At 50.0% G+C, this 121896-nt stretch overlaps 2 protein-coding genes across 11 annotated transcripts in view; one reads left to right on the forward strand and one right to left on the reverse strand.

Annotated features, from left to right (window-relative positions):
- Nucleotides 1-9054, forward strand: part of HTRA2 (HtrA serine peptidase 2) — a 15417-nt gene extending 6363 nt beyond the window's left edge. The window contains exons 2-8 of the mRNA XM_072126476.1: nucleotides 2448-2652; nucleotides 3474-3668; nucleotides 6994-7026; nucleotides 7478-7589; nucleotides 7965-8034; nucleotides 8571-8666; nucleotides 8739-9054. Coding sequence (XP_071982577.1) covers nucleotides 2448-2652; nucleotides 3474-3668; nucleotides 6994-7026; nucleotides 7478-7589; nucleotides 7965-8034; nucleotides 8571-8666; nucleotides 8739-8904 — 877 coding nt within the window. The 3' untranslated portion in view covers nucleotides 8905-9054. The remainder of the gene's footprint in view (nucleotides 1-2447; nucleotides 2653-3473; nucleotides 3669-6993; nucleotides 7027-7477; nucleotides 7590-7964; nucleotides 8035-8570; nucleotides 8667-8738) is intronic.
- Nucleotides 9055-20497: 11443 nt separating this feature from the next.
- LOXL3 (lysyl oxidase like 3) lies at nucleotides 20498-103200 on the reverse strand. 10 transcript variants are annotated; one of them, XM_072126482.1, is made up of 18 exons: nucleotides 103051-103200; nucleotides 62526-62838; nucleotides 61708-61871; nucleotides 61368-61579; nucleotides 47335-47394; nucleotides 46985-47044; nucleotides 45963-46013; nucleotides 42566-42791; nucleotides 42309-42489; nucleotides 38744-38898; nucleotides 32530-32697; nucleotides 28731-28886; nucleotides 28325-28484; nucleotides 27959-28202; nucleotides 27634-27749; nucleotides 27242-27378; nucleotides 27051-27162; nucleotides 20498-21151 (listed from the first exon to the last, which is right to left on the reverse strand). In XM_072126482.1, the coding sequence occupies exons 2-18, from the start codon at nucleotides 62827-62829 to the stop codon at nucleotides 21078-21080; spliced, it is 2580 nt and encodes an 859-aa protein (XP_071982583.1). In that variant the 5' UTR covers nucleotides 62830-62838; nucleotides 103051-103200; the 3' UTR covers nucleotides 20498-21077. The 10 variants fall into 10 exon arrangements, with proteins under 10 accessions (XP_071982583.1, XP_071982584.1, XP_071982585.1 ...); XM_072126483.1 differs by lacking the exon at nucleotides 103051-103200 and adding an exon at nucleotides 102995-103040; XM_072126484.1 differs by lacking the exon at nucleotides 103051-103200 and adding an exon at nucleotides 82608-82995.
- Between the last annotated feature and the right edge of the window lie 18696 nt (nucleotides 103201-121896).

The raw sequence follows: 121896 nt of genomic DNA on the forward strand, positions 1-121896 counted from the left end.
CCCCCAAATACCAGTCCCCCAAGTGTGGTGAATATAGAGACCCCCCACATACCAGCCCCACAAGTGTGGTGACTATAGAGGCCCCCAAATACCAGCCCCCCAAGTGTGGTGACTATAGAGACCCCCCAAATACCAGCCCCACAAGTGTGGTGACTATAGAGACCCCCCAAATACCAGCCCCCCAAGTGTGGTGACTATAGAGACCCCCCAAATACCAGCCCCCCAAGTGTGGTGATTATAGAGACCCTGGGCAGGTGAGACCCCCAAATACCAGCCCCCCAAGTGTGGTGACTATAGAGACCCTGGACAGGTGAGACCCCCAAATACCAGCCCCTCAAGTGTGGTGACTATACAGCCCCCCAAATACCAGCCCCTCAAGTGTGGTGACTATAGAGCCCCCCCAAACACCAGCCCCCCAAGTGTGGTGACTATAGAGACCCCCCACAGTCCCACCGACTGACACCCTAAAACCAGACACTGTGAACCCCAGGAAAGTATTCAACTTCATAGCGGACGTGGCCGAAAAGTGCGCCCCAAGTGTGGTGACTATAGAGACCATCCAAATACCAGCCCCCCAAGTGTGGTGACTATAGAGACCATCCAAATACCAGCCCCCCAAGTGTGGTGACTATAGAGACCCCCCACATACCAGCCCCCCAAGTGTGGTGACTATAGAGACCATCCAAATACCAGCCCCCCAAGTGTGGTGACTATAGAGACCCCCCGAATACCAGCCCCCCAAGTGTGGTGACTATAGAGACCCCCCGAATACCAGCCCCCCAAGTGTGGTGACTATAGAGACACCCCAAATACCAGCCCCCCAAGTGTGGTGACTATAGAGACACCCCAAATACCAGCCCCCCAAGTGTGGTGACTATAGAGACCCCCCAAATACCAGCCCCCCAAGTGTGGTGGCTATAGAGACCCCCCCAAATACCAGTCCCCCAAGTGTGGTGAATATAGAGACCCTGGGCAGGTGAGACCCCCAAATACCAGCCCCCCAAGTGTGGTGACTATAGAGACCCTGGGCAGGTGAGACCCCCAAATACCACTCCCCCCCCAAGTGTGGTAACTATAGAGACCCCCCCCAAATACTAGCCCCACCAGTGTGGTGACTATAGAGACCCCCCAAATACCAGCCCCCCAAGTGTGGTGACTATAGAGACCCCCCAAATACCAGTCCCCCAAGTGTGGTGAATATAGAGACCCTGGGCAGGTGAGACCCCCAAATACCAGCCCCCCAAGTGTGGTGACTATAGAGACCCCCCAAATACCAGCCCCACAAGTGTGGTGACTATAGAGACCCCCCAAATACCAGCCCCCCAAGTGTGGTGACTATAGAGACCCCCCAAATACCAGTCCCCCAAGTGTGGTGAATATAGAGACCCTGGGCAGGTGAGACCCCCAAATACCAGCCCCCCAAGTGTGGTGACTATAGAGACCCCCCAAATACCAGCCCCACAAGTGTGGTGACTATAGAGACCCCCCAAATACCAGCCCCCCAAGTGTGGTGACTATAGAGACCCCCCAAATACCAGCCCCACAAGTGTGGTGACTGTAGAGACCCCCCAAATACCAACCCCCCAAGTGTGGTGACTATAGAGACCCTGGGCAGGTGAGACCCCCAAATACCAGCCCCCCAAGTGTGGTGACTATAGAGACCCTGGGCAAGTGAGAACCCCCAAATACCAGCCCCCCAAGTGTGCTGAATATATTGGGGCCCCGTGCTTGACCCCTGTGTGTTATATTGGGGCCCCGTGCTCGGTTCCCATGTGTTATATTTGGGCCCCTGTGTCTTATATTGGGGCCCCTTGCTCGGCCACCATGTGTTATATTGGGGCCCCTTGCTCGGTCCCCATGTGTTATATTGGGGCCCCTTGCTCGGTTCCCATGTGTTATATTGGGGCCCCTGTGTGTTATATTGGGGCCCCTTGCTCGGCCCCCATATGTTATATTGGGGCCCCGTGCTCGGCCCCCATGTGTTATATTGGGGCCCCTGTGTGTTATATTGGGGCCCCTTGCTCGGCCCCCATGTGTTATATTGGGGCCCCTGTGTGTTATATTGGGGCCCCTTGCTCGGCCCCCATGTGTTATATTGGGGCCCCTGTGTGTTATATTGGGGCCCCTTGCTCAGCCCCCATGTGTTATATTGGGGCCCCTGTGTGTTATATTGGGGCCCCTTGCTCGGCCCCCATGTGTTATATTGGGGCCCCTGTGTGTTATATTGGATCCCCTTGCTCGGCCCCCATGTGTTATATTGGGGCCCCCATGTGTTATATTGGGGCCCCTGTGTGTTATATTGGGGCCATTTGCTCGGCCCCCATGTGGTATATTGGGGCCCCCATGTGTTATATTGGGGCCCCTGTGTGTTATATTGGGGCCCCTTGCTCGGCCCCCATGAGTTATTTTGTGACCCCCCCTGTGACTTGTGTTTCCTGACCCTGCAGACACCCGTTTACGGGCAGGGAGGCAGTGATCTCCAGTGGCTCGGGTTTCCTGGTTTCTCCTGATGGGCTGATAGTCACTAACGCCCACGTAGTGGCCAATAAAAGGCGAGTGCGGGTGAAGCTGTACAACGGGGACACGTATGAGGCCAGTGTCTGCGCCATGGATCCTGTACAGGACATTGCCACTGTGCGCATAAACCCCAAAGTAAGTACTCAAACCCCGGGACCGGGCTGGGAGTCTGGTGGTGACATGACCCAGGGGCGTGGCTGGGAGCCAGGTGGTGACATGACCCCAGGGCGTGGCTGGGAGCCAGGTGGTGACATGACCCCGGGGCGTGGCTGGGAGCCTGGTGGTGAAATGACCCCGGGGCGTGGCTGGGAGCCTGGTGGTGACATGACCCCGGGGCGTGGCTGGGAGCCTGGTGGTGACATGACCCCGGGGCGTGGCAGGGAGCCTGGCGGTGACATGACCCCGGGGCGTGGCAGGGAGCCTGGTGGTTACATGACCCCGGGGCGTGGCTGGGAGCCTGGCGGTGACATGACCCCGGGGTGTGGCTGGGAGCCTGGTGGTGACATGACCCCGGGGCGTGGCTGGGAGCCTGGTGGTGACATGACCCCGGGGCGTGGCTGGGAGCCTGGTGGTGACATGACCCCGGGGCGTGGCTGGGAGCCTGGTGGTGACATGACCCCGGGGCGTGGCTGGGAGCCTGGTGGTGACATGACCCCGGGGCGTGGCAGGTAGCCTGGCGGTGACATGACCCCGGGGCGTGGCTTGGAGCCTGGCGGTGACATGACCCCGGGGTGTGGCTGGGAGCCTGGCGGTGACATGACCCCGGGGTGTGGCTGGGAGCCTGGCGGTGACATGACCCCGGGGTGTGGCTGGGAGCCTGGCGGTGACATGACCCCGGGGCGTGGCTGGGAGCCTTTCCACTATAAGAAGTATTAGAAGAAGATGACCCCACATAGAGAATGTACCAATTTCTATAATCTGAGTCCCGGTAATGATGTAATTTTACCCCTGCTCAGGGTCCTCTCCCCACGTTACCCCTGGCTCGTTCCTCTGAGGTTCGGCAGGGAGAATTCGTAGTTGCTATGGGAACCCCCTACCTGTTGCGGAACACGATCACCTCCGGGATAGTCAGCTCCGTGCAGCGGGGGGGCCGGGAGCTCGGACTCTCCAACCAGGACATGGACTTCATCCAGACCGACGCCATCATAGACGTAAGTGTTAAGGGGGCGCAGTGTGATATGGTATATGGAGGTGATTATGGGCGTGTGATGTACCCCTACTCACAGGTCACAGCAAATTATTCAATGAAGTCCACCCCCAAAATTCAGGCTACATAACCCTGATTGTAAAGTATTGGGAATTACTAGACAGGAATCCTCTGTATAGATGTGTGGGGTCGGGGAATCCCCTGTATAGATGTGTGAGGTAAGGGAATCCTCTGTATAGATGTGTGAGGTAAGAGAATCCTCTGTATAGACGTGTGAGGTAAGGGAATCCTCTGTATAGATGTGTGAGGTAAGGGAATCCTCTGTATAGATGTGTGAGGTAAGGGAATCCTCTGTATAGATGTGTGAGGTAAGGGAATCCTCTGTATAGATGTGTGAGGTAAGGGAATCCTCTGTAAAGATGTGTGAGGTAAGGGAATCCTCTGTATAGATGTGTGGGGTCGGGGAATCCTCTGTATAGATGTGTGGGGTCGGGGAATCCTCTGTATAGATGTGTGAGGTAAGGGAATCCTCTGTATAGACATGTGAGGTAAGGGAATCCTCTGTATAGATGTGTGAGGTAAGGGAATCCTCTGTATATATGTGTGGGATCCGGGAATCCTCTGTATATATGTGTGGGGTCGGGGAATCCTCTGTATAGATGTGTGGGGTCAGGGAATCCTCTGTATAGATGTGTGGGGTCGGGGAATCCTCTGTATAGATGTGTAGGGTCGGGGAATCCGCTGTATAGATGTGTGAGGTAAGGGAATCCTCTGTATAGATGTGTGAGGTAAGGGAATCCTCTGTATAGATGTGTGAGGTAAGGGAATCCTCTGTATAGATGTGTGAGGTAAGGGAATCCTCTGTATAGATGTGTGAGGTAAGGGAATCCTCTGTATAGACATGTGAGGTAAGGGAATCCTCTGTATAGATGTGTGAGGTAAGGGAATCCTCTGTATATACGTGTGGGATCCGGGAATCCTCTGTATATATGTGTGGGGTCGGGGAATCCTCTGTATAGATGTGTGGGGTCAGGGAATCCTCTGTATAGATGTGTGGGGTCGGAGAATCCTCTGTATAGATGTGTGGGGTCGGAGAATCCTCTGTATAGATGTGTGGGGTCGGGGAATCCTCTGTATATATGTGTGGGGTCGGGGAATCCTTTGTATAGACGTGTGAGGTAAGGGAATCCTCTGTATATGGAGGTGATTATGGGCGTGTGATGTACCCCTACTCACAGGTCACAGCAAATTATTCAATGAAGTCCACCCCCAAAATTCAGGCTACATAACCCTGATTGTAAAGTATTGGGAATTACTAGACAGGACTCCTCTGTATAGATGTGTGAGGTAAGGGAATCCTCTGTATAGATGTGTGAGGTAAGGGAATCCTCTGTATAGATGTGTGAGGTAAGAGAATCCTCTGTATAGATGTGTGAGGTAAGGGAATCCTCTGTATAGATGTGTGGGGTCGGGGAATCCTCTGTATAGATGTGTGGGGTCGGGAATCCTCTGTATAGATGTGTGGGGTCGGGGAATCCTCTGTATAGATGTGTGAGGTAAGGGAATCCTCTGTATAGATGTGTGAGGTAAGGGAATCCTCTGTATAGATGTGTGAGGTAAGGGAATCCTCTGTATAGATGTGTGAGGTAAGGGAATCCTCTGTATAGATGTGTGAGGTAAGGGAATCCTCTGTATAGATGTGTGGGGTCGGGGAATCCTCTGTATAGATGTGTGAGGTTGGGGAATCCTCTGTATAGACGTGTGAGGTAAGGGAATCCTCTGAATAGATGTGTGAGGTAAGGGAATCCTCTGTATAGATGTGTGGGGTCGGGGAATCCTCTGTATAGATGTGTGGGGTCGGGGAATCCTCTGTATAGATGTGTGGGGTCGGGGAATCCTCTGTATAGATGTGTGGGGTCGGGGAATCCTCTGTATAGATGTGTGGGGTCAGGGAATCCTTTGTATAGATGTGTGGGGTCGGAGAATCCCCTGTATAGATGTGTGAGGTAAGGTAATCCTCTGTATAGATGTGTGGGGTCGGGGAATCCTCTGTATATAAGTGTGGGGTCGGGGAATCCTCTGTATATAAGTGTGGGGTCGGGGAATCCTTTGTATAGACGTGTGGGGTCGGGGAATCCTTTGTATAGACGTGTGAGGTCGGAGAATCCCCTGTATAGATGTGTGAGGTAAGGGAATCCTCTGTATAGGCGTGTGAGGTAAGGGAATCCCCTGTATAGACGTGTGAGGTCGGAGAATCCCCTGTATAGACGTGTGAGGTCGGAGAATCCCCTGTATAGATGTGTGAGGTCGGGGAATCCTCTGTATAGATGTGTGAGGTCGGGGAATCCTCTGTATAGATGTGTGAGGTCGGAGAATCCCCTGTGTAGACGTGTGGGGTCGGGGAATCCCCTGTATAGATGTGTGGGGTCGGGGAATCCTCTGTATAGATGTGTGGGCTAAGGGAATCCTCTGTATAGATGTGTGGGGTCGGTAATCCTCTGTATAGATGTGTGGGGTCGGGGAATCCTCTTTATAGATGTGTGGGGTCGGGGAATCCTCTGTATAGATGTGTGGGGTCGGGGAATCCTCTGTATAGATGTGTGAGGTAAGGGAATCCTCTGTATAGATGTGTGGGGTCGGGGAATCCTCTGTATAGATGTGTGAGGTAAGGGAATCCTCTGTATAGATGTGTGGGGTCGGGGAATCCTCTGTATAGATGTGTGAGGTAATGGAATCCTCTGTATAGATGTGTGAGGTAAGGGAATCCTCTGTATAGATGTGTGGGGTCGGGGAATCCTCTGTATAGATGTGTGGGGTCGGGGAATCCTCTGTATAGATGTGTGGGGTCGGGGAATCCTCTGTATAGATGTGTGGGGTCGGGGAATCCTCTGTATAGATGTGTGGGGTCGGGGAATCCTCTGTATAGATGTGTGGGGTCGGGGAATCCTCTGTATAGATGTGTGGGGTCGGGGAATCCTCTGTATAGATGTGTGGGGTCGGGGAATCCTCTGTATAGATGTGTGGGGTCGGGGAATCCTCTGTATAGGGGTCGGGGAATCCTCTGCATGGAGGTCGGGGAATCCTCTGCATGGAGGTCGGGGAGTCCTCTGCGTATAGGGGGTCGGGGAGTCCTCTGCGTATAGGGGGTCGGGGAGTCCTCAGCCCCGCCCTCTGCTCCTCCCGTCGCTCTCTCCTCCTCTCGCCACTCTCCGCTTCTGGCATGTGCCCTGATGAGGTGTCTTTTTGGTGGCCATGTTGTATATCTGGCTCTAAACGACAATATTCTACTACAGGGGGCGCTGCTTCACCTTCTCCTCGCTTCTTTACAGGTCGGGAATTCTGGGGGCCCCCTTGTCAACCTGGTGAGTATTACAACCCTGACCTGTATATTACACTATGTATTACCCCCCCCCCCCCCCCCGGTGACCTGTCTGTTCCCCCCCCCACCTGACCTGTATATTACACTATGTATTACCCCCCTGACCTGTATATTACACTATGTATTACCCCCCTGACCTGTATATTACACTATGTATTACCCCCCTGACCTGTATATTACACTATGTATTACCCCCCTGACCTGTATATTACACTATGTATTACCCCCCTGACCTGTATATTACACTATGTATTACCCCCCTGACCTGTATATTACACTATGTATTACCCCCCTGACCTGTATATTACACTATGTATTACCCCCCTGACCTGTATATTACACCATGTATTATCCCCCTGACCTGTATATTACACTATGTATTACCCCCCTGACTTGCCTGGTTTCTCCCCTTCTTGTCCCTTTCGTGTTGTCAGGACGGGGAGGTGATTGGTATTAATACTCTGAAGGTGACGGCCGGAATTTCCTTTGCGATTCCATCCGACAGAGTGAGAACGTTTCTCCAGGAGGCTGAGAAACGCAATCAAGGTAAATGGGGCCCTGCTGTGTGCCTGTGGGGCGCGGGGGCCCTACTGTGTGCCTGGGGGAGGGGGCGCGGGGGCCTGCTGTGTGCCTGTGGGGCACGGGGGCCCTGCTGTCTGCCTGGGGGAGGGGGCCCTGCTGTCTGCCTGGGGGAGGGGGCGCGGGGGCCTGCTGTGTGCCTGTGGGGCGCGAGGGCCCTGCTGTCTGCCTGGGGGAAGGGGCCCTGCTGTCTGCCTGGGGGAGGGGGCGCGGGGCCCTGCTGTGTGCCTGTGGGGCGCGGGGGCCCTGCTGTCTGCCTGGGGGAGGGGGCGTGGGGGCCTGTTGCTTCCCTGGGTGGGGGGGGAGCAGTATTAAAGCTTTTATACTTCTTCTCTTCTCCAGGTTCCTGGTTTGGTCGCTCTGAGGTGAAGCAGAAATACATTGGAATCACCATGCTGACCCTGACCCCCAGGTATGCTGACCCTGACCCCCAGGTATGCTGACCCTGACCCCCAGGTATGCTGACCCTGACCCCCAGGCATGCTGACCCGTCTGCCTTCTCCTGCCCCTCCCCCGGTACCTGTTGGTAGCTCTCGGCCTCCTCCCCCTCCCCCGGTAGCTCTTGGCCTCCTCCCCCTCCCCCGGTAGCTCTCGGCCTCCTCTCCCTCCCCCGGTAGCTCTCGGCCTCCTCTCCCTCCCCCGGTAGCTTTCGGCCTCCTCCCCCTCCCCCGGTGGCTCTCGGCCTCCCACCCCTCCCCCGGTGGCTCTCGGCCTCCTCCCCCTCCCCCCGGGAACCATGTCGGCCTCCTCCCCCTCCCCCCGGGAACCATGTCGGCCTCCTCCCACTCCCCCCGGTGGCTCTCGGCCTCCTCCCCTTCCCCCCGGGAACCATGTCGGCCGACTCCTCCTCCGCCGGTAGCTCTCGGCCTCCTCCTCTTGTGGTGCTCGGATGTAGGTGAGATGTAATATTAGGCTCTCACTTTGTCATTTCTTCTTTATTTCTCTTAGGATTTTGGCAGACATGAAGTTTCGGGATTCTGGGTTTCCGGATGTGTCTCACGGGGTCCTTATCCATTCAGTAATCATTGGATCCCCGGCCCACCAGTAAGTGTTGTCCTGTATGTAGAGAGCTGACTGACCCTTCCTGCTCTGACCTCTAACCCCGTGTCTCCTCAGGGCTGGGCTGAAGCCGGGAGACATCATCCTGGAGATTAACACTCAGAGAGCGGCCACCGCTGAGGACGTCTTCCATGCTGTAACCTCTCAGGCTAAGCTCACAATGATGGTGCGCCGCAGCTACGAGACCCTCATGGTCACAGTCCTCCCAGAACCCGTGGAGTGATGGCCCCCGACGGGTGCGGCCCAAGCCTGGGGTGCCATTAACTCTACAGGGGTGACAAGTCCTGTATGTGAGGTGGGAGAGTCCGGGGAACAGAGGGGCCGCTCCACCACATTCATGTGAAAGACATTAATAATTATTATTTTCTATAAACACTTGTGTAAGAAATCTTATTATTACTCTGACTGGATGTGCACTGCAATCTCTTCTCCTGCAGGCGGGCGCTGTGTCTCCTCCCTTCTCTGGCGGACGGCCGCTGTGTCTCCTCCCTTCTCCTGGCAGGGGGCGCTGTGTCTCCTCCCTTCTCCTGCAGGCCGGCGCTGTGTCTCCTCCCTTCTTCGGCAGGCGGGCGCTGTGCCTCTCCTCCCTTCTCTGGCAGGCGGGCGCTGTGTCTCCTCCCTTCTCAGACAGGCCGGCGCTGTGTCTCCTCCCTTCTCAGACAGGCCGGCGCTGTGTCTCCTCCCTTCTCAGACAGGCCGGCGCTGTGTCTCCTCCCTTCTCAGACAGGCCGGCGCTGTGTCTCCTCCCTTCTCAGACAGGCCGGCGCTGTGTCTCCTCCCTTCTCAGACAGGCCGGCGCTGTGTCTCCTCCCTTCTCAGACAGGCCGGCGCTGTGTCTCCTCCCTTCTCAGACAGGCCGGCGCTGTGTCTCCTCCCTTCTCAGACAGGCCGGCGCTGTGTCTCCTCCCTTCTCAGACAGGCCGGCGCTGTGTCTCCTCCCTTCTCAGACAGGCCGGCGCTGTGTCTCCTCCCTTCTCAGACAGGCCGGCGCTGTGTCTCCTCCCTTCTCAGACAGGCCGGCGCTGTGTCTCCTCCCTTCTCAGACAGGCCGGCGCTGTGTCTCCTCCCTTCTCAGACAGGCCGGCGCTGTGTCTCCTCCCTTCTCAGACAGGCCGGCGCTGTGTCTCCTCCCTTCTCAGACAGGCCGGCGCTGTGTCTCCTCCCTTCTCAGACAGGCCGGCGCTGTGTCTCCTCCCTTCTCAGACAGGCCGGCGCTGTGTCTCCTCCCTTCTCAGACAGGCCGGCGCTGTGTCTCCTCCCTTCTCAGACAGGCCGGCGCTGTGTCTCCTCCCTTCTCAGACAGGCCGGCGCTGTGTCTCCTCCCTTCTCAGACAGGCCGGCGCTGTGTCTCCTCCCTTCTCAGGCAGGCCGGCGCTGTGTCTCCTCCCTTCTCAGGCAGGCCGGCGCTGTGTCTCCTCCCTTCTCAGGCAGGCCGGCGCTGTGTCTACAGTGTGTGGGGTTAGGGGCAAAGAGTCCTCTGCATAGATGTGGGAGGTTAGGGGCAGGGAGTCCTCTGTGTAGATGTGGGAGGTTAGGGGCAGGGAGTCCTCTGTGTAGATGTGTGGGGTCAGGTGCAGGGAGTCCTCTGTATAGATGTGTGAGGTCAGGGAATCCTCAGCTCCGCTCTCTCCTCCTCCCGCCGCTCTCTCCTCCTCCCGCCGCTCTCAGCCCCGCTCTCTCCTCCTCCCGCCGCTCAGTGTGTCTACAGGGGGCAGTGTAGCTGGAGGGGGGGATGCAGTGTGTCTACAGGGGGAGGGGGGCAATGTAGCTGGAGGGGGGAATGCAGTGTGTCTACAGGGGGAGGGGGGCAGTGTAGCTGGAGGGGGGATGCAGTGTGTACAGGGGGAGGGGGGCAGTGTAGCTGGGGGGGGGATGCAGTGTGCACGGCAGAGGAGTGGTTGCGAATAAGCCCCTTGTACCATACAGTACATAAAGAGGTAAGATGCAGCGGTAGATACTGCCTGGATAGGCGAGGGTTAATACTGTTTCATGTTTACTATCCAATGATGTTCCATCTTTGTAACTGGAGTGTGATTGGAGAGTGAGATCACCTGACCAGGGATTAACAAAACCCTTAATCAGGGAGGAGTTAGAGAGAGCCTTGCTACTGAGCAAGAGGTCTTGAGTTCCAGAATCTTCTTAGAACACAGGTCTTGGAACTTAGCTCCTGTCTGAGGAGCATATCAGATCTACACTAGTGACCAGAGAAAGCGTGTGCCTCACACCTCTAGTGAGTTCCCACAGAACAACCAGGACAAAGCTGCAGCTTCCAACATTGGACACAGCTACATCCCAGCCTGCCCCTGCATCCAGGATGGTGACGAAACTCCTGAGGTTTCATTCTCCAAGATCACTCCCAGTCAGACCACCATCTGTAAAGATGCTACGGCTGTCACCATCAAGGGCGCCCCATCTATCGTCCAGGGACTCATACTACGGACACTAAGGGGTTGCCCCAGGGAGAACCAGTACATCAGCCTCTCTCTCATGTAATTTCTTGCACACACCACCTGCTGGAGACCTGCCAGGCTGTAGGACAGCCCTCCGGTCCCCCTACCAAGCACTGTGACACTAGTGTGCTTAGGCCACAACCGCCAGCCACTCGGAAAAGGCCCCAGTGGGGGATGTTGCAAGTGGCGTCACAAGCAGGATTTCTACTTCTGTGCCTTGTTCTGGCACTATAGACTGTCCTTTATTACAAAACTATTGTGCTGCCTAACCCTTCTGCCATCCATGTTTAGGCCCAAGTGACTTTTTACTTATTCAACATTGAATGTGTTATATTGCTGCCACGTGCTGTCGAGCTCCGCTCCAGCACTCAGGAGGTTAATCCCTGCTACGGACTTTACCAGCTCTGCTACATCTGGCGCTGCAGCGCCTGAAGCGTTTACCTCAGCAGATTGTGGCGCAGCTTGGAACTCCAGCCTGCCAAAAATCCTCACTGGCGGGAAACCAAAGAGACTCGCTGAGCTCCGCCCCCTGCGCTGTGGCACGAAGTGCCATGGAGGAGGAGCCAGAGCGATCGTGGCCCGGCAACGAAGAGGGTTAATTGGCCATATCAGATTTTGGCGCAGGCCGCGCCTGAATCTGCCAACAGCGTGCGTCTCATCCGGAAGTGCCGACACACGTGTCCTGCGACTGAAGGAGAGCATCGCTGATCACCGCCGAGCCCCTGCTGCCTGCTGGACGTTGGGAAAGGAGATCCTCACAGCTGTTCTATCATCACCGCTGATCTCTGCAGAGCCCCTGCCGCCTGCCGGACATCGGGAATGGAGTTTTTCGCGCACCGGAGCTGTTCTGTCATCGCGGCAGAGCCTGAGTGAGTACCTCTGGGGAAGTTAAAGGGGGGTAGAGATAGGAGAGCAAGGTTAATTGGCTCACCTCCCAGGGAATAGTGACTGTGCCTTAAAGTGCCCAGTGATACCGGCTCTCAAGTGACTACCTTTGAGAGATGCCGAAGAGGAGCATCCTTGACACAGCCTCCCAAGGCTTATTTAAACATAATCGATACCAATGGGAAAACTGTACCCATCCGCGGCTTTTGGGAGCCCACACTAACCATCTGAGACACCGAGTTAACCAGACAGGGCATAGTGGTGACACAAGTGCCTGAAGACGGTAACTTCTCCCTGGTACTGGGTACCAATGTTCTCCGCAACTGCTACCCTGAAGTGCTGAAGGCTCTCCAAAACTCCCTACCAACAGTCGGAAGGTGATTCAGAAGACCATGCAAGTCCTAGCGGGTTTGGACTTGGCCCCAATGGAAAAATCTTCAGAGTCCGGATCAAGGATCCACAACCTGTCCGCCTTCAACCTGGGAATGAGACATTAGTATGGTGCCGAGCTTGCATGGGCGTTCAAGGTCAAGACTACCAGGCTATGGTAGAACTCCTACCACCTGACGAAGACCTGCCTATTCTAGCTGCCAGGAGTCTAGTCACAGTATCTAGAGGACAAGTACCCATAAGCTAAACGTGGAAGACTCCCCAGTGGATCTGAGAAGATACCAAGCCGTAGCAACTCTCTTCAGCGTCCACCCTGAAGACTTAGTGGAAACCTCTCTGTCTGCCATCACAGCCCATGTGCTCCCCCGCTGGTCTTTGTGAAAAAGAAGGATGGAACCCTTTGCTTCTGTGTTGACTATAGGAAGATCAACAATATCACCCACAAGGATGCCTATCCACTGCCTCGAATCGAGGATTCCCTCGCAGCCCTAGGGTCAGCTGCCTACTTCTCTACCCTGGATCTGACCAGTGGCTAATGGCAAGTGGCCATGTCGTCTGAAGATAGGGAGAAAATGGCGGCCCCCCTGTAAGAACTCCTAAGGGGACTGCCGAAATAGGGCCAATGATATCGGGCGGCCATTGAATGAACAGCAGAACGTGAAGCAGCCTTCCAGATGCTGAAGCAAAGGCTGACTGAGCCTCCGGTGTAAGGATATCCAGATAACAATCTGCCCTTCATACTCTACAGCGATGCCAGCAAGCAGGGATTAGGAGCTGTACTATCCCAGCTTCAGAACGGAACTGAAAGGGTCATAGCCTACGCCAGCCGTTCCCTCCGAGAACCGGAAAAGAACGACCATAATTATAGCTGGAGTTTCTGTCGTTAGACTGGGCTTTGACTGAAAAGTTCAAGGACTACCTAGCTGCTTCCTTCTTCACGGTCTTCACAGACAACAACCCCTTGGCTTGGAGCCCTGGAGCAGCGATGGGCCGGCAAGACCAACGACAATGCTGATGCTCTGTCCTGACTCGCTGACCAGTGGGAGGGACCCTCCACTGATACTCAGTGGGAAGATGTGGAGATGCCGGTGTTCTATGCCTGGTTTTTGCGCCAAGAGGCCCAGAGAGTTTACTACCCTCAGAAGCGGTACCAGCTACCCCACCAGAAGAGTCTGTGCCACCGGCAGAAAAAGACCTCTGGATGAGTCTGCAGGCTGATAGCTGCGCCCTAGGAGAACTGATGGACTATCTCTCTAGTAGGCGAGTGCCTGAACGGATTTGTCGGAGGAGGGTCGATGGGGAATTGTCCCAATTGTGGCGCCAGAGGATGACTCTGAGTATGCATCAGGGCCTGCTGAAAAGAAGAACTCTGGATCCTATTACCTATGACCGACTGTACCAGATTGTGATCCCCCAGAGGGATGCCAAGATAGTACTGGATATGTACCATGACCAGTCCGGACACTCCCTTCGAGGGAGAGCGACACAATCAAAGGGCCCCCCTACATCCCATTGTGAGCCAACGGCCTTTGGAGAATCTGGCTCTGGTTCAAGTGAATTTGGAGCCCAGCAGATCCGGTCACACATATGCCTTGACAATAATAGACCATTACACCAAGTTTGTGGTCGCAGTACCAGTCAGAGACTTTTCCGCCAGGACCACCGCAGCGGCCCTGTGGAAAAGCTTCATCCTCCCTTATGGCTGTCCGGATAAAATTCTTATGGACCAGGGAACTGCATTTGAGTCGCAAGTGTTCCAGGAGCTGTGTACCCTCTATGGCTGCAAGAAGCTGAGGACCACAGCCTACCATCCTCAGGGCAATGGGCTCTGTGAGAAAATGACCCCTTCGAAAAGGGCTTGCTGGCCGAAGTTACTACCGGAGCTAGTATACCTGTACAATAATACCACCCATTGCTCCACAGGATACACTCCCTACTACTTGATGTTTGGGAGACATGGCCATCTCCCAGATATGGCCTTGGACATGGAAAACCCCGATTTCCAGTCTCTACTCCCTCAGACTGATTGGGTTCAGGAGCATCAGAGGCGTCTGGCGGATGCCAGAGAAATTGTGGATCTTTGGGTGGAAGAAGCCCGAGACAAACAAAAGAGAGACCGCAATGCCTGCACTGAGCCCCTTGCCCCCGGAGAACGAGTGTGGCTGAAAAACAACCATCCCACCAGTAAGTTAGATGGGCGATGGGAGTGTGAGCCATACCTAGTTAGGGAGATCTCGGCGAGAGACAAAGGGGAAACCTCCTGCGTATCTGCAGGAGTACCAGCTGTCCCAACACAAAGGTCGGAAGCCAAAGGCCGTCTGCTTTGCCAATCCTGAGGTACTCACTCCTACTGACTGCAATTCAGATACTGAGTAACCCCTGATGGGCTGTCGCCCTAACAGGTAACTTTCTGCATATATTGTGAATGACTTTGTCTGCTATTCCCAGTTGGGCTAAGCCCCTTATATCCTCTGAGCCAGAGACTTTCCTGAGACTCATTCCCCTATTTATTATACAGTCAAGAGACTCTCCTTGAACTGCTCACCATTGTTATATGCCATGTTAGCATCAACCTCTGCTGACGCAGAGACATCGACAAAGGATTCTGTCCCTCCACGCAGGAGGAGACCCTTTGTTTATTTACACTTTTCCCCACCTCAAGGGCTGTGCCCAGAAGATGGACTTTGTTTTGAAAGGCTTCTGAGAGACTTTTTGCCAACTACTATAAAAGGAAAAGTTGCTAATGACTTTTGTTTTGCACTGAATGCTTTTCATTTGCAGGAAAGGACATTCTGTTTGCATTTTCTCTGCTTTTTTCTCCCCAGGAGAAACATTTTGGCACTTTGCTATTGCTACCCCGAGTAGCTATTTCATGTAGCGTTTTTAACGTTAAGGGTTCAAGCCACGTACCCATTGAGCTGCTAAAGCCAATGTGTGTTAACATGTTTGCACAGCTGTCATTTATTGCCAGTGAGTTTGCACTTAACCATTTTATAGGCTTTTGCAGGATTGTAGCGAGACTGTGTTGGACCGTCTTATTTGTAAATCCTGACCGCAAGCTTACACCTAGAATTGGAGTTCCGTACAGTGTGGTAGTCTGTAAACCGTGGGTCTTTATGGGACCGGGGGTGTTCAACTTAGTAACACCTAGATGCCATACACTGAGGGTAAGACCGTCAGACGACAGGTAAAGTGTACTGTATGTATTGCATGTACTTAAATGTATTACTATTTGTCGCCAAGGAAGAAGAGTTTTCGAACAAATAGTCAGGCCTTGGTGCAAGGAGTGGATTACAGGACATGACACCACACCTTTCCCACATACAGTTGGTTTAAGGGCGTTAGTTACCAACTGTCACATATGTTTGTATTTATGTACTTAGTCCAACACCAACCCAGGTGCCTGTTTCCTGGACCATGGGCGGTTTGTCCCCTACACTGCACATAGCCAGCACTTCCTTGAGAGTGCAACCTATTCCAGCTTTACCCCTACCGGCTGTAACACATCACATGGACCCTCTGGAGTCCATCTGCTGCTGGCCAGCGTTGGTTCTCTTTTTCCCACATCCGGTCCATAGTCGAGCCCTGGGAGGCTCTTTCAATTGCCCTGGGGGTATGCAACGTCCCTGGCAATGTGCATGGCAGAGGAGTAGTTGCGAATAAGCCCTTTTACTACCCAGTACATATAAAGGTAATTGAGCAGCGGTAGATACTGCCTAGATAGGCAAGAGTTAAGAATGTTAATGTTATCATCCAATGATATGCCTCAATGCACTTAAATGTGAACTGGAGTGTGATTGGAGGAGGAGATCACCTGACCAGGGATTAACTAGACCCTTAGTCAGGGAAGGAGTTAGAACAGGGTGAGTGAACATCCAGCTTCTGACTGAGAAGCACCTCCTCAGAGCACCTCCTCTGCACATAGGTCTCCTAGGCCTCAGCTACTACACACAGAGTGACACAGGACAAACAGGACAAAGCTGCAGCTTCCAGCCTTGGACACAGCTACATCCCAGCCTGCCCCTGCATCCAGGCTGGTGACCCAACTGCTGAGGTTCCCTCTCCAAGATCACTCCAGTACTGCTCTGTACAGAATCGTTTGGCCTGGTGCTGCCGTTGGTTTGAATAAATAACTGTAAGTTACTTTTATGCACAACATTGCCTCCGTCTGATCCCTGGATATGGCTGTTACCACCATGGGCTCCCCATCCATTACCCAGGGGCTTATCTTACAGACACTCACTTGTTGCCCCAGGGAGAACCAGTACATCAGCCTCTCCCTCCATATTTCTTGCACACACCACCTGCTGGAGAGATGCCCGGCTGTAGGACAGCCCTCCGGTCCCCATACCAAGCACCGTGACCTCAGCGTGCCTAGGCCGCAACCGCCAGCCACTCCGGTATTCTGGGCCCTGGCTGCCTCTAGGCCCCAAGAAAAGGTTAGGCCCCGGTGGGGGATGTTGCATCTTCTTCCCAGAGCCCGGTCATACTCCAAAACTAAGGGAGTGTCCATCCTTGATGCTAGGTCTGAATGCCCGCGCGTCTTGGGGCTACAAGTGTAGACTATTGCTAGGCCATTCACAGTGACCTCCTTATCAGAAGTGACGACTGACCCCATCTACTGCTCAGACCATCCCTAATCCGTGTCTTATAAGGGGCTGTAGGAAAGCCATTGACGGCTAAATGAATCCATTTTGGAGGATGTGTAGTTAAAGGAGGAAGTGGAAAGCAACTTTTTGCGTCCAACGTTAAGGACTCCACTAATAGTCTCCTAGTAGGAGAGGCCCACAGATGGTAAATTCATCAACATCGTGGCCCATCAGGTAATTGTAGATGGGACATTGTGGACTGGCGCAGCTAATGGATCAGCATTAGGTGAAGCTTCCTTTATGTAGGGGCGCTCCCTGCCTAGGGACACACTGGGGGTCATTTACTAAGGGCCCAATTCGCGTTTTCCTGACGTGTTACCCGAATATTTCTGATTTGCGCCGATTGTACCTGAATTGCCCCTGGATTTTGGCGCACACGATCGTATTGTGGCGCATCGGCGCCGGCATGCGCGCGACGGAAATCGGGGGGCGTGGCCGAATGAAAACCCGACGGATTCGGAAAAACCGCCGCATTTAAAAAAAAAAATGTGTCGCGAAAATTGCGCTTGTCTTCATCCAGGATAGGCCGGTGAATTTCAGGGCATTTCGGCGCGCCTCCGGGAACTTCAGCGCAGCAGCGCCACCGGGTGGACGGCGGAGGAACTACCTTCATAAATCCCGGCCAGACCCGAATCCAGCGCAGAGAACACGCCGCTGGATCGCGAATGGGCCGGGTAAGTAAATCTGCCCCACTATGTGCACTCTCTGCTCTTTCTTCCCAAGTCCTCGGGGGCATTGGGCATCCTGATTTTGTGACCTCCCACTCCGCTTCTCACTTTTCGTGGATTGTTGCCGACATAGTTGTGGATAATCTGTGGATCTTCCTAGAACTTACTTCTGAGTCCCCTTGGCTTGTGTGTAATTTTCACTCTTTGCTTCATTGCAAACATTTGGTAAGATCAAAAAAGTAATTTTTTTGCTCATTTATGTGCCCTCTGCCTCCCCCCCAGTAATGTGCCCTCTGCCTCCCCCCCAGTAATGTGCCCTCTGCCTCCCCCCCAGTAATGTGCCCTCTGCCTCCCCCCCAGTAATGTGCCCTCTGCCTCCCCCCCAGTAATGTGCCCTCTGCCTCCCCCCCAGTAATGTGCCCTCTGCCTCCCCCTCAGTAATGTGCCCTCTGCCTCCCCCTCAGTAATGTGCCCTCTGCCTCCCCCTCAGTAATGTGCCCTCTGCCTCCCCCTCAGTAATGTGCCCTCTGTCTCCCCCCCCAGTAATGTGCCCTCTGCTGCCCCCCCAGTAATGTGCCCTCTTCCGCCCCCCCAGTAATGTGCCCTCTTCCGCCCCCCCAGTAATGTGCCCTCTTCCGCCACCCCAGTAATGTGCCCTCTTCCGCCCCCCCCAGTAATGTGCCCTCTTCCGCCCCCCCCAGTAATGTGCCCTCTGTCCCCGTAGTAATGTGCCTTCAGCCCCCCCAGTAATGCTCCCTCTGCCCCCTCCAGTAATGTAGATATTTTTGCTCATTTATTAAATAAGAAAACCTGGAATCTTCCCCGGTGATAAGTACTCAGCCCCCGGTAGTATAGTATTCGGGCCTCGGTGCCCTCTGCCCCCCAGTAATGTACTCTTTGCTCCCCCAGAAATGTACCCTCTGCTCCCCCAGTAATGTGCCCTCTGCCCCCCCCCCCAGTTATGTGCCCTCTGCCCCCTCCAGTAATGTAGATATTTTTGCTCATTTATTAAATAAGAAAACCTGTAATCTCCCCCAGTGATGAGTATTCGGCCCCTTTGCTCAGTGTTGAGTAGAAGCTTTGGAGCTGGTGCAGCCCGGAGTCTACTAGGGAAGTTTTTACCCCCTGGATTTGGGGATCCTCTGCCTCCTCGCAGATCCTCTCCAGGTCCCTCAGGTTGGATGGAGAACGTTGGTGGAGGCCATTCTCCAGTCTCTCCAGAGATGCTCCATTGGGTTTAGGTCCGGACTCTGGCTGGGCCTGTCAGGAATGGTCAGAGATGTTCTGAAGCCTCTGCTGTGGTATTGTAGCTTGTGCTTAGGGTCATTGTCTTGTTGGAAGGTTCGGCCCAGTCTGAGGTCCAGAGCATCTGGAAGAGGTTCTCATCCAGGAGATCTCTGTACTTGGCCGCATGCATCTTTCCTTCCATTACATCCAGTGATCCTGTCCTCCCCATAGCATGATGCTGCTTCCCCCTAGTATTGGGCACCACCCCACCATAGCCTGATGCTGCCCCCATGTGTCACTGCTGGGATTGTATTTGGCAGGTGATGAGCGGCGCCTGGTTTTCTCCACCGCTTGATATCATCATCAGGAAGTCCAACCTTCATCTCATCCGAGCAGAGAATCTTATTCCTCTGGAGCTCAGTCACAGTCATCTTGGGGTGTTTCTTTACCTCTCACTAAGGCTCTTCTCCCACCATTGCTTAGTTTGGCTGGACAGCCAGGTAGAGGAAGAATTGTGGTCGTTCCAAACTTCTTCCATTTAAGGATTATGGTGGTCACTGTGCTCTTGTTTGTGCTTGAGAGCTGCAGAAATTCTTCTGTAACCAGTGCCTGATCAGTGCCTTGCCTCAATTCTGTCCCTGAGCTCCTTGGGCAGTTCCTTAGACTTCATGATTCTCATGTGCTGTGACATGCACAGTGAGCTGTGAGGTCTTATTTTCTTTATTTTTCTGTCAGGATGGGGGAAGAGTGGACATTAATGAACATTAAAAAGAACTTTTTTGATCTTGCCAATTGGCTGCTATGAAACAAAGAGTGAAAAATGTAAAGGGGCCGGAATACTTTCCATACCCACTGTATGCTTGCTGGGGCCTGCAATTCCTGCATCCACATGCTACCATTGGGCCCACCTTAGCAATCCTGAGTAAGATCTTTTCTAGCCAGAACTTCTCTCCTCTATGCTCAATTCTGGGTTATGCCAACTTGGATGTGGACCTTGACGGGTATTTGAACCGTGGTTGCACAGTAAGTGTTATAGAGCTGAGCACTTTTTGAAGGGGGTCGCTGGTCTATGGGTGAGGAGTTGAATGCCATCACTTTACCTCATCCGCTACAACCACTGCCGGTAATTCAACACAGGCATTATCTGACCTCCCTAGGGCCATGTACCCCTTTGAGAGCCTAGGTGACGCAAGGAGTGTAACCCACAACACCCTACCTATAGATCTCCCAGCACCTGTACATCTGCTGATCTGGGAGAGGGCGCTGGGTTTATCTGTGACCACAGAACAAATAGACTGGTTCTGAGAGAGGAGGGAGACGTCAATGTTCTTTCTAAGGGTGGTACAGGGTGGTCCTCTCCTTTCCTGGCTTCTCCTTTTGTCTTGGTGATGTGTTTGCACCTTTCATTTCCCGCACCTGATGTAGTCACTTTGTGCAGATTCTTGGGCCTGCCCTTTGTTGTTGTCTTACACTTTAAGCCCTGAGATGTTGCTCCAGCTTCTCCTCCTGTACTTTGCTGGTTTTAATAAAACACTGCAGTCGCCAGGTGATTATGAAAAAATTTATGACCCAAAACCCGCAACATTTAGTAGCAGAAATCCCTGTTATTTCTGTGAGCACCTATGAGGAGCCACATGTATGGCTTCCACGTGAGGAGATGTAAACATGAGGATGAGCACAGGACTGGGGTGTTAGTAGCACCTATAGGATAAGAACGACTGCTCTAGGTGTGCATGGCAGAAGATCCGGCAGCTGTAGGAATGGTCCAGCTGTGGCCTAGGAGGAACATCTGAGTACAGCTCGCAGCCTCCTCACAGATGTTACTGGGGTCTTTTGGGTGGTCGGAAACTGCTTATATGATATTTGGGGATCACCTTATCTCCTGTCCTTGTCCAGCTCAACATCAACAACTTAGCACTGAGAGCAGCAGAGATGGACACCACAACAAGAAGCAAAGACGCATAGTTATCAGGCACTGAAGCCCCCAGTACACGTGGCAGCTGGTGGATAACCACACCAGTGGTCCCCAGCAGTGGCCATCCTCTTTTTGGGTCTGAACTTCTCCCATATTCAAGATTCTTGGGTGAAAATGGTTGTGTCTGGAGGTGAAGGAACATGGACCATGCACTAAAGGATCTGGTTGTTGAGCTGTCCCCTGTATTGTTCAAACCGCTTGTTGGCTTCTTCACTGAATGCGTCACCTAAACACAAGATACAAAAAGGAGTCAGAGCAGAGATGGGGGTCCGATGTGTCTGTCTTAGCTGTGTGGTATCTACACTGAGGCCTCCTCAGGATGTCCACACATAGGATAAAATGGTCTAGTGCCTTGTGACCTGTGGAGTCACCTTCTAGATGTGGTAGTCCTGACCTCTAAGACCTGCTGTGTGTCTGTGTATATGTCTATCCTCCGTTCCCTGGCTAGCTGCTACGTCTTTCCAGTTGGAAACATTGCATCTTTCCTCTTCGTAGACCTCTCTGGCCCAATGTCATGTGATCCCTCAGTGGTCTGACAGTCTGTCTTGGAAGGCCAGGATGGATTTATTGGAGATATCCTAATGAATGTCAATTTAAGGAGAGGAGCCTGATGTGGGGAGACCAAGTCTATTGAGTTGTTACCAAGTCCTAATCACTGGCGGTGGGTGAATGGGAGACTGTGTCGTGGGTGGAGGTTACCCATGTGCGTCACCTGTACTACACCTTGTCGTATTTCATAATCTTCTGCCCTGCAGGGAACGTCTTCTGTGATGAAGCCGTGGTGTCAGGTAACACACAGGTTGCAGGGGCTTGTAGGGGCCACTGTCAGCAGTTTTGGCCCCAGGTCTAATAATTAGAATATTTCCTAATAGCGATTCCATCTGTTATCACATGACTACAGCCAGTCACCCAGGACTGCACTGGGTACTGGGGTGACTTTTTTTGTTATTGCTTGATCATTCTTATACTCCCTGTAGTATTTGTTACCCTGATTGTGATGTGATTGTTACCTGGGGGGTCTTACAGGTCGGTGTTGTGGGAGCTGGTTGGTGGGACCCTCTTACCCCTATCCACAATGGATGGTTTGTGTCACTATAATTATCATTATAATTTGCGTGTTGTTGGCTTTGGATATGGATTTATACCTTACATTAGCGGTGCCCGGCGTTTGTGTGTTTCAGGGTATTTCCTTATAAGTCGCTGTCCTGGGATGAATAATAAGTCCTGGATGTGGAGTAGCCTGTGTTATTCCGAAGTTTGAGGCTGTTGGTGCTATCACACAGGGACCCCACCATCCTTATTATTATAATTCCCTGGGGCTGTACAATCAGTAAGGGGGTCACATACATTACACTAAGACAAGATCAGATACGAGAACTACAGAGGTTAAGAGACAAGTAGGAGGAGGGATCACAGTCTATAGGGGGGCGGGGCAGTTGTCATGTGTTGTAGATCCTGAACCGGGGGGTTTTCAGGTTACGCTTGAAGGTTCGGAAAGTGGGGGACAGTCTGACACATTTTGGTAGCAAGTTCCAGAGTCTGGGGGAAGCTCGGGAGAAGACCTGGTGACGGTTGTGAAAAGAGCAGATGGTAATAAAGTAAAGCTGAAGGTCCTGTGAGGAGCGGAGATTACGTGTGGGACGGTATTGTCTGGTGAGGTCAGAGACATATAGAGGGGGCAGGGTCCGGAGGATTTGTAAGTCATGGTTATTATTGTAAACTAAATTTGTTGTTCAACCAGTGGAGAGAGACAGAGGAGAGGAGAGGAAAAAAGCCGAAAGAGACAGAGGAGAGGAGAGAAGAGGAAAAAAGCCGAGAGAGAGAGAGGAGAAGAGGAGAAAGCCGAGAGAGACAGAGGAGAGGAGAGGAGAGGAGAAAGCCGAGAGAGACAGAGGAGAGGAGAAAGCCGAGAGAGACAGAGGAGAGGAGAGGAGAAAGCCGAGAGAGACAGAGGAGAGGAGAGGAGAAAGCCGAGAGAGACAGAGGAGAGGAGAGGAGAAAGCCGAGAGAGACAGAGGTGAGGAGAGGAGAAAGCCGAGAGAGACAGAGGAGAGGAGAGGAGAAAGCCGAGAGAGACAGAGGAGAGGAGAAAGCCGAGAGAGACAGAGGAGAGGAGAGGAGAAAGCCGAGAGAGACAGAGGTGAGGAGAGGAGAAAGCCGAGAGAGACAGAGGAGAGGAGAGGAGAAAGCCGAGAGAGACAGAGGAGAGGAGAAAGCCGAGAGAGACAGAGGAGAGGAGAGGAGAAAGCCGAGAGAGACAGAGGAGAGGAGAGGAGAAAGCCGAGAGAGACAGAGGTGAGGAGAGGAGAAAGCCGAGAGAGACAGAGGAGAGGAGAGGAGAAAGCCGAGAGAGACAGAGGAGAGGAGAGGAGAAAGCCGAGAGAGACAGAGGAGAGGAGAGGAGAAAGCCGAGAGAGACAGAGGAGAGGAGAGGAGAAAGCCGAGAGAGGCAGAGGAGAGGAGAGGAGAAAGCCGAGAGAGGCAGAGGAGAGGAGAGGAGAAAGCCGAGAGAGGCAGAGGAGAGGAGAGGAGAAAGCCGAGAGAGGCAGAGGAGAGGAGAGGAGAAAGCCGAGAGAGGCAGAGGAGAGGAGAGGAGAAAGCCGAGAGAGGCAGAGGAGAGGAGAGGAGAAAGCCGAGAGAGACAGAGGAGAGGAGAGGAGAAAGCCGAGAGAGACAGAGGAGAGGAGAGGAGAAAGCCGAGAGAGACAGAGGAGAGGAGAGGAGAAAGCCGAGAGAGACAGAGGAGAGGAGAGGAGAAAGCCGAGAGAGACAGAGGAGAGGAGAGGAGAAAGCCGAGAGAGACAGAGGAGAGGAGAGGAGAAAGCCGAGAGAGACAGAGGAGAGGAGAGGAGAAAGCCGAGAGAGACAGAGGAGAGGAGAGGAGAAAGCCGAGAGAGACAGAGGAGAGGAGAGGAGAAAGCCGAGAGAGACAGAGGAGAGGAGAGGAGAAAGCCGAGAGAGACAGAGGAGAGGAGAGGAGAAAGCCGAGAGAGACAGAGGAGAGGAGAGGAGAAAGCCGAGAGAGACAGAGGAGAGGAGAGGAGAAAGCCGAGAGAGACAGAGGAGAGGAGAGGAGAAAGCCGAGAGAGACAGAGGAGAGGAGAGGAGAAAGCCGAGAGAGACAGAGGAGAGGAGAGGAGAAAGCCGAGAGACAGAGCCATAGAGGGGGAAGAGCAGGGGTCCCGGGACAGAACCCTGAGGGACGCCAACAAAGAGGGGGGCGAGGTGATGTGATAGACACTGAACGTCCGGTTGGAAAGATATGAGGAGATCCAGGAGAGGACACAGTCAGAGATACCAAGAGAACAAAGCGTCTGCAGCAGGAGAGAAGGGTCTACAAAGGCAGAGGACAGGTCAGAGGACAGAGTAGCAATGTTTTGCCTTGGCTGACAGTAGGGCAGTCTCAGGGGAGAGATTGGGTCGAAAACCACATTGTAGTTTGTAAAAAAAAAAAAAAACAAGTTGGACGAAGGGTGGGGAGATGGTGCTGAAAGGACATCATGTTCCCTTTTTTGTTTAAAGTTTTCATTTTCCCATGTACAGAGCTGTGCGAGGGCTTGTTTTCTGTGTATCAAATTGCACTTCCATGCAGAGGCCGATTAAGTGTTCCATGGGCCCTGGGCTGTGGACATGAAGAGGGCCCCCAGAATCCAAACCAATGGTGTGCCTAATTTACTCCGCCTGACGACACCTTGGCAGCATCTACTGGCCTCCCTTTAATAAAATGTCCACAGTAGAGCCTCCCTTTAATAAAATGTCCACAGCAGAGCCCCCCTGTACAGAAATGTCCACAGCAGAGCCCCCCTGTACAGAAATGTCCACAGCAGAGCCCCCCTGTACAGAAATGTCCACAGCAGAGCCCCCCTGTACAGAAATGTCCACAGCAGAGCCCCCCTGTACAGAAATGTCCACAGCAGAGCCCCCCTGTACAGTAATGTCCACAGCAGAGCCCCCCTGTACAGTAATGTCCACAGCAGAGCCCCCCTGTACAGTAATGTCCACAGCAGAGCCCCCCTGTACAGTAATGTCCACAGCAGAGCCCCCCTGTACAGTAATGTCCACAGCAGAGCCCCCCCTGTACAGAAATGTCCACAGCAGAGCCCCCCCTGTACAGAAATGTCCACAGCAGAGCCCCCCCTGTACAGAAATGTCCACAGCAGAGCCCCCCTGTACAGAAATGTCCACAGCAGAGCCCCCCTGTACAGAAATGTCCACAGCAGAGCCCCCCTGTACAGTAATGTCCACAGCAGAGCCCCCCTGTACAGTAATGTCCACAGCAGAGCCCCCCTGTACAGTAATGTCCACAGCAGAGCCCCCCTGTACAGTAATGTCCACAGCAGAGCCCCCCTGTACAGTAATGTCCACAGCAGAGCCCCCCCTGTACAGAAATGTCCACAGCAGAGCCCCCCCTGTACAGAAATGTCCACAGCAGAGCCCCCCCTGTACAGAAATGTCCACAGCAGAGCCCCCCCTGTACAGAAATGTCCACAGCAGAGCCCCCCCTGTACAGAAATGTCCACAGCAGAGCCCCCCTGTACAGAAATGTCCACAGCAGAGCCCCCCCTGTACAGAAATGTCCACAGCAGAGCCCCCCTGTACAGAAATGTCCACAGCAGAGCCCCCCTGTACAGAAATGTCCACAGCAGAGCCCCCCCTGTACAGAAATGTCCACAGCAGAGCCCCCCCTGTACAGAAATGTCCACAGCAGAGCCCCCCCTGTACAGAAATGTCCACAGCAGAGCCCCCCTGTACAGAAATGTCCACAGCAGAGCCCCCCTGTACAGAAATGTCCACAGCAGAGCCCCCCTGTACAGAAATGTCCACAGCAGAGCCCCCCTGTACAGAAATGTCCACAGCAGAGCCCCCCTGTACAGAAATGTCCACAGCAGAGCCCCCCTGTACAGAAATGTCCACAGCAGAGCCCCCCTGTACAGAAATGTCCACAGCAGAGCCCCCCTGTACAGAAATGTCCACAGCATAGCCCCCCTGTACAGAAATGTCCACAGCAGAGCCCCCCTGTACAGAAATGTCCACAGCAGAGTCCTCTGTACAGAAATGTCCACAGCAGAGCCCCCCTTTACAGAAATGTCCACAGCAGAGCCCCCCTTTACAGAAATGTCCACAGCAGAGCCCCCCTGTACAGAAATGTCCACAGCAGAGCCCCCCTGTACAGAAATGTCCACAGCAGAGCCCCCCTGTACAGAAATGTCCACAGCAGAGCCCCCCTGTACAGAAATGTCCACAGCAGAGCCCCCCTTTACAGAAATGTCCACAGCAGAGCCCCCCTTTACAGAAATGTCCACAGCAGAGCCCCCCTTTACAGAAATGTCCACAGCAGAGCCCCCCTTTACAGAAATGTCCACAGCAGAGCCCCCCTTTACAGAAATGTCCACAGCAGAGCCCCCTGTACAGAAATGTCCACAGCAGAGCCCACTGACAACTGCACATACATATGTAGCCATCAACTCTATGCTGTGTGCCCTGAAGCGGGAAAAAAATTCCAAATGCAGCGTAATTGGTGAAAACACGCATTTGCACCATTTTCTTGTGGGCTTGGCTTTTAAGCCTTTCCCTGTGCGCCCCAAATTACATGTCTAATTTATTCTTTGGGTCGGGGAGGGTAAAGGTAGGATTTGGGTGAAGGAGCAGTCGTCCGACAGGAGGATGCGAGCTCCACTGTGAAGCCATAGGAGAGAGCAGCAGGAGAGGCAGTGTCACAAGGAGTTGGTCAAATTTTTTGGTCAGTTTTTGAAAAATAAAGCGGTTGTGAATATCAGTGAGTTTGTTGCATACGTAACATGCTATTCATAGGGCTCCAGAAAGCCAAAGGGGAGAGGGTATCAGAAGGATAGGTCGTAGATTAGAGTGATTACAGGATATGGGGGAGATACGTCTTTGACAAAAGGCAGATGGAATTGTAAGGATTGGGTAAGAGGGTCCTTATCAATGACTGATAGTGTTGGTAGCATGAAGGAGTAGCTGGGGCAGGTGGAGGAGGTGCAGAGCCTTCAGTTTTCTGATAAGGAGAGCTGAGGCATTACCCATTGCCTCCGGCCTGACCTCTAGCCTATCCTCAATGAGTACTGTCTAGTTGGCCATATCTTCTCGTGCCCAAGGCTACTTACCTATATGACAATTGTGTATCCAGATTCTGTGCCCATCGTATTTGCAGTTACATTTCATGGCATTGTTGGTGAAGTCGCTTTCTGCCACTTCAAAGTTTGGGTTAATTACAACCTAAGAGATAAGGATGCAATGACGAGGATGTCCAGAAATGTGGTAGGCTCACCAGCGAGGGACAGCCCCGAGCACTCACCTGCAGAATGTAGTTCCCCGGCTTCACATCCGTTATGTCGATCCATTGACAGTCAATGTCATGCCGATACAAGTCCCAGCACCCCACAGTGATGCCCTGCTCTCCGAAGTTAGCGCATTCATACCGCTTACTGACCACTGCAAGACAGGATATTATATCAGACATGTGGGGTAACCCCAAGCCCCTCACCTCATAGCAATATACAATCCGCATTATCATCTGGGGAGTTATATGAGGGTCTCAGCCCGATGCAGACTGAATAATTACTAAACCTGTCTGATAGATCACAGGATGTGACAACCAATATATCACAGCATCTGCCCCAGTGTGTCACATAGATACTGCACACAATGGCCCCCATGATGGATGGTGATACCAGGGCCTTGTCTTACACTCTTGGCACTCGGTGTCCTCCAGGCAGAAGCTTGCTTTGTGCCCCTCAGCAACCTTGGTCCCATTGGGTGTTAGTATATCATAGTGAGTGAAGATGTCCATGCTATGGTAGTGCCTGCAAAGACAGAAAAAGGACAGCCGAGCATGAGACCCCTGCCACCCACGACATCCATAGGGTGTGTTATAGAAGACACATGTCCATCTAGTCCATCCCCCGAGTTATGGAAACAAGTAAATCAGTGATTCCTTCATCTGAACCCAGTTGAGGTCAATTGGAAGATTCCTAAAAGAGGGCAATGGTTTACCCCTGTGGTCAAAGCTTACCCATGGCACTCGTGCCACACCCAGGAGTGTCTGCCAGCCTTGGGCCTAAAATCAGCTCTGCCATTGTTGTGTATCTGGGAGGAGAAGCGCAGGAGTCGTCTGTGTCCGTAGGGCCAGTTGGCGTGACGAGCTGAGCTGGAGAGGCAGTTCTCTTCAGCCGCACAGTATAACATATGTAGTGGACGGTCTTCAATGTAGGCCGTCTCCTGGACAAGTGTGGCATGTAAGACCAGGTCGGAAGCAGCTGCAGATTACAGAAGGTACAGTTTCACTTCACTGAGCTTACTGAAGACCACCTACCCTCTCCTGGAGTCAGTATATGGAATGGTTGGGATTTTGGGGGAGCAGGAGGTATGAGATTCTTACTCTCGGAGCAGATGACTCCAGCCGCGTGCCTGGTGCCAGTGTTTTTGCAGCTGACGGACTTGTGACGGGAACACTGTAGGAGAGACAGCTCTGTGCCGCTGCAGCGGACGCCACTCATAATCATCTCTGTAACGTTGGCCGCGTCCCAATACCAGGTTTCCTGAGTGAAATATGTGACAAATAATAGCAAAGAAGAAAGTTCCGGTACAATTATACAAATTCCCAGCTTCCCCGAATGTGAAGACGCCCGCCCCAAGGTGTGTAGCACGGAGATTCTGCAGTGTTGTACATGTGTGTACTATTTGGTGCAGTTGTGATCCTGAGCAGATCCTACTAGAGGTAAGTGATCCAGTGATGAATTATGATAGTTATGAACAAGCCCCATCCCCTCCTTCATTGTACATACCGTCACCGCATGCAGAGAGTAGCCCAAGCCCAGCTGCCGACATGCTACCATAGCTTCCTTAGTAGTCCAGCCGTCACTGCACAGATAGCCCCAAGAGTTTCCAATCTTCATCTCCACGCGGCCCTCAAACTGTGTGCGCCCCCCGATAATGCGTATCTGATAGCCCAAGAGCAGCAAGCAATGGCACATAACGACAAGGAGAAGACATGAGCGAGACATGGACAGGGAAGCGTCTGCTTTACAACTCATCAGTCGTAAAACAGTGACAGGAATTTACACAAAGCAAATGTGAGACACAACGCGAGAATCTCCCACATCTCATACAAGAGTTTATGAGCTCAAGCCATCGGGTAATATTCATAAAGCCATAAATCATCAGCATAACGAGCACAAAAAAGACTGAGCAGAGCAAACACAGACTCCACGTATACAGGCACATACATGACCCCAGCCAACACACCGACCAAGCACATCATGCTAGAGGAGGCACATACATGACCCCAGCCAACACACCGACCAAGCACATTGTGCTAGAGGAGGCACATACATGACCCCAGCCAACACACCGACCAAGCACATTGTGCTAGAGGAGGCACATACATGACCCCAGCCAACACACCGACCAAGCACATCATGCTAGAGGAGGCACATACATGACCCCAGCCAACACACCGACCAAGAACCTCATGCTAGAGGAGGCACATACATGACCCCAGCCAACACACTGACCAAGCACATCATGCTAGAGGAGGCACATACATGACCCCAGCCAACACACCGACCAAGCACATCATGCTAGAGGAGGCACATACATGACCCCAGCCAACACACCGACCAAGAACCTCATGCTAGAGGAGGCACATACATGACCCCAGCCAACACACCGACCAAGTACCTCATGCTAGAGGAAGCACATACATGACCCCAGCCAACACACCGACCAAGCACATCATGCTAGAGGCACATACATGACCCCAGCCAACACACCGACCAAGCACATCATGCTAGAGGAGGCACATACATGACCCCAGCCAACACACCGACCAAGTACCTCATGCTAGAGGAGGCACATACATGACCCCAGCCAACACACCGACCAAGAACCTCATGCTAGAGGAGGCACATACATGACCCCAGCCAACACACCGACCAAGAACCTCATGCTAGAGGAGGCACAAACATGACCCCAGCCAACACACCGACCAAGCACCTTATGCTAGAGGAGGCACATACATGACCCCAGCCAACACACCGACCAAGCACATCATGCTAGAGGAGGCACATACATGACCGCAGCCAACACACCGACCAAGAACCTCATGCTAGAGGAGGCACATACATGACCCCAGCCAACACACCGACCAAGAACCTCATGCTAGAGGAGAAACATACATGACCCCAGCCATCACACCGACCAAGAACCTCATGCTACAGGAGAGCACATACATGACCCCAGCCAACACACCGACCAAGAACCTCCAAGAACCTCATGCTAGAGAAGGAACACACATGACCCCAGCCAACACACTGACCAAGAACCTCATGCTACAGGAGAGCACATACATGACCCCAGCCAACACACAGACCAAGTACATTATGCTAGAGGAGGCACATACATGACCCCAGCCAACACACCGACCAAGAACCTCCAAGAACCTCATGCTAGAGGAGGAACATACATGACCCCAGCCAACACACCGACCAAGCACATTGTGCTAGAGGAGGCACATACATGACCCCAGCCAACACACCGACCAAGCACATCGTGCTAGAGGAGGCACATACATGACCCCAGCCAACACACCAACCAAGCACATGATGCTAGAGGCCACATACAGTGACTAATGAAACTATTCGGACCCTTTACATTTTTCACTTTATGTCTTATTGTAGCCAATTGGAAAGATCAAAAGTTCTTTTTTTTGTTCATCGTCTGCCCCCCAGTAATGTGCCCTCTACCCCTAGTAATGTGTACTCTGCCTCACCAGTATGTGCCCTCTGCCCCCCCCCCAGTAATGTGCATTCTGCCCCTATCTTGACAGACCCCCCCCTTCAGCCCCTGGTGATGAGTATGCGGCCCCCGGAGACGAGTATGCGGCCCCCAGAGACAAGTATGTGGCCCCCGGTGATGAGTATTCGGCCCCTTTGCTCAGTGTTGAGTAGAAGCTTTGGAGCTGGTGCAGCCCGCAGTCTACTTGGGAAGTTTTTACCCCCTGGATTTGGGGATCCTCTGCCTCTCCCTTGTAGATCCTTTCCAGTTTCTTCAGGTTGGATGGAGAACATTGGTGGAGGATGTTCTGAAGCCTCTGCTGTGTTGTTTTAGCTTGTGCTTAGGGTCATTGTCTTGTTGGAAGGTTCGGCCCAGTCTAAGGTCCAGAGCATCTGGAAGAGGTTCTCATCCAGGATATCTCTGTACTTGGTCTTTCCTTCCATTACACCCGGTGGTCCTGTCCCCCACACCCATGGCATGATGCTGCACCTACCATGTGTCACTGCTGGGATTGTATTTGGCAGGTGATGAGCGGCGCCTGGTTTTCTCCACTGCTTAGAATTAACACCAGAAAGTTCAACCTTCATATCATCAGAGCAAAGAATCTTATTCCTCATAGTCCGGATCCTCCATGTGTTTTGCACCCTGCATGCGGCTTTCATATGTCTTGCACTGAAGAGAATCTTCCAGACTCTGCCATAAAGCCCCGACTGCTGGAGGCTGCAGTGATAGGTGACTCCCGTCTCCCTACTGCATCTCTGGAGCTCAGCAACAGTCATCTTGGGGTTCTTCTTTTTATCTCACACCAAGGCTCTTCTCCCACCATTGCTTAGTTTGGCTGGACGCCTAGGTCAAGGAAGAGTTGTGGTCATTCCAAACTTCTTCCATTTAAGGATTATGGAGGCTCTGTGCTCTTAGGAACCTTGAGAGCTGCAGAAATTCTTTTGTAACCTTGGCCAGATCTGTTGCCACAATTCTGTCTTTAGACTCCTTGGGCAGTTCCTTAAACTTCAGGATTCTCATGTGCTCTGAAATGCACTTTGAGCTGTGAGGTCTTATATAGACAGGTGTGCACCTCTCCTAATCAAGTACAATCAGTTTAATTAAACACAGATGGACTCCAATGAAGGAGTAGAACCATCTCAAGGAGGGTCAGAAGGAAATGGACAGCATGTGAGTTACAAAGGGACTGAACAATTATCACCAGGTGATATTTCAGTTTTTCTTGTTTTAAAAATATCTACATTTCTGTATTTTTACTATCAGGATAGGGGCAGAGTGCATGTTAATGAAAAAAAAAACTTTTTTATCTTACCAATTAGCTGCAATGAAACAAAGAAGGAAAAATTTAAAGGGGTCTGAAGACTTTCCGCACCCACTGTACATGACCCCCAGCCAGCACATCATGCTAGAGGAGGGTACATACATGACCCCAGCCAGCACACACAAGCAGGACAGGGCGGTGTAAAGAACATTTATGACAAAGGCCAACACCACATGGTAGATGTACTGAGACAACTTGAAGGTGAAGTAAAATGAAGGCATGGAACATGATGGAGCCCATTTATTGGGGGTAGTTGTGCTGCTCTGGAACCTTAGGACAGTTCCGAGGGATTAGGGTGTATTGAGGGATTTTGTGTGTAGCAGGACCGCAGTCATGGTTGAGGCTAGTGGCTTCAGCTCAATGGCTGATGGTTGCTGTGTGTCAGTGGAGGCCTCGTCTCGGATGACTCTGAACGCACACCTTGCTGAGTAGGATCTGTATACTCTGTGGCCATCACACTGTACAGTAGAGGGCTAAGTACATACCTGAAGCGCACTGCTGACAAATCCCAGGCCCAGCTGCTGACAGACCACGGCGGCCTCCTTGGTTCCCCAGCCTTCTCCACAGAGGAATCCCCATCGCTCTTCTCCACGGGGTCCCCACAAAACCTCTACCCGCCCCTCATGCTGGCTCCGACCCCCTGCCAGGCGGATCTGGGAGGATAAGCAGCCCCGGTTTCAAATCCAATGAAAAACAGGACACATAAGGATATTTTAGGGAAGGTCCCTGAGGATATTCTACAGAGGGGAACATTCAGCATGTTACTCCTCATCCACAATTTCTGGACAATGATATCCCATCTTCCCTCTAAATCTGCAGTATATTCTTCTCATCTATATAAAGGACATGGCAGCTCGCTGTGTATGGGGGGTGTAGTCACAGAGAGGTCAAGATCGCCCATGCTGACCCCTGACCGGTGCTGGCTATGATAGAAAGGTGTCAGGACACACAGGACATGGCAGCTCGCTGTGTATGGGGGGTGTAGTCACAGAGAGGTCAAGATCGCCCATGCTGACCCCTGACCACTGCTGGCTATGATAGAAAGGTGTCAGGACACAGGACAAGGCAGCTCGCTGTGTATGGGGGTGTAGTCACAGAGGGGTCAGAGCGCCCATGCTGACCCCTGACCACTGCTGGCTATGATAGAAAGGTGTCAGGACACAGGACATGGCAGCTCGCTGTGTATAGGGGCGTAGTCACAGAGAGGTCAGAGCGCCCATGCTGACCCCTGACCACTGCTGGCTAAGATAGAAAGGTGTCAGGACACACAGGACATGGCAGCTCGCTGTGTATGGGGGGTGTAGTCACAGAGGGGTCAGAGCGCCCATGCTGACCCCTGCTGGCTATGATAGAAAGGTGTCAGGACACAGGACATGGCAGCTCCCTGTGTATGGGGGATGTAGTCACAGAGGGGTCAGAGCCCCCATGCTGACCCCTGACCACTGCTGGCTATGATAGAAAGGTGTCAGGACACACAGGACATGGCAGCTCACTGTGTATGGGGGGTGTAGTCACAGAGGGGTCAGAGCACCCATGCTGACCCCTGACCACTGCTGGCTATGATAGAAAGGTGTCAGGACACACAGGACATGGCAGCTCACTGTGTATAGGGGGTGTAGTCACAGAGGGGTCAGAGCACCCATGCTGACCCCTGACCACTGCTGGCTATGATAGAATGGTGTCAGGACACAGGACATGGCAGCTCGCTGTGTATGGGGGGTGTAGTCACAGAGGGGTCAGAGCGCCCATTCTGACCCCTGACCACTGCTGGCTATGATAGAAAGGTGTCAGGACACAGGACATGGCAGCTCGCTGTGTATGGGGGTGTAGTCACAGAGGGGTCAGAGTGCCCATGCTGACCCCTGACCACTGCTGGCTATGATAGAAAGGTGTTAGGACACAGGACATGGCAGCGCCCTGTGTATAAGGGGTGTAGTCACAAAGGGGTCAGAGCGCCCATGCTGACCCTTGACCACTGCTGGCTATGATAGAAAGGTGTCAGGACACACAGTACATGGCAGCTCGCTGTGTATGGGGGGTGTAGTCACAGAGAGGTCAAGATCGCCCATGCTGACCCCTGACCGCTGCTGGCTATGATAGAAAGGTATCAGGACACACAGGACATGGCAGCTCGCTGTGTATGGGGGATGTAGTCACAGAGGGGTCAGAGCACCCATGCTGACCCCTGACCACTGCTGGCTATGATAGAAAGGTGTCAGGACACAGGACATGGCAGCTCGCTGTGTATAGGGGCGTAGTCACAGAGAGGTCAGAGCACCCATGCTGACCCCTGACCACTGCTGGCTATGATAGAAAGGTGTCAGGACACAAAGGACATGGCAGCTCGCTGTGTATGGGGGGTGTAGTCACAGAGGGGTCAGAGGGCCCATGCTGACCCCTGACTACTGCTGGCTATGATAGAAAGGTGTCAGGACACAGGACATGGCAGCTCCCTGTGTATGGGGGGTGTAGTCACAGAGGGGTCAGAGCACCCATGCTGACCCCTGACCACTGCTGGCTATGATAGAAAGGTGTCAGGACACACAGGACATGGCAGCTCATTGTGTATGGGGGATGTAGTCACAGAGGGGTCAGAGCGCCCATGCTGACCCCTGACCACTGCTGGCTATGATAGAAAGGTGTCAGGACACACAGGACATGGCAGCTCGCTGTGTATGGGGGATGTAGTCACAGAGGGGTCAGAGCACCCATGCTGACCCCTGACCGCTGCTGGCTATGATAGAAAGGTGTCAGACACACAGGACATGGCAGCTCGCTGTGTATGGGGGGTGTAGTCACAGAGGGGTCAGAGCACCCATGCTGACCCCTGACCACTGCTGGCTATGATAGAAAGGTGTCAGGACACAGGACAGCTCGCTGTGTATAGGGGCGTAGTCACAGAGGGGTCAGAGCGCCCATGCTGACCCCTGACCACTGCTGGCTATGATAGAAAGGTGTCAGGACACACAGGACATGGCAGCTCGCTGTGTATGGGGGGTGTAGTCACAGAGGGGTCAGAGCGCCCATGCTGACCCCTGACCACTGCTGGCTATGATAGAAAGGTGTCAGGACACACAGGACATGGCAGCTCGCTGTGTATGGGGGGTGTAGTCACAGAGGGGTCAGAGCACCCATGCTGACCCCTGACCACTGCTGGCTATGATAGAAAGGTGTCAAGACACACAGGACATGGCAGCTCACTGTGTATAGGGGGTGTAGTCACAGAGGGGTCAGAGCACCCATGCTGACCCCTGACCACTGCTGGCTATGATAGAATGGTGTCAGGACACAGGACATGGCAGCTCGCTGTGTATGGGGGGTGTAGTCACAGAGGGGTCAGAGCGCCCATTCTGACCCCTGACCACTGCTGGCTATGATAGAAAGGTGTCAGGACACAGGACATGGCAGCTCGCTGTGTATGGGGGTGTAGTCACAGAGGGGTCAGAGTGCCCATGCTGACCCCTGACCACTGCTGGCTATGATAGAAAGGTGTTAGGACACAGGACATGGCAGCGCCCTGTGTATAAGGGGTGTAGTCACAAAGGGGTCAGAGCGCCCATGCTGACCCTTGACCACTGCTGGCTATGATAGAAAGGTGTCAGGACACACAGTACATGGCAGCTCGCTGTGTATGGGGGGTGTAGTCACAGAGAGGTCAAGATCGCCCATGCTGACCCCTGACCGCTGCTGGCTATGATAGAAAGGTGTCAGGACACACAGGACATGGCAGCTCGCTGTGTATGGGGGATGTAGTCACAGAGGGGTCAGAGCACCCATGCTGACCCCTGACCACTGCTGGCTATGATAGAAAGGTGTCAGGACACAGGACATGGCAGCTCGCTGTGTATAGGGGCGTAGTCACAGAGAGGTCAGAGCGCCCATGCTGACCCCTGACCACTGCTGGCTATGATAGAAAGGTGTCAGGACACACAGGACATGGCAGCTCGCTGTGTATGGGGGATGTAGTCACAGAGGGGTCAGAGCACCCATGCTGACCCCTGACCACTGCTGGCTATGATAGAAAGGTGTCAGGACACAAAGGACATGGCAGCTCGCTGTGTATGGGGGGTGTAGTCACAGAGGGGTCAGAGGGCCCATGCTGACCCCTGACTACTGCTGGCTATGATAGAAAGGTGTCAGGACACAGGACATGGCAGCTCCCTGTGTATGGGGGGTGTAGTCACAGAGGGGTCAGAGCACCCATGCTGACCCCTGACCACTGCTGGCTATGATAGAAAGGTGTCAGGACACACAGGACATGGCAGCTCATTGTGTATGGGGGATGTAGTCACAGAGGGGTCAGAGCGCCCATGCTGACCCCTGACCACTGCTGGCTATGATAGAAAGGTGTCAGGACACACAGGACATGGCAGCTCGCTGTGTATGGGGGATGTAGTCACAGAGGGGTCAGAGCACCCATGCTGACCCCTGACCACTGCTGGCTATGATAGAAAGGTGTCAGACACACAGGACATGGCAGCTCGCTGTGTATGGGGGGTGTAGTCACAGAGGGGTCAGAGCACCCATGCTGACCCCTGACCACTGCTGGCTATGATAGAAAGGTGTCAGGACACAGGACAGCTCGCTGTGTATAGGGGCGTAGTCACAGAGGGGTCAGAGCGCCCATGCTGACCCCTGACCACTGCTGGCTATGATAGAAAGGTGTCAGGACACACAGGACATGGCAGCTCGCTGTGTATGGGGGGTGTAGTCACAGAGGGGTCAGAGCGCCCATGCTGACCCCTGACCACTGCTGGCTATGATAGAAAGGTGTCAGGACACACAGGACATGGCAGCTCGCTGTGTATGGGGGGTGTAGTCACAGAGGGGTCAGAGCACCCATGCTGACCCCTGACCACTGCTGGCTATGATAGAAAGGTGTCAGGACACACAGGACATGGCAGCTCGCTGTGTATGGGGGGTGTAGTCACAGAGGGGTCAGAGCGCCCATGCTGACCCCTGACCACTGCTGGCTATGATAGGAAGGTGTCAGGACACACAGGACATGGCAGCTCGCTGTGTATGGGGGGTGTAGTCACAGAGAGGTCAGAGCGCCCATGCTGACCCTTGACCACTGCTGCCTATGATAGAAAGGTGTCAGGACACACAGGACATGGCAGCTCGCTGTGTATGGGGGGTGTAGTCACAGAGGGGTCAGGGCACCCATGCTGACCCCTGACCACTGCTGGCTATGATAGGAAGGTGTCAGGACACACAGGACATGACAGCTCGCTGTGTATGGGGGGTGTAGTCACAGAGGGGTCAGAGCGCCCATGCTGACCCCTGACCACTGCTGGCTATGATAGAAAGGTGTCAGGACACACAGGACATGGCAGCTCGCTGTGTATGGGGGGTGTAGTCACAGAGGGGTCAGAGCACCCGTGCTGACCCCTGACCACTGCTGGCTATGATGGAAAGGTGTCAGGACACACAGGACATTGCAGCTCGCTGTGTATGGGGGTGTAGTCACAGAGGGGTCAGAGCGCCCATGCTGACCCCTGACCACTGCTGGCTATGATAGAAAGGTGTCAGGACACAGGACATGGCAGCTCGCTGTGTATGGGGGGTGTAGTCACAGAGGGGTCAGAGCATCCATGCTGACCCCTGACCACTGCTGGCTATGATAGAAAGGTGTCAGGACACACAGGACATGGCAGCTCGCTGTGTATGGGGGGTGTAGTCACAGAGGGGTCAGAGCACCCATGCTGACCCCTGACCACTGCTGGCTATGATAGAAAGGTGTCAGGACACACAGGACATGGCAGCTCGCTGTGTATGGGGGTGTAGTCACAGAGGGGTCAGAGCACCCATGCTGACCCCTGACCACTGCTGGCTATGATAGAAAGGTGTCAGGACACAGGACATGGCAGCTCCCTGTGTATGGGGGGTGTAGTCACAGAGGGGTCAGAGCACCCATGCTGACCCCTGACCACTGCTGGCTATGATAGAAAGGTGTCAGGACACAGGACATGGCAGCTCCCTGTGTATGGGGGGTGTAGTCACAGAGGGGTCAGAGCACCCATGCTGACCCCTGACCACTGCTGGCTATGATAGAAAGGTGTCAGGACACACAGGACATGGCAGCTCACTGTGTATGGGGGGTGTAGTCACACACTGCTGGAAACCTTGGGTCATTGCATTATAAGAATTTCTTTTACATTTAACTATAAAAGTGTAATAACCAAGCACCCCTTTTATGGCACCTCTCCCCTTTAGTGGCCTCTACCAGCAGAAGTGTCATTGAGGAAGGGTCTGTGAAGCGCAGAGAGATCAAGGTGAGGAGCCGACTTTCAGGCTTCAATATCATTAAATATCTGCAGGATGAGCCGATCCACAGAAGCAGCGTCCACCAGTGTCTGACAGTGTCTTGGTGGCAGAGATCACTGGAGATTGGTTGAGGTTTGTGGAGTCCACGCATTGATGGGTGTGGGACTATTGTGGAGTCACCTCTTGGATGCTCCAATCATTGTGTGAAGCTCAGAGATGTGGTGTATGGATGGATAGACCCAGTCAATGCCCTTCGTGGACAGGAATATGGGATTATACTTGGTGGGATTCAGCGACGCTCTCACTCATACTCACACCCCATATAATCTATCTTCATACAGGGAGGACCACCACACCAGCATCCATCTCATGCACACCAAGTCTCTCCTCCACACAGCCGTCAGATCACTCCCCGGATTGCTCCATACTGACCGTCTTGTCGTAGCCCATGTATGGGATGTTGCACTTGACGGCAGCGTCCTCGCTGTGCTTACAGTCCTCCTGGGTGATGTTCTTGTACTGACAGTCAAAGAGGGACTGCTCCTCCCCGGTACACCGCACCTCATTCATGTGAATGGGACCCATACCTGTCCATGAGGAACACAAGAGAAGATGTGTGACCATTGTCCCACCCCACAGAAGTCAGTGGAGCATGGCTAGCATGACACCTTTATATGGGTGTAAGGAGGCTCTCCTGCACCTACACCTGGGTACACACCAGACACAGGGCAGTGGGGACTCCTCTTATAAGACTAACTATGGCCACCACCAAACCTGTAGAGAACTATACAGAGCAGGTCCCTTAATGCCCAGGATTATCTACACGGCTGGAGATGCCACCACAGAGCCATCCACATGGTTGTTACACTGTATATAGGAGTCATGTGGTACCAATCATCTGTATCTTGTGTAATCTTACGTGGTGCCTCCGACCCTACATTATAGCAGCTTATGGTCCTGCCTCCTATAGCACAAATGTCTCTTTGTTGTATATAGAGTTTATATCTCCCAACCGTCCAGGATTCAGAGGGACAGTCCCAGATTTCAGGCGCTGTCCTGCTGTCCAGGCTGGCGGGAGGTATGTTCTAGACTCTATCAGAGTCCTCTGGAATCCACTAGAGCTGGATACAGTGATGCTGCAAGGAGCCATCAGCTATCACTGTCCCTCTGCTGCTGCGTGACAGGCTTGATGATATGTCACCCTGCCGGCAGGCTCCAGTAATAAACATAGCAGGAGAGGAGGAGGGCTGCTGTGGGGGAACAGGGTGAGGTAAGTATCTGGTATTTATTATTATTTTTTTAATAAACCAGCAACAAAGGGGAAGCTGGGGGCTCAATAGAAGGGGCCACAATATAGGGAGCCAGAAGAAGCACAATGTGGGCCTAAATGTGACAGTGAGCCGGGGAGCGGTGGGGGCGAGTGGCAGACTATACGGTGTGTGGGTGGAGTAAGGGGTGGGGCAAAAGACAGACCTTAAAGGGTTATTCCCACAAAAGACAAGTTTCTTATATGTACTCAGGATAATAAAATAATACAATTTCTAATTCACTGTTATTAACAAAAATGTCCAACCTGTCTCTGTTAGTCCTGCACTACACAAGTTCAGTTGCCCCTAAACACAACCCTGTCACTTCTAACTTCGGGTCGGGGAAGCCATCTTGGATTTCTGTGCAACGGCCTTGGAGCTTGTCTCTCTCCCTCTCTGCTCCCTGCACTCTAGCCCCACCTCCTGCACTCTAGCCCCTCCCTCTGCAGTCCAGGACGGAGCTTACACTGACACATACACCGACTTCCTGCAAGTTACAAGCAGATAAGTTATCCGGGGGAAGGCATGCACAGGAGATCTCATAGTGCAAGAGCACATATGTAGCAGTGCTGATAATAGGCATCTCATCATCTCTAATCTGTCTCATCTCTTTCTATGCGTCAGTGTGTTAGTACAATGTTCAGAAGGTAAATAAAAGTGTATATAACCCTGTACCCTGATTATCTAAGCAAACTTTACACTGAGCAGCCTAGGGAGTGATAGAAGCTAAAACAGCAATAACACTGTGTAAAGTTGTAAAGTAAGGGGTTAAAATGATCATTATGGTGTAAACATCACAAGGGGATTGAGATTGAGAATTTTCTTTCGTGGGAAAACCCCTTTAAGATATAAAAAATTCAGCAGAATGTGTCCTGCATCTTTTGTCCCTGTTTCACTTTCACAGAAGTTGAGAGGTATGGTCAGCCTCAGCCTGCACAGCAGTAGTAGAGAGGTATGGTCAGCCTGCACAGCAGTAGTAGAGAGGTATGGTCAGCCTCAGCCTGCACAGCAGTAGTAGAGAGGTATGGTCAGTCTGCACAGCAGTAGTAGAGAGGTATGGTCAGCCTCAGCCTGCACAGCAGTAGTAGAGAGGTATGGTCAGCCTCAGCCTGCATAGCAGTAGTAGAGAGGTATGGTCAGCCTCACCCTGCACAGCAGTAGTAGAGAGGTATGGTCAGCCTCAGCCTGCACAGCAGTAGTAGAGAGATATGGTCAGCCTCAGCCTGCACAGCAGTAGTAGAGAGATATGGTCATCCTCAGCCTGCACAGCAGTAGTAGAGAGGTATGGTCAGCCTCAGCCTGAACAGCAGTAGTAGAGAGGTATGGTCAGCCTGCACAGCAGTAGTAGAGAGGTATGGTCAGCCTGCACAGCAGTAGTAGAGAGGTATGGTCAGCCTGCACAGCAGTAGTAGAGAGGTATGGTCAGCCTCAGCCTGCACAGCAGTAGTAGAGAGGTATGGTCAGTCTGCACAGCAGTAGTAGAGAGGTATGGTCAGCCTCAGCCTGCACAGCAGTAGTAGAGAGGTATGGTCAGCCTCAGCCTGCACAGCAGTGGTAGAGAGGTATGGTCAGCCTCAGCCTGCACAGCAGTAGTAGAGAGGTATGGTCAGCCTCAGCCTGCACAGCAGTAGTAGAGAGGTATGGTCAGCCTCAGCCTGCACAGCAGTAGTAGAGAGGTATGGTCAGCCTCAGCCTGCACAGCAGAAGTTGAGAGGCATGGTCAGCCTCAGCCTGCACAGCAGTAGTAGAGAGGTATGGTCAGCCTCAGCCTGCACAGCAGTAGTAGAGAGGTATGGTCAGCCTCAGCCTGCACAGCAGTGGTAGAGAGGTATGGTCAGCCTCAGCCTGCACAGCAGTGGTAGAGAGGTATGGTCAGCCTCAGCCTGCACAGCAGTAGTAGAGAGGTATGGTCAGCCTCAGCCTGCACAGCAGAAGTTGAGAGGCATGGTCAGCCTCAGCCTGCACAGCAGTAGTAGAGAGGTATGGTCAGCCTCAGCCTGCACAGCAGTAGTAGAGAGGTATGGTCAGCCTCAGCCTGCACAGCAGTAGTAGAGAGGTATGGTCAGCCTCAGCCTGCACAGCAGAAGTTGAGAGGTATGGTCAGCCACAGCCTGCACAGCAGAAGTTGAGATGCATGGTCAGCCTCTTCAGAAGTTGCTTGTTCCCATCACGATACACTATATCAATCTGCTTACTGTGCTAGGCTTTCATTACCCACAATGCACTTCCCTGCCTGGGATGCAGTGACCTCACTGCTACATCTGCAGCTCATTATGGACTGTCCGCAGACTCCAGGCCCTTGGAATTACTCAATTTGCATTAATATACATCCTGTTGGGAGTACAAAAGTCCCCAAGATCCTCTCTGAGCATCTGACAATGAATCTTCAGCTTCTCCACACAGAGACCTCCAAGTCTGAAGAGAATAGAGTAAAAGCTCCATGAATTCATAACATTGGTGAATACTGGTACTCCTCCCCTGGTCAACAACAGGCATGGACACTGACATAGTGACCAAGCTTCCTAGTACTTGGATGGTTGTAGAAGTGAGTGGAGGTCCTGTTTACAATGCATGCCCCAATAGCCACAGAGTTGGATTTACCGAGCAAGGTGACCTCTCATCTATTGCATTTGGTATCCACACAGTAAAAGAGGCCTTTGCAGTTTTCTGGCCACCTATCAGCCACTTACCTTGACCCATGCGAGCACCAGTTAAGGCTTCTTTTGCACTTCCAAATCCCAGCTCTCTACAGACCACACTGGCAGCCTGCAGGTCCCAGCGGTCATCGCACACTGTGCCCCACTGCCCATTCTTCAACACTTCCACACGACCCTCACCAGGACGAGAACCTCCTTTCAGTCTGAGGATCTCCTGTAGGACACAGCAGAAGACAGAGGTGAGAGCAGTGCACTAGTGACAGCGGCCCGCCATGCTTTGTCTTACTGACCTCTCGCTGCACCACTTTTTTCTTCTTTATTGCTGTCTGTGCTGCAGTCTGAGCTGCAAAAACAGGCCCAATGACGCAGCTTACCACGACCGGGCCGCCATCTGAGCAGGAGGATGAGCTGTTGACCTTGTAGAATTCAAAAGGACACAGAGACAAGTGAACCTCAGTGCCCGAGCACTTCACAGAGTGCACGCGGAATGATGGCTTCTGCTTGTCCAGGTAGAGCCTGCGTGAGAGGTCATAAAGAGGGTAATGAATAGCACGAGGCACAGGATAGACCTCATCTCCCATACACATCCAGGCTCCTCTCAGCCAAACACGTACGTGTCATACATGCTTCTGCCTGAGGGATTATTTCCATGAGAACATTAGATTTATACATGTGCAATGCTTCTCACATCTGGGGAGAGTCAGGAGGACACATCACATGGTCAGCTGGTGGCATCCACATGATACACATCTAATATTCATGGTCATCCCAGCTCTGAGAGATGTGAGGTCACAGGCAGCTAAGGAGAAGAATGACTCCTTATGAAGCCTTGACCTATTATCAGAAGACTTCATAGGATGACGAGACATATTACAGAAATTCTGATGAACCAATGAGTGGATTGCACTTATAGGTCTCAAGACAGAGGTAAGTAGAAGAGCACCACAAAGTCACCGAGACAGATGAAGGGAAGGGTAAACGAGAACCAACCAGAGATCATGAGAAAATCCCCCAAACAATCAGAACCAAAGCTGAAGAACATTGGACCATCTAGACTGAGGCCAATGGTAACAGTGCGGTGGTGATTGTTACTCTTGCTCTATACCAATGCATTGTGGGCCAGCCTGAGTGTAACTGAGAGCAGCTCCTTACATGGTAGGAAGTGGGGATGTGCAGCAATCTGACGGGTGAATTGCTTTCAGGTTGACTCGGCAGTCCGCTGGTGACAAGTTCCCTCGATTACAGTAAATGGCATAGGACAAGTGGGCATTACAGGAGGCGCACTTACTTTTCTACCAACCTCTAGTACGGTCTCATTATATCACCTGTTGATAATAGAGCAAGCAAGTGGAGAAACCTCCGCTCATAGATTATATGGTCAATACACGGAGGTCCTCATTAGGGTGCGGTCACATGGTGCGTTCTTAGTGCGTGTTTTAACGCAATGAAGGCGCACGCGTTTGCCTGGTTTGAATTCATTTTTGGAAGTGTAAGCAGCTGTGTAAACATTTTCTCAGCTGCTTACACTTCCAGAAATGAAGAAAAACAAATTTAAACCACCCAAACGCATGGTAAACATGCAAAAACGCATGCATTTCAGAGCATTTCAACATGCACCAAGAACAGACAAAGAATGCACCGCGTGACTGCACCCTTACACATGCAAGTACCACACCCAACATGCAGACAGAACTTCACCAGGACCACCAAAACCACAACCCAGACATAAAACACGGCTGCGGCTAGAGATGAGCAGAAATGGCTACAGTCCTGACACTTCCGTGCACTGCCCCGGTCTTTCTGGTCTTGTCTGGTTGTCACAGTGAAGTGATTGTTCCTATTAGACGTCTCCTAACCTCAGCTCACCATGCATCCCACCATGACCGTGAGGTGGTCTTACCAAGGTCCTACAAGAAGACTACCTCCATCACATGAAATCCAAATTTAGTGAAAACCTAAGGATGATAGCCATCCCCATTATGTACAGCTACACCCCAAAAACGTGGCTGGAGGAAAACCCCCTCCTACCTCCACAATGGAAGCTACTACATGGGTACTTATTGACCAAGCAATATCAGTGCATGGCCTGTAATATCATGTCCCTCTAGGACCCTCTGCTTCAGGAAATGATGGGTAATCCATGATTCAGGTCTAGAGGTTCTGCAGCCAGACCATGAACCTAAATGGAAGGCCTACAAGTATCTAACACTACACAAGAAATGAGCAGCTTCTACCCTCGTGTCTTCCAGGAGATCCCTCCATCTAGTAACAAACATTCAGTGTGACAAGTGTCCAGTGACGGGGGCACACACAGCGGGTGATAAGTGGTCAACATCTCCAATTTTCTAAGTAAATTTATATCTAAAGGAGTTTTTGACATGAAATTCTCACCAGATGCCAGTAACAACTGATCCAAGCCACATTGTCATAGAAATCCCACCATAGATGATCCTGACTGGTGTAATAATGAGAAATAACACAGGGGGAAAGTATTGGCCCCATGAAGTAAGAGAGGAGCAAAAAGCTTGAAATATATCAGTAATTAGAAAGCACTGACACCGCGCACCACATAATATCAGCCGCCTATAAGGAGTCTGGTTACACAGCTGCCACAGAAGACACATCTCCTGATGGGTGACACCACTGACCTGTCTAAAGACCTTCCAATCTCATTGTTACACAACCTACTGATGGCACATGAGACCTACTGAAGATGCAAGCGAGGGCAAGTGCTGTAGTAAGAGCATCATTTCACCATGAAACGCCCACAAGCAGGTGATCCCTACAAGATTCCAGATATTATCAAGAGTTGTCCAAGAGCCAAGGAGCACCTGTAGAGCGCTCCAGAAAGACCTGGAATCAGCAACTACAACAAGGAGTAATGTCCACACCCTCCATGAGCTGTATGCTCACTATATAAGACTCCTGCCCTCAACACAGACCTGAGAGATACTGGGAGAGTGATGTCAGGGCAGATACAGAGGCCACAACTGACCTCTCTGGAGGTCAGACTACACACCATACATGGAGGCCATGAGACTCTACCGATCACTTCAAAAACTCTAAACCAACAGTGACATGTGGAGGTGGGACCATCATGGCCCGGGGCTCTTATCCAGCACATGACCTCATGTCAGAGACATTCTGCTTCCATCTACCAGGATGATGAAGATGAAACCAGGTGGGACATTTCAGCAAAACAAGGAACCCAAACATACAGCCAAGAAAACTCTCAGCTCCTGGAAAGTCCCAGCCGGACATGAATACAATATCTACAGGAGGAGCCTACCCAACCTGCCAGAGCTGAAAATACGTCCCAGGGGAAGAGAGGAGAAGGGGTGTAGGATGGGTGTAGAAGGAGCTATATGGTGTGTGTGTGGGGGGGGGTGTTATTTCATTCAGTATCACTGTTTATTGTTGCATGCATGTAAATGCTAATAACACCATTATGTCCCGGCCTCAGTATTACACATCACTTATGGACAGCCCCGCTGTGGTCTTCTCCAATGTGGAGTGCACTGCTTATTACCTACAACTGAGGAGAGTTTCATGTCAGTAATGGATTTACTCAATACTTATTTACCCCCTGTACTTATCAAGGGATATCTGCGCTATACATGTGTAAAAATGGAATTGTCCTCTTGTGTCAGGCTGGAGCCACCGTCCTGGATGGTTGCTTTGTGGTACCTGTTGTTGGTCTTTGGGTCCTTCTGTTGAGGATCTTGTTTAGGAGAAGATCTGTCAGACATAAAGCTGTAGTTAGGAGTCCACGTGGTGTCCAGCATAGAATCTGTATGACAGAGAGGCAACCACAGATCTGGCCAGTGACTGTCCCTGCAATCATCAGGGAAGCTCAGTCGTTGGGGCACCAGTGTCTTGTGGCTCTTGGGTTCCCGCCTCAAATCTGATTTAGGAATACATCCACATGGGGGCACGTTTATTTACAGGGTCACCGGAGGTCACAGAAAATGATTGACTAAGATCGTGCGCTCGATCATGAAAGTTATATCCCGCTCTCAGTCCGAATCTGTCAGACCATCCGACAGCCCCCTAATTTGTGTCACATGGAAGCAGCGCAGCCACGCCCCAAAAGGGTCACGTGCACCACAATCCCAGCGCACTCATTTCTTACATACCTGTGCAAGCCGTTTTAACGGCCATTAGTAAATGAGCCCCATGGTTTGGGCTCCCTCCCATTGTGTAGGAGTTAATCGGGGAGGAGGGGCCACTTCTACATTTCCATATCTATGTATAGGCTGATAGTGCTGAAGGACCAGATACGGACAGTGGATCATTACCGAGGGACACTTTAGGATACATACGGGATCACATGGTGCTAGTGTTCACAGCTTCCCATTGACTTTGAGGTGTGTAGTCTCTGATACACTGATTTAGGGCACAATATTACACCACTGGTCATGAGGGCCAAAACATCAGGACAATAAGAACCTAAAAATAATGGAGGATCTGCCAATGTCATGTCACGACCAGTAGCACCAGAACCAACTCATTGGACAATGAGGTGAATGATGATTATGGGGCGGACCAGGTCCATGTCATGGGAAGGTTTATAGGAAGATTACTTCATCTGAAGTTATGTTGGGGAAATGCGATTAGGGAGGTGGATACACAAATCTATAGGATACAACCAGAAGCTTATTCTCCCATCCTTATAGTGAAGGAAACACAGGAGATAAACTTTCTGCTACCTTGAACTTGAAGCCACCACCTTGGAGACCCTTTTGGAGACAGCTTGCTTCTTCACACGTCTGAGGGGAGATAACGCGGAGATGAAGGGATTTTCAGACAAGGTGGGGTATGTCAGGTGGATGCAGCATTTACTGGTGACATGACCCAGATGATGGAAGATTCCTCCTGCTGCCATCATGTCACCAAGCGTTGGGCCAGGCCACTACCCAATACGTGAATTCCTCCGACACAAGCAAGGCCATGGTGTTAGGGCGAGTTATTGGTGTGGCCCCTGGATGCTGCTGCTATTGTGGTTAGTACCGCACATGGGAGTTTATTATCAGTCATGAAATAAACTGCCCACTGTTACCTTCTGGGGACTCGCTTCGCCTTGATTGAACGCTTTTTGCCTGAAGACTTTTTAACTTGTCTGAAAAATTTGACAGGGAAAAATGTCAAAAAGAGAAAAAGCAAGCTGAGACATGGCACACCCGACCCTGAGGACCCCAGCGATAGAAAGACCAGTGGACACAAACACCACTGCTGGTCCATTTAATGGGCTGTAGGGTGAAAGTATTTAAGGACATGACTGGTGAAGAAGCAAATGCATACTGGACAATGAAGGTAAATCATACATATATACAAGAACAAGTGATACAATGTAGAACAGTGAGTGTACGGCTTCTATACAGTGTTATGGACACTGTGACCGCACCCATACGTGACAAGAATCTGAGTGGACACCATTGCCTTCCAGAACTGTCTTCCATCTCTTGTCACGGAGGTCGCTAAAGCCTCACAGGTTACAGCCACTGGACTTCTCTTTCTCCATTTACATCTTGGAGCTACTGGATATCAGAGACTTGGCGCTCCTCTAACTTCTCTTTGGGGGGTCCCACAGACCACACTGAACCAGAACCTTTACCTCAGATTCTTCAGCGAGGAAGATTCTACCCTAAGCCAATCATCGATATTGAGGAAACTGGTGAAGATCTCCTTACCACCGTTACCACACATGCCATCTACACTGAGGATCTTGGAGGACATCCCACCACCATCATTACACATGTCATCTACACTGAGGATCTTGGAGGACATCCCACCACCATCATTACACATGTCATCTATACTGAGGATCCTGGAGGAGATCTCCTCACCACCATCATTACACATGTCATCTATACTGAGGATCCTGGAGGAGATCTCCTGACCACCATCATTACACATGTCATCTATACAGAGGATCCTGGAGGAGATCTCCTCACCACCACCATTACACATGTCATCTATACTGAGGATCCTGCAGGAGATCTCCTCACCACCATCATTACACATGTCATCTATACTGAGGATCCTGGAGGAGATCTCCTCACCATCATCATTACACATGTCATCTATACTGAGGATCCTGCAGGAGATCTCCTCACCACCATCATTACACATGTCATCTATACTGAGGATCCTGGAGGAGATCTCCTCACCACCATCATTACACATGTCATCTATACTGAGGATCCTGGAGGAGATCTCCTCACCACCATCATTACACATGTCATCTATACAGAGGATCCTGGTGGAGATCTCCTCACCACCATCATTACACATGTCATCTATAATGAGGATCCTGGAGGAGATCTCCTCACCACCATCATTACACATGTCATCTATACTGAGGATCCTGGAGGAGATCTCCTCAGCACCATCATTACACATGTCATCTATACTGAGGATCCTGGAGGAGATCTCCTCACCATCATCATTACACATGTCATCTATACTGAGGATCCTGCAGGAGATCTCCTCACCACCATCATTACACATGTCATCTATACTGAGGATCCTGGAGGAGATCTCCTCACCACCATCATTACACATGTCATCTATACTGAGGATCCTGGAGGAGATCTCCTCACCACCATCATTACACATGTCATCTATACAGAGGATCCTGGAGGAGATCTCCTCACCACCATCATTACACATGTCATCTATACTGAGGATCCTGGAGGAGATCTCCTCACCACCATCATTACACATGTCATCTATACTGAGGATCCTGGAGGAGATCTCCTCACCACCACCATTACACATGTCATCTATACTGAGGATCCTGGAGGAGATCTCCTCACCATCATCATTACACATGTCATCTATACTGAGGATCCTGGAGGAGATCTCCTCACCACCATCATTACACATGTCACCTATACTGAGGATCCTGGAGGAGATCTCCTCACCACCATCATTACACATGTCATCTATACTGAGGATCCTGGAGGAGATCTCCTCACCACCATCATTACACATGTCATCTATACTGAGGATCCTGGAGGAGATCTCTTCACCACCATCATTACACATGTCATCTATACTGAGGATCCTGGAGGAGATCTCCTCACCACCATCATTACACATGTCATCTATACTGAGGATCCTGGAGGAGATCTCCTCACCACCATCATTACACATGTCATCTATACTGAGGATCCTGGAGGAGATCTCCTCACCACCATCATTACACATGTCATCTATACTGAGGATCCTGGAGGAGATCTCCTCACCACCATCATTACACATGTCATCTATACTGAGGATCCTGCAGGAGATCTCCTCACCACCATCATTACACATGTCATCTATACTGAGGATCCTGGAGGAGATCTCCTCACCATCATCATTACACATGTCATCTATACTGAGGATCCTGCAGGAGATCTCCTCACCACCATCATTACACATGTCATCTATACTGAGGATCCTGGAGGAGATCTCCTCACCACCATCATTACACATGTCATCTATACTGAGGATCCTGGAGGAGATCTCCTCACCACCATCATTACACATGTCATCTATACAGAGGATCCTGGAGGAGATCTCCTCACCACCATCATTACACATGTCATCTATACTGAGGATCCTGGAGGAGATCTCCTCACCACCATCATTACACATGTCATCTATACTGAGGATCCTGGAGGAGATCTCCTCACCACCACCATTACACATGTCATCTATACTGAGGATCCTGGAGGAGATCTCCTCACCATCATCATTACACATGTCATCTATACTGAGGATCCTGGAGGAGATCTCCTCACCACCATCATTACACATGTCACCTATACTGAGGATCCTGGAGGAGATCTCCTCACCACCATCATTACACATGTCATCTATACTGAGGATCCTGGAGGAGATCTCCTCACCACCATCATTACACATGTCATCTATACTGAGGATCCTGGAGGAGATCTCTTCACCACCATCATTACACATGTCATCTATGCTGAGGATCCTGGAGGAGATCTCCTCACCACCATCATTACACATGTCATCTATACTGAGGATCCTGGAGGAGATCTCCTCACCACCATCATTACACATGTCATCTATACTGAGGATCCTGGAGGAGATCTCCTCACCACCATCATTACACATGTCATCTATACTGAGGATCCTGGAGGAGATCTCCTCACCACCATCATTACACATGTCACCTATACTGAGGATCCTGGAGGAGATCTCCTCACCACCATCATTACACATGTCATCTATACTGAGGATCCTGGAGGAGATCTCCTCACCACCATCATTACACATGTCATCTATACTGATGATCCTGGAGGAGTTCTCCTCACCATCATCATTACACATGTCATCTATACTGAGGATCCTGGAGGAGATCTCCTCACCACCACCATTACACATGTCATCTATACTGAGGATCCTGGAGGAGATCTCCTCACCACCGTCATTACACATGTCATCTATACTGAGGATCTTGGAGGACATCCCACCACCATCATTACACATGTCATCTATACTGAGGATCCTGGAGGAGATCTCCTCACCACCATCATTACACATGTCATCTATAATGATGATCCTGGAGGAGATCTCACCACCACCATTACACATGTCATCTATACTGAGGATCCTGGAGGAGATCTCCTCACCACCATCATTACACATGTCATCTATACTGAGGATCCTGGAGGAGATCTCCTCACCACCACCATTACACATGTCATCTATACTGAGGATCCTGGAGGAGATCTCCTCACCACCATCATTACACATGTCATCTATACTGAGGATCCTGGAGGAGATCTCCTCACCACCATCATTACACATGTCATCTATACTGAGGATCCTGGAGGAGATCTCCTCACCACCATCATTACACATGTCATCTACACTGAGGATCCTGGAGGAGATCTCCTCACCACCATCATTACACATGTCATCTATACTGAGGATCCTGGAGGAGATCTCCTCACCACCATCATTACACATGTCATCTATACTGAGGATCCTGGAGGAGATCTCCTCACCACCATCATTACACATGTCATCTACACTGAGGATCCTGGAGGAGATCTCCTCACCACCATCATTACACATGTCATCTATACTGAGGATCCTGGAGGAGATCTCCTCACCACCATCATTACACATGTCATCTATACTGAGGATCCTGGAGGAGATCTCCTCACCACCATCATTACACATGTCATCTATACTGAGGATCCTGGAGGAGATCTCCTCACCACCATCATTACACATGTCATCTATACTGAGGATCCTGGAGGAGATCTCCTCACCACCATCATTACACATGTCATCTATACTGAGGATCCTGGAGGAGATCTCCTCACCACCATCATTACACATGTCATCTATACTGAGGATCCTGGAGGAGATCTCCTCACCACCATCATTACACATGTCATCTATACTGAGGATCCTGGAGGAGATCTCCTCACCACCATCATTACACATGTCATCTATACAGAGGATCCTGGAGGAGATCTCCTCACCACCATCATTACACATGTCATCTATACTGAGGATCCTGGAGGAGATCTCCTCACCACCATCATTACACATGTCATCTATACTGAGGATCCTGGAGGAGATCTCCTCACCACCACCATTACACATGTCATCTATACTGAGGATCCTGGAGGAGATCTCCTCACCATCATCATTACACATGTCATCTATACTGAGGATCCTGGAGGAGATCTCCTCACCACCATCATTACACATGTCACCTATACTGAGGATCCTGGAGGAGATCTCCTCACCACCATCATTACACATGTCATCTATACTGAGGATCCTGGAGGAGATCTCCTCACCACCATCATTACACATGTCATCTATACTGAGGATCCTGGAGGAGATCTCTTCACCACCATCATTACACATGTCATCTATACTGAGGATCCTGGAGGAGATCTCCTCACCACCATCATTACACATGTCATCTATACTGAGGATCCTGGAGGAGATCTCCTCACCACCATCATTACACATGTCATCTATACTGAGGATCACCACCATCATTACACATGTCATCTATACTGAGGATCCTGGAGGAGATCTCCTCACCACCATCATTACACATGTCATCTATACTGAGGATCCTGGAGATCTCCTCACCACCATCATTACACATGTCATCTATACTGAGGATCCTGGAGGAGATCTCCTCACCACCATCATTACACATGTCATCTATACTGAGGATCCTGGAGGAGATCTCCTCACCACCACCATTACACATGTCATCTATACTGAGGATCCTGGAGGAGATCTCCTCACCACCATCATTACACATGTCATCTATACTGAGGATCCTGGAGGAGATCTCCTCACCACCATCATTACACATGTCATCTATACTGAGGATCCTGGAGGAGATCTCCTCACCACCATCATTACACATGTCATCTATACTGAGGATCCTGGAGGAGATCTCCTCACCACCATCATTACACATGTCATCTATACTGAGGATCACCACCATCATTACACATGTCATCTATACTGAGGATCCTGGAGGAGATCTCCTCACCACCATCATTACACATGTCATCTATACTGAGGATCCTGGAGATCTCCTAACCACCATCATTACACATGTCATCTATACTGAGGATCCTGGAGGAGATCTCCTCACCACCATCATTACACATGTCATCTATACTGAGGATCCTGGAGGAGATCTCCTCACCACCATCATTACACATGACATCTATACTGAGGATCCTGGAGGAGATCTCCTCACCATCATCATTACACATGTCATCTATACTGAGGATCCTGGAGAAGATCTCCTCACCACCATCATTACACATGTCATCTATACTGAGGATCCTGGAGGAGATCTCCTCACCACCATCATTACACATATCATCTATACTGAGGATCACCACCATCATTACACATGTCATCTATACTGAGGATCCTGGAGGAGATCTCCTCACCACCATCATTACACATGTCATCTATACTGAGGATCCTGGAGGAGATCTCCTCACCACCACCATTACACATGTCATCTATACTGAGGATCCTGGAGGAGATCTCCTCACCACCATCATTACACATGTCATCTATACGGAGGATCCTGGAGGAGATCTCCTCACCACCATCATTACACATGTCATCTATACTGAGGATCCTGGAGATCTCCTCACCACCATCATTACACATGTCATCTATACTGAGGATCCTGGAGGAGATCTCCTCACCACCATCATTACACATGTCATCTATACTGAGGATCCTGGAGGAGATCTCCTCACCACCATCATTACACATGTCATCTATACTGAGGATCCTGGAGATCTCCTCACCACCATCATTACACATGTCATCTATACTGAGGATCCTGGAGGAGATCTCCTCACCACCATCATTACACATGTCATCTATACTGAGGATCCTGGAGGAGATCTCCTCACCACCATCATTACACATGACATCTATACTGAGGATCCTGGAGGAGATCTCCTCACCATCATCATTACACATGTCATCTATACTGAGGATCCTGGAGAAGATCTCCTCACTACCATCATTACACATGTCATCTATACTGAGGATCCTGGAGGAGATCTCCTCACCACCACCATTACACATGTCATCTATACTGAGGATCCTGGAGGAGATCTCCTCACCACCATCATTACACATGTCATCTATACTGAGGATCCTGGAGGAGATCTCCTCACCACCATCATTACACATGTCATCTATACTGAGGATCCTGGAGGAGATCTCCTCACCACCATCATTACACATGTCATCTATACTGAGGATCACCACCATCATTACACATGTCATCTATACTGAGGATCCTGGAGGAGATCTCCTCACCACCATCATTACACATGTCATCTATACTGAGGATCCTGGAGGAGATCTCCTCACCACCACCATTACACATGTCATCTATACTGAGGATCCTGGAGGAGATCTCCTCACCACCATCATTACACATGTCATCTATACTGAGGATCCTGGAGGAGATCTCCTCACCACCATCATTACACATGTCATCTATACTGAGGATCCTGGAGGAGATCTCCTCATCACCGTCATTACACATGTCATCTATACTGAGGATCCTGGAGGAGATCTCCTCACCACCATCATTACACATGTCATCTATACTGAGGATCCTGGAGGAGATCTCCTCACCACCATCATTACACATGTCATCTATACTGAGGATCCTGGAGGAGATCTCCTCACCACCATCATTACACATGTCATCTATACTGAGGATCCTGGAGGAGATCTCCTCACCGTCATTACACATGTCATCTATACTGAGGATCCTGGAGGAGATCTCCTCACCACCATCATTACACATGACATCTATACAGAGGATCCTGGAGGAGATCTCCTCACCACCATCATTACACATGTCATCTATACTGAGGATCCTGGAGGAGATCTCCTCACCATCATCATTACACATGTCATCTATACTGAGGATCCTGGAGAAGATCTCCTCACTACCATCATTACACATGTCATCTATACTGAGGATCCTGGAGGAGATCTCCTCACCGTCATTACACATGTCATCTATACTGAGGATCCTGGAGGAGATCTCCTCACCACCATCATTACACATGACATCTATACAGAGGATCCTGGAGGAGATCTCCTCACCACCATCATTACACATGTCATCTATACTGAGGATCCTGGAGGAGATCTCCTCACCATCATCATTACACATGTCATCTATACTGAGGATCCTGGAGGAGATCTCCTCACCACCACCATTACACATGTCATCTATACTGAGGATCCTGGAGGAGATCTCCTCACCACCATCATTACACATGTCATCTATACTGAAGATCCTGGAGGAGATCTCCTCACCACCATCATTACACATGTCATCTATACTGAGGATCCTGGAGGAGATCTCCTCACCACCATCATTACACATGTCATCTATACTGAGGATCCGGGAGGAGATCTCCTCACCACCATCATTACACATGTCATCTATACTGAGGATCCTGGAGGAGATCTCCTCACCACCATCATTACACATGTCATCTATACTGAGGATCCTGGAGGAGATCTCCTCACCACCATCATTACACATGTCATCTATACTGAGGATCCTGGAGGAGATCTCCTCACCACCATCATTACACATGTCATCTATACTGAGGATCCTGGAGGAGATCTCCTCACCGTCATTACACATGTCATCTATACTGAGGATCACCACCATCATTACACATGTCATCTATACTGAGGATCACCACCATCATTACACATGTCATCTATACTGAGGATCCTGGAGGAGATCTCCTCACCACCACCATTACACATGTCATCTATACTGAGGATCCTGGAGGAGATCTCCTCACCACCATCATTACACATGTCATCTATACTGAGGATCCTGGAGGAGATCTCCTCACCACCATCATTACACATGTCATCTATACTGAGGATCCTGGAGGAGATCTCCTCACCACCACCATTACACATGTCATCTATACTGAGGATCCTGGAGGAGATCTCCTCACCACCACCATTACACATGTCATCTATACTGAGGATCCTGGAGGAGATCTCCTCACCACCATCATTACACATGTCATCTATACTGAGGATCCTGGAGGAGATCTCCTCACCACCATCATTACACATGTCATCTATACTGAGGATCCTGGAGGAGATCTCCTCAACACCATCATTACACATGACATCTATACAGAGGATCCTGGAGGAGATCTCCTCACCACCATCATTACACATGTCATGTTTACTGAGGATCCGGGAGGAGATCTCCTCACCACCATCATTACACATGTCATCTATACTGAGGATCCTGGAGGAGATCTCCTCACCACCATCATTACACATGTCATCTATACTGAGGATCCTGGAGGAGATCTCCTCACCACCATCATTACACATGTCATCTATACTGAGGATCCTGCAGGAGATCTCCTCACCACCATCATTACACATGTCATCTATACTGAGGATCCTGGAGGAGATCTCCTCACCACCATCATTACACATGTCATCTATACTGAGGATCCTGCAGGAGATCTCCTCACCACCATCATTACACATGTCATCTATACTGAGGATCCTGGAGGAGATCTCCTCACCACCATCATTACACATGTCATCTATACTGAGGATCCTGGAGGAGATCTCCTCACCACCATCATTACACATGTCATCTATACTGAGGATCCTGGAGGAGATCTCCTCACCACCATCATTACACATGTCATCTATATTGAGGATCCTGGAGGAGATCTCCTCACCACCACCATTACACATGTCATCTATACTGAGGATCCTGGAGGAGATCTCCTCACCACCACCATTACACATGTCATCTATACTGAGGATCCTGGAGGAGATCTCCTGACCACCATCATTACACATGTCATCTATACTGAGGATCCTGGAGGAGATCTCCTCACCGCCACCATTACACATGTCATCTATACTGAGGATCCTGGAGGAGATCTCCTCACCACCATCATTACACATGTCATCTATACTGAGGATCCTGGAGGAGATCTCCTCACCACCATCATTACACATGTCATCTATACTGAGGATCCGGGAGATCTCCTAACCATCATCATTACACATGTCACCTATGCGGAGGATCCTGGAGATCTCCTGACCACCATCATTACACATGTCATCTATACTGATGATCCTGGAGGAGATCTCACCACCATCATTACACATGTCATCTATACTGAGGATCCTGGAGGAGATCTCCTCACCACCATCATTACACATGTCATCTATACTGAGGATCCTGGAGGAGATCTCCTCACCACCATCATTACACATGTCATCTATACTGAGGATCCTGGAGGAGATCTCCTCAACACCATCATTACACATGTCATCTATACTGATGATCCTGGAGGAGATCTCCTCACCACCATCATTACACATGTCATCTATACTGAGGATCCTGGAGGAGATCTCCTCACCACCATCATTACACATGTCATCTATACTGAGGATCCTGGAGGAGATCTCCTCACCATCATCATTACACATGTCATCTATACTGAGGATCCTGGAGGAGATCTCCTCACCACCACCATTACACATGTCATCTATACTGAGGATCCTGGAGGAGATCTCCTCAACACCATCATTACACATGTCATCTATACAGAGGATCCTGGAGGAGATCTCCTCACCACCATCATTACACATGTCATCTATACAGAGGATCCTGGAGGAGATCTCCTCACCATCATCATTACACATGTCATCTATACTGATGATCCTGGAGGAGATCTCCTCACCACCATCATTACACATGTCATCTATACTGAGGATCCTGGAGGAGATCTCCTCACCACCATCATTACACATGTCATCTATACTGAGGATCCGGGAGATCTCCTCACCATCATCATTACACATGTCACCTATGCGGAGGATCCTGGAGATCTCCTGACCACCATTATTACACATGTCATCTATACTGATGATCCTGGAGGAGATCTCACCACCATCATTACACATGTCATCTATACTGAGGATCCTGGAGGAGATCTCACCACCATCATTACACATGTCATCTATACTGAGGATCCTGGAGGATATCTCCTCAACACCATCATTACACATGTCATCTATACTGATGATCCTGGAGGAGATCTCCTCACCACCATCATTACACATGTCATCTATACTGAGGATCCTGGAGGAGATCTCCTCACCACCATCATTACACATGTCATCTATACTGAGGATCCTGGAGGAGATCTCCTCACCATCATCATTACACATGTCATCTATACTGAGGATCCTGGAGGAGATCTCCTCACCACCACCATTACACATGTCATCTATACTGAGGATCCTGGAGGAGATCTCCTCAACACCATCATTACACATGTCATCTATACAGAGGATCCTGGAGGAGATTTCCTCACCACCATCATTACACATGTCATCTATACAGAGGATCCTGGAGGAGATCTCCTCACCACCATCATTACACATGTCATCTATACTGAGGATCCTGGAGGAGATCTCCTCAACACCATCATTACACATGTCATCTATACTGAGGATCCTGGAGGAGATCTCCTCACCACCATCATTACACATGTCATCTATACTGAGGATCCTGGAGGAGATCTCCTCAGCACCATCATTACACATGTCATCTATACTGAGGATCCTGGAGGAGATCTCCTCAACACCATCATTACACATGTCATCTATACTGAGGATCCTGGAGGAGATCTCCTCACCACCATCATTACACATGTCATCTATACTGAGGATCCTGGAGGAGATCTCCTCACCACCACCATTACACATGTCATCTATACTGAGGATCCTGGAGGAGATCTCCTCACCATCATCATTACACATGTCATCTATACTGAGGATTCTGGAGGAGATCTCCTCACCATCATCATTACACATGTCATCTATACTGAGGATCCTGGAGGAGATCTCCTCACCATCATCATTACACATGTCATCTATACTGAGGATTCTGGAGGAGATCTCCTCACCACCATCATTACACATGTCATCTATACTGAGGATCCTGGAGGAGATCTCCTCACCACCATCATTACACATGTCATCTATACTGAGGATCCTGGAGGAGATCTCCTCACCATCATCATTACACATGTCATCTATACTGAGGATCCTGGAGGAGATCTCCTCACCACCACCATTACACATGTCATCTATACTGAGGATCCTGGAGGAGATCTCCTCACCACCATCATTACACATGTCATCTATACAGAGGATCCTGGAGGAGATCTCCTCACCACCATCATTACACATGTCATCTATACAGAGGATCCTGGAGGAGATCTCCTCACCACCATCATTACACATGTCATTTATACTGAGGATCCTGGAGGAGATCTCCTCAACACCATCATTACACATGTCATCTATACTGAGGATCCTGGAGGAGATCTCCTCACTACCATCATTACACATGTCATCTATACTGAGGATCCTGGAGGAGATCTCACCACCATCATTACACATGTCATCTATACTGAGGATCCTGGAGGAGATCTCCTCACCACCATCATTACACATGTCATCTATACTGAGGATCCTGGAGGAGATCTCCTCACCACCATCATTACACATGTCATCTATACTGAGGATCCTGGAGGAGATCTCCTCAACACCATCATTACACATGACATCTATACAGAGGATCCTGGAGGAGATCTCCTCACCACCATCATTACACATGTCATGTTTACTGAGGATCCGGGAGGAGATCTCCTCACCACCATCATTACACATGTCATCTATACTGAGGATCCTGGAGGAGATCTCCTCACCACCATCATTACACATGTCATCTATACTGAGGATCCTGGAGGAGATCTCCTCACCACCATCATTACACATGTCATCTATACTGAGGATCACCACCATCATTACACATGTCATCTATACAGAGGATCCTGGAGGAGATCTCCTCACCACCATCATTACACATGTCATCTATACAGAGGATCCTGGAGGAGATCTCCTCACCACCATCATTACACATGTCATTTATACTGAGGATCCTGGAGGAGATCTCCTCACCATCATCATTACACATGTCATCTATACTGATGATCCTGGAGGAGATCTCACCACCATCATTACACATGTCATCTATACTGAGGATCCTGGAGATCTCCTCACCATCATCATTACACATGTCATCTATACTGAGGATCCTGGAGGAGATCTCCTCACCACCATCATTACACATGTCATCTATACTGAGGATCCTGGAGGAGATCTCCTCAGCACCATCATTACACATGTCATCTATACTGAGGATCCTGGAGGAGATCTCCTCACCGTCATTACACATGTCATCTATACTGAGGATCCTGGAGGAGATCTCCTCACCACCATCATTACACATGTCATCTATACTGAGGATCCTGGAGGAGATCTCCTCACCACCATCATTACACATGTCATCTATACTGAGGATCCTGGAGGAGATCTCCTCACCACCACCATTACACATGTCATCTATACTGAGGATCCTGGAGGAGATCTCCTCACCATCATCATTACACATGTCATCTATACTGAGGATTCTGGAGGAGATCTCCTCACCATCATCATTACACATGTCATCTATACTGAGGATCCTGGAGGAGATCTCCTCACCATCATCATTACACATGTCATCTATACTGAGGATTCTGGAGGAGATCTCCTCACCATCATCATTACACATGTCATCTATACTGAGGATCCTGGTGGAGATCTCCTCACCACCATCATTACACGTGTCATCTATACTGAGGATCCTGGAGGAGATCTCCTCACCACCATCATTACACATGTCATCTATACAGAGGATCCTGGAGGAGATCTCCTCACCATCATCATTACACATGTCATCTATACTGAGGATCCTGGAGGAGATCTCCTCACCACCATCATTACACATGTCATCTATACTGAGGATCACCACCATCATTACACATGTCATCTATACAGAGGATCCTGGAGGAGATCTCCTCACCACCATCATTACACATGTCATCTATACAGAGGATCCTGGAGGAGATCTCCTCACCACCATCATTACACATGTCATCTATACTGAGGATCCTGGAGGAGATCTCCTCACCACCATCATTACACATGTCATCTATACTGAGGATCCTGGAGGAGATCTCCTGACCACCATCATTACACATGTCATCTATACTGAGGATCCTGGAGGAGATCTCCTCACCACCACCATTACACATGTCATCTATACTGAGGATCCTGGAGAAGATCTCCTCACCACCACCATTACACATGTCATCTATACTGAGGATCCTGGAGGAGATCTCCTCACCACCATCATTACACATGTCATCTATACTGAGGATCCTGGAGGAGATCTCCTCACCACCATCATTACACATGTCATCTATACTGAGGATCCTGGAGGAGATCTCCTCACCATCATCATCACACATGTCATCTATACTGAGGATCCTGGTGGAGATCTCCTCACCACCATCATTACACGTCATCTATAATGAGGATTTTGACTTATTTTCTTACTTGTAGAAGTTCTTGTTGTACTTTTTGTCGGAAGGGAATCCCATCATTCCACAGACCACATGACTGTTCTTCTGGGTCCATCCCACGTCACACACCTGTTCCCAGGTATCTCTATATTTGATCTCTAAGATTCCTTCATTGATGGGAAGTCGGTTCTTGGCAGAGGCAATGACCGATCGCAATCGGATCTCCTCCAGCTGTCTCTGCTCTGTCTATAAGAAGAAGAGCAGTGAGGAGACCACAGGATGTGTCTTCTACATGTACAAAGCCAGAAGCAGACATGTACTCTCTGTTATCAGCCATTTCCTCCTGGGGAGAAATCAGTTGACTTCCTGGTTACCTCTATAGTGTTGGGCTCCACATAGCCGGGGATCCTCTCATCCTTGCAGACCACTCCTGCGTCCTCCTCATGGGTGCAGTCACTGTTGCCCCAACCCCGGGACTTGCAGTCTTCAATGCTCTTCTCACTCCCCGTACAGATTACATTGTCCAGCCAAATCCTACCTGGAAGAAGCCAAATACAAGACTGAGACCACATCAAACCCCCAACATCATAACCGCTAGCCCCATCTGTAAACAAGAAGGCCATCACACTCTGCACTGCAATTAGGGAAGAGAAGCAGAATCATACATGCAGCTCTGGGGGTGACTGGAGTAGGAGGAGGGAGTGACGGCTCTCGGGAAGGCTGCGGGAGGGAGTGACGGCTCTCGGGGAGGCCGCGGGAGGGAGTGACGGCTCTCGGGGAGGCCGCGGGAGGGAGTGACGGCTCTCGGGGAGGCCGCAGGAGGGAGTGATGGCTCTCGGTGAGGCCGCGGGAGGGAGTGACGGCTCTCGGTGTGGCCGCGGGAGGGAGTGACGGCTCTCGGGGAGGCCGCGGGAGGGAGTGACGGCTCTCGGTGTGGCCGCGGGAGGGAGTGACGGCTCACGGGGAGGCCGCGGGAGGGAGTGACGGCTCTCGGGGAGGCCGCGGGAGGGAGTGACGGCTCTCGGGGAGGCCGCGGGAGGGAGTGACGGCTCACGGGGAGGCCGCGGGAGGGAGTGACGGCTCTCGGGGAGGCCGCGGGAGGGAGTGACGGCTCTCGGGGAGGCCGCGGGAGGGAGTGACGGCTCACGGGGAGGACACAGGGAATGGAGGTCATTTATACTGAGTAACTCACCTATTCCCTTCCCATATTTGGCGCTGTGCGTCCAGCCAGTTGCCTCAGTAAATCCCAAGTGACGGCAGAGGATATGAGCGTTCTCCATTGTAAAGTCATCATCACAAATCGTGCCCCATTCCTGGTTGTAGAAGACTTCAATCCGACCCTCGTTGTGCTTCCGGGGGTATCCGGCCAGACGGAACTTCAGGAAGCTGTTCTGGGGCGGGGAGCGGCTGGTGGGATGTGGGGTCTGTTGTGTCCATCCTGGTGCAATGGTAGATAGTGTGCACAACCACCACAGACTGGCCGATAGATGGACCATGCTGGGACCCTGAGAAAGCAAACCAGACAGCTCATTTACACCGTCCCCAAATGGCAACAAACACTACGATGAGACCCTCAAAAGTGCCTAAATGAAGCAGCCCCACTACATGTCAGGACACAGATGATGATCATACGCTCCTTAGGTGCCGCACACTCATGGTCAATGGTCAAAACCTAGTACACAAGTCTAGTGCGTCGCTCCCCTCCCCCCCCCCCCATGGTCCAGTGGTAACATCTGCCCCCAATTTTCACTTTCTAACCATTTACTATGACATTATGATACTTGTAATTAATACGGGAGGGAAGACAGGACAACTTGCTCAAGCCAAAAGATGGCATCCCTTTCCTACACCCCTTTATAAAGTCCAGCTGCCTCCTCCCCCTATCACCTGCCACTTTCCTTAACCCTTTCTAGCCCAGCCTGTCATGGCTGCACTTCACCCACCTGCGGCCTACTCCTTGCTTACATTACTACAATCCTCCATTATACATCCCCTGATATAATCGTGCCTTTCTGTGGGAGCGGCTGAATGAAGCATCTGTGCTCTATACAAAGTCTGCTCCAGCTCCAGGACCCAGGAAAAACAAACACTGGATGGCCAGGGCTCCACCGCTGGAAAATCCCAGACGTGCTGGCTGCTGCCAACCTCCGACACATTCCACAGAGATGACCATAAAGCAGAGCAATGGTGATCAACCATGCCTTATACTCCACTCACATCCAGAGCTGCAAGTACTAGATAGGACTTGAGGGCAGTAGTATGACTGTGAGCCAATCCATGATGACCTGGAAGATCTAATCCCAGGATCAGAACATCAGTGACCTCTGGGACAGTCTGTATGCACTCCTGACACCTCTGGACCATACACTCCAGACAATGACTAGTAATCCTCCTGATGAGTTGGTGGATCATGAGGGGGTTCTTCTCCCAGGCCTGTATCAGGCCATCAGTGACCTCCGGACCATACACTCGGGACAATGCACTCCTGACAATGTCTACTAATTATCCTGAGGAGTTGTTGGATCATGGTGGGGGGGGTTCTTCTCCAAGACCTGTATTAGACTATTCGATGACCTCCAGGACAGGTTTTTATGCACTCCCGACAGTGTCTAGTAATCCTCCTGATCAGTTGGTGGTTCAAGAGGGGTTCTTCTCCAAGGCCTATATCAGGCCATCAGTGACCTCCGGACCATACACTCCGGACAATGACTAGTAATCCTACTGATGAGTTGGTGGATCACGAGGTGTATCTTCTCCCAGGCCTGTATCAGGCCATCAGTGACCACCGGACCATATACTCCGGACAATGCCTAGTAATTCTCCTGATGGGTTGGTGGATCATGAGGGGGTTCTTCTCACAGGCCTATATCAGGCCATCAGTGACCACTGGACCATACACTCCGGACCATACACTACGGACAATGACTAGTAATCCTACTGATGAATTGGTGGATCACGAGGTGTATCTTCTCCCAGGCCTATATCAGGCCATCAGTGACCACTGGACCATACACTCCGGACAATGCCTAGTAATTCTCCTGATGAGTTGGTGGATCATGAGGGGGTTCTTCTCACAGGCCTATATCAGGCCATCAGTGACCACTGGACTATACACTCCGGACAATGACTAGTAATCCTCCTGATGAGTTGGTGGATCATGAGGTGTATCTTCTCCCAGGCCTGTATCAGGCCATCAGTGACCACCGGACCATACACTCCGGACAATGACTAGTAATCCTACTGATGAGTTGGTGGATCACGAGGTGTATCTTCTCCCAGGCCTGTATCAGGCCATCAGTGACCACCGGACCATACACTCCGGACAATGACTAGTAATCCTCCTGATGAGTTGGTGGATCATGAGGGGGCTCTTCTCCCAGGCCTATATCAGGCCATCAGTGACCTCCAGACCATTAACTCCGGACCATAGACTCCAGACAGTGCCTAGTAATTCTCCTGATGAGTTGGTGGATCACGAGGTGTATCTTCTCCCAGTCCTATATTAGGCCATCAGTGACCTCCGTACCATACACTACGGACAATGACTAGTAATCCTCCTGATGAGTTAGTGGATCATGAGGGGGTTCTTCTCCCAGGCCTATATCAGGCCATCAGTGACCACTGGACCATACACTCCGGACAATGACTAGTAATCCTCCTGATGAGTTGGTGGATCACGAGTTGTATCTTCTCCCAGGCCTGTATCAGGCCATCAGTGACCACCGGACCATACACTCCGGACAATGACTAGTAATCCTACTGATGAATTGGTGGATCACGAGGTGTATCTTCTCCCAGGCCTGTATCAGGCCATCAGTGACCACCGGACCATACACTCCGGACCATAGACTCCAGACAGTGCCTAGTAATTCTCCTGATGAGTTGGTGGATCACGAGGTGTATCTTCTCCCAGGCCTGTATCAGGCCATCAGTGACCACCGGACCATACACTCCGGACAATGACTAGTAATCCTACTGATGAATTGGTGGATCACGAGGTGTATCTTCTCCCAGGCCTGTATCAGGCCATCAGTGACCACCGGACCATACACTCCGGACAATGACTAGTAATCCTCCTGATGAGTTGGTGGATCATGAGGGGGTTCTTCTCCCAGGCCTATATCAGGCCATCAGTGACCTCCAGACCATACACTCCGGACCATAGACTCCAGACAGTGCCTAGTAATTCTCCTGATGAGTTGGTGGATCACGAGGTGTATCTTCTCCCAGGCCTATATCAGGCCATCAGTGACCACTGGACCATACACTCCGGACAATGACTAGTAATCCTCCTGATGAGTTGGTGGATCACGAGGTGTATCTTCTCCCAGGCCTGTATCAGGCCATCAGTGACCACCGGACCATACACTCCGGACAATGACTAATAATCCTACTGATGAGTTGGTGGATCACGAGGTGTATCTTCTCCCAGGCCTGTATCAGGCCATCAGTGACCACCGGACCATACACTCCGGACAATGACTAGTAATCCTCCTGATGAGTTGGTGGATCATGAGGGGGCTCTTCTCCCAGGCCTATATCAGGCCATCAGTGACCTCCAGACCATACACTCCGGACCATAGACTCCAGACAGTGCCTAGTAATTCTCCTGATGAGTTGGTGGATCACGAGGTGTATCTTCTCCCAGTCCTATATTAGGCCATCAGTGACCTCCGTACCATACACTACGGACAATGACTAGTAATCCTCCTGATGAGTTAGTGGATCATGAGGGGGTTCTTCTCCCAGGCCTATATCAGGCCATCAGTGACCACTGGACCATACACTCCGGACAATGACTAGTAATCCTCCTGATGAGTTGGTGGATCACGAGGTGTATCTTCTCCCAGGCCTGTATCAGGCCATCAGTGACCACCGGACCATACACTCCGGACAATGACTAGTAATCCTACTGATGAATTGGTGGATCACGAGGTGTATCTTCTCCCAGGCCTGTATCAGGCCATCATTGACCACCGGACCATACACTCTGGACAATGACTAGTAATCCTCCTGATGAGTTGGTGGATCATGAGGGGGTTCGTCTCCCAGGCCTATATCAGGCCATCAGTGACCTCCAGAACATACACTCCGGACCATAGACTCCAGACAGTGCCTAGTAATTCTCCTGATGAGTTGGTGGATCACGAGGTGTATCTTCTCCCAGTCCTATATTAGGCCATCAGTGACCTCCGTACCATACACTACGGACAATGACTAGTAATCCTCCTGATGAGTTAGTGGATCATGAGGGGTTCTTCTCCCTGGCCTATATCAGGCCATCAGTGACCTCCGGACCATACACTCCGGACAATGACTAGTAATCCTCCTGATGAGTTGGTGGTTCATGAGGGGTTCCTCTCCCAGGCCTGTATCAGGCCATCAGTGACCTCCGGACCATACACTCAGGACAATGCACTCTGTATGCACTCCTGACAATGTCTACTAATTCTCCTGAGGAGTTGGTGGATGATGGGTATGGAGTGTATGGGCCATACACTTCGGACAATGAGGCAGATTTACTTACCCGGCCCATTCGCAATCCAGCGGCGCGTTCTCTGCGATGGATCCGGGGACGGCCGGGATTTATTAAGGTAGTTCCTCTGCCGTCCACCAGGTGGCGCTGCTGTGCTGAAAAGCATCGGGACGCACTGGAATACACCAAGCCGGGCTGAGTGAAGGTAAGTGTAATTTTCGCAACACATTTTTTTTTTAAATGCGGCGGTTTCTCAGAATCCGTCAGGTTTTCATTCGGCCAAGCCCCCCGATTTCCGTTGCATGCATGCCAGCGCCGATGCGCCACAATCCGATCGGGTGCGCCAAAATCCCGGGGCAATTCAGGGAAAATCGGAAATATTCGGGTAACACGTCGGGAAAACGCGAATCGGGCCCTTAGTAAATGACCCCCACTGACTAGTAATCCTATTGATGAGTTGGTGGATCACGAGGTGTATCTTCTCCCAGTCCTATATTAGGCCATCAGTGACCACCGGACCATACACTCCGGACAATGACTAGTAATCCTACTGATGAGTTGGTGGATCACGAGGTGTATCTTCTCCCAGTCCTATATTAGGCCATCAGTGACCTCCGGAGAATGACTAGTAATCCTCCTGATGAGTTGGTGGATCATGGAGACCTGTATCAGGCCATCAGTGACCTCCGGGACAGTCCGTATGCACTGCTGACAATGTCTAAGCTTGCTCCTAAAGAGATGGGAAGTGTCCTAGAGTATCACCTCCTTGACCAGGATAAGGCCTGTAGTGACCTTCTGGAAGGTCTGTAGTTGCTCCCCATGACATCTGAGCATTCTCCTGATGATTGCCCAGGGCTCTGGTGGATTTCTCAACAGTCATGGATCAGGGCATCAGGGACCTGCTGGACACTATGGGGCTCATTTACTAAGGGTCACAATCACGCAATTCCGTCAGGTATCCCGACGATTTCTGCCGAGATTTTGGTACACACGATCGGATTTCGCCGCAATTTCGGCGCCGTAGTTGCATGCAACGGAAAATCAGGGGGACCGGGCTGTCGGAAAACCCGACTGATTCGGAAAGACTGCGGTATTTTGAAAAAAAAAGTGTCGCTTGACACGCACTTACCTGCACCAAGAAATAGAAGGTGAACTCCAGCGGCCTCGGCGCAGCAGCGACACCTAGTGGATATCGGCGCACAGACCTAATCCAAGCCGGACCCGAATCAGCATCGGAGAACCCACCGCTGGATCACGACAGTACCCGGAAAGTAAATCTGCCCCTATATCCTCAATATAGTTGGATTCAGACATGGGGAACACAAGGGACGCCTCTACATTTAACCTACATGAGACCTTAAAGTGACGGCGGAACTGTGGAAGACCAATGGTACCTGTGGCTGATGTATGACTGTGTACTCAGGACAGTGTGACTGTATTCTACTTGTGGCGGATGTATGACTGTGTACACAGGGCAGTGTGACTGTATGGTACCTGTGGTGAGTGTATGACCGTGTACACAGGGCAGTGTAACTGTATGTGACCTATGGTGAGTGTATGACTGTGTACACAGGGCCGTGTGACTGTATATGACCTGTGGTGAGTGTATGGTACCTGTGGTGAGTGTATGACCGTGTACACAGGGTAGTGTAACTGCATGTGACCTATGGTGAGTGTATGACTGTGTACACAGGGCAGTGTGACTGTATGTGACCTGTGGTGAGTGAATGACCATGTACACAGGGCAGTGTGACTGTATGTGACCTGTGGTGAATGTATGACCATGTACACAGGGCAGTGTGACTGTATGTGACCTGTGGCGGATGTATGACCGTGTACACAGGGCAGTGTGACTGTATGTGACCTGTGGTGAGTGTATGACCGTGTACACAGGGCAGTGTAACTGTATGTGACCTATGGTGAGTGTATGACCGTGCACACAGGGCAGTGTGACTGTAAGTGACCTGTGGTGAGTGTATGACTGTGTACACAGGGCAGTGTGACTGTATGTGACCTGTGGTGAGTGTATGACTGTGTACACAGGACAGTGTGACTGTATGGTACCTGTGGTGAGTGTATGACTGTGTACACAGGACAGTGTGACCGTATGGTACCTGTGGTGAGTGTGTGACTGTGTACACAGGACAGTGTGACTGTATGAGACCTGTGGTGAGTGTATGACCGTGTACACAGGGCAGTGTGACTGTATGTGACCTGTGGTGAGTGTATGACCGTGTACACAGAACAGTGTGACTGTATGGTACCTGTGGTGTGTGACTGTGTACACAGGACAGTGTGACTGTATGTGACCTGTGGTGAGTGTATGACTGTGTACACAGGGCAGTGTGACCGTATGCTACCTGTGGTGAGTGTGTGACTGTGTACACAGGACAGTGTTACTGTATGTGACCTGTGGTGAGTGTATGACTGTGTACACAGGACAGTGTGACTGTATGTGACCTGTGGTGAGTGTATGACTGTGTACACAGGACAGTGTGACTGTATGGTACCTGTGGTGAGTGTGTGACTGTGTACACAGGACAGTGTGACTGTATGCTACCTGTGGCGGATGTATGACTGTGTACACAGGACAGTGTGACTGTATGTGACCTGTGGTGAATGTACGACTGTGTACACAGGACAGTGTGACTGTATGTGACCTGTGGTGAATGTATGACTGTGTACACAGGACAGTGTGACTGTATGGTACCTGTGGTGAGTGTATGACTGTGTACACAGGATATTGTGACTGTATGTGACCTGTGGTGAGTGAATGACTGTGTACACAGGGTAGTGTGACTGTATGTGACCTGTGGTGAGTGTATGACTGTGTACACAGGACAGTGTGAATGTATGTGAATTGTGGTGAGTGTGTGACTGTGTACACAGGACAGTGTGACTGTATGTGACTTGTGGTGAGTGTATGACTGTGTACACAGGACAGTGTGACTGTATGGTACCTGTGGTGAGTGTGTGACTGTGTACACAGGACAGTGTGACTGTATGCTACCTGTGGCGGATGTATGACTGTGTACACAGGACAGTGTGACTGTATGTGACCTGTGGTGAATGTATGACTGTGTACACAGGACAGTGTGACTGTATGGTACCTGTGGTGAGTGTATGACTGTGTACACAGGATATTGTGACTGTATGTGACCTGTGGTGAGTGAATGACTGTGTACACAGGGTAGTGTGACTGTATGTGACCTGTGGTGAGTGTATGACTGTGTACACAGGACAGTGTGACTGTATGTGAATTGTGGTGAGTGTGTGACTGTGTACACAGGACAGTGTGACTGTATGGTACCTGTGGTGAGTGTATGACTGTGTACACAGGGCAGTGTGACTGTATGTGACCTGTGGTGAGTGTGTGACTGTGTACACAGGGCAGTGTGACTGTATGGTACCTGTGGTGAGTGTGTGACTGTGTACACAGGACAGTGTGACTGTATGTGACCTGTGGTGATTGTATGACCGTGTACACAGGGCAGTGTGACTGTATGTGACCTGTGGTGAGTGTATGACTGTGTACACAGGACAGTGTGACTGTATGGTACCTGTGGTGAGTGTATGACTGTGTACACAGGACAGTGTGACTGTATGTGACCTGTGGTGAGTGTATGACTGTGTACACAGGACAGTGTGACTGTATGGTACCTGTGGTGAGTGTATGACTGTGTACACAGGACAGTGTGACTGTATGGTACCTGTGGTGAGTGTGTGACTGTGTACACAGGACAGTGTGACTGTATGCTACCTGTGGCGGATGTATGACTGTGTACACAGGACAGTGTGACTGCATGTGACCTGTGGTGAATGTATGACTGTGTACACAGGACAGTGTGACTGTATGGTACCTGTGGTGAGTGTATGACTGTGTACACAGGATATTGTGACTGTATGTGACCTGTGGTGAGTGAATGACTGTGTACACAGGGTAGAGTGACTGTATGTGACCTGTGGTGAGTGTATGACTGTGTACACAGGACAGTGTGACTGTATGTGAATTGTGGTGAGTGTGTGACTGTGTACACAGGACAGTGTGACTGTATGGTACCTGTGGTGAGTGTATGACTGTGTACTCAGGACAGTGTGACTGTATGTGACCTGTGGTGAGTGTATGACTGTGTACACAGGACAGTGTGACTGTATGGTACCTGTGGTGAGTGTATGACTATGTACATAGGACAGTGTTACTGTATGGTACCTGTGGTGAGTGTATGACTGTGTACACAGGATATTGTGACTGTATGTGACCTGTGGTGAGTGAATGACTCTGTACACAGGGTAGTGTGACTGCATGTGACCTGTGGTGATTGTATGACCGTGTACATAGGGCAGTGTGACTGTATGTGACCTGTGGTGAGTGTGTGACTGTGTACACAGGACAGTGTGACTGTATGTGACCTGTGGTGATTGTATGACCGTGTACACAGGGCAGTGTGACTGTATGTGACCTGTGGTGAGTGTATGACTGTGTACACAGGACAGTGTGACTGTATGGTACCTGTGGTGAGTGTATGACTGTGTACACAGGACAGTGTGACTGTATGGTACCTGTGGTGAGTGTATGACTGTGTACACAGGGCAGTGTGACTGTATGTGACTTGTGGTGAGTGTGTGACTGTGTACACAGGACAGTGTGACTGTATGTGACCTGTGGTGAGTGTATGACTGTGTACACAGGACAGTGTGACTGTATGTGACCTGTGGTGAATGTATGACTGTGTACACAGGACAGTGTGACTGTATGCTACCTGTGGTGATTGTATGACCGTGTACACAGGGCAGTGTGACTGTATGGTACCTGTGGTGATTGTATGACCGTGTACACAGGGCAGTGTGACTGTATGTGACCTGTGGTGAGTGTATGACTGTACACAGGACAGTGTGACTGTATGTGAACTGTGGTGAGTGTATGACCCTTTACACAGGGCAGTGTGACTGTATGTGACTTGTGGTGAGTGTGTGACTGTCAACACAGGACAGTGTGACTGTATGGTACCTGTGGTGAGTGTATGACTGTGTACACAGGACAGTGTGACTTTATGTGACCTGTGGTGAGTGTATGACTGTGTACACAGGACAGTGTGACTGTATGGTACCTGTGGTGAGTGTATGACTGTGTACACAGGATTTTGTGACTGTATGTGACCTGTGGTGAGTGAATGACTGTGTACACAGGGTAGTGTGACTGTATGTGACCTGTGGTGATTGTATGACCGTGTACACAGGGCAGTGTGACTGTATGTGACCTGTGGTGAGTGTATGACAGTGTACACAGGACAGTGTGACTGTATTCTACCTGTGGTGAGTGTATGACTGTGTACACAGGGCAGTGTGACTGTATGCTACCCTTGGTGAGTGTATGACTGTGTACACAGGGCAGTGTGACTGTATGGTACCTGTGGTGAGTGTATGACTGTGTACACAGGGCAGTGTGACTGTATGGTACCTGTGGTGAGTGTGTGACTGTGTACACAGGGCAGTGTGACTATATGTGACTTGTGGCGAGTGTGTGACTGTGTACACAGGACAGTGTGACTGTATGGTACCTGTGGTGAGTGTATGACTGTGTACACAGGACAGTGTGACTGTATGTGACCTGTGGTGAGTGAATGACTGTGTACACAGGGTAGTGTGACTGTATGTGACCTGTGGTGATTGTATGACCGTGTACACAGGGCAGTGTGACTGTATGTGACCTGTGGTGAGTGTATGACTGTGTACACAGGACAGTGTGACTGTATGTGACCTGTGGTGAGTGAATGACTGTGTACACAGGGCAGTGTGACTGTATGTGACCTGTGGTGAGTGTGTGACTGTGTACACAGGACAGTGTGACTGTATGTGACCTGTGGTGAGTGTGTGACTGTGTACACAGGACAGTGTGACTGTATGTGACCTGTGGTGAGTGTATGACTGTGTACACAGGATATTGTGACTGTATGTGACCTGTGGTGAGTGAATGACTGTGTACACAGGGTAGTGTGACTGTATGTGACCTGTGGTGAGTGAATGACTGTGTACACAGGGTAGTGTGACTGTATGTGACCTGTGGTGATTGTATGACCGTGTACACAGGGCAGTGTGACTGTATGTGACCTGTGGTGATTGTATGACTGTGTACACAGGACAGTGTGACTGTATGGTACCTGTGGTGAGTGTATGACTGTGTACACAGGGCAGTGTGACTGTATGGTACCTGTGGTGAGTGTGTGACTGTGTACACAGGGCAGTGTGACTGTATGTGACTTGTGGTGAGTGTGTGACTGTGTACACAGGACAGTGTGACTGTATGGTACCTGTGGTGAGTGTATGACTGTGTACACAAGGCAGTGTGACTGTATGTGACCTGTGGTGATTGTATGACCGTGTACACAGGGCAGTGTGACTGTATGTGACTTGTGGTGAGTGTGTGACTGTGTACACAGGACAGTGTGACTGTATGGTACCTGTGGTGAGTGTATGACTGTGTACACAGGGTAGTGTGACTGTATGTGACCTGTGGTGATTGTATGACCGTGTACACAGGGCAGTGTGACTGTATGTGACCTGTGGTGATTGTATGACTGTGTACACAGGACAGTGTGACTGTATGGTACCTGTGGTGAGTGTATGACTGTGTACACAGGGCAGTGTGACTGTATGGTACCTGTGGTGAGTGTGTGACTGTGTACACAGGGCAGTGTGACTGTATGTGACTTGTGGTGAGTGTGTGACTGTGTACACAGGACAGTGTGACTGTATGGTACCTGTGGTGAGTGTATGACTGTGTACACAAGGCAGTGTGACTGTATGTGACCTGTGGTGAGTGTATGACTGTACACAGGGCAGTGTGACTGTATGGTACCTGTGGTGAGTGTATGACTGTGTACACAGGGCAGTGTGACTGTATGTGACTTGTGGTGAGTGTGTGACTGTGTGCACAGGACAGTGTGACTGTATGGTACCTGTGGTGAGTGTATGACTGTGTACACAGGGCAGTGTGACTGTATGTAACCTGTGGTGAGTGTATGACTGTACACAGGGCAGTGTGACTGTATGGTACCTGTGGTGAGTGTATGACTGTGTACACAGGGCAGTGTGACTATATGTGACTTGTGGTGAGTGTGTGACTGTGAACACAGGACAGTGTGACTGTATGGTACCTGTGGTGAGTGTATGACTGTGTACACAGGGCAGTGTAACTGTATGTGAACTGTGGTGAGTGTATGACTGTGTACACAGGGCAGCGTGACTGTATTCTGCCTGTGGTGAGTGTATGACTGTGTACACAGGGCCGTGTGACTGTATGTGACCTGTGGTGAGTGTATGACTGTGTGCACAGGGCAGTGTGACTGTATGTGACTTGTGGTGAGTATATGCTCTTCTGTGTGCAGTATCGAGCATCCATCACCCCAGGCCTGAATATTGGGCCTCTAATCTTATTCACGTCTCAGCTGGTCAGGAAGATCACAATGTTCCCTTGGGGCTCTGATCTAAGCATGGAAAGTATTACAGGAATTCTAGAATATCCATCAAAGACAACAAAAATACTAACTTATATAACAACATAAAATACCATGAGAGTCAGGAGCAGGAAAATCTCAAGGGAGTGTGATGGCTGGGAGCAGACGGGGAGGAAAATGGAGGGAAAAAATTTACTGCATGTAAAAGTAAGGAAGGATCCATCACATAACGGATCCACCTCATTAGGGATGTCACATCATAGGGATCCGTGACATCGCGAGCAACCAATACACTACACAGGGATCCGTGACATCGAGAGGAACCAATACACTACACAGGGATCCGTAACATCGAGAGGAACCAATACACTACACAGAGATCTGTGACATCACGAGGAACCAATACACTACACAGGGATCCGTGACACCACAAGGAACCAATACACTACACGGGGATCCATGACATCGCGAGGAACCAATACACTACACAGGGATCTGTGACACCACAAGGAACCAATACACTACACAGGGATCCGTGACATCGAGAGGAACCAATAAACTACACAGAGATCTGTGACATCACAAAGAACCAATACACTACACAGAGATCCATGACATCGTGAGGAACCAATACACTACACAGAGAACCGTGACATCGCGAGGAACCAATACACTACACAGAGATCCATGACATCGCGAGAAACCAATACACTACACAGAGAACCGTGACATCGCGAGGAACCAATACACTACACAGAGATCCATGACATCGCGAGGAACCAATACACTACACAGAGATCCATGACATCGCGAGGAAACAATATACTACACAGAGATCCGTGACATCGCGAGGAACCAGTACACTACACAGGAATCCGTGACATCGCGAGGAAACAATACACTACACAGGGATCCGTGACATCGCGAGGAAACAATACACTACATAGAGATCCGTGACATCACGAGGAAACAATACACTACACAGGGTTCTGTCACATCACAAGGAACCAATATACTACACAGAGATCCATGACATCGTGAGGAACCAATACACTACACAGGGATCCGTGACATTGCGAGGAACTAATACACTACACAGAGATCCGTGACATCGCGAGGAACCAATACACTACACAGAGATCTGTGACATCACGAGGAACCAATACACTACACAGGAATCCGTGACAACACAAGGAACCAATACACTACACAGAGATCCGTGACATCGCGAGGAAACAATACACTACACAGGGTTCTGTCACATCACAAGGAACCAATACACTACACAGAGATCCATGACATCGTGAGGAACCAATACACTACACAGGGATCCGTGACATTGCGAGGAACCAATACACTACATAGAGATCCATGACATTGTGAGGAACCAATACACTACACAGAGATCCATGACATCGTGAGGAACCAATACACTACACAGGGATCTGTGACATCGCGAGGAACCAATACACTACACAGGGATCTGTCACATCGCGAGGAACCAATACACTACCCAGGGATCCGTCACATCGTGAGGAACCAATAAACTACGCAGGGTTTTGTCACATCACAAGGAACCAATACACTACACAGAGATCTGTGACATTGCGAGGAGCCAATACACTACACAGGAATCCGTGACATCACGAGGAACCAATACACTACACAGGGATCCGTGACATCGCGAGGAACCAATACACTACACAGGGATCCGTCACATTGCAAGGAACCAATACACTACACAGGGATCCGTGACATCACGAGGAACCAATACACTACACAGGGATCCGTGACATCGCGAGGAACCAATACACTACACAGGGATCCGTCACATCGCGAGGAACCAATACACTACACAGAGATCCATGACATCACGAGGAACCAATACACTACACAGAGATCCGTCACATCGCGAGGAACCAATACACTACAGAGATGCAAGACATCGCAAGGAACCAATACACTACACAGAGATCTGTCACATCGCGAGGAACCAATACACTACACAGGAATCCGTGACATCGCGAGGAACCAATACACTACAGAGATTCGTGACATCGCGAGGATCCAATTCACTAGACAGAGATCCGTGACATCACGAGGAACCAATACACTACACAGAGATCCGTCACATCGTGAGGAACCAATATACTACACAGAGATCCGTCACATCACAAGGAACCAATACACTAGACAGAGATCTGTGACATTGCGAGGAACCAATACACTACACAGGGATCTGTGACATCGCGAGGAACCAATACACTACACAGAGATCTGTGACATCGCGAGGAACCAATAAACTACACAGGGATCCGTGACATCGAGAGGAACCAATACACTACACAGAGATCCATGACATCGCGAGGAACCAATAAACTACACAGGGATCCGTGACACCACGAGGAACCAATACACTACACAGAGATCCATGACATCGTGAGGAACCAATACACTACACAGGGATCCGTCACATCGCGAGGAACCAATACACTACACAGAGATCCATGACATCGTGAGGAACCAATACACTACACAGGGATCCATGACATCGTGAGGAACCAATACACTACACAGAGATCCATGACATCGTGAGGAACCAATACACTACACAGAGATCCATGACATCGTGAGGAACCAATACACTACACAGAGATCCATGACATCGTGAGGAACCAATACACTACACAGGGATCCGTGACATTGCGAGGAACCAATACACTACCCAGGGATCTGTCACATCGCGAGGAACCAATACACTACGCAGGGTTCTGTCACATCACAAGGAACCAATACACTTCACAGGGATCTGTCACATCGCGAGGAACCAATATACTACACAGGGATCCGTCACATCGCGAGGAACCAATACACTACACAGGAATCCGTGACATCATGAGGAACCAATACACTACACAGGGATCCGTGACATCGTGAGGAACCAATACACTACGCAGAGATCCATGACATCGCGAGAAACCAATACACTACACAGAGATCCGTGACATCCCGAGGAACCAATACACTACACAGGGATCCGTGACATTGCGAAGAACCAATACACTACACAGAGATCCATAACATCGCGAGAAACCAATACACTACACAGAGATCCATGACATCGCGAGAAACCAATACACTACACAGGGATCCGTCACATCGCGAGGAACCAATACACTACACAGAGATCCGTGACATCCCGAGGAACCAATACACTACACAGAGATCCGTGACATCGCGAGGAACCAATACACTACACAGGGATCCGTCACATCGCGAGGAACCAATACACTACACAGGAATCCGTGACATCCCGAGGAACCAATACACTACACAGGGATCCGTGACATTGCGAAGAACCAATACACTACACAGAGATCCGTGACATCGCGAGAAACCAATACACTACACAGGGATCCATGACATCGCGTGGAACCATTACACTACACAGGGATCTGTGACATCGCGAGAAACCAATACACTACACAGAGATCCATGACATCGCGAGAAACCAATACACTACACAGGGATCCGTCACATCGCGAGGAACCAATACACTACACAGGAATCCGTGACATCCCGAGGAACCAATACACTACACAGAGATCCGTGACATCGCGAGGAACCAATACACTACACAGGGATCCGTCACATCGCGAGGAACCAATACACTACACAGGAATCCGTGACATTCCGAGGAACCAATACACTACACAGGGATCCGTGACATCGCGAGGAACCAATACACTACACAGAGATCTGTGACATCGCGTGGAACCAATAAACTACACAGGGATCCGTGACATCGAGAGGAACCAATACACTACACAGAGATCCATGACATCGCGAGGAACCAATAAACTACACAGGGATCCGTGACACCACGAGGAAACAATACACTATACAGAGATCCATGACATCGTGAGGAACCAATACACTACACAGGGATCCGTCACATCGTGAGGAACCAATACACTACACAGAGATCCATGACATCGCGAGAAACCAATACACTACACAGAGATCCATGACATCGCGAGAAACCAATACACTACACAGGGATCCGTCACATCGCGAGGAACCAATACACTACACAGGAATCCGTGACATCCCGAGGAACCAATACACTACACAGGAATCCGTGACATCCTGAGGAACCAATACACTACACAGAGATCCGTGACATCGCGAGGAACCAATACACTACACAGGGATCCGTGACATCGCGAGGAACCAATACACTACACAGGGATCCGTCACATTGCAAGGAACCAATACACTACACAGGGATCCGTGACATCACGAGGAACCAATACACTACACAGGGATCCGTGACATCGCGAAGAACCAATACACTACACAGGGATCCGTCACATCGCGAGGAACCAATACACTACACAGAGATCCATGACATCACGAGGAACCAATACACTACACAGAGATCCGTCACATCGCGAGGAACCAATACACTACAGAGATGCAAGACATTGCGAGGAACTAATACACTACACAGAGATCTGTCACATCGCGAGGAACAAATACACTACACAGGAATCAGTGACATCGCGAGGAACCAATACACTACAGAGATTCGTGACATCGCGAGGATCCAATTCACTAGACAGAGATCCGTGACATCACGAGGAACCAATACACTACACAGAGATCCGTCACATCGCGAGGAACCAATATACTACACAGAGATCCGTCACATCACAAGGAACCAATACACTAGACAGAGATCTGTGACATTGCGAGGAACCAATACACTACACAGGGATCTGTGACATCGCGAGGAACCAATACACTACACAGAGATCTGTGACATCGCGAGGAACCAATAAACTACACAGGGATCCGTGACATCGAGAGGAACCAATACACTACACAGAGATCCATGACATCGCGAGGAACCAATAAACTACACAGGGATCCGTGACACCACGAGGAACCAATACACTACACAGAGATCCATGACATCGTGAGGAACCAATACACTACACAGGGATCCGTCACATCGCGAGGAACCAATACACTACACAGAGATCCATGACATCGTGAGGAACCAATACACTACACAGGGATCCATGACATCGTGAGGAACCAATACACTACACAGAGATCCATGACATCGTGAGGAACCAATACACTACACAGGGATCTGTGACATTGCGAGGAACCAATACACTACCCAGGGATCTGTCACATCGCGAGGAACCAATACACTACGCAGGGTTCTGTCACATCACAAGGAACCAATACACTACACAGGGATCCATGACATCGTGAGGAACCAATACACTACACAGGGATCCGTCACATCGCGAGGAACCAATATACTACACAGGGATCCGTCACATCGCGAGGAACCAATACACTACACAGGAATCCATGACATCATGAGGAACCAATACACTACACAGGGATCCGTGACATCGTGAGGAACCAATACACTACGCAGAGATCCATGACATCGCGAGAAACCAATACACTACACAGAGATCTGTGACATCGCGAGGAACCAATACACTACACAGGAATCCGTGACATCCCGAGGAACCAATACACTACACAGGGATCCGTGACATTGCGAAGAACCAATACACTACACAGAGATCCATAACATCGCGAGAAACCAATACACTACACAGAGATCCATGACATCGCGAGAAACCAATACACTACACAGGGATCCGTCACATCGCGAGGAACCAATACACTACACAGGAATCCGTGACATTCCGAGGAACCAATACACTACACAGAGATCCGTGACATCGCGAGGAACCAATACACTACACAGGGATCCGTCACATCGCGAGGAACCAATACACTACACAGGAATCCGTGACATCCCGAGGAACCAATACACTACACAGGGATCCGTGACATTGCGAAGAACCAATACACTACACAGAGATCCGTGACATCGCGAGAAACCAATACACTACACAGGGATCCGTGACATCGCGTGGAACCAATACACTACACAGGGATCTGTGACATCGCGATAAACCAATACACTACACAGAGATCCATGACATCGCGAGAAACCAATACACTACACAGGGATCCGTCACATCGCGAGGAACCAATACACTACACAGGAATCCGTGACATCCCGAGGAACCAATACACTACACAGAGATCCGTGACATCGCGAGGAACCAATACACTACACAGGGATCCGTCACATCGCGAGGAACCAATACACTACACAGGAATCCGTGACATTCCGAGGAACCAATACACTACACAGGGATCCGTGACATCGCGAGGAACCAATACACTACACAGAGATCTGTGACATCGCGAGGAACCAATAAACTACACAGGGATCCGTGACATCGAGAGGAACCAATACACTACACAGAGATCCATGACATCGCGAGGAACCAATAAACTACACAGGGATCCGTGACACCACGAGGAACCAATACACTATACAGAGATCCATGACATCGTGAGGAACCAATACACTACACAGGGATCCGTCACATCGTGAGGAACCAATACACTACACAGAGATCCATGACATCGCGAGAAACCAATACACTACACAGAGATCCATGACATCGCGAGAAACCAATACACTACACAGGGATCCGTCACATCGCGAGGATCCAATACACTACACAGGAATCCGTGACATCCCGAGGAACCAATACACTACACAGGAATCCGTGACATCCCGAGGAACCAATACACTACACAGAGATCCGTGACATCGCGAGGAACCAATACACTACACAGGGATCCGTGACATCGCGAGGAACCAATACACTACACAGGGATCTGTGACATCACGAGGAACCAAAACACTACACAGAGATCCATGACATCGCGAGAAACCAATACACTACACAGGGATCCGTGACATCGCGAGGAACCAATACACTACACAGAGATCCGTGACATCGCGAGGAACCAATACACTACACAGGGATCCGTGACATCGCGAGGAACCAATACACTACACAGGGATCCGTGACATCGCGTGGAACCAATACACTACACAGGGATCTGTGACATCGCAAGGAACCAATAAACTACAAGCCCCATTAAATGTCCCCCATGTTTTTTTTAATCAGAACTGTACATTTTATCCCACACCTCCATCATAACCTCTGGATCTTCTCTGGCTCCAGAGTCTTGTAGGCTGGTGAGATGATCATACATCTACTGCTCTTCCATCTTAGTTCCTTTGTGTGTACAGTAGCAGAGGAGCTTTAGGCTGTGATGATGGATCTGAACTTGGTCTGTTGAGTGTATTTTCATTAGTACATTGAGTCTGGCTGATTGCTTCTCTCCAGGTCTTATAAAAGCCTTTTTATGTTGAGAACTCTTCCTGTCCTGGAGCTCCTTATAATAAAGGGCCATGCAGCGGAACCCATAAACATCATCGTAGAGAGCGATTTTGGCAATGTGGAAAGATTCCGCAGTGCTTTACCATCCACGGGGTTCATGTAGAGACACAATTAGACATTATAGCCCTGATCACAAGAGAGATAATCTATGAGAAGATAGGGGGCACTTACGATGAGAAACAGACAGACATTCATCCCAAAGCCTTAATGGGGTCTTCCAAGAATGGCCAAGGGTGGGAAGTAAAAAGGAAGTGTACTTCCCCTGTTCAGGTTCCGGCTCCCTTGTTTCTGTGGTACTTCGGTCAATGAGAGGCTTTGCCAAATCAGAGGGCTCACTTCCCACTTTGTCCCCAGGTCTGAGATGGTCACTCATTGGTTGAATTGGGGCCTCCTGGAACTTCCAACCCGGCACAATGCTGATAGCGGGAAGTGCAAGTGCGATGCAGGAACTTGGAGTCAGAGAAGGGTGAGCATGCTTTCGATTCTCCACACTCCTTACCCTTAGTTATTAACCACATTCCTGTTAAGCTCTTTTGAAACAATGAAGGTAATTAATTTGATTGTCTAGGGCGGGGGTCACATATCAGAAGACTAGGACAGCACTGGACAGGGAGGATCATGAAGGCCCAGCATAAAGGTCCTTACACAAAAGCACCTAAGCCTTGTGGAAAGCTTTGTAGCTGATCGCTTACATTGACAACACAAAGCATAGCATCCATAACATGACATCTCTACATATAATCATGAGGCTTATCAGTGACCCACAGGGACTACTCATATCTCATATATTCATCTTATTCCACTCAACAACACTGGAAAATATACAATGGACCATACAATCCAAGATGGAGTTGATGTGAAGTACCATCTCCTCCTCATACAGAATGTTCTTCAGTAGGATGTGTCTTGTGTCATTGATGTTATGATAGCACTGAACATGGCAGCAGGAAGATGGAGGCACTAGAACTACCACACACCGGGTTACACTGTGTACACTGGGCCTCAGGGCACCTCCAGTAGGACTTTAGCCTTTTGTAGAAGGAGAATTTGCTCTTCTGGCTCAGCCCAAAGCTAGAACACTCCCCACGACGTGCCAAGTTCCTCAGCAGGAGATCTTCCAAGGCCAAGCATCACTCGACACAATCCCACATAGATCTGGAGCACAGAGACGTCCTTCTTCAGCCGGCTCTTCTTACATGGATAGATCCGCACATAGCAGTAATGTACAGCAGAGCTGAGGAGGGCGTCATCTATTTCCATGTGTTCCCCGCTTACTGCCAGGATTTCCTGACCTAAATTCCATGTGGAAACAGGCAAAATCCCAAGATCATGACATGTTAAGTTATAACACGTAACTTGGATTCCTCACAACCCCAAATGTTCAGTCCTAAAGGGGGAGGGGAGGCTCCTGACTCTATGACACTGTCCCAGCTTACTCCTCTCTGTCTGGGATGTCTGGAGCTCTCCATTTCCAGGGATTGCAGCAATTGTTCAGTATCTGAAGATGTGACTTCTGGCCTGGACATCTCCCTGACATTCACATCAACATTCACCCATGTAATATATGAGCATGTTGGGCCCACCAGAGAAGAAGCCGCCTTTAACCCCGTAATGACCTGGCCCTTTTTGTTTTTTCATTTCATTTTCACTCCCCACTTTCATAAATCTATAACTTTTTAAGTTTTCCATGTACAGATGTGCGAGGGCTTGTTTTCTGCCTAACAAATTGTCCTTCCTAGTGACAGTATTTATTATTCCATGCCCTATACTGGGTTCCAAATGCAGTGAAAATACGCTTTGGCGCCGATTTCACATTTATACAGGTTTTATAATGCTTTCTTACATTTACAAAAATTAAAACCTCCAGTACAATTTTTTTTTTGCCGTCTTCTGGCGCTAATAACTTTTCATACTTCGGTGCCCAGAGCTGTGGGTGGGGTCATTTTTTGCGACTTTTGATGATGTTCTCAATGCTTCTATTTTTAGGACTGTACGACCTTCTGATCACTTTTTATTGAATTTTTTATATTTTTCAAAATGGCAAACAAGTGGTATTTTCAACTTTGGGAGCTATTTTCTGTTACGGGGTTAAATGCAGTAAAAAACCGTTATTATATTTTGAAAGGCATTTTTGTATTGTATTTTCTATTACTATTTTAATACTTTTTTTTTCTAATACCATTATTCAGACCCCTAGGGTACTTTAACCCTAGGTTGTCTGATTGATCCTAACATATACTGCCATACTACTGTATATGGGGCTGTATATTAGGATTTTCCTCCCCATTTATTACAATGTACAAATCTTCATTGTAATGAATGGGTTAAAACAAGACTCAGGTTTGTTATAGCAACCGATCACTGTCACGGGGCAACGATGACGTCACAGGGAGCGTTGATCTTCACCATTTTGAAGCTGTTAGCACCGATCGCCGGTGTTACCAGTAAGTGTTTGCTGCAATATGCAGCCCTTGAGCTCTCTCCATGCACCCGCAGCGCGCCCCACTAATACGGCGCATGTCGGAAGGGGTTAAAGGCTATCTGCTTCTAAATGGCAGGTGACCTAACTCTGTGTTGGAAATGTAGTCCACTATGTAGTCCATCTTCAGAGTAAGGGGAGCGTTTATTCATACTATAAAATGACAGAGCAGCCTCGGAATAAACGGAAAAGTTGAGAATATGCAATGCTTCCAGAGAGGCATCATGGATGGGTGGGGATCCCAGCATCACTTACAAAGTATCTTATACCATGTTAGAGACATCATTATCATAAGGTGACATAAGCCAAATACAACAATTGTTATTGGTCACACATGACAGTTTATGACACCTCATACATACAGTATATAATGACATCCTCAGCCATAGTCCAGAGACTCTCCAGCTGGTCATTCTCATGGGGAGGCTGTGATACCATTAGTCCTCCATGTCCAGGCTTATTCTATACTTACATTCTCAGCTATAAGAAGATATAACAATACACTAACATTCATCTCTATTTGGTCATAAAACTTTCTTTGGTCTCATCTACCCATTAGTGTTGGAGACATAAATTCTAGGTGTGTCATGACACTTCTGTCCACCAGGTTCATATCACCACCACATCCTCTGTCACCGTACCAGAGCTTCTCTGGATTTACTATGTTGTCATCCTTAAATAGAAACTCTGCTGCGTAAAAACCCTTTTACTGAGATCCATTTATTGATTAGGAATGTTCTATCTTTCCTAAGAAATCAAGATGGCCGACTCAAGACAACAGGGCTGCTTATTCTCTTACACTTTGTCCGCTCCTTACAGAGAGAAGAGCCGTCATCTACAGACAAGGCCTTTCACTCCACTAGCAGGAACCAGATAGTCTCCACATTATCAAGGTCACTGTTATAAAGGATCCTGACCCAGGACACATGTGTGTAATGGTACACGTGAACACATCCACACGTGGAAACATCACATTTGCTACATAGGTGACCACAGTAGGATGGATGCCAGGCCCCCACTGGCTTTCAATGTGTAAACACGTGTGAGGACAGAGGAATCCAGGCCTGTTCCACAGATGTGCAGATCATCATCCGCAGATCCTCTCCTCTATATCACGTTATCTCAACCACAGAGGATCCTCTCCTCATCACGTTATCTCAGCCACCACCTTGTGTAGTCACACATCCCTCTACCTCCTTACTACACACTGAACGTCCTGGATACCTACATGGACCCACATCTCCACAAGGGTCATCCACAGATCCGCTACATCATGTTATCTCAGCCACCACCTTGTGTAGTCACACATACCTCTACCTCATTACTACACACTGGACATCCTGGAAACATACATGGACCTACATCTCCACAAGGGTCATCCACAGATCCTCTACATCATGTTATCTCAGCCACCACCTTGTGTAGTCACAAATCCCTCTACCTCCTCACTACACACTGGACGTCCTGAGTACATACATGGACCCACATCTCCACAAGGGTCATCCGCAGATCCTCTACATCGTTATCTCAGCCACTACCTTGTGTAGTCACAAATCCCTCTACCTCCTCACTACACACTGGACGTCCTGAGTACATACATGGACCTACATCTCCACAAGGGTCATCCACAGATCCTCTACATCATGTTATCTCAGCCACCACCTTGTGTAGTCACACATACCTCTACCTCATTACTACACACTGGACATCCTGGATACATACATGGACCCACATCTCCACAAGGGTCATCCACAGATACTCTCCTCTACATCGTTATCTCAGCCACTACCTTGTGTAGTCACACATCCCTCTACCTCCTCACTACACACTGGACTTCCTGGATACCTACATGGACCCACATCTCCACAAGGGTCATCCACAGATCCTCTCCTCTACATCACGTTATCTCAGCCACTACCTTGTGTAGTCACACATCCCTCCACCTCCTCACTACACACTGGACGTCCTGGATACCTACATGGACCCACATCTCCACAAGGGTCATCCACAGATCCTCTACATCACGTTATCTCAGCCACCAGCTTGTGTAGTCACACATCCCTCTACCTCCTCACTACACACTGGACGTCCTAGATACATACATGGACCTACATCTCCACAAGGGTCATCCACAGATCCTCTCCTCTACATCACGTTATCTCAGCCACCACCTTGTGTAGTCACACATCCCTCTACCTCCTCACTACACACTGGACGTCCTAAAACATACATGGACCTACATCTCCACAAGGGTCATCCACAGATACTCTCCTCTACATCACGTTATCTCAGACACTACCTTGTGTAGTCACACATCCCTCTACCTCCTCACTACACACTGGACGTCCTGGATACATACATGGACCTACATCTCCACAAGGGTCATCCACATATCCTCTACATCACGTTATCTCAGCCACCACCTTGTGTAGTCACAAATCCCTCTACCTCCTCACTACACACTGGACGTCCTCGGTACATACATGGACCCACATCTCCACAAGGGTCATCCACAGATCCTCTCCTCTACATCGTTATCTCAGCCAGTACCTTGTGTAGTCACACATCCCTCCACCTCGTCACTACACACTGGACGTCCTGAGTACATACATGGACCTACATCTCCACAAGGGTCATCTACAGATCCTCTACATCACGTTATCTCAGCCACTACCTTGTGTAGTCACACATCCCTCCACCTCCTCACTACACACTGGACGTCCTGAGTACATACATGGACCCACATCTCCACAAGGGTCATCCACAGATCCTCTCCTCTACATCACGTTATCTAAGCCACTACCTTGTGTAGTCACAAATCCCTCTACCTCCTCACTACACACTGGCCGTCCTGAGTACATACATGGACCTACATCTCCACAAGGGTCATCCACAGATCCTCTCCTCTACATCGTTATCTCAGCCACTACCTTGTGTAGTCACCAATCCCTCTTCCTCCTCAGTACACACTGGACGTCCTGAGTACATACATGGACCCACATCTCCACAAGGGTCATCCACAGATCCTCTGCTCTACATCGTTATCTCAGCCACTACCTTGTGTAGTCACACATGCCTCCACCTCCTCACTACACACTGGACGTCCTGGATACATACATGGACCCACATCTCCACAAGGGTCATCCACAGATCCTCTCCTCCTCATCACGTTATCTCAGCTAGTACCTTGTGTAGTCACACATCCCTCTACCTCCTCACTACACACTGGATGTCCTGGATACATACATGGACCTACATCTCCACAAGGGTCATCCACAGATCCTCTACATCACGTTATCTCAGACACTACCTTGTGTAGTCACACATCCCTCTACCTCCTCACTACACACTGGACGTCCTGGATACATACATGGACCCACATCTCCACAAGGGTCATCCACAGATCCTCTACATCACATCACATTATCTCAGCCACTACCTTGTGTTGTCACACATCCCTCTACCTCCTCACTACACACTGGACAACCTGAGTACATACATGGACCCACATCTCCACAAGGGTCATCCACAGATCCTCTACATCACGTTATCTCAGCCACTACCTTGTGTAGTCACACATCCCTCCACCTCCTCACTACACACTGGACGTCCTGAGTACATACATGGACCCACATCTCCACAAGGGTCATCCACAGATCCTCTCCTCTACATCACAATATCTCAGCCACTATCTTGTGTAGTCACAAATCCCTCCACCTCCTCACTACACACTGGACGTCCTGATACATACATGGACCTACATCTCCACAAGGGTCATCCACAGATCCTCTCCTCTACATCGTTATCTCAGCCACTACCTTGTGTAGTCACACATCCCTCCACCTCCTCACTACACACTGGACGTCCTAAGTACATACATGGACCTACATCTCCCCAAGGGTTATCCACAGATCCTCTACATTACGTTATCTCAGCCACCACCTTGTGTAGTCACAAATCCGTCCACCTCCTCACTATACACTGGACGTCCTGATACATACATGGACCCACATCTCCACAAGGGTCATCCACAGATCCTCTCCTCTACATCGTTATCTCAGCCACTACCTTGTGAAGTCACACATCCCTCTACCTCCTCACTACACACTGGACGTCCTGCGTACATACATGGACCTATATCTCCACAAGGGTCATCCACAGATCCTCTCCTCTACATCGTTATCTCAGCCACTACCTTGTGAAGTCACACATCCCTCCACCTCCTCACTACACACTGGACGTCCTGAGTACATACATGGACCTACATCTCCACAAGGGTCATCCACAGATCCTCTCCTCTACATCGTTATCTCAGCCACTACCTTGTGAAGTCACACATCCCTCTACCTCCTTACTACACACTGGACGTCCTGGATACATACATGGACCCACATCTCCACAAGGGTCATCCACAGATCCTCTACATCACATCACATTATCTCAGCCACCACCTTGTGTAGTCACACATACCTCTACCTCCTCACTACACACTGGACGTCCTGATATATACATGGACCCACATCTCCACAAGGGTCATCCACAGATCCTCTACATCACGTTATCTCAGCCACTACCTTGTGTAGTCACACATCCCTCCACCTCCTCACTACACACTGGACGTCCTGAGTACATACATGGACCCACATCTCCACAAGGGTCATCCACAGATCCTCTACATCACAATATCTCAGCCACTATCTTGTGTAGTCACAAATCCCTCCATCTCCTCACTACACACTGGACGTCCTGATACATACATGGACCTACATCTCCACAAGGGTCATCCACAGATCCTCTCCTCTACATCGTTATCTCAGCCACTACCTTGTGTAGTCACAAATCCCTCCACCTCCTCACTACACACTGGACGTCCTGGATACATACATGGACCCACATCTCCACAAGGGTCATCCACAGATCCTCTCCTCTACATCACGTTATCTCAGCCAGTACCTTGTGTAGTCACACATCCCTCTACCTCCTCACTACACACTGGATGTCCTGCGTACATACATGGACCTACATCTCCACAAGGGTCATCCACAGATCCTCTCCTCTACATCGTTATCTCAGCCACTACCTTGTGAAGTCACACATCCCTCCACCTCCTCACTACACACTGGACGTCCTGAGTACATACATGGACCCACATCTCCATAAGGGTCATCCACAGATCCTCTCCTCTACATCGTTATCTCAGCCACTACCTTGTGTAGTCACACATCCCTCCACCTCCTCACTACACACTGGACGTCCTGGATACATACATGGACCTAAAGCTCCACAAGGGTCATCCGCAGATCCTCTCCTCTACATCACGTTATCTCAGCCACTACCTTGTGTAGTGACACATCCCTCCTCAATACACACTGGACGTCCTCGGTACATACATGGACCCACATCTCCACAAGGGTCATCCACAGATCCTCTACATCACAATATCTCAGCCACTACCTTGTGTAGTCACACATCCCTCCACCTCCTCACTACACACTGGACGTCCTGATACATACATGGACCTACATCTCCACAAGGGTCATCCACAGATCCTCTCCTCTACATCGTTATCTCAGCCACTACCTTGTGTAGTCACACATCCCTCCACCTCCTCACTACACACTGGACGTCCTGAGTACATACATGGACCTACATCTCCCCAAGGGTTATCCACAGATCCTCTACATTACGTTATCTCAGCCACCACCTTGTGTAGTCACAAATCCGTCCACCTCCTCACTATACACTGGACGTCCTGATACATACATGGACCCACATCTCCACAAGGGTCATCCACAGATCCTCTCCTCTACATCGTTATCTCAGCCACTACCTTGTGTAGTCACAAATCCCTCCACCTCCTCACTACACACTGGACGCCCTGGATACATACATGGACCCACATCTCCATAGGGTCATCCACAGATCCTCTCCTCTACATCACGTTATCTCAGCCACTACCTTGTGTAGCCACAAATCCCTCCACCTCCTTACTACACACTGGACGTCCTGAGTACATACATGGACCCACATCTCCACAAGGGTCATCCGCAGATCCTCTCCTCTACATCGTTATCTCAGCCACTACCTTGTGTAGTCACACATCCCTCTACCTCCTCACTACACACTGGACGTCCTGCGTACATACATGGACCTACATCTCCACAAGGGTCATCCACAGATCCTCTCCTCTACATCGTTATCTCAGCCACTACCTTGTGAAGTCACACATCCCTCCACCTCCTCACTACACACTGGACGTCCTGAGTACATACATGGACCCACATCTCCATAAGGGTCATCCACAGATCCTCTCCTCTACATCGTTATCTCAGCCACTACCTTGTGTAGTCACAAATCCCTCCACCTCCTCACTACACACTGGACGTCCTGGATACATACATGGACCTAAAGCTCCACAAGGGTCATCCGCAGATCCTCTCCTCTACATCGTTATCTCAGCCACTACCTTGTGTAGTCACACATCCCTCCACCTCCTCACTACACACTGGACGTCCTGAGTACATACATGGACCCACATCTCCACAAGGGTCATCCACAGATCCTCTACATCACAATATCTCAGCCACTATCTTGTGTAGTCACAAATCCCTCCACCTCCTCACTACACACTGGACATCCTGGATACATACATGGACCCACATCTCCACAAGGGTCATCCACAGATCCTCTCCTCTACATCACGTTATCTCAGCCACTACCTTGTGTAGTGACACATCCCTCCTCACTACACACTGGACGTCCTGGATACATACATGGACCAAAAGCTCCACAAGGCTCATCCGCAGATCCTTTCCTCTACATCGTTATCTCAGCCACTACCTTGTGTAGTCACAAATCCCTCTACCTCCTCAATACACACTGGACGTCCTCGGTACATACATGGACCTAAAGCTCCACAAGGGTCATCTGCAGATCCTCTACATCACGTTATCTCAGCCACTACCTTGTGTAGTCACACATCCCTCTACCTCCTCACTACACACTGGACGTCCTGGATACATACATGGACCTACATCTCCACAAGGGTCATCCACAGATCCTCTACATCACGTTATCTCAGCCACTACCTTGTGTAGTCACAAATCCCTCAACCTCCTCACTATACACTGGACGTCCTCGGGACAAACAAGGACCCACATCTCCACAAGGGTCATCCACAGATCCTCTACATCGTTATCTCAGCCACTACCTTGTGTAGTCACAAATCCCTCTACCTCCTCACTACACACTGGACGTCCTGAGTACATACATGGACCTACATCTCCACAAGGGTCATCCACAGATCCTCTACATCACGTTATCTCAGCCACTACCTTGTGTAGTCACAAATCCCTCGACCTCCTCACTATACACTGGACGTCCTCGGGACAAACAAGGACCCACATCTCCACAAGGGTCATCCACAGATCCTCTACATCGTTATCTCAGCCACTACCTTGTGTAGTCACAAATCCCTCTACCTCCTCACTACACACTGGACGTCCTGAGTACATACATGGACCTACATCTTCACAAGGGTCATACACAGATCCTCTACATCACGTTATCTCAGCCACTACCTTGTGTAGTCACAAATCCCTCTACCTCCTCACTACACACTGGACGTCCTGAGTACATACATGGACCTACATCTCCACAAGGGTCATCCACAGATCCTCTCCTCTACATCACGTTATCTCAGCCAGTACCTTGTGTAGTCACACATCCCTCCACCTCCTCACTACACACTGGACGCCCTGGATACATACATGGACCCACATCTCCACAAGGGTCATCCACAGATCCTCTCCTCTACATCACGTTATCTCAGACACTACCTTGTGTAGTCACACATCCCTCTACCTCCTCACTACACACTGGACGTCCTGGATACATACATGGACCTACATCTCCACAAGGGTCATCCACAGATCCTCTACATCACGTTATCTCAGCCACTACCTTGTGTAGTCACAAATCCCTCGACCTCCTCACTATACACTGGACGTCCTCGGGACAAACAAGGACCCACATCTCCACAAGGGTCATCCACAGATCCTCTACATCGTTATCTCAGCCACTACCTTGTGTAGTCACAAATCCCTCTACCTCCTCACTACACACTGGACGTCCTGAGTACATACATGGACCTACATCTTCACAAGGGTCATCCACAGATCCTCTACATCACGTTATCTCAGCCACTACCTTGTGTAGTCACAAATCCCTCGACCTCCTCACTATACACTGGACGTCCTCGGGACAAACAAGGACCCACATCTCCACAAGGGTCATCCACAGATCCTCTACATCGTTATCTCAGCCACTACCTTGTGTAGTCACAAATCCCTCTACCTCCTCACTACACACTGGACGTCCTGAGTACATACATGGACCTACATCTTCACAAGGGTCATCCACAGATCCTCTACATCACGTTATCTCAGCCACTACCTTGTGTAGTCACAAATCCCTCTACCTCCTCACTACACACTGGACGTCCTGAGTACATACATGGACCTACATCTTCACAAGGGTCATCCACAGATCCTCTACATCACGTTATCTCAGCCACTACCTTGTGTAGTCACAAATCCCTCGACCTCCTCACTATACACTGGACGTCCTCGGGACAAACAAGGACCCACATCTCCACAAGGGTCATCCACAGATCCTCTACATCGTTATCTCAGCCACTACCTTGTGTAGTCACAAATCCCTCTACCTCCTCACTACACACTGGACGTCCTGAGTACATACATGGACCTACATCTTCACAAGGGTCATCCACAGATCCTCTACATCACGTTATCTCAGCCACTACCTTGTGTAGTCACAATTCCCTCTACCTCCTCACTACACACTGGACGTCCTGAGTACATACATGGACCTACATCTCCACAAGGGTCATCCACAGATCCTCTCCTCTACATCACGTTATCTCAGCCAGTACCTTGTGTAGTCACACATCCCTCCACCTCCTCACTACACACTGGACGTCCTGAGTACATACATGGACCCACATCTCCACAAGGGTCATCCACAGATCCTCTACATCGTTATCTCAGCCACTACCTTGTGTAGTCACACATCCCTCTACCTCCTCACTACACACTGGACGTCCTGGATACATACATGGACCTACATCTCCACAAGGGTCATCCACAGATCCTCTACATCACGTTATCTCAGCCACTACCTTGTGTAGTCACAAATCCCTCTACCTCCTCACTACACACTGGACGTCCTGCGTACATACATGGACCTACATCTCCACAAGGGTCATCCACAGATCCTCTCCTCTACATCGTTATCTCAGCCACTACCTTGTGTAGTCACACATCCCTCTACCTCCTCACTACACACTGGACGTCCTGATACATACATGGACCCACATCTCCACAAGGGTCATCCACAGATCCTTTACATCACATTGGGGCAGATTTACTTACCCGGCCCATTCGCGATCCAGCGGCGCGTTCTCTGCACAGGATTCGGGTCCAGACGGGATTTATGAAGGTAGTTCCTTCGCCGTCCACCAGTTGGCGCTGCTGCGCTGAAAATCATCTAAACGCACCGGAATACACCGAGCTGAACCAGGTGAAGGTAAGCGCTTCCCAAGCGACACATTTTCGGTTTTTAAATGCGGCGGTTTTTCCGAATACGTCGGGTTTTTGTTCGGCCACGCCCCCCCAATTTCCGTTGCGCGCATGCCAGCGCCGATGCGCCACAATCCGATCGCGCGCACCAAAATCCCGGGGCAATTAAGGTACAATCGGCGCAAATCGGAAATATTCGGGTAACACGTCGGGAAAACGCGAATCGGGCCCTTAGTAAATGACCCCCACTATCTCAGCCACTACCTTGTGTATTCACACATCCCTCTACCTCCTTACTACACAGTGGATGTCCTAGGTACATACATGGACCTAAAGCTCCACAAGGGTCATCCACAGATCCTCTACATCACGTTATCTCAGCCACTACCTTGTGTAGTCACAAATCCCTCCACCTCCTCACTACACACTGGACGTCCTGAGTACATACATGGACCCACATCTCCACAAGGGTCATCCGCAGATCCTCTCCTCTACATCACGTTATCTCAGCCACTACCTTGTGTAGTCACAAATCCCTCCACCTCCTCACTACACACTGGACGTCCTGATACATACATGGACCCACATCTCCACAAGGGTCATCCGCAGATCCTCTCCTCTACATCACGTTATCTCAGCCACTACCTTGTGTAGTCACACATCCCTCTACCTCCTTACTACACACTGGACGTCCTGGATACATACATGGACCCACATCTCCACAAGGGTCATCCGCAGATCCTCTACATCACGTTATCTTAACCACTACCTTGTGTAGTCACACATCCCTCTACCTCCTCACTACACACTGGACGTCCTGATACATACATGGACCTACATCTCCACAAGGGTCATCCGCAGATCCTCTCCTCTACATCGTTATCTCAGCCACTACATTGATGGTTTCTCATCAGCATGGGCGATCAATCACTGAGGATAACGAGGTCACATCTAACAACACAATAATAACCTTTGGTTCCCACTTGAAAGTTTCTAAAACCTGCAAAATGTGTTTGGTGTTAAGTAGGTTGGAAATGTCTGGACATCTGGTTGTGCAGGTCAGGCTCCTACCCCAGACGTAATCCTTCTCCCTGGGGGGTTGTGTATTTTGGGAATATAGCACAAAAGGGGTATATAGCACAAAAGGCGGTGTGGGGGTATATAGCACAAAAGGCGGTGTGGGGGTATATAGCACAAAAGGCGGTGTGAGGGCATATAGCACATAACATGGTGTCGGGGTATACAGCACATAACACGGTTTCGGGGTATACAGCACATAACACGGTGTCGGGGTATACAGCACATAACACGGTGTCGGGGTATACAGCACATAACACGGTGTCGGGGTATACAGCACATAACACGGTGTCGGGGTATACAGCACATAACGCGGTGTCGGGGTATACAGCACATAACGCGGTGTCGGGGTATACAGCACATAACACGGTGTCGGGGTATACAGCACATAACACGGTGAATACAGGTCACCCAGCTCTGACCCTGGAGGATAACATACAGGTCAGCCAGCTCTGACCCCGGAGGATAACATACAGGTCACCCAGCTCTGACCCCGGAGGATAACATACAGGTCACCCAGCTCTGACCCTGGAGGATAACATACAGGTCACCCAGCTCTGACCCCGGAGGGTAACATTCAGGTCACCCAGCTCTGACCCCGGAGGATAACATACAGGTCACCCAGCTTTGACCCCGGAGGATAACATACAGTGTTATACCCAGCTCTGACCCCGGAGGATAACATACAGGTCACCAAGCTCTGACCCCGGAGGATAACATACAGGTCACCCAGCTCTGACCCTGGAGGATAGCATACAGGTCAGCCAGCTCTGACCCCGGAGGATAACATACAGGTCACCCAGCTCTGACCCCGGAGGATAACATACAGGGTTATACCCAGCTCTGACCCCGGAGGATAACAAACAGGTCACCCAGCTCTGACCCCGGAGGATAACATACAGGTCACCCAGCTCTGACCCCGGAGGATAACATACAGGTCACCCAGCTCTGACCCCAGAGGATAACATACAGGTCACCCAGCTCTGACCCTGGAGGATAACATACAGGTCAGCCAGCTCTGACCCCGGAGGATAACATACAGGTCACCCAGCTCTGACCCCGGAGGATAACATACAGGTCACCCAGCTCTGACCCTGGAGGATAGCATACAGGTCAGCCAGCTCTGACCCCGGAGGATAACATACAGGTCACCCAGCTCTGACCCCGGAGGATAACATACAGGGTTATACCCAGCTCTGACCCCGGAGGATAACATACAGGTCACCCAGCTCTGACCCCGGAGGATAACATACAGGTCACCCAGCTCTGACCCCGGAGGATAACATACAGGTCACCCAGCTCTGACCCCAGAGGATAACATACAGGTCACCCAGCTCTGACCCCGGAGGATAACATACAGGGTTATACCCAGCTCTGACCCCGGAGGATAACATACAGGTCACCCAGCTCTGACCCCGGAGGATAACATACAGGGTTATACCCAGCTCTGACCCCGGAGGATAACATACAGGGTTATACCCAGCTCTGACCCCGGAGGATAACATACAGGGTTATACCCAGCTCTGACCCCGGAGAATAACATACAGGTCACCCAGCTCTGACCCCGGAGGATAACATACAGGTCACCCAGCTCTGACCCCGGAGGATAACATACAGGTCACCCAGCTCTGACCCCGGAGGATAACATACAGGGTTATACCCAGCTCTGACCCCGGAGGATAACATACAGGGTTATACCCAGCTCTGACCCCGGAGGATAACATACAGGGTTATACCCAGCTCTGACCCCGGAGGATAACATACAGGGTTATACCCAGCTCTGACCCCGGAGGATAACATACAGGGTTATACCCAGCTCTGACCCCGGAGGATAACATACAGGGTTATACCCAGCTCTGAGCCCGGAGGATAACATACAGGGTTATACCCAGCTCTGACCCCGGAGGATAACATACAGGTCACCCAGCTCTGACCCCAGAGGATAACATACAGGGTTATACCCAGCTCTGACCCCAGAGGATAACATACAGGGTTATACCCAGCTCTGACCCCGGAGGATAACATACAGGGTTATACCCAGCTCTGACCCCGGAGGATAACATACAGGGTTATACCCAGCTCTGACCCCGGAGGATAACATACAGGGTTATACCCAGCTCTGACCCCGGAGGATAACATACAGGGTTATACCCAGCTCTGACCCCGGAGGATAACATACAGGTCACCCAGCTCTGACCCCGGAGGATAACATACAGGGTTATACCCAGCTCTGACCCCGGAGGATAACATACAGGGTTATACCCAGCTCTGACCCCGGAGGATAACATACAGGGTTATACCCAGCTCTGACCCCGGAGGATAACATACAGGGTTATACCCAGCTCTGACCCCGGAGGATAACATACAGGGTTATACCCAGCTCTGACCCCGGAGGATAACATACAGGGTTATACCCAGCTCTGACCCCGGAGGATAACATACAGGTCACCCAGCTCTGACCCCGGAGGATAACATACAGGGTTATACCCAGCTCTGACCCCGGAGGATAACATACAGGGTTATACCCAGCTCTGACCCTGGAGGATAACATACAGGGTTATACCCAGGTCACGACCTGACACCATGTACATACTGGACGTGGTATGAGGCGCCACATGTGCCAGTGTGTACACAGCGCTAAATCATCCCCCAGGAGAAAGCTCCAGCGCCTCACCTTATGTGATTTACTACTGAGCACACAACAAGCTGCCAGCACAACCCCTGCCATGTACCACCAGGGGGCACCATCTGCACAAACCAACACACACTGTCCCACTAGAGGCAGCATTGCTACAGAGCAGTGATAGCGAACCTTTTAGAGACCAAGTGCCCAAACTACAACCCATACCCACCTGTCTATCACAACGTGCCAACATGGCAATTTATTCCCTAACTTATTGCTCCCCGCTCTGTTGTAACTTTCAATCGTATCAGTGTTCTGAGGACACCAATACAGTAGATAGAATGTTCCCCAGAACAGGCAGAAACAATGATAATTCTGATCTGTCCACACCTTCCCACCCCTCCTGTTCTCCCAGGCAGAGCTGTTGCATTAAAATAACATTGAGCATGACAAGTCCTGGGCTGCCTGGGAGTGCAAGTAGATAACTTGAGTCCTCTTTGGTGATGGCCTGAGTGCCCAGAGAAAGGGCTCCGCGTGCCACCTCTGGCACCCGTGCCGAAGGTTCGCCACCACTGCTATAGAGTCTACATACTGTCATCACAAGGCTGCTGTTCACACCTGCAGATTTGTATAATTATACTGCACACACCCCAGTATCACAGCGTTACCCTGCCCCCTCCCCCTCAGTATCACAGCGTTACCCTGCACCCTCCTCCTCAGTATCACAGCGTTACCCTGCCCCCTCCCCCTCAGTATCACAGTGTTACCCTGCACCCTCCTCAGTATCACAGCGTTACCCTGCACCCTCCTCCTCAGTATCACAGAGATACCCTGCGCCCTCCTCAGTATCACAGTGTTACCCTGCACCCTCCTCAGTATCACAGCGTTACCCTGCGCCCTCCTCAGTATCACAGCGTTACCCTGCACCCTCCTCAGTATCACAGCGTTACCCTGCACCCTCCTCAGTATCACAGCGTTACCCTGCGCCCTCATCAGTATCACAGCAATACCCTGCACCCTCCTCAGTATCACAGCGTTACCCTGCACCCTCCTCAGTATCACAGCGTTACCCTGCACCCTCCTCAGCATCACAGCGTTACTCTACACCCTCCTCAGTATCACAGCGTTACCCTGAACCCTCCTCAGTATCACAGCGTTACCCTGCACCCTCCCTCTCAGTATCACAGCGTTACACTGCACCCTCCTCCTCAGTATCACAGCGTTACCCTGCGCCCTCCTCAGTATCATAGCATTACCCTGCACCCTCCTCAGTATCACAGAGCTACCCTGCACCCTCCTCAGTATCACAGCGTTACCCTGCACCCTCCTCAGTATCACAGCGTTACCCTGCGCCCTCATCAGTATCACAGCAATACCCTGCACCCTCCTCAGTATCACAGTGTTACCCTGCACCCTCCTCAGTATCACAGCGTTACACTGCACCCTCCTCAGTATCACAGCGTTACCCTGCACCCTCCCCCTCAGTATCACAGCGTTACCCTTCACCCTCCTCAGTATCACAGCGTTACCCTGCGCCCTCCACAGTATCACAGCGTTACCCTGCACCCTCCTCAGTATCACAGCGTTACCCTGCACCCTCCTCAGTATCACAGCGTTACCCTGCACCCTCCTCAGTATCACAGCGTTACCCTGCACCCTCCTCAGTATCACAGCGTTACCCTGCGCCCTCCTCAGTATCACAGCGTTACCCTGCGCCCTCCTCAGTATCACAGCGTTACCATGCACCCTCCTCAGTATCACAGCGTTACCCTGCACCCTCCTCAGTATCACAGCGTTACCCTGCACCCTCCTCAGTATCACAGCGTTACCCTGCACCCTCCTCAGTATCACAGCGTTACCCTGCACCCTCCTCCATATCACAGCGTTACCCTGCACCCTCCTCAGTATCACAGCGTTACCCTGCACCCTCCCCCTCAGTATCACAGCGTTACCCTTCACCCTCCTCAGTATCACAGCGTTACCCTTCACCCTCCTCAGTATCACAGCGTTACCATGCACCCTCCTCAGTATCACAGCGTTACCCTGCACCCTCCTCAGTATCACAGCGTTACCCTGCACCCTCCTCAGTATCACAGCGTTACCCTGCACCCTCCTCAGTATCACAGCGTTACCCTGCACCCTCCTCAGTATCACAGCGTTACCCTGCACCCTCCTCAGTATCACAGCGTTACCCTGCACCCTCCTCCATATCACAGCGTTACCCTGCACCCTCCTCAGTATCACAGCGTTACCCTGCGCCCTCCTCAGTATCACAGCGTTACCCTGCACCCTCCTCAGTATCACAGCATTACCTTGCACCTTCCTCAGTATCACAGCGTTACCCTGCACCCTCCTCAGTATCACAGCGTTACCCTGCACCCTCCTCAGTATCACAGCGTTACCCTGCACCCTCCTCAGTATCACAGCGTTACCCTGCACCCTCCTCAGTATCACAGCGTTACCCTGCACCCTCCTCAGTATCAAAGCGTTACCCTGCGCCCTCCTCAGTATCACAGCGTTACCCTGCACCCTCTTCAGTATCACAGCGTTACCCTGCACCCTCCTCAGTATCACAGCGTTACCCTGCACCCTCCTCAGTATCACAGCGTTACCCTGCACCCTCCTCCATATCACAGCGTTACCCTGCACCCTCCTCAGTATCACAGCGTTACCCTGCGCCCTCCTCAGTATCACAGCGTTACCCTGCGCCCTCCTCAGTATCACAGCGTTACCCTGCACCCTCTTCAGTATCACAGCGTTACCCTGCGCCCTCCTCAGTATCACAGCGTTACCCTGCACCCTCCTCCATATCACAGCGTTACCCTGCGCCCTCCTCAGTATCACAGCGTTACCCTGCGCCCTCCTCAGTATCACAGCGTTACCCTGCACCCTCTTCAGTATCACAGTGTTACCCTGCGCCCTCCTCAGTATCACAGCGTTACCCTGCGCCCTCCTCAGTATCACAGCGTTACCTTGTGCCCTTCTCAGTATCACAGCGTTACCCTGCGCCCTCCTCCTCAGTATCACAGCGTTACCCTGCGCCCTCCTCAGTATCATAGCGTTACACTGCACCCTCCTCAGTATCACAGTTACCCTGCACCCTCCTCAGTATCACAGCGTTACCCTGCACCCTCCTCAGTATCACAGTGTTACCCTGCACCCTCCTCAGTATCACAGCGTTACCCTGCACCCTCCTCAGTATCACAGAGTTACCCTGCACCCTCCTCAGTATCACAGCGTTAACCTGCACCCTCCTTAGTATCACAGTGTTACCCTGCACCCTCCTCCATATCACAGCGTTACCCTGCACCCTCCTTAGTATCACAGCGTTACCCTGCACCCTCCTCAGTATCACAGCGTTACCCTGCGCCCTCCTTAGTATCATAGCATTACCCTGCACCCTCCTCAGTATCACAGCGTTACCCTGCACCCTCCTCAGTATCACAGAGTTACCCTTCCCCCTCCTCAGTATCACAGCGTTACCCTGCCCCCTCCTCCTCAGTATCACAGTTACCCTGCACCATCCTCAGTATCACAGCGTTACCCTGCACCCTCCTCAGTATCACAGTTACCCTGCACCATCCTCAGTATCACAGCATTACCCTGCACCCTCCTCAGTATCACAGCGTTACCCTGCACCCTCCTCAGTATCACAGCGTTACCCAGCACCCTCCTCAGTATCACAGTATTACCCTGCACCCTCCTCCTCAGTATCAGTTACCCTGCACCCTCCTCAGTATCACAGAGTTACCCTGCACCCTCCTCAGTATCACAGCGTTACCCTGCACCCTCCTCAGTATCACAGCGTTACCCTGCACCCTCCTCAGTATCACAGCGTTACCCTGCAACCTCCTCAGTATCACAGCTTTACCCTGCAACCTCCTCAGTATCATAGCGTTACCCTGCACCCTCCTCCTCAGTATCACAGCGTTACCCTGCACCCTCCTCAGTATCACAGCGTTACCCTGCACCCTCCTCCTCCGTATCACAGCGTTACCCTGCACCCTCCTCAGTATCATAGCGTTACCCTGCACCCTCCTCAGTATCACAGCGTTACCCTGCACCCTCCTCAGTATCACAGCATTACCCTGCGCCCTCCTCAGTATCACAGCGTTACCCTGCACCCTCCTCAGTATCACAGCGTTACCCTGCACCCTCCTCAGTATCACAGCGTTACCCTGCACCCTCTTCAGTATCACAGCATTACCCTGCACCCTCTTCAGTATCACAGCGTTACCTTGTGCCCTCCTCAGTATCACAGTTACCCTGCACCCTCCTCAGTATCACAGCGTTACCCTGCGCCCTCCTCAGTATCATAGCGTTACCCTGCACCCTCCTCAGTATCACAGCGTTACCTTGTACCCTCCTCAGTATCACAGCGTTACCCTGCGCCCTCCTCAGTATCATAGCGTTACCCTGCACCCTCCTCAGTATCACAGCGTTACCTTGTACCCTCCTCAGTATCACAGCGTTACCCTGCGCCCTCCTCAGTATCATAGCGTTACCCTGCACCCTCCTCAGTATCACAGCGTTACCCTGCACCCTCCTCAGTATCACAGCATTACCCTGCACCCTCTTCAGTATCACAGCGTTACCCTGCACCCTCCTCAGTATCACAGCGTTACCCTGCACCCTCCTCAGTATCACAGCGTTACCCTGCACCCTCCTAAGTATCACAGCGTTACCCTGCACCCTCCTCAGTATCACAGCGTTACCTTGTGCCCTCCTCAGTATCACAGTTACCCTGCACCCTCCTCAGTATCACAGCGTTACCCTGCGCCCTCCTCAGTATCATAGCGTTACCCTGCGCCCTCCTCAGTATCATAGCGTTACCCTGCGCCCTCCTCAGTATCATAGCGTTACCCTGCACCCTCCTCAGTATCACAGCGTTACCCTGCGCCCTCCTCAGTATCACAGCGTTACCCTGCACCCTCCTCAGTATCACAGCGTTACCCTGCGCCCTCCTCAGTATCATAGCGTTACCCTGCACCCTCCTCAGTATCACAGCGTTACCCTGCGCCCTCCTCAGTATCACAGCGTTACCCTGCACCCTCCTCAGTATCATAGCGTTACCCTGCACCCTCCTCAGTATCACAGCGTTACCCTGCACCCTCCTCAGTATCATAGCGTTACCCTGCACCCTCCTCAGTATCACAGCGTTACACTGCACCCTCCTCCTCAGTATCACAGCGTTACCCTGCACCCTCCTCAGTATCACAGCGTTACCCTGCACCCTCCTCAGTATCTCAGCGTTACCCTGCACCCTCCTCAGTATCACAGCGTTACCCTGCACCCTCCTCAGTATCACAGCGTTACCCTGCACCCTCCTCAGTATCACAGCGTTACCCTGCGCCCTCCTCAGTATCATAGCGTTACCCTGCGCCCTCCTCAGTATCACAGCGTTACCCTGCACCCTCCTTAGTATCTCAGTGTTACCCTGCACCCTCCTCAGTATCACAGCGTTACCCTGCACCCTCCTCAGTATCACAGCGTTAACCTGCACCCTCCTCAGTATCACAGCGTTACCCTGCACCCTCCTCAGTATCACAGCGTTACCATGCACCCTCCTCAGTATCACAGCGTTACCCTGCACCCTCCTGAGTTTGGCTGCGTTACTCCTCAGCACTCGCTCAGTCTCTTACCTTGATGCTTCCCTGGCTTTCTGGAGTGATCCTTCCCTCTTTCCTGTCCCTCCTGCCTCTCTCCTCCTTCCCCCACAGTCTCTACTTCTCACTGTCTCAGTGTTCAGACATTTTCCTCTCTGTCCCGCAGGATTTAAAACAAACAAGGAATGAGCTAAGTGGGGGCTGAGAATGCCACATACACACCTACCCCCGCCTCGTACACACACCTAACCCAACATACCCCGGCACATGTACAGAGGGTGCACACAGAGGATGTATATATGGTGTATACCAGTGACTGGGGGTGTATATATGGAGTATACTAGTGACTGGGGGTGTATATATAAAGTATACTAGTGACTGGGGGTGTATATATGGAGTATATTAGTGACTGGGGGTGTATGTATGGAGTATATTAGTGACTGGGGGTGTATATATGTAGTATACTAGTGACTGGGGGTGTAAATATGGAGTATATTAGTGACTGGGGGTGTATATATGTTGTATTCTAGTGACTGGGGGTGTATATATGGTGTATACTAGTGACTGGGGGTGTATATATGGAGTATACTAGTGACTGGGGGTGTATATATGAGGTATACTAGTGACTGGGGGTGTATATATATGGAGTATACTAGTGACTGGGGGTGTATGTATGGAGTATACTAGTGACTGGGGGTGTATATATGGAGTATATTAGTGACTGGGGGTGTATATATGGTGTATACTAATGACTGGGGGTGTATATATGGAGTATATTAGTGACTGGGGGTGTATATATGGAGTATACTAGTGACTGGGGGTGTATATATGGAGTATACTAGTGACTGGGGGTGTATATTAGTGACTGGGGGTGTATATATGGAGTATATTAGTGACTGGGGGTGTATATATAGAGTATATTAGTGGCTGGGGGTGTATATATGGAGTATATTAGTGACTGGGGGTGTATGTATGGTGTATACTAGTGACTGGGGGTGTATATATGGAGTATATTAGTGACTGGGGGTGTATATATGGAGTATATTAGTGACTGGGGGTGTATATATGGAGTATACTAGTGACTGGGGGTGTATATATGGAGTATATTAGTGACTGGGGATGTATATATGGAGTATATTAGTGACTGGGGGTGTATATATGGAGTATACTAGTGACTGGGGGTGTATGTATGGAGTATACTAGTGACTGGGGGTGTATATATGGAGTATATTAGTGACTGGGGGTGTATATATGGTGTATACTAGTGACTGGGGGTGTATATATGGAGTATACTAGTGACTGGGGATGTATATATGGAGTATACTAGTGACTGGGGGTGTATATATGAGGTATACTAGTGACTGGGGGTGTATATATGGAGTATACTTGTGACTGGGGGTGTATATATGGAGTATACTAGTGACTGGGGGTGTATATATGGCGTATACTAGTGACTGGGGGTGTATGTATGGAGTATACTAGTGACTGGGGGTGTATATATGGAGTATATTAGTAACTGGGGGTGTATATATGGAGTATATTAGTGACTGGGGGTGTATATATGGAGTATATTAGTGACTGGGGGTGTAAATATGGAGTATATTAGTGACTGGGGGTGTATATATGGAGTATACTAGTGACTGGGGGTGTATATATGGAGTATATTAGTGACTGGGGGTGTATATATGGAGTATATTAGTGACTGGGAGTGTATATATGGAGTATACTAGTGACTGGGGGTGTATATATGGAGTATATTAGTGACTGGGGGTGTATGTATGGAGTATACTAGTGACTGGGGGTGTATATATGGAGTATATTAGTGACTGGGGGTGTATATATGGAGTATACTAGTGACTGGGGGTGTATATATGGAGTATATTAGTGACTGGGGGTGTATAAATAGAGTATATTAGTGACTGGGGGTGTATATATGGAGTATACTAGTGACTGGGGGTGTATGTATGGAGTATACTAGTGACTGGGGGTGTATATATGGAGTATTCTAGTGACTGGGGGTGTATATATGGAGTATACTTGTCACGGGTGCTCCCGCGATCGATGTCTCGGATCGCGGGCGCACCTGTGTTCCTGCTGCTGCCCCCGCTCCCGCTCACCCTCCCTGGCTCCCGCGATGTCCTCCCTGGCTCCCGCAGCTCGGCGCGCGCGTCCCCGTCTCCTAGGGTGCGCGCGCGCCGTCACTCTTAGATTTAAAGGGCCAGCGCGCCAATAATTGGCGCTGGCCTGCTATAAGTTTCTTCCCCTTCCTGTGACCCTTGCCGGATCTTTGTGCCTCATAGCATTAGAGAAAGCTTCCAAGCGAGTATTCCTGCGTTCCTGTGTATTCCTGCGTTCCTGTGTATTCCTGCGTTCCTGTGTGTCTCCGCTCCCAAGTCCTGTGTTTTCAGCGTTCCTCCGTGTTGCTGTGTTCCTGTGCCTGTGTTCCCGTCCCCTTCTGCCTGTACCTCCTGTTGCTGACCCCGGACTTGGACCTGACGTTGCATCTCTGCCGCCTGCCCTGACCCTGTGCCTGGACCTGTCTACGAGATTGTCATCCGCTAAGGTACCTCGACTTCGGCTGCCACCGTGGCCTAGTCACACCTGGGAACGACCTAGTGGTATCCTGCCGCAGCAAGTCCAACCCGCTTTGCGGCGGGCTCTGGTGAATACCAGGTGCCGCTAGGCTCCGGTACCGGGTGTTGGCTAGTTACATCTCCCGCGGTGGTCCAGAGGATCCACTGATCCTGACAGTATGATCCGTCCATAGATCCCGCCGAGGTTCCGCTTCCTACTCGTCCCAACTTTGCCGCTATTGTGGTCCAGCAATCCCGGGAGATTGCCGCTCAGCATGAACAGCTGGATCAAGTCACCACCATGCTGCAACAGCTGCTAGCCACCCAGCAACAGCAACAGGCTCCTGTGCCCGCTCCAGCGACCCCTGCCGTTCCGGTCTGTCCTCCTGCCGCTGAACCCCGACTTCGGCTGTCTATGCCCCGCAAGTTTGACGGAGACCCCAAGGATTGCCGGGGCTTTATAACTCAGTGCTCTCTGCAAATAGAGCTCATGCCTTCGCAATTTGTCTCGGAGCGGTCTAAGGTGGCATTCTTCGTCAGTCTCCTCTCCGGGAAAGCTCTGGCCTGGGCTACCCCTCTTTGGGATAGAGGCGACCCAGTCACGACTACTCTCACGGCTTTTCTGGCAGAGTTCCGGGCCGTATTTGAGGAACCTGCACGGGCCTCTTCTGCCGAGACTGCTTTACTGAACCTGCGCCAAGGCAGCTCGTCTGTGGGAGAGTATGCGGTTCAGTTCCGCACCCTGGCCTCTGAACTTGCCTGGAACGATGCAGCCCTCATCGCTACCTTTAAGAAGGGACTCTCTGCGCAGGTTAAGGATGCTCTGGCCGCTCGGGACCTGCCGTCAACTCTGAGTGGTCTTATCACTCTGGCCACTCGGATTGATGTTCGGTTCAAGGAACGCGCCGAGGAACTCCGCACCGAACACCCTCAAGCCCGGGTAAGACGTTTTCCTCGCCTGGCTCCTGCCTTTCAAAGACCTCTCCAGCCTTCGCCTGAATTGTCTGCTGAGGAACCTATGCAGGTGGACAGAATTCGGCTCTCCCTACAGGAGCGTTCAAGACGACGACAGGAGAACCTCTGTCTGTACTGTGCCAGCCCTGAGCACTTCATCAGTTCCTGTCCTGTCCGTCCTCAACGTCCGGGAAACGCCAGCACCTAGGCTTCTTGGGAGAGGCGTCCCTAGGTGTAAGTACAGCTTCTCCACGTCTGACTCTTCCCGTGCTCCTCAGCGCTGGCACCGGTACCCAGATTCAGGTTTCTGCCTTCCTGGATTCAGGCTCTACAGCGAACTTTGTGGATGCAGCCTTGGTCTCTCAGCATCACTTCCCGGTGGTTCGTCTCGAGAAGCCATTGTCCATTGCCTCGGTCAATGGTCAGATTCTCTCCGTGCCCATCTGGTTTCGCACGGAACCCCTGCTTCTGCAAGTTGGTGCCCTCCATCAAGAGAGACTTTCTTTTTTTGTGCTGCCCCAAAGCACATCTGCTCTACTGCTGGGTCTCCCCTGGCTGCAGCTTCATGCGCCTGTTCTGGACTGGTCTTCTGGAGAGATTCTCCGTTGGGGTCCGGATTGTTCCTCACATTGCATGCGGGTCCTTCATCCACTGCCTGTCAGGACTTCTACGTTGTCTCACAAATCCCTGCAGAGACTTCCCGATCCGTATATGGACTTCGCAGATGTGTTTTCCAAGAGACAAGCTGAGACACTACCTCCACATCGTTCCTATGATTGCCCTGTGGATCTCCTTCCGGGTGCCACTCTCCCCAGAGGTAGGGTCTATCCGCTTTCTGTTCCTGAGATGGCTGCTATGTCTGAATACATCAAGGAGAATCTTAAGAGGGGTTTCATACGCAAGTCCTCCTCTCCGGCTGGTGCAGGATTCTTCTTTGTCACCAAGAAAGATGGCTCCTTACGTCCCTGTATAGACTATCGTGGGCTGAATAAGATCACGGTTAAAAACCGATACCCCTTGCCGTTGATCACGGAACTCTTTGATCGCCTGCGCGGCACCAAGGAGTTCTCCAAACTGGATCTTCGGGGTGCTTACAATCTCATCCGGATCCGCGAAGGTGACGAGTGGAAGACGGCGTTTAATACCCGGGATGGGCATTTTGAATATTTAGTAATGCCCTTTGGACTGTGTAATGCCCCTGCTGTCTTTCAAGAATTTGTTAATGACATTTTCCGGGACCTCCTCTATACATGTGTCGTGGTCTACCTGGATGACATCCTGGTATACTCTCCGGACCTTGAATCCCACCAGAGACACGTACGCCAAGTTCTTGATCGACTTCGTGCCAACCATCTCTACGCCAAACTGGAGAAATGCCAGTTTCACCAGCACAGTCTTCCATTTCTTGGTTATATAATTTCCGACAAGGGCCTCCAGATGGATCCCGCAAAATTGTCTGCAGTTCTTCAGTGGCCTCGCCCAGAGGGCCTCCGAGCCATACAGAGGTTCCTGGGGTTTGCAAATTATTATCGACAGTTTATTCCCCATTTTTCCACTGTGGTGTCTCCCATCGTGGCCCTCACTAAGAAGGGTGCCAATCCACGTTCCTGGTCTCCTACAGCTAAAGAGGCCTTCTCCAAGTTAAAGTCCGCTTTTGCCTCAGCTCCAGTACTCTCTAGGCCTGATACCGACAAACCTTTCTTTCTTGAGGTGGATGCGTCCTCCGTGGGAGCTGGAGCGGTCCTCACCCAAAAAGGGCCCAGGGGCCGAACTTCCACTTGTGGCTTCTTTTCAAAAACATTTTCCCCAGCTGAAAGAAATTATTCGATTGGTGACCGAGAGCTCTTGGCCATTAAACTTGCTCTGGAGGAATGGCGGTATCTTCTGGAGGGTGCTCTTCATCCTGTTTGTGTGTACACTGACCACAAGAACTTGTTATACCTCCAGTCAGCCCAGCGCCTGAATCCCAGGCAAGCCCGGTGGTCATTGTTCTTTTCCCGTTTCAACCTGCTAATCCATTTTCGTCCGGCTGACAAGAACGTCAAGGCTGATGCTCTATCTCGTGCCTGGAGAGGAACCAGCTCCTCGGCATATAATTTCTCCGGACCAGCTTGTTGTTGCAGCTCCTGTTGATCTTCGGCAGCTACCTCCTGGCAAGACATATGTTAGACCTGCTCTTCGGAAGAGGATTTTGTCTTGGGGACATTCTTCCCGTGTGGCTGGGCACCCTGGGGTGCAATGCACCGTGGCCCTCATCTCCCGCTACTACTGGTGGCCTGAACTGGTCAAAGATGTTCGGGAGTTTGTGGGATCCTGCTCCTCCTGTGCCCGCAACAAAGCCTCTCGTCTCAAGCCAGCTGGACTGTTATTACCGTTACCGATACCCAGTCGCAATGGATTTTGTCACTGATCTGCCTGTCTCCTCGGGCTGTACTGTCATCTGGGTGGTGACGGACCGGTTTTCGAAGATGTCACATTTTGTTCCTCTTCCAGGTCTTCCGTCTTCTCCACAGCTTGCCAGCCTTTTCTTCAGACATATCTTCCGGCTGCATGGTCTTCCGCTGCACATCGTGTCCGATCGTGGAGTGTAGTTTGTGTCAAAATTCTGGCGTTCCTTGTGTAACCAACTGCAGGTCAACCTTGACTTTTCTTCTGCCTACCACCCTCAGTCTAATGGTCAAGTGGAGAGGGTGAACCAGACTTTGGGCTGCTATCTCCGTCACTTCGTCTCAGCCCGTCAGGACAACTGGGCTGACCTCCTACCCTGGGCTGAGTTCTCATATAATTCCCTGGACTCTGGGTCTACTGGCTTGTCTCCATTCTTTGTCGTCTATGGACGTATTCCTCGCCCTCCTCTTCCGCTGTCTACTCCCTCTGATGTCCCTGCGGTTGAGGATCTGCTGTTGGACCTCAACTTTATTTGGGACCAGACCCGCCAGTCTCTTCTGCGAGCTATAGACCGTATCAAGACCCAGGCTGACAAGAGGCGTCGGGCTCCTCCCGTCTTTTCTCCTGGTGAAAAAGTATGGTTATCTTCCAGATACGTCCGACTCAAGATACCTAGCTACAAGCTCGGTCCCCGGTTCCTTGGTCCTTTCGAGGTAATCAAGCGCATCAATCAAGTGGCCTACAAACTCCACCTTCCTCCTTCTATGCACATACCGAACTCCTTCCATGTCTCCCTGAAACCTGTCATCCTGAACCGCTTCTCCCAACAATTCCCTCCTCCTGCTCCTGAGGCGGATTCCCCAGACGTCTATGAGGTTAAGGAAGTTCTGGACATGAAGTTCGTGAGGGGTAAGCGGTTCTTTCTTGTAGACTGGAGGAGGTTCGGGCCTGAGGAGAGATCCTGGGAGCCCGAAGAGAACATTTTGGATCGGACTCTCCTCCAGAGGTTTATTGGCCGCAAGAAGAAGAGGCGGAGGCCGAAGGGGGGGTACTTTCACGGGTGCTCCCGCTATCCCTGGCGCACCCGTGTTCCTGCTGCTGCCCCCGGTCCCGCTCACCCTCCCTGGCTCCCGCGATGTCCTCCCTGGCTCCCGCAGCTCGGCGCGCGCGTCCCCGTGTCCTAGGGCGCGCGCCGTCACTCTTAGATTTAAAGGGCCAGCGTGCCAATAATTGGCGCTGGCCTGCTATAAGTTTCTTCCCCTTCCTGTGACCCTTGCTGGATCTTTGTGCCTCATAGCCTTAGAGAAAGCTTCCAAGCGAGTATTCCTGCGTTCCTGTGTATTCCTGCGTTCCTGTGTGTCTCCGCTCCCAAGTCCTGTGTTTCCAGTGTTCCTCCGTGTTGCTGTGTTCCTGTGCCTGTGTTCCCGTCCCCTTCTGCCTGGACCTCCTGTTGCTGACCCCGGACTTGGACCTGACGTTGCATCTCTGCCGCCTGCCCTGACCCTGTGCTTGGACCTGTCTACGAGATTGTCATCCGCTAAGGTACCTCGACCTCGGCTGCCACCGTGGGCTAGTCACACCTGGGAACGACCTAGTGGTATCCTGCCGCAGCAAGTCCAACCCGCTTTGCGGCGGGCTCTGGTGAATACCAGGTGCCACTAGGCTCCGGTTCCGGGTGTTGGCTAGTTACATCTCCCGCGGTGGTCCAGAGGATCCACTGATCCTGACAATACTAGTGACTGGGGGTGTATATATGGTGTATACTAGTGACTGGGGATGTATATATGGAGTATATTAGTGACTGGGGGTGTATGTATGGAGTATACTAGTGACTGGGGGTGTCTATATGGAGTATACTAGTGACTGGGGGTGTATATATGGTGTATACTAGTGACTGGGGATGTATATATGGAGTATATTAGTGACTGGGGGTGTATGTATGGAGTATACTAGTGACTGGGGGTGTATATATGGTGTATTCACATGCACCGGGAAGAAAAGGTGAACTCCGGTGGACCTCGGCGCAGCAGCAACACAGGAAGGAACTCGGGACGCACGACCTTAGTAAAACTCGGCAAACCCGAATCCTCATGGAACAATGCGCAGCACGATCACGACTGGACCAGGTAAGTAAATGTGCCCCATGACTTATGGTTCTAGTCATCTCCTACATGGGATCCCACACAAACTCTTCCCGCTCTTCCTGGATTTTTGATTCTTTAGATCTTGAAGATGACAGGGCCTGCAGCCTGGATCTTGCCTGATCAATAAATACTTTAGACTGGCAAAAAAAAACATTGAAAATTCAATAATCCTTTTGGTGGAGCGTCCTTATTCCAGAGCTTTGTCCATACAGCTCTTCTTACCACGACCAAAGCCACCAGGACTTCAGAGGAATCCTTAATGCTGGTAATAGAAGCATCAGATAGCTATTGTGACAGGTCACATGGCCAGTGGTGGCACAGATTTCATCCCTTGGTCACTGGACCTCTAATGCCGTTATCAGGTGTGGTCCATCCACGCTGAGAATATATAGACAGGACTGGGTGAGTAGGGAAGACGTCATCATCCGTGACTGGAAAGTAGAATCATCCTTTCCCTGTTGTTTCCGTTCAGGATCTTTAGTGGATTCCACTGGTGGTTACATTCTCCTTCCTCAGAAGGAAGATCTGGTCTGGGGCATCAGATTTCATCTCTGAGATTTAATATTCCTATAAACAAGAATCTACAATAGAGAATGATGTCTGGAGATGATCCATGATAAGAAGGCTTAGGCCTGGGATCTGTGTGGATCTCTGGATCTGTATCCTGGGGTAACACAGGAGAATAGATACAAGACTCATTCTCAATAGACAATGGGTGAGGACATAACCTCTGCCTAGTTTTCCTCCACTTTCCACCTCTCATAGGGGTCTGTGACAGCCGCTCAGGAGAGGACACATTAGTATGAGGTAAAGATGTGTACAGACAAGCCATATGCAGCCAACATCACTGTATGAGGAGTTCTGCTGCCGGGATATGAGAGGATCACTCTCCAATGACATTAATGTAGAGCAGACTATGGAGAACATACATAGAAGCAGAACCTAGAGATTCTGGTATCAGTCTGCTCTGTATCATTATTACAGTATGTCACTATGTATACAGATCATAGATACCTGCACATCTCACCAGACAGAGGATGTGGGTACAGCGTATAAAACACAAGCCATGCTCATTACTTACCGGAGGCCGAGTGCATGCTCATTACTTACCAGAGGCTGAGTGCACGCTCATTACTTACCAGAGGCTGAGTGCACGCTCATTACTTAACAGAGGCTGACTGCATGCTCATTACATACCAGAGACTGAGTGCATGCTCATTACATACCAGAGGCTGACTGCATGCTCATTACATACCAGAGACTGAGTGCATGCTCATTACATAACAGAGGCTGAGTGCACGCTCATTACTTAACAGAGGCCGAGTGCACGCTCATTACTTACCAGAGGCTGAGTGCACGCTCATTACTTAACAGAGGCTGACTGCATGCTCATTACATACCAGAGACTGAGTGCATGCTCATTACATAACAGAGGCTGAGTGCACGCTCATTACTTACCGGACGCTGAGTGCACGCTCATTACATACCAGAGGCTGAGTGCATGCTCATTACATAACAGAGGCTGAGTGCACGCTCATTACTTACCGGACGCTGAGTGCACGCTCATTACTTACCGGAGGTTGAGTGCACGCTCATTACTTACCAAAGGCTGAGTGCACGTTCATTACTTACCGGAGGCTGAGTGCACGCTCATTACTTACCGGAGGCCGAGTACATGCTCATTACTTACCAGAGGCTGAGTACATGCTCATCACATACCAGAGGCCGAGTACATGCTCATCACATACCAGAGGCTGAGTACATGCTCATCACATACCGGAGGCCGAGTACATGCTCATCACATACCAGAGGCTGAGTACATGCTCATCACATACCAGAGGCTCATTACATACTGGATGTCTAGTCCAGAGGAAGTGGTTAGTAAATTCAGTGTAAAGATCACAGATTTTACACATGAAATACCGGTAAGATAATTCTAAGTCAGGCAGAGCTCACAGACTCTGCATATAAACCCTGGAGTCAGGGCGCAGGAGTGACATGAAATGCAGATAAACATCAGCAATGAAGATCTATGTATTTAGCAAGATAGACATTAGACCCGAGCATGCAGCTTACCTTGTCTTGCGGAGTGCAGAGGTTACCTGGCAGCTGAGACCTGCTGTGAGGTTGCATGATATGACTGCAACAGGTGAATGCAAATTGAAAATGCACCAATACATAGCAATGGCTGACACATGTGCACAAGAAACACCAGAATGTCCAGGACAGGACAGTCTATACCCCAGGAGCTGACAGTCTATATCCCAGGAGCTGACAGTCTATATCCCAAGAGCTGACAGTCTATATCCCAAGAGCAGACAGTCTATATCCCAGGAGCTGACAGTCTATATCCCAGGAGCTGACAGTCTATATCCCAGGAGCTGACAGTCTATATCCCAGGAGCTGACAGTCTATATCCCAGGAGCTCACACTCTATATCCCAGGAGCTGACAGTCTATATCCCAGGAGCTGACAGTCTATATCCCAGGAGCTCACACTCTATATCCCAGGAGCTGACAGTCTATATCCCAGGAGCTGACACTCTATATCCCAGGAGCTGACAGTCTATATCCCAGGAGCTGACAGTCTATATCCCAGGAGCTGACAGTCTATATCCCAGGAGCTCACACTCTATATCCCAGGAGCTGACAGTCTATATCCCAGGAGCTGACAGTCTATATCCCAGGAGCTCACACTCTATATCCCAGGAGCTGACAGTCTATATCCCAGGAGCTGACAGTCTATATCCCAGGAGCTCACACTCTATATCCCAGGAGCTGACATGTAAAGCTCCCTGTACTGCAAGTGATATCAGGACATGCAGAAATCTCTGTATAGCTGGTGGTAAGTGTAAAAAAAAACTGTAAAATATGCAGAGATCTCCAGCAGGAGCAAACAGGTTAAAAAAAACGTATAACATATCACAGAAGGATGAGAGACCAGCGGCCGGTATACAACCTGGATATACTCACTGATACAATGTGCTGCCTCCATCCAGAGGAACAAATGGTTAATACCAGGAGCAGCGCTGGACTGCGGCCTATGCAGGAGGCGAACTAAGCGTCCAATGGTGAGGCACGCAGGGTTAATGTACCACAAGGCCCAGCAGGGAGGAGATGCAGGAGCGATCTCATGTGTCAGTGATGTGTGGTAGATACTCAGCACAGTCTGGATTATTACCCCTGTAAGGGCAGGATAGCTGTACAGGCTCTTACCTGGGCTGCGGCCTATGCAGGAGGGGATCCAGGCGTCTGATGGTGAGGCACGCAGGGTTGATGAACCACAAGGTCCAGCAGGGAGGAGATACTAGCAGTGATCTCATGTGTCAGTGATGTGTGGTAGATACTCAGCACAGTCTGTATTATTACCCCTGTAAGGGCAGGATAGCTGTACAGGCTCTTACCTGGGCTGCGGCCTATGCAGGAGGGGATCCAGGCGTCTGATGGTGAGGCACGCAGAGTGATGAACCACAAGGCCCAGCAGGGAGGAGATACTAGCAGTGATCTCATGTGTCAGTGATGTGTGGTAGATACTCAGCACAGTCTGTATTAGACAGGATAGCTGTACAGGCTCCTCCAGGCCAGGGACCAGCAGTGGTATGGTATACAGCCTGGGCTGCGGCCTATGCAGGAGGGGATCCAGGCGTCTGATGGTGAGGCACGCAGGGTGATGAACCACAAGGCCCAGCAGGTAGGAGATGCAGGAGCGATCTCATGTGTCAGTGATGTGTGGTAGATACTTAACACAGTCTGAAGTTCCCTTGAAAGGACAGGATAGCTGTACAGGCTCCTCCAGGCCAGAGACCAGCAGTGGTATGGTATACAGCCTGGGCTGCGGCCTATGCAGGAGGGGATCCAGGCGTCTGATGGTGAGGCACGCAGGGTGATGAACCACAAGGCCCAGCAGGTAGGAGATACTAGCAGTGATCTCATGTGTCAGTGATGTGTGGTAGATACTCAGCACAGTCTGTATTATTACCCCTGTAAGGGCAGGATAGCTGTACAGGCACATACCTGGGCTGCGGCCTATGCAGGAGGGGATCCATGCGTCTGATAGCTATACAGGCTCATACCTGGGTTGCGTCCTACACAGGAGGGGATCCAGGCGTCTGATAGCTGTACAGGCTCATACCTGGGTTGCGGCCTATGCAGGAGGGGATCCAAACGTCCAATGATGAGGCACGCAGGGTTGATGAACCACAAGGCCCAGCAGGTAGGGGATGCAGGATAGCTGTACGGGCTCCTCCGGGAAGAGGGACCAGCATACAATGGTATATACAGCCCGGGCCGCTTCATCCAAGTGTAACATGTAAGGACACAGAGGACCTAGAAACATATAATTTGGACATTTCTTTTTTCCTTCTGTGTAGACACACAGGACCTGAACTCTTCTCTAATACCTAAGAGAAAAAGAAATACAAGGGTTGTGTGTGTGCTGGGGTGAATATGTGAGGCATACTAGTGACTGGGGTGTATATATGGAGTATACTAGTGACTGGGGGTGTATATATGAAGTATACTAGTGACTGGGGGTGAATATGTGAGGCATACTAGTGACTGGGGTGTATATATGGAGTATACTAGTGACTGGGGGTGTATATATGAAGTATACTAGTGACTGGGGGTGTATATATGGTGTATACTAGTGACTGGGGGTGTATATATGGAGTATACTAGTGACTGGGGGTGTATATATGGAGTATACTAGTGACTGGGGATGTATAGATGGTGTATACTAGTGACTGGGGTGTATATATGGAGTATACTAGTGACTGGGGTGTATATATGGTGTATACTAGTGACTGGGGTGTATATATGGTGTATACTAGTGACTGGGGGTGTAAATATGGGGTATACTAGTGACTGGGGGTGTATATATGGGGTATACTAGTGACTGGGGGTGTATATAAGGAGTATACTAGTGACTGGGGTGTATATATGAGGTATACTAGTGACTGGGGGTGTATATATGGGGTATACTAGTGACTGGGGGTATATATATGGAGTATACTAGTGACTGGGGTGTATATATGAGGTATACTAGTGACGGGGGGTGTATATATGGAGTATACTAGTGACTGGGGTGTATATATGAGGTATACTAGTGACGGGGGTGTATATATGGGGTATACTAGTGACTGGGGGTGTATATATGGAGTATACTAGTGACTGGGGGTGTATATATGAGGTATACTAGTGACTGGGGGTGTATATATGAGGTATACTAGTGACTGGGGGTGTATATATGGAGTATATTAGTGACTGGGGTGTATACATGGTGTATACTAGTGACTGGGGGTGTATATAGGGAGTATATTAGTGACTGGGGGTGTATATATGGAGTATATTAGTGACTGGGGGTGTATATATGGAGTATATTAGTGACTGGGGGTGTATATATGGGGTATACTAGTGACTGGGGGTGTATATATGGAGTATACTAGTGACTGGGGGTGGATATATGAGGTATACTAGTGACTGGGGGTGTATATATGGAGTATATTAGTGACTGGGGGTGTATATATGGAGTATATTAGTGACTGGGGTGTATACATGGTGTATACTAGTGACTGGGGGTGTATATAGGGAGTATATTAGTGACTGGGGGTGTATATATGGAGTATATTAGTGACTGGGGTGTATATATGGAGTATATTAGTGACTGGGGGTGTATATATGGAGTATATTAGTGACTGGGGGTGTATATATGGAGTATACTAGTGACTGGGGGTGTATATATGGAGTATACTAGTGACTGGGGGTGTATATATGTTGTATACTAGTGACTGGGGGTGTATATATGGAGTATATTAGTGACTGGGGGTGTATATATACGGAGTATACTAGTGACTGGGGATGTATATATGGAGTATATTAGTGACTGGGGTTGTATTTATGGAGTATATTAGTGACTGGGGGTGTATATGTGGTGTATACTAGTGATGGGGTGTATATATGGAGTATACTAGTGACTGGGGGTGTATATATGTTGTATACTAGTGACTGGGGGTGTATATATGGAGTATATTAGTGACTGGGGGTGTATATACGGAGTATACTAGTGACTGGGGGTGTATATATGGAGTATATTAGTGACTGGGGGTGTATATACAGAGTATATTAGTGACTGGGGGTGTATATACGGAGTATATTAGTGACTGGGGGTGTATATATGGTGTATACTAGTGACTGGGGGTGTATATATGGTATATACTAGTGACTGGGGGTGTTTATATGGTGTATAATAGTGACTGGGGGTGTATATATGGAGTATACTAGTGACTGGGGGTGTATATATGGAGTATATTAGTGACTGGGGGTGTATATATGGAGTATACTAGTGACTGGGGTGTATATATGGTGAATATTAGTGACTGGGGGTGTATATATGATGTATACTAGTGACTGGGGATGTATATATGGTGTATACTAGTGACTGGGGGTGTATATATGGTGTATACTAGTGACTGGGGATGTATATATGGAGTATACTAGTGACTGGGGGTGTATATATGGAGTATATTAGTGACTGGGGGTGTATATATGGTGTATACTAGTGACTGGGGGTGTATATATGGAGTATATTAGTGACTGGGGGTGTATATATGGTGTATATTAGTGACTGGGGGTGTATATATGGAGTATATTAGTGACTGGGGGTATATATATGGTGTATACTAGTGACTGGGGGTGTATATATGAGGTATACTAGTGACTGGGGGTGTATATATGGAGTATATTAGTGACTGGGGGTGTATACATGGTGTATACTAGTGACTGGGGGTGTATATAGGGAGTATATTAATGACTAGGGATGTATATATGGAGTATATTAGTGACTGGGGGTGTATATATGGAGGATATTAGTGACTGGGGGTGTATATATGGAGTATATTAGTGACTGGGGGTGTATATATGGAGTATATTAGTGACTGGGGGTGTATATATGGAGTATACTAGTGACTGGGAATGTATATATGGAGTATATTAGTGACTGGTGGTGTATATATGGGGTATACTAGTGACTGGGGGTGTATATACAGAGTATACTAGTAACTGGGGTGTATATATGGAGTATTTTAGTGACTGGGGGTGTATATATGGTGTATACTAGTGACGGGGTGTATATATGGAGTATATTAGTGACTGGGGGTGTATATATGGTGTATACTAGTGACTGGGGGTGTATATATGGTGTATACTAGTGACTGGGGATGTATATATGGAGTATACTAGTGACTGGGGGTGTATATATGGAGTATATTAGTGACTGGGGGTGTATATATGGAGTATACTAGTGACTGGGGGTGTATATATGGTGTATACTAGTGACGGGGTGTATATATGGAGTATATTAGTGACTGGGGGTGTATATATGGAGTATACTAGTGACTGGGGGTGTATATATGGTGTATACTAGTGACTGGGGGTGTATATATGGTGTATACTAGTGACTGGGGGTGTATATATGGAGGATATTAGTGACTGGGGGTGTATATATGGAGGATATTAGTGACTTGGGGTGTATATATATAGTATACTAGTGACTGGGAATGTTTATATGGAGTATATTAGTGACTGGTGGTGTATATATGGGGTATACTAGTGACTGGGGGTGTATATACAGAGTATACTAGTAACTGGGGTGTATATATGGAGTATTTTAGTGACTGGGGGTGTATATATGGAGTATATTAGTGACTGGGGGTGTATATATGGTGTATACTAGTGACTGGGGGAGTATATATGGAGTATATTAGTGACTGGGGGTGTATATATGGTGTATATTAGTGACTGGGGGTGTATATATGGAGTATATTAGTGACTGGGGGTGTATATATGGTGTATACTAGTAACTGGGGGTGTATATATGGTGTATACTAGTGACTGGGGATGTATATATGGAGTATACTAGTGACTGGGGGTGTATATATGGTGTATACTGGTGACTGGGGTGTATATATGGTGTATACTAGTGACTGGGTGTATATATGGAGTATATTAGTGACTGGGGGTGTATATATGGAGTATACTAGTGACTGGGGGAGTATATATGGAGTATATTAGTGACTGGGGGTGTATATATGGTGTATACTAGTGACTGGGGGTGTATATATGGTGTATACTAGTGACTGGGGATGTATATATGGAGTATACTAGTGACTGGGGGTGTATATATGGAGTATATTAGTGACTGGGGGTGTATATATGGAGTATACTAGTGACTGGGGGTGTATATATGGTGTATACTAGTGACGGGGTGTATATATGGAGTATATTAGTGACTGGGGGTGTATATATGGAGTATACTAGTGACTGGGGGTGTATATATGGTGTATACTAGTGACTGGGGGTGTATATATGGTGTATACTAGTGACTGGGGGTGTATATATGAAGTATATTAGTGACTGGGGGTGTATATATGGTGTATACTAGTGACTGGGGGTGTATATATGAAGTATATTAGTGACTAGGGGTGTATATATGGTGTATACTATTGACTGGGGTGTATATATGGTGTATACTATTGACTGGGGTGGATATATGGAGTATACTAGTGACTGGGGGTGTATATATGGAGTATACTAGTGACTGGGGGTGTATATATTGTGTATACCAGTGACTGGGGGTGTATATATGGAGTAAACTAATGACTGGGGGTGTATATATGGAGTATATTAGTGACTGGGGGTGTATATATGGAGTATATTAGTGACTGGGGGTGTATTTATGGAGTATATTAGTGACTGGGGGTGTATATGTGGTGTATACTAGTGATGGGGTGTATATATGGAGTATACTAGTGACTGGGGGTGTATATATGTTGTATACTAGTTACTGGGGGTGTATATATGGAGTATATTAGTGACTGGGGGTGTATATACGGAGTATACTAGTGACTGGGGGTGTATATATGGAGTATATTAGTGACTGGGGGTGTATATACAGAGTATATTAGTGACTGGGGGTGTATATACGGAGTATATTAGTGACTGGGGGTGTATATATGGTGTATACTAGTGACTGGGGGTGTATATATGGTATATACTAGTGACTGGGGGTGTTTATATGGTGTATAATAGTGACTGGGGGTGTATATATGGTATATACTAGTGACTGGGGTTGTATATATGGAGTATACTAGTGACTGGGGGTGTATATATGGAGTATATTAGTGACTGGGGGTGTATATATGGAGTATACTAGTGACTGGGGTGTATATATGGTGTATATTAGTGACTGGGGGTGTATATATGATGTATACTAGTGACTGGGGATGTATATATGGTGTATACTAGTGACTGGGGGTGTATATATGGTGTATACTAGTGACTGGGGGTGTATATATGGAGTATATTAGTGACTGGGGGTGTATATACGGAGTATATTAGTGACTGGGGGTGTATATATGGGGTATACTAGTGACTGGGGGTGTATATACAGAGTATACTAGTAACTGGGGTGTATATATGGAGTATTTTAGTGACTGGGGGTGTATATATGGTGTATACTAGTGACGGGGTGTATATATGGAGTATATTAGTGACTGGGGGTGTATATATGGTGTATACTAGTGACTGGGGGTGTATATATGGTGTATACTAGTGACTGGGGATGTATATATGGAGTATACTAGTGACTGGGGGTGTATATATGGAGTATATTAGTGACTGGGGGTGTATATATGGAGTATACTAGTGACTGGGGGTGTATATATGGTGTATACTAGTGACGGGGTGTATATATGGAGTATATTAGTGACTGGGGGTGTATATATGGAGTATACTAGTGACTGGGGGTGTATATATGGTGTATACTAGTGACTGGGGGTGTATATATGGTGTATACTAGTGACTGGGGGTGTATATATGAAGTATATTAGTGACTGGGGGTGTATATATGGTGTATACTAGTGACTGGGGGTGTATATATGAAGTATATTAGTGACTAGGGGTGTATATATGGTGTATACTATTGACTGGGGTGTATATATGGTGTATACTATTGACTGGGGTGGATATATGGAGTATACTAGTGACTGGGGGTGTATATATGGAGTATACTAGTGACTGGGGGTGTATATATTGTGTATACCAGTGACTGGGGGTGTATATATGGAGTAAACTAATGACTGGGGGTGTATATATGGAGTATATTAGTGACTGGGGGTGTATATATGGAGTATATTAGTGACTGGGGGTGTATTTATGGAGTATATTAGTGACTGGGGGTGTATATGTGGTGTATACTAGTGATGGGGTGTATATATGGAGTATACTAGTGACTGGGGGTGTATATATGTTGTATACTAGTTACTGGGGGTGTATATATGGAGTATATTAGTGACTGGGGGTGTATATACGGAGTATACTAGTGACTGGGGGTGTATATATGGAGTATATTAGTGACTGGGGGTGTATATACAGAGTATATTAGTGACTGGGGGTGTATATACGGAGTATATTAGTGACTGGGGGTGTATATATGGTGTATACTAGTGACTGGGGGTGTATATATGGTATATACTAGTGACTGGGGGTGTTTATATGGTGTATAATAGTGACTGGGGGTGTATATATGGTATATACTAGTGACTGGGGTTGTATATATGGAGTATACTAGTGACTGGGGGTGTATATATGGAGTATATTAGTGACTGGGGGTGTATATATGGAGTATACTAGTGACTGGGGTGTATATATGGTGTATATTAGTGACTGGGGGTGTATATATGATGTATACTAGTGACTGGGGATGTATATATGGTGTATACTAGTGACTGGGGGTGTATATATGGTGTATACTAGTGACTGGGGGTGTAT

The sequence above is a fragment of the Engystomops pustulosus genome, chromosome 1, assembly GCF_040894005.1.
Source record: "Engystomops pustulosus chromosome 1, aEngPut4.maternal, whole genome shotgun sequence".
NCBI classification, from domain to species: Eukaryota; Metazoa; Chordata; class Amphibia; order Anura; family Leptodactylidae; genus Engystomops; species Engystomops pustulosus.

Bases quoted from the DNA above. Each gene is read 5' to 3' on its own strand.
- LOXL3 (XM_072126482.1), bottom strand. From the start codon at position 62,829: ATGGTCCATCTATCGGCCAGTCTGTGGTGGTTGTGCACACTATCTACC. The intron at 61,580-61,707 runs GTAACCAGGAAG...TTCTTCTTATAG, and splicing joins TGGAGCCCAACACTATAGAG to ACAGAGCAGAGACAGCTGGA. The intron at 32,698-38,743 runs GTCAGTATGGAG...TTATCCTCCCAG, and splicing joins ACATGGGCTACGACAAGACG to ATCCGCCTGGCAGGGGGTCG.